This window comes from Xenopus laevis, chromosome 2S (assembly GCF_017654675.1).
Source record: "Xenopus laevis strain J_2021 chromosome 2S, Xenopus_laevis_v10.1, whole genome shotgun sequence".
Classification (NCBI taxonomy): Eukaryota; Metazoa; Chordata; class Amphibia; order Anura; family Pipidae; genus Xenopus; species Xenopus laevis.
This window is the reverse complement of record NC_054374.1, coordinates 74151713-74295891: the sequence shown is the minus strand read 5'-3', so window position 1 is coordinate 74295891 and position 144179 is coordinate 74151713. Positions and strand designations below refer to the sequence as shown.

The window sequence follows — 144179 nt, the reverse complement described above, 5'->3', positions numbered from 1 at the left end:
CAGGACAGTGTTAAGAGGAATATTGCTGGAACAATGAAGTGAATAATGTTCTGCAGTATAATAGAATTGAAAGATGATCACATTAGAATAAAACTCAGAAACACTGCAGCAGAGCTCAAACGATAAATTCCTAACCAAACAAGTTTAAATTAGTTTAAAGCAGAGTATCGCTCGGCACAGGTAACGTCACACTATGCCTTATTGTCTTTGTTGCATTTTAATACTGGCAAAGGAAGAATGCTCTCTATAATATTAAGTACCAATGCTATACAACGTTACTCAGCAGTGCAGTGGTTAGGGGTGAAATGTCTTGAGCCCATAGAATGAACATAAATTGAGTTAGAATTGGACCAGCAGCAGAAAGGGAAAGAGTGCACTCCAGTGGATCATAGTACTAACTGCACCAAGCCTATAATTTTGTGCTGATACATTTTCCTCTTAAATGAAAAATGTTTTAAAGCATTATTAAGAATTAGAGAGAAGAAATAGCATACTGAACTATGCAATGATAGTAAATATTTATGAAATTCTGATTTGGATGCAGTGGGTGAGCATTTACATATTAAAGCAGTAGGTTATATAAACAAACTAAAGGAGCTGAACTGGAAATCACTAAGGGGTCCGTTTACTAAAGTGCGTTAAAAATATTCGCACAATATATAGACAGAATTTTCGCCAAATATGTTATCGCCAGTTTACTAACCTGCGGTAAATATAAATTTGCGAATTTTTTTGCGCAAGAATAATTGTTCGCCAGTTATCGCATTTGCTGAAAATAACGCTACGTACACATTAACGCATGGTTTACTAAACAGCGAAATGTGCTAAAGACAAAATTAACGCCAGAATATTCGCAAACTTTTACCGCCACATATGAAGTGGCGTAAAAGTATTTTTTCTGCCAGAAAATTCTCAAGGGGCAGGAAATATCCCATAATAATGTTTTTTTTTACCCATCATTCTTTGCTGACAGGAGAGAGATCTGTAGCTATTGCTGACAGGATGTTTTGGCTTCTGCTTCTATCTGGTGCAACAGCAGCAGTTTCAGCTCAGAGTCGTATTATTGGCAGTGGCATCACAGTCCAAGGATTCGTCAGCCTCTACACTTTTTGGTTTCATTGGGATTGGCTACATTAAACTGTGCATTTCTATGAAGCAAAGAGATTGACTGGTATCATTTCCTATGATTCTATTGGCAGAAGAGTTTATATGATGCAGACATGTTTGATTGGTATTACTCTGGTGATGTTGTTGGATGGTATAATCATCAGTCAATAAAGTTTATAAGTTTTGAAGATGCATTTCTGGCCATAAATGTCACAGTAAAAATTGCCATAATAACCGCCATAAAACAAGACTATTTTATAGCATAAATATTCGCAAAAACGTAATTTTTCGCCAGAAAATTCGCAACTCGCTAAAATTACCGCTAACGTAAGCTGGTTCCTTAACGTAGTTACCGCAAGTGATCGCAATGACTTCTGAGCGCATCGCTGTTTAGTAAACTTAGTCGCTGCGAATATTCTGGCGTAAAAATATTCTCAGCGATAACATGCGGAAACTTAAAGTCAGATTTACCGCACTTTAGTAAACGGACCCCTAAGACTGTTCGTTGGCTTCGCAAGAGGTGGGTCTCTAAGAGGAACATCTCAATTTTCCTCCAGAACTGTGCTTTGTATAATGGAATGCCATAGCTTTCTGATGTCTCTATTAACAATATGTAAACACACTGATAGATTTGCTGCTGTAAAGTATTCCATGCATAGCACTGTTAGGTTAAGGGTTCTAAATTGTTTTCCACCAAGGCTTCCCCTATTTCAAGGGATACTGGTATGTGAAACTTTTTTTTTAATAATGAACCAGTTAATAGTGCTGCTACAGCAGACCTCTGCACTGAAATCCATATTTAGGAAAATAATGTTTTTTATATTTATGGGGCTAGACATATTGTCAGTTTCCCAGGTGCCCTTAGTCATGTGACTTATGTTCTGATATACTTCAGGCACTCTTTACTGTTGCACTGCAAGTTGGAGTGATGTCACCCCACTCCCTTTCCCCCCAACAGCCCATAACCAGAACAATGGGGAGGTAACCAGATAACAGCTCCCTGGTAGATATAAGAACAACAGTGGTAAAAATCAATGTCCCACTGCGACTCCTTCAATTACATTGAGTAAGAGAAACAATAGTCTGTCTGAAAGCACTTCCACCAGTGTTGGATCTTTCTGAAAGCACATGACCAGTCAAAATGACCTGAGATGGCTGCCTACACACCAATATTACAACAAAAATACACTTGTTGGTTCAGGAATTATGGTAGAGTGAATTATTCGCAGTATAAACAGTGTAATTTAGAAATAAAAATGACACCATAAAAATCATGACAGTATTCCTTTAACATATTCAACATGTCAGATCTACAGTGTTATGAATTTAGCATCTCTGACCAGACAAATGTTTGATCTAGAAAAGTTCCAATGCATTTTTATCAAAGCAGAACTAGTACTAGTAGAGATTTACTGGTATATAAGGGTATTTACACTTCAGTGCTGGTTAGCAGACCTGCACAAATGTCTGTTTGGGGGATTTAATACAGACGAGGGTTTATTTATAAAAACTGGGCAAATTTGAACCTGGGCACAGCAACCATTCAAATATTTTCACTGATTTCATTGCATGCTTGGAGTAGAAAGAATATGTCTTTTAAAAAATGTATAACTGCCTACAGGCAAAATAATATTAGTATATATTGTTTATTTATGAAACAGCAACATTATTAAGTGCCTGAAGACAGAGAATAGAGCAAAGATAAAGATGCCTTTTACTTTTATATACCTGGCTTTCTTTAATATACACCCACTCATATACTGTCGCTTATAGCATATAGCCTTATAGCTCTGCTTCTTCTACTTTACTTTTTCATGCTTCTATCTTTTGTTTTCTGCAGCAGCATCTAGTGGCAAGTATGAGGATCATGGAGTACATTGCTGCTTTTCCTGATTTCAAGACAGCTGCTCTATAAAGAGATTATAAAAAAATAAAACGAATGCATGGCAGAATGATCAAATAAAGAGTTTGCTGGAACTGCATTCTGTATAATCTCTGATAGAGATCCAAAGGACTGGGTAATGTAACTACAGTAACTACTGAAACATTTTAATTAATGTATTTTAGAAACGTAACTTTCAAACTACTGAAACATTTTAATTAATTTAGAAAAACATTTCAGAAAAAGTATTTTTCTTGAATCTTGAAATGAGAACCTCTGAGCAGTGGCGTAACTATAGAGAAAGCAGACCCAGCAGTTGCAGGGGGCGTGGGGGACAGGGGGGCCCAGACTGTGGGGTCTGCTTCTTCTATAGCTGACAAGAACACCCCCCTTCCCAGTGACGTAACTAGAGGGGGACGTGCCCTGGCGCGGGTTGCGCTGCCGGGCCCCCCGCCCCCCTCCGTACACCCGGAACCGCCCGGGAATCGTGCGCGTGAGCTGCCGGGGGGCTCTGAGGGGTGCGGGCCCTGGCCCAATCACACAACCTGCTCCCCCGGTAGTTACGCCACTGCTCCTTCCCCAGCAGCTTTCTTATCTGTGGTGGGGGTATAGAAGCAGCAAGTCGGCACGGATCTGTGAAGTGGGTGGGGTCAGTGGGGAGTGGGTGGAGTCAGGCAGGGAGTGGGCAGGGAGTTGATGGGGAGTGGGCGGAGGCTGGGGATCGGAGTGCGCTGGGCCCCTCTGAAGATTGTTTTGCATGGGGGGGCCCAGCACACTCTAGATATGCCACTGCCTCTGAGACATAAAATGTGAAACCTTTTATAATTTTCATTCAAATATGTTGGTGATCTATTTTCTATTTTATTCTTTCCACACAGATTACTGATTTGCGTTTATTAATTTTCCGGGGGCCTCTGGCTTAATTTGTTTCTTGAGCTATTGTTATTTATCTTCTGTCAGCAATTGCAAATTGCTTTTGGATATGCCAGTTTTGCACATCCAACTGAACTTACTTTGTTTCCACACGTACTTCATTTTAATTACATTTACGTATGTTTAATGTGACAAGAAGACATAAAACAGTCAATTGAATCATTTTTTATTTGGCTTTGTCTGCTTTTCATGTGAATAATGAGGAGTCCTGTCATAATGTCTGGCTGGCATTCTAGCTATCTTTATGGCATGATGGCAAAGCAACAAGTCTCAAATAAATAAATCCTCACCCTTGCAGGTTCAAGCACACATTATATGTCCTGTAAAGATTTTACTAAAGTCTAGATAACCAACAACCCCAAAGTTTTGAACAGAAAGTTCTATAGCAAGTATAAGGTCTGAAATGGTAGCGGGTTCTTTGAATATTCTTCCATTCATTAGTTTAGTTATATCAAAATATGTCCCATCTATTTAGTAGTATTATATGATATTTTGTATTGGATGTTTGCAATATTCTTTTACTTGACCTTGCCATGGAACAATACCTACAGTATATTTTGGATTATTTTAATTAGGTCAAAGAGGATCTTCCTCTATTGCAACCCTCCTCCCATAGGGCTTTTACACATGGGTGTTTTTTTGCGATTCAGTGTAACTAAATGGATTCGCTAATTGATTCCATTATATTCTGTCTGACTGTACTCATGAGCGTTCTGAGTTGCGTTGTATTCCATTTGTGTTTCAGTGCGCTTGTTTTGAAGCAACATGCTGCATTTTCTTGCACTTGATCCACATTCTGCTATCAATAGAATAGAGGGTTGCCTTGTATAAATATAATATATGCGTTTTTTCCGCACCTAATGCCCGCGTGTAAGAGCCCTTTTAAAGGTTTCTAGGACTAGAAAGTTACCAGGTTATACCAGGAGTAACATCTCAGGACACACTTAATTAGTTTCCCTTGAATCATTTTGTATTTATGTTTAAAAAGAGCAAAATAATTAGGCCAATTCTGCTTTTTTTATCTACTGAAGCTCTCCATTTATTCTCAGAGAAAATCCTACTGAATCCCATTCAGTTTCAGGAACTATAGCTGAATACCTGTTCATGGACCTCTGGTTGATCCCTGGTAACAGCTAAAGTAGAAGGGTTGGGTAGACTCTAAAATACATTATATTGGGAGAGAATTCCCACCACTAGTTATGGGCGAATTTGGTGCGTTTCGCCGAAAAATTCACAAAACCGCAAAAAATTCACATCTCGTTTTTGACGCCGGTGTCCATTTTTTTGACGCCGCCGAATTTTGGCTGGCTGCCAAATTCGTGCCTGGGTAATAAATTCGCCCATCACTACCCACCACATAACAAAGTGAGTGCAGGATAATATTCAGTGAAGGGCCCTGAAGGACAGACACAGTTTAACAAAGAGAGGACCAGGCAAAAGGAGAGATAGAGATAGGTTACTGAAGGGGGGCACTGACAAAATCCAGAAATGTATGTACAATGCTTAGCAGAATGGTGGGATTGGAGAGAGCATGGTGATCATCCTGAAATAACTTGCAGACTCTTTAATCCCACCACTCTGCTCAGTATTCAGTGTCAGACTGAAGACCCTTGGGCACACACCCTCCCTGCCACCAACTACCATCCTGCTGCCACTGACCATCCTGCCAATGACCCAATGCCAGAAACCCTTTCCACTGGACACTCATCTGTCATACTCCGGATGGTGGAGCCCACCAGCACCAGGGATTGCCATTTCTCCTGGTAGCTTGGTGGGTCAGTTATAAGCATTGTATACAGAGATTTGTACAGACCAGATTTGCATGTCTGGCAGGATCTGTATGGCTGGGCCATAATTAGGGGTAGGTAGGATAGGCAGTTGCCCAGGGTACAGCTGCCGGAGAGGGGATGTTGGCAGGCCTGGATTTGTGGAAAGGCCACCTAGGCCCGGGCCTAGGGTAGCAGGATTTTAGGGGGGCGGCAAGCTGCTCAACCACACCCACATTGGTTCATAAACAATCATTTTTTAAATATCCCATGCACCAATCCCCATTGCTCCGGTCCAGATTATGAAAATTTGCACGAATAAAGGGAGGGGACAGGGGCGACAAACGGCAGTGGGCCTAGTGGCGCCCACTTTGTAAATCCGGCACTGGATGTTGAAATATATGCAACAGCATTCATGCTTAAACTTTGTGTGCTAAACTGAAACAGTCACAAGGTAGCGCTGTGAATATTGTTAGTGTTTTCATGACAGTTTTGGAATACAATCTGTTTTGTAGGTAAGTAGCTGTCATTGCTGCTTCACCCCAGTATTTTTCAGCTAATCCGGAATAAATCAGCATACATCTGATCATTTCTGTTAGAGTTCTATATTTCCTTTCAGCTACCCAATTCTGTTCTGGTGTATATGGGACAGTCTGCTGATGCTATATCCCAAGTTGTTTTAACAAATTCTCTCCAGTAAATTCACTTCCATTGTCAGTGAACAGAAGTAGTTTTGTCTGAATTTGTTACATGCCTTTGGCACATAATGGAGCAATTTATCAAACACTTCTAATTAGTTTTTTTATTAGATACCGTGACCGTGTATCTTGAATAGTCATCTGTGAAAGTCACTATGTATCTTTTACCTCCTGCTGTGGGCACTCTCATAGGACCACACACATCACTGTGTATAAGGTCAACTGGTTTTGAAGCTCTGTTCTGGCTTACCTTTGGAGCAGTTGCTCTTGTGGCTTTGATACAACACTCACATCTCACAGGAGTTGGACAGGCTGATAATAAAAGATCTTGTATCAGGTTCCATCTATTCATTTCCTGTATACCATCACAATGCCTGTAATGTAGATGCCTGTGCCACATGTAAATGCAGTTTTTGGGTTCCAGTGTCCAGTCGATATAGATGCTTATCCACTCTGGCTGTAGCTAATGGCTTTTCTCCACTCTGGATAATGCACTTGTCATCTTGGAATTTTGGACCCCAACTGCCTTACAGATAAAAGTCCACCTTCTAGTTTTGGAACATACATCACATCCTTTATTGGTATAGACAATCTGTGTCCCTCAGCATTGTGACATATGAGGATTCCATGCCCTAGTCCTTCAGCAGTAGTGCTACTTCCATCTGCAAGATAAATAGTGTCTTTGTTATTTCATCAAACTCTGTAAAGAAGGTTGTCACTTGTCATGTGACTTGTTGCACCTAAATCTATATAACAGTTATGGTTTGGAGGAGTGTTTGTTACTTTAAAAGTTCTGTGCCACTGATCTCTGTCATTGTCATTTACTGTAGATCTGACTGATTGTTTAGAATTTCTTGGAAAATTTGCCCTTTGCTCTGATTTCCAAAACAGTCTTTTGTTAAGTGTCCTGGTTTCTTGCATCTGAAGCATACTGTGTTCCCTTTATTGTGTGGCTTTGTATCTGTGACCTAAACGACTGCCTCAGTATTAGTCTTTGTAGTGTCAATAGCTTGCTTCTTTCTGTGCATGTATCTATGAGCCTGGTTTTGACAAATTCTAGTGTTATTTCAGCTTTAGGCCTTGTCTCCAGGGTACTAATTAGTGCACTATGTGATTCAGGTAAACTGTACAGAGGTATGGCTGATACATGGCTGTCTTTTATATCCTCTTTGTTGTGCCACTACCTCCAACATCATATTTATATGATCCTGCTTGTCCTTTCCTGCGCCTAGTCTCATCTGGTATCGTTTCCTTAGCAGGAATAGTTTTTTATTCAGGCTGGATCTTTCATGTAGCTTTTGCAATGCATCCCGCATGCCTCTAACAATATTCTGATGTCTTATACGAATGAGCAGCTCATCTTCCACTAACAGAATTGTTGCCTGTGCCTGTCTGTTTTTCTTATCCCATTTCTGGTGATTAACATCTGGTCCATCTGTAGTTATTGCTTCCCACAAGTTATCTCTGGATATCAGCATTTCTACTTTAAACTTCCAACATAATTATTCTCATTATTCAGTTTAGTCACTGCTAGTTTCAGTTCTGAGCTGCTAGCCATGTCTGTCTCACTTCCTTGACTGTACAACACTGTGATTTCTACTTGTGATTTGTAGTTCATAGTACCTAGAAGATTCCTTGTGTCTGCATGTTAGCTGGGTTATATTGTGACTGGGCCCATAACCTGTTGGTAGACGTGGCCTTTTACTAGTGAATCACTCAGGTATAACACAGAGCACATTTAACAGCATGGAAAACCAAGAGCAATATGGTGGAAGGAAACAGAAACAATAATACAATAATACAACGGCACATACTGTATCATTGAAAATTCACACTAACAATATTCACAGCGCCATCTTGTGACTGTTTCAGTATAGCACACAAAGTTTAACCATGAATGTTGTTGTACATTTTCCCCTTAGCGAAAAAAGGCTTATTGTGTGCTATACTGAAACAGTCACAAGATGGCGCTGTGAATATTATTAATGTTACATAGTTACATAGTTAAATTGGGTTGAAAAAAGTCCATCAAGTTCAACCCCTCCAAATGAAAACCCAGCAGCCATACATACACCCCTCCCTACTCTCAGATAAATTATATTTACCCATTTCTATACTAACTATAGAGCTTAGTATCCCAATAGCCTTTGATATTATGTCTGTCCAAGAAATCATCCAAGCCATTCTTAAAGGCATTAACTGAATCAGCATCACAACATCACCCGGCAGTGCATTCCACAACCTCACTGTCCTGACTGTGAAGAACCCCCTACGTTGCTTCAAATGAAAGTTATTTTCTTCTAGTCTGAAGGGGTGGCCTCTGGTACGGTGATCCACTTTATGGGTAAAAAGGTCCCCTGTTATTTGTCTATAATGTCTTCTAATATACTTGTAAAGTGTAATCATGTTCCCTCACAACAACCCTTATCTTGACAGTCTACCCTCATAATTTAAGTCTTCCATCCCTCTAACCAATTTAGTTGCACGTCTCTGCACTCTCTCCAGCTCATTTATATCCCTCTTAAGGACTGGGGTCCAAAACTGCACTGCATACTCCAGATGAGGCCTTACCAGGGACCTATAAAGAGGCATAATTATGTTTTCATCCCTTGAGTTAATGCCCTTTTTTATGCAAGACAGAACTTTATTTGCTTTAGTAGCCACAGAATGACACTGCCCAGAATTAGACAACGTGTTATCTACAAAAACCTCTAGATCCTTCTCATTTAAGGAAATTCCTCACATACTGCCATTTAGTGTATAACTTGCATTTATTATTAGTGCATAATCTTGCAATTATCAACTTTGAACCTCATTTTCCAGTTGGCTTTACGCACATCGCAACACTTTGCCAGGCATAAATTAGCCTGGACAACGCTACTTCACGAAGATCCAAAGTTACGCACAGGGTACCGAACGCTTGCAAAGTTGCGCTAGCGAAAATACGATCAGCAGTTCGAAGTTATGCTAGCATTGGCTAATTTGCATACAGCAAGTACAATGGCTATATATGCTGCACCAAATACATTACACTACACAAGGCCAGGGAACCTTAATAAAATTATATAGAGTTGTTGTAATGCCCTACACATGAGGCCACAGTATAGTTTTTATAGTTTTTTTTCAGCCTATCACCCTGCAAAAAGGAAAAGACGCCAGTGCTTTTTGGGACTGAGAAAAAATTTCAACTTTTTTTGGACCAAGTTCTATCTACTCTATTGCACTTCGCCTGGTCTGAGGTGGCGAAGGCAAGTCTGGCAATAGAGGTAACGTTCATTAAAATCAACATCTTAGTGAATTTGCGTAGTAACGCTCTTTCGCCAGAGCAAAAATATGCCTGGTGTTAGAGTGCATAGTTGCACTAGAGTCTATATCCTTCACTAGCGTAATTACGCCAGCGCCCTTTAGAATTTTCGCCAGCATTAGTCACTTCACCCTTTAGTAAATTTGCCCCATAGTATTTTGATTTGCTATGAAGTCCAGTATCTTATCCTTTATTAACCCTTTGAAAAGCTTTCCTACCACTGACGTCAGACTAACTGGCCTATAGTTTTGAGGCTGAGAACAGGATCCCTTTTTGAATAGTGGTACCACATTAGCAATTCACCAGTCTCTCGGCACTATGCCAGACCTCAAAGAAAAGTAAAGAGATTTGCCAATCACAGAGTTAATCTCGCTAAGTACCCTGGGATGAATACCATCTGACACCGGATCTTTATTTATCTTAACATCTTTTAGTCTCTTTTGAATTTCCTCATTTGTGAACCATGCATCATAAGTAGTATTACTAGAATTGGTACTATCAATAACTGGTTTCAGAATCTGCGCTTTTATTTTGCATACCTCCCAACATTTTGGAAGTAAAAAGAGGGACAAAAAATTTTTGTTAAAGTTTGCACGTCTGAAATTTAGTGTTTTAGTTACTCCCTTATAAAGTTGCTTCTGCAACAGAATCTCAAAGGAGACCATGTTATGATGACTATTCCCTAAATGCTCACCCGCACAAATGTTAGAGATGAGTTCAGTATTGTTAGTTATGACAAGGTCCAAAAGTGAGTTATTCCTAGTAGGTTCTTGAACGAGCTGGAATAAAAAGTTGTCATTCAGCATATTTACAAACCTACTAGTTTTTTCTTTCTTAGCAACCCCATTACCCCAGTCAATGTCTGGATAATTGAAGTCACCCATAGCAACAACTTGACCCAGCTGTGAAGCTGCTTGTTATCTGCAAGAGTAGCTGGGCTTCATACTCGTCACTTATACAAGGTGGTTTATAGTAACACTAACTACCCAGAGGGATTCCACTCCCTCACCAGTGCCAGCAATGGTTATTTCTTAAGTGTATGGCTTTAATTCATGCTTTACATACAAACAAACACCTCCTTTTAATCCCTCTGTCCCTCCTAAAAAGGGTGTAACCATTTAAATTTGCTGTCCAGTCACATGTTTCATCCCACCAGGTCTCAGTAATACCAATTATATCATAATTTTTAGAGTATATGTGTTCAATGATATGTGCTGTTGTATCACTGCACTCTTCTTGACACGGGGTCTCTCCAATTTGACCTTTCACCTTGAGCTATCCCACTGAACCCCATTATTATATACCTTAATGAAACCAGGAGACAGAGGTGGGTGTAAAATGGCCACAGCATTTATTCACATTTTATCAAATAAATAGGACCTTGCCAGCATAACCTGAGGCAATATTCTAAAGCCAGAATTGAACAAACAATACTATGCTCTGCCGCCAACATGAGAAAAGTTCAGCAGCCAAATCCAAGCAGGCTGCCCCTAGCACAAGCAGTAGTAGTGTTTGTAACAATCAACCCACTGTGCAGTCACAGGAGAGAACCTTCTTTCTCCCTCTTCCAAACTTACCTGTGCAGTACTCTGGCAAGGTCCTTCCGCTGCTGTGCCAAATAAAACTTCAAATATAATATCATATGTGCACTGTTTTGATCCAGAGGAAGGCAAAAAAACCCAGCCTGAAGCCAGTGCCAATAATGCTTCATGCTTTAATTTCATTTCTTCTCACCTAAACACAGCTACATTTGATTCTGCCCATATCTAACCTAGACCAGTATAATCCGGCTGCTTGTTATTCGGATCCCTTGTCTTGTAACCCCTGCGTTTATTGCTCCAGGGCTTTCCTTTCTGCTTCCATTTCCTCCCACCATATTAATCTTGGTTTTCTGAACTATTAACTGTGCTGTGTGTTTTCCTGCGTGATCATCATAAAGACCACCTCTGCCAACAGGGGACACTAAAAAGAGGTTTAGTAAACTCAGCTCTTGCCATCTTGGGCATAAGTTGTCTGTGCATTGTTAAAGGTTCACAGCAGGTAGGTGGGAAATTTCAAAAGGACAGGGTTATGTTCCCTGATTCTAGCCTAGAACCTTCCCCTTCCTAGCTCACTCCTAACTACGATTATTCCTAACAATGACCAGTATTAGCAGTTACTGCCATCTAGTGATTTAAATGAAAAATTACACTTTAACCATAATGCGTCCAAAACATAGTTTAACCTTTTACAGAAATATGCATTCCACGTATCCATTTAACTTAATACATCCACATTTTTCAGGCGCAGATGCAGTAACTGCATTCCATTAACAATTAATTCACTTATATCCTAAGAATAGAACTGCTGTTCAAGAGTTACTCAACAGGCACACCTTAAACAAGGGGGGAATTTTTTTTAGGGGGTTATTTATCAAAATCCGAAAAGTTCTCGCTATTTTCTGAAAACTACTCAGACCAAATCATTATGGACTTTTTCCCCATATTTATCAATAGATCTTTCTGAAAATTTCTTGTGCGGGAAAAAACTCAATAAAAACAATGAAAAAGTCTGAATTTGTAGGAATTTTTCAAATTTGCCTCGGAAATTTGATTTTTTTGTATTTGACACCCGAAAATCGATAAATCTTTGGATTTTTGCACAAAACCCATCGTAGATCAGGATATCATCGGGACATCTGCCATTGACTTCTACATGAACTTGGCAGGTCTGAGTTTGAGTGCTTTTTTATTCAGACTTTTAACACCATCGGACTTTAATAAATGCCATAAAACGTTGAGTTTTTTTTCTACGATAAAAAGTCCCCTTTAAAAGTCTGACCAAAAAAAAAACGGACTTTGATAAATAACCCCCTTAAACTGTCCATTGCAGTGCTTAGACCTACAGAATCATAATAGGACTAGCTAGTGAAATACTGTACTAGCCTGTCACTTTAAATGTACTGATGGGTAAATCCAGATATTCTAAGTTTATTTTAAGTACCAGGGATGGGGGTGAATGCTAGGGATGAGCGTTTTGCCCATAGACTTCAATAGGAGAAAAAAAAAGTTGCGTGTCAAAATAAATTCGCCACACGTCAAAAAAAAATTGTCGCCCCGCGAAATTGGGGCCGGGTCACAGCCAGTATAACAAGCTATTCTGGAAGTCTTTTTAGGAGACAAAAAGTAGATGAAAGAGGAATGTATTAGGGCAAAATGTGAAGGAATGCAATAGCATGCAGTAGAAAATGTAGCAGTGGGGAAACTAGAAGTTACTTTACAGGGCTCATTTGTGAACCCCCACCAGCAGTCTCTGTGCAGGTACAACGGAGCCCTGGAGTAGGGGGTTCTAAACTTTTAAGCTGGTCTTCAGTTTTATTTTTTTTCATAGTTTTTTTTAATTACTTCCTTTCTTCTGTGGGTCACTGGCTCCAGCAGCCAAAAAATGATTGCTCAGTGAAGCTTTGATGTTATTTTTTATTGTTTTGTATTACTTATTTCCTATCCAGGTTCTCTAATTCATATTCCAGTCCCTCATTCAAACCACTGGCTGGTTGCTAGGGTAATTTGGACCCTAGCAGGTAATTTGGACCAGACTGCAGCTGAAAAGCCAAACTGGAGAGCTGCAGCATAATAATAACAACTGAAATAATTCCATGACCACAAAACATAAAAAAAAAAAATCTGATCAGTTGCAAATTGTCTCAAAATCTCACTCTCTACATAATACTAAAAGTTCATTTAAAAGTGAAAAAACCCTGTCACAGGCATTTTAAAATTCTGTGATTTTACTATTCCTTGATGCAGTGGCATAACTATAGAGCAAGCAGATTTGCTTCCTCTATAGCTGTGGAGAATCCCTCCTGGGTTGCAGTGTGTGCCAGGGGGGCGGGGAACAGGGTGCATAGACACCCCTGTAGTTATACCTCGTACTTAAATCACTGCAGTGAATACTGATCACTCAAATGTTTAAAAAACAAAAATTTATTTAAATAAAGACACACAAAAACTGCACAAAAGATTCTTTAGATTGTAAGTTCTCATGTCATATAGTGTCAGTAAGTTAATCACTTCTTTACAATACTTTATAACAAACAGGAGTTTTAATATATAATATACTTAATATATACTGTAATTGTATATGAGTATATGTGTTTTCATTTAACTGTTAACTTCTAATGCCCTCTGCTGGGCTTTTCATAAAATGTAACATAATAAACAAAATCACTCACTTACAGAATTGACACAGGACCCTGGCCTTACTACTTATGACAGGTAGTAAGGACAGGGCTCACCTGCACCTCCTAAGGCTGTGCTCTTCTGGAGTGAGCAGCTTTCCCATGTTTAACATGTTTGTTAGATGAGCTCTAAGGGGAGCTTGCATCCCGGAAACCTGAATAAAAAGATACAGGGATTTATTATGCTCTGAAGCTGCTAAAAATTTGAATCCAAAAATATTCCAGCTAAAATCTGTCAAAATCATATAGAAGCCAATGACGGGTTGGTCCCTTTAACAGTTGGAACATGTTTTAACCTTTGGGATTCTCGCTAGTTTTGGGCTGTTTGCATTGGTTTTCATTTGATAATGCGAGAAATGAAATTTTTCAGAGCGAAAATTTTTTAAAAAAGTTGCACGATTCAAATTGATGCTCGATTTTGTTGCGACTTTTTGTCGCACCAAATTTTTTCGCGATTTATTTGTAAATTAAGGGGATTGGTCGATTTTTTCTTTTTTTTTTAATAAAGTGAGAAAATGTTCAGTTTTCGTAAATAGCCTCCTAAATTTATTTATCAAAAATATAAGTTCTGAGCTAAGCACAGAGTTCACCATCTGATAAAAACACTTCTAAATATCCAAACAGGAATGAATAGAAAGTGGGCTGTTCTGTGGTGAGCTCTGATCTCACACTTTTATAAATCTGCCCCATAAGGCACTTTGCCATGATATAATTGTATACGGAGGGCATTGGGCATTGGGGGTGGTACAAAAAAAAAGTAAAAGATATTGTTTGGATCTTACATAAACAGAAACAATAAAAGAAGCAACAGTATGTGACTAACATCCTGGAAAATCTATATTTGCAAAACTATTTCCAAACCTATTGAAAACTGCTATCCAGAAAATTAATAACTTAGCTTTTTTATGTAATGAAAATGTTATATATAATTCTGGGGCATTTGAGAGTCATAGATCTTTAATGGTAAACACTGTAGTGTGTGGGGAATGGGGTTCCTGACATATTTGATTGTCCTTTAACATTTACATAAAAATGCATTTTAAATAGATTCACCTTCTCGAAACAACAATGTTGTTGTTATGTCACCTCCATTCTAAATGTATGCCTAATGCAAATATGGTACTGACACACACATATATACAGTATTTATAAATAGCGTAACATGCCACTGGCCTGCACATAGACTTTATGGGGGAATTAGCATTTGGTAGGCAGGTAGTGTAGGATTTTGAGCGTAGAGACAGGGACACTAAGGCTTTGGAATATTAACCCTCCCTGTGCTGGGTATTCCTCTGCAACCTATATCATGCAGTTTAATTGCACTCTTTTCAATGCACTTTCCTCCAAGACAGTGGTGTTTCCCAAACACCCTGTCACAATAGGTACAACTTTAATGTTACTGAAAATGAGCCATGTGAGGACAAAATAGCATTACATTTAGAATAAGCCATGTTTAGTTACTTGTACCAAACACTTGTGTATGTATTAGTGATACTACAGTTGTCTGTGGAGGTACTGAATTACACACAGACAGCACTATTGACTGTGGAGTGATTCATTGTCATTTTTCTTTCCTTCTCCCACTCTCCCTGCCTCCTTTTCTGCCACAGTAACATAAATTAGCTACAGCACATTAGCTTAGGAAACCTTCCTCAATATCTATTTCCCCTTTCTTACTTTCACCCTCTTGCTCAAATATAGTACAGTTATGAGATCTGTTATCCTGTATCCCATTATCCAGAAAGCTCATTACTATCTCCCACTGACTCCATTTAATCCAAATAATCTAAATTTGTAAAAATGATTTCCCTTTTCTCTGTAATACTAAAACAGTACCTTGTACTTGATCCAAACTAAGATATACTTTGTCCTGCTAAGATGTGCTACAGCAGAGGGGGCGTGGCTGAGCTGAGCAACATGGCGGAGTGAGCACAGAGCCAGGTGCCCAAACTATCTGTCCCCCAGCCGAGAGCAGCGAGCAGAGCGAGCAAGGCTAAAGCATGGGGAGGACGCAGAAACATAATCGCGAAGAGGCAGCAAAAGAAAAAGCTGCTGTAAAAAGCCCCGAACCACCCCAAAGAGATGTCGCGCCGATGTTCCGCAGTAAGCAGAAGGATCGTAACAGAGCGGTAAAGATGGCGCCGACACCAAGGGGGAGAGAAGGGGCCTTAGAAGCAGCGGCCCAAGAATCTGAGGATTCAGAGAGCGAGGGGGATGGCGAAACAGACGATCTGGGTGCGCAGATTGCCAAGCTGCCATCCAAGTCCGACATCAGGGAGATGTTGCGAGAAATGACCTCCTCCATCAAAGAGGATATTCTGGACATCAAAAAGGATATGGCTGCCATGATTAACCGCACGGAAGAGATGGAAAGTAAAGTAAGTGATTTACAACAAAACCAAAAATCTATTCACTTACAAATGCGACAACAAGACAGCCTTATAACAAATGTATACAGACAGATGGAGGATTTGGAAAATAGAAATAGGAGGAAAAATATTAGGGTAAGGGGGGTGCCTGAGGCTATCCAGCAGGAGGAGATAAAGACTTTTCTGCAACAAATCTTTAATAATATATTAAATAAAGAGAAGGTTGTAGAAATACAAATAGAAAGAGCACATCGTGTTCAGAAGCCAAAAATGGCCCCCCCGGACGCCCCAAGAGATATACTTTGCTGTCTGTTGAATTATGCCATAAAGGAAGAAATTCTACTAAAGGCGAAAGTGGTAGACCGTATTATATATGAAGAAAATACGATCATAATGTACCAGGACTTGTCTAAATTAACGCTCCGTAAAAGGAAAGCATTAAAGCCACTTACAGATATACTGAGAGAGAGGAAAATACTGTACAGATGGGGGTTCCCTTTTTCGCTGACAGTACATAAAGAGGGCATCATAGCAACAATACGAAGTCCTACAGACATGGAAAGCTTCCTTAAAAAACTCCATCTACCCGAAGTTGAAATAAATGATTGGCCTGTGGAAAACGTGCAAACGCCAGATTTGAAAGGGGACCAACACGAGGAATGGACAAAAGTAACAGAGACAAAGAAAAGACATTATTTAAAATAAATACGAAAAGAGAACTTTAAAAATTCTTGGAATTTGAAACTTTTGTTGGAGGTTCCATAAACAGCATAGTAAAAGGAGCTTTGGTACCTCTAAAAGAAAAATGGATTTTTGGGACTAATGTGGACTTCCTTATAAAATCATTTATAAATCCTTAGTAACCCATGGAAAACAGGCTACAGATGGGTAAAGTATATAATTTTCACAATGTATGAGAATGTAAAATACAGGATGTGGCTCACTATATGTTTATTTATATATTATATAGGTTATGGGTTTGGTAACCTAGAATAACAAAAAAAAAAAATCAGGATTAAAGGGGAAGGAAACCCACATAGTAACTTCAAAAAAAAATTGATGAATAGAGGGGAAAGACCATTGCGGCTGAAACAGATAGTGGGAGTAGTTGCTCTGGAAGACATGGGATCTATTACACGCCTATGGTTCAGGCAGCTGAATTTCCCCCAAAAAAGGGGAAAACCCGCTCAAGCCACCATTAACAACAGTCAGCCACAGGGATGGACCCTGAGGATGCTGGGGTGGCTAAAATATTGTTTTTTTTGTTTTTTGATTGTTGTTTTTTTTCTATATCCCTTTCCTAATTGGTTGTGTTTTTTTGTTTTAAACCCAATGGGCATGGTGATTTTTGATGTAAAAATATTGGGGATTTGTTCCCTTCTTTTTTCCCATCTGTCTTTACTCATATTTACAATTGTCTGCCTTCTTCTTCACCTATATAAGAATAATAAGGCAAAGTGTGTATTATATAGGTACGTTAGGATAATAATGTGGATTAGCAGAAATCATGGTAACGTTCAAGAACATGGAATGTACTGTTCTTTCATTTAATGTGAATGGGATAAATGAACCTGTAAAGAGAGCAAGGGTATTTTATGAGTGCAAGAATAATAAAGCCAAAATAATAATGCTGCAAGAAACACACTTTAGACAGAATCACTTACCGGTGTTAAACCTAAAGACATATCCACAAATGTATATGAGTAATAATCCAGAAAAGAAAGCAACTGGAGTGATGATCTTGATCCATAAAGATTTACCATTTAAATTAAAAGATTATAAAATAGATTCGGAAGGAAGGTACGTGATTGTAAGGGGGAAGCTGGCTAACCAGGTATGCGCATTGGCAAATGTATATGCCCCCAACAATAAACAGGTACCGTATTTACAACACTTTTTTCAGGTGCTAGAATCCTATAGTGAAGGATTAATCATTTTGGGGGGAGATTTTAACATCATGCTGAACCCGCTTATAGATACTTCCTCTGGCAAAACTAGCATATCTTATAAAAACCTTAAGCGAGTAAAAAAATCACTAACTGATCTTCACTTGGTGGATATATGGCGTGTATTGAACCCACAAAAAAAAGACTACTCACATTATTCAAAGCAATATAAGGTTTATTCACGAATAGATTATATAATGGTATCACAACAATGGGCACATTTATTCCAAGAAGCCGACATAGCCACATCATTAATATCAGATCATGCACCGGTAACTACGAAATATACGATACCTGGAGTAACTAAACCATAATTTAACTGGCGATTAAATGAATTTCTATTACACAACGTAGATAACAAGGATATGATACAAAAATGGATTAAACAAATTATATTAAACAATACAACACCCGAAATATCACCATCAACTTTATGGGAAACTGTAAAATGTGTCTTAAGAAGCTATTTGATAGCCCTGGGGACCAAGCTGAAAAAAAAGAGAGAAGAGGAGATTAATAATTTAGTACAAGAAATATCCCAATTAGAACAGACCCATAAAGAAACAGTAGCACAAAAGACGCTAACAGTTTTGGAAAATAAACGCATCCAACTTAAAGCCCTTTTAAATCATAAAATGAAAAGGGCATATTTAAGAACAAAACAGAACATATATGAGTTAGGGGATAAATGCAACAAATATTTTGCTAAACTATTAAAAGATACACAGTCTAATAATAATATTATAGCAATTAAAAATGCAAAGAATATCACTTACCACGATACTAAGGGGATAGCAGAATCGTTTAAAGATTATTATCAAACACTATACAGAATACAAAAGAATAATCAACCCTTAACTAATTTAGAAAGAATGGAAAAATTTATTAAAGAGGCAAAATTGAAACCACTTACAGAAGAACAGGCAATAGAGATAGAAATTCCCTTTACATATAAAGAGATTGAAGAAGGAATTGACAATTTGCCCCCGGGAAAGAGCCCAGGCCCAGACGGGTATATAGCTGGGTTTTATAAACTATTCAAAACTGATATAATACCTCTATTACAATCATATTTTAATAACATATCTGATGAGAAGGGGTTCCACGCTCAGGCCCAGGAAGCACATATTACGATCATCCCAAAACAAGATAAGGATCCTCAACTATGTTCAAGTTACAGACCCATATCCTTAATAAATAACGACATGAAAATATATGCCTATATATTAGGAAATAGATTGAAACAATACTTACCATCAATTATTCACCAGGACCAAGCAGGCTTTGTACCTAAAAAAGAAGCAAAGGATAATTTAGCAAAAACAATATCTATAATACAGTATACAAAAAAATTTAATATCCCAACTCTTTTCCTTACGACAGACGCTGAAAAAGCATTCGATAGAATATCTTGGGCATTCTTGGAGAAAACAATGATTAACCTTGGAATTGGGGAGCACATGAGACAGAGAATACTGGCCTTATACGATAGACCAACTGCTAAAATAAAAATAAATGGTACCCTCTCAGAGTCACTCCAGATATATAATGGAACAAGACAGGTATGCCCTCTATCACCTACGTTGTTTCTAATGGTGATGGAGGTATTGCTTTCACACATAAGAAACAATCAGGATATTTTGGGAGTGAATATAAAGGGTAAAGAATATAAAACTGCAGCATTTGCTGATGATTTATTGATTTATATTACGAACCCTTTAATTACCTTACCAAATTTGATAAGCTTATTGAAGCTATTTGGAGAATTTTCAAATTTTCAAATTAATTATTCTAAATCTGAGATTGTAAACATAAACGTGAAAGAGGACATCGCATTGCAGATTAAACAAAATTTTCCATTTAAGTGGTCGCTATCTACTATTAAATACTTAGGGGTAAATATATGTGGGGGCTTGGGGAAGGCCTATCAAGATAATTACACACCTATGTTAACATCCATACAAAAAACAATAGATAAATGGGGAAAAATTAAAATGTCGTGGACAGGAAGATTACAAGCTATAAAGATGGTTGTAATACCAAAAGTATTATATCTATTCCAAGTCTTACCAATAGATCTACCGCAAATATTCTTTAAAAAACTAAAATCGTTGATTACTAGGTTTATATGGAATGGGAAAAAAGCAAGAATCAGTTGTAAAATCTTAACGGACCCCAAAGAGAAGGGTGGGATGGCGGCTCCAGACCCATATCTATATTATATTGCTGTACATTTGGTTAGAATATTAAACTGGATGACGAAAAAAGGGAAAAAAGTTTGGAGTTATATTGAACAAGAATGGGGAGATTACCCAATTGAAAATGCGCTTTGGGATGATAAGTGGGGAAAGACTAAAATGATAGCACAACACCCATTTATAAATAACACCCTCAAAGTATGGCATAAGAATAAAATAGATATGCATCTGACCCGGGCTCCATATGTATTACAACCATTGATGCTAAATCCAAATTACCCCCCAAGTTTAGAAAGAGGAACATATCAAAGGTGGGAGAAATGGGAGGAAAAACCTACAAAAATTCGAGACTTGATCAGAGGAGATAAGATTATACCTCTTCTGGACAATATAACAGGGTGACTGGGGAACTGGCAGCTATGCTCTCAATCTCAGCAAGGCACCCCCGCTCCAGGTGTAGGAATTAGGTCAATTAACAAGAGAGCTGAGAGAAAGCAAACGAAGAGGCAGAACTTGCTGCTAAGTGCTCTTTATTGCACACAACATGTTTCGGGCCCAGAGCCCTTTATCAAGTGTACAAATCATTATGTGAACAAACTTTTAAGGTGTAAAACAGGAAGTGAGATCATAAAACATCGTATGTCAATCAACAGTGGTGCGGTGCTGATGTCATCTTAATTTATGTTAATAAAAATATAATAGCCTTTTTTGCATCATTATTATAGTTCAACCGTGATACAGTGCTGATGTCATCACAATATGTGCTCATAAAATCAATAAAAATGTAAAAATAGTACAAAAATAGTCCAAAGGATCTTTTGACTTCATTCCAAGGTTGCAAAATTTGCATGGGTATTGCACACAGGTTGTATATACAAAATGTTTCACTAAAGTGCTAATATGCTAATGGACACAAAAGGAACTGCCCATTTCTAGGCCTACCACTAAAGCAACATGATCACATGTCTATTTTACATAGAAGGATTGCCCAATATTCTTACCACTAGTTGTACATATAATGTAACTATCTTGGGCTCAGTAATTCTGTTATTTGCAAAGAAACAAATCAAGTATAAGTTTCAAGGGAGAATAAATTACAAATGTATCAAAGAACGTCTCGATAGGCTGTAAAAAAGTTAAAAAAGGTTATCAATCATCGTTTACACATAATAGAGATAAGGGATGCAACAGTGTAATTATAGGAAACATTTGACACTCCAGCTATCATTCATGCCTTTTGGATAGAGAGTATCCAATTTTTTAATCCAGTATGCCTCCCTCTGTGACAATTTTTTCCTCTGATTGCCTCCTCTCTGCATTGGGCTAAATACTTCAAGTATAGCCCATCTTAACTGGGACTGGTTATGGTTGGCAGTATTAAAGTGTCTAGATACTGTCGTGTCGGTGGCTGCTCCTTTTTTAAAATTCCTTATATTCCCTTTATGCTCCTTTATGCGGGTCTTAACTGCTCTTATGGTTTGACCAATGTATGCAAGCCCACAGGGACATTTTAACATATAGATCACATAGCTTGTATCACATGTAGCAAAGTGATTTAGCTTAACAGGAGTACCATTTGCTGGATGTCGCAAGGTTTCTCCTTTGATGATGGCGGAGCAGCAATTACAGTTTAAGCAGGCAAATGTTCCCACTTTAGGTTGACCCAAAAATCTCTGGGTACCCTGTATACGGGGCGGGTTAACTTCCGATGGGCACAATATATCTCGGAGACACCTTCCTTTGTTGTAGCTAAATATTGGAGGTTTTGTCAGGGAACTCCTTAGTGTTTTTTCCTGTAATACCAATGGCCAATACTTATGGATTATATGTTCTATATCTTTGCTCTTAGCACTGTATTGGCTTACAAATGGAAAGACATCCCTTCTGTCTTTAGCTTTATATGTCAGAAGTTCTTTCCTAGGTATTGTTCCTACTTCCCTGACACAGTTTTCAATATTTTTTGGTTTATAGCCTCGTTCGATAAATCTATGTTTAAGGGTATTTGCTGCAAGGGAATAGTTGGCCTCTTCAGAAGTAATCCTACGTGCCCTTATAAACTGGCCCTTAGGGATTGCTCTCATTACTTTAGGGGCATGGAAACTAGAAGCATGCAAGATATTATTTTTCTCCGTGGGTTTACGATACAGATTTGTACTAATGTTACCATCGCTTACAGTTATAGTAACATCAAGGAAGTTGATGCTCTGCCCCCCCTGCTCAGTGGTGAACTTAATAGTAGGGTGTGCCTCATTTGCTTTGTTGACCATTTCCATAAAGGCAGAATCTGGGCCTTCCCACAACATGAGGATATCATCCACAAACCTATAATATCCCAGTATGTGCTGTAAATATGGTGCTGTCAGGAATAACTGCTTTTCGATTCTGTGGACAAAAATATTGGCAAATGATGGAGCGACGGTTGCACCCATCGACGTCCCCTGCCTTTGCCAATAGAATTCCCCAGAGAATCTAAAGTAGTTCTTCTTTAAGACCACCGACAAGCAATCAATGATAAAGTACAGTAGTTGATGAGAGACATTTGTTTCTAATAATGCTTCCTCCACATATCGTATACCCTCTTCTTGCGGGATAGACGTGTAGAGGCTCTGTATGTCAATACTATACAGTTTAGCATTGGTACTTATTTTCCCAAGATCCCTTAATTTACAAAGTAAATCTGTGGTATCAGTCAAGCAGGTAGGAATATTTGCAACCAAGGGCTGTAGAAACTTATCCACAAACTTGGAGAGAGGTTCAAGTACGGAATCTATTCCAGACACTATAGGTCTGCCTGGCGGGTTCTCTAAGGACTTGTGAATCTTTGGTAGCAGATATAGCACAGGTATGCGCGGATGTTCTTTACAGAGGAAATCTTTTACATGATTTGGAATAAGACCATTATCAGCTGCTTGTGAGACCATCAATTCAACCTCAGTTAATATACGGATAGAAGATCAAGTAACATTGTTACTAAACGTAATCATGGAGAACCACAAGATACTAGATGATATACTTACCTTTTATCTTATCCAAGTAGCCAAATCATTAATCCCAAAACACTGGAAATCCGAGGAACCCCCATCATTCAATGAATGGATGAGATCAGTAGAAGAAATAAGACAGCTAGAGGAGTTAACATATATATATTACAGCAATAGTGTAACCTACTGGAAGATCTGGACCCCATGGTACAGATTTAGAGAATCACTAGACCAAAAAGGAAAAATAAGAGGGGAATAAAGTAGCAGTAAGCAAAAGAAACCTTGCAAGGAGAACAAATATTGAACAAATGTTGAAGTGGTTATGAACTGTGGGGTATATGATTAATACACCATCTTCTCAATGCCCCCTGTATTTATTTTTTGTATCCCTTTCCCCTTTATTTTGTGTAATGTCTAATTTGTTTTCTTTTGTGTGAGAAAAAAAAAAAAGAAAGAAAGAAATTTTAAAAAAGATATACTTAATCCTTATTGGAAGCAAACCCAGCCTATTTGGTTTATTTAATATTTACATAACTTTCTAGAAGACTTATGGTATGAAGATCCAATTTATGGAAAGGTCCGTTATCTGGAAAACCCCAGCATTGTGGATAAGTCCAGTGTCCCGACCTTCCTGCCCCTGCTTTTCTTTTCTCACATGTTAGCTCAATATTCTAGGGGTTACTTGACTTTGCTGTTGCTTTTGTATATTCCAAAAATATTCGTACTCTTTGATTTTCTAGTATTTGGACTTTTAATTGTTGCATTTAATTGTCACAGTTGTGTCCACTTTTTTGTCCTTGCCGTATTATGGGGAAGAACTGCATTGTTACATGCCCACGGTTTACACAGTTTCTAGCATCCAAAATGGGTTTGTTCTGACATGTAGGTAATACTTTCCCTCTGGCAGTTCAGCTAGTAGGGTGGATACAGATCATTATAGCACTGCTCTGTGTGTGATGGCCAAAGGGGTAGTTTCTGCTCTGTCAGTGGAAAGAAGAGCTTTCTGCCTTCCTGCTAATAAAGTCATAGAAAACACTTGTTCCATCTTTGGGTGACATGACTAAAAGAACTCATTATTTTATTGTTAAAACTGTAATGAAAAAACAAAACAAAAATGTGCTGTATATTATAAAGTGTTTGTTTTGTTGTATAGTAGGAAAATCGCCATAACCTGTGTCAGACTTTACACTAGTGCGGGATGAAGCATTTTATGGGCCAGTCCAAAACAATTGCATTATTATGCCTATTAATATTCTATTATTAAGATTATACTAAGCACCAGTTGCATCACAGGATACTAGTTGGATAATCTCCCATAAGACTATAACCGACAACTGGTTCTCCTTCATTGTAGTTCACAAAATATTAGTCAATCACAATCTGAAAAGCTTTTGTCAATACCATGAAGATTACACTAGTGCAGTGATCCCCAACCAGTAGCTCGTGAGCAACATGTTGCTCTCCAACCCCTTGGATGTTGCTCCCAGTGTCCTCAAAGCTGGTGCTTATTTTTGAATTCCAGGCTTGGAGGCAAGTTTTGGTTGTATAAAAACCAGCTGCACTGCCAAACAGAGCCTCAATGTAGGTTGACAAGCCACATAGGGGCTACCAAATTGCCAATTACAGCACTCATGTGGCACCCCAAGAACATTTTTCACGCTTGTGTTGCTCCCCAACTCCTTTTACTTCTGAATGTTGCTCATGGGTTCAAAAGGTTGGGGATCCCTGCACTAGTGGATGCATAATCGGCAAGAGTAATCAGTGAATTTATTATTTTTTACCTAATGCGAATGTAGATTGGAGTGATGAACTTAATGCACATTTGTCTTTTTTTCATCCAAAATTAAAAGGTTTTTTTTTAAATTTACTTTTAGAATTTATGTAGAGAGTGATATTGTGAGACGATTTGAAATAGCTTTTTATTATTTGTGTTTTTTTTAGTCATTGAATATAATTAAAATTAATATGAATTAATATTACATTGTTCATTATCGCTAAACAAAGGGTTGTGTTGACACCTGCTCTGGAGTTTTGTTAAATATTTTGTCAACCACTGTTTTCTGTCTCAACATTCACAATGCCTTTTTCAAAACAAGGAATTTCTTCTTTGCCTTTTATGTGTCTCTCATGACATTTTCACTTTTTACTCTGTTTAGATGTATCCAACTATCTGCAACTCATTTTAGAGCCCCCCACTGAGAATTAAAGAGATTCTTCTGTTGCCATGGAAACTGCAGTGGCTCTATCCCAAGCAGATATTGGAAACTGCACTTTCTAGGAATATCACAAATGTGTCTCTCAACCTTGCCTCAGCAGGGTGCTACACATTGTGCAGCTCGGTTACTTCTTACATGTGATTGTTGGAGTGTGTGTGTGTATATTTGTGCCTACGTCTGTGTATCTGTATAGTTACTCACACTAACATACAATCATAGAAACTGGAGATTAAAGAATAATCTTTCCTCCTGCTGCTGAGTGATACTGACATGCTGAAGCTTTGTAACACAGAATGCCCATCCAACCACAGACAACCATTAACCTCTGTAACCCCTGAGCAGGATTGAGAACAGTTTGGCATATTTTAAATGAAATCATTGTGGAATAGTGCCAAAAGCCGATCCTGCCATTGAGCATCTTGCGCTAACTCCTTATTATAGAACATGACATCACTGATGTATGACACGCGCGCTGACAGGACTGAAAAACCAGAATGTTTCCAAAAAGAATTAGCAGCAAGAACGTTTGCTGAATTTCAAGAGCAAAATACAGGCGGTGACTGACTTTGCAAGAACAGTTATATGAAAAGAAAGTGGTACCAGCTGAAAGGAGGGTAGGGGGCAGATTTACTAAAGGGCGAAGTGAATAACGCTGGCGCCGATTTATCAGCATTACCGCTTTCAGGCACTTCGCCGATTTACTACCGGGTGCAGGCGTAACTTCGCTAGTGAAAGAGACAGACGTTAGCGATCTATCACACTCTATCACCAGGCGAATTTTTGCTCTGGCGAATGGACGTTACTCTGCAAATTCGCTAAGATGCAGATTTTACTGAACGTTACCTCTTTCACCAGACTTGCCTTTTCCAGCTCAGACCAGGCGAAGTGCATTTGAGTGAATATATATTCCTCAATTTTCTGTTACTTACATCATATTTTTAGTGGAAAAAGTTTCTAGAGACCCAAAAAACACTGGCGTCTTTTCCTTTTTTTAGAGTGATAGCCTGCAAAAGTTGTAACATAAACTATACAGTTGATAGGGTGCGGGTTAGGGTGTGGGTCAAGTATTTCTTGACCCACACACCACTAGCCACTACTAGGGTTGCCACCCGGCCGGTATTTTACCGGCCTAGCCGGTAAAATACCAGCCAGGGCCGGGGCCGTAATTACAAATTTACCAGCAATGTAGCTGCCGGTAATTTGTAATACCTATAACAAAAGCCCTTGGCCCTCCGACAGAAACTTACCCCTCCTTCATTTTCTGCCCCTCTTGTGATGGGGCCCCGCTCCCTTTTGCGTCATGCTGCACGTGGCTTCGCCCCTTTTTACGTCACACTCCGCCCATTTACCCGTGACCCGCCCCTTTTTCATCACTGGCCGGTAATTTTTTTTAAATAGGTGGCAACCCAAGCCACTACCTTCAACCCTGCCTTACTCTACCTGTTTGAGCACTTGATAGAAACACGGAGGGTGGGACAAAGGATTGAGGAAAATGTGGCATGGATGGACATGGGTTTTCAGGTTGTTAAAGGGCCAGTTCTCTTTCAGATAAACCCTACTACAGGGTCTCCTCTCCCTATTGTTCGACCAAAGTTAGCATGAATTTCCCAAGAAAAAAATCAAGCCAAAAAGCTGGTCGGAGTAGAAATGCTCAGTATAAGCAAACTGATGATGATCAAGATATTATATATTATAGATCAGTGCATTCATATTATGTGATATATTCACGTCCATATGAATTCAATACCCCAGAAGCCCCAGTAACTCCCAATTTTCTTTTCTGCTGATTCACTGCACATTCTCTGTGCTATTTACTGAGCTTAGGGACTAACTTACAGACATACAAAACTAATTTTCTGTTTGATAATTTGCGACAACCCCTAGGCTTGGATACTCAACTGCTGCTCAATGCCCACTAAGCATGTGAGTGTCACTGATATTCCTAACAAAATACAAGATGGGAAGCTCCTGTGACAACTTGGAAGGCCTGGATTATTACTACTATATAGATGTTAAACTTTTAGTCTGGTTCAATAAGATCTGTACATAAAATATGGGGGTACATTTATCAAAGAGTGAAAAGTTAGAGATCGCTACAGTCCACAGAGTGAAATTCCGCCACTCTCCATTCATTTCTACAAGATTTTAAAAGAGTATTTATCAATGAGTGAAAGCAAAAGTTCACTTTAAAAAAAAATGCCTTTCAAAATCCCATAGAAATGAATGGAGAGAGGCGGTATTTCACTCTAGTGGACTGTGGTGATCTCTAACTTCACTTTTTGATAAATATACCCCATGACCACAACCTGGTCAGCTTTAAAATATATTTTTGAGCAGAGATAGTAATTTTATACTCTTGCTGTTGCTGTTCATCCAGAAATCAATCCTGAATTTTCATATACTGTACATTTTTTGGAAAATAAATTTCTCTCTTAAACAACGTTCATGTGTAAGTTAAATACAGTAATAAAGATAATCTGCTGGGTTTTCTTTAATCAGTCTATTGTAATAAACTTCATCTTAAATTTTTTTGTGGCTGGCCAGTTTTTTTAAATTAATTGATTACAGAGAACCCAGCAGATTATTATTATTCATAACTCGTTGATTGAAGTAATATTGGTTGCCACTGGTCCTTAGCAACACAGGGTCTTACTGTATTAGTCCTTTTGGGGATAAGTTAAATACAGCATCCACTTTCCAGAATGGTATATTTTTCAGTATCATCCACATGCCTTCTCCCTCAAGCAGGGTAAATTCAAGGTCCCCAAAACCACATAATGGTGTTTAAGAATCCAAAGGACCTTGGCCATTGCCGATTCTCTTCCTCTCTTCCCATAACATTGCAGGGTCTCTGGCAGGAAACATCAGCTTGATACTACTCACTTTTTCCCTTTTCATAAAGAGACAACCTACTGAGCCACATGATGCAAATCATTTTTATCTTTGTGCAAGCAATGTATCCTTTGCAGAATTTAAAATAATTGTGGCCAACCCCTGTGTGCTTGCGAATTAGAGAAAACAAATAATCATCAACTAAAAATTATATACGGAAAAAAAACATTTTCCTAATGGCCAATTTTTTAGGCTGACTGAAGATGGTGCATTTTTTGGTACAAATAAATTTAATTTGGAAGTAAGATTTATTGCATACACTGGCAGACCGGTTTAGCACATTCTCCCATTCATTTAAATATATAAAAATAATTTTATCTAACTGATTAAATGACCTCAGCATTTATGTGGACTAAGCCACAGTTGCAAAGTATGACCAGGTCTTCAGGCTTGGCTGGAGTTTTTGGTGGTGGGGGCTGTTTGGGCATTAAGGCCAGGACAGAGGCTCCTGAACTCTTGCACTTATACTCTTGCACTTATATGTCCCGATCACTCTTGCACTTATACATCAAGGCTTGGCTTCAACTGCCAGTACAGTAATGGTGGTTCTAGACTAGGCAAAAGGCTGTTTGCTGGCATTTTATCTTATCTGCCGCTGTATCATAGGAAAAATAATTTGCAGTTTTGCTCTAGTCCAGCAACATTAGCAACATTTTTGCTTAATAAATCTCTTTCCCAGCTAACACACATACATATGTGTATATACACTCTGTTTACAAAGCAAGTGCCTATGTGCCAGAATCTTTTACAATAAAACTGTACTCTTAGGGGCCGATTCACTAAGGGTCGAATATCGAGGGTTAATTAACCCTCGATATTCGACTAGGAATTAAAATCCTTCGACTTCGAATATCGAAGTAGAAGGATTTAGCGCAGATAGTTCAATCGAACGATCGAAGGATAATTCCTTCGATCGAACAATAAAATCCTTCGAATCGAACGATTCGAAGGATTTTAATCCAACGATCGAAGGAATATCCTTCGATCAAAAAAAGTTAGGCAAGCCTATGGGGACCTTCCCCATAGGCTAACATTGACTTCGGTAGCTTTTAGATGGCGAACTAGGGGGTCGAAGTTTTTTTTAAAGAGACAGTACTTCGACTATCGAATGGTCGAATAGTCGAATGATTTTTACTTCGAATCCTTCGTTTCGAAGTCGTAGTCGTAGTCGAAGGTCGAAGTAGCCCAAAAAAACTTCTAAATTCGAAGTTTTTTACCTTCGAATACTTCACTCGAAGTTAGTGAATCGGCCCCATAAAGTGAAAAAAAGTATTTTTCTAGTAAAGGATATGCAGAGGAGACAGGGCCGACTGGCACTCAGACGGATCCACAGGACCAGAGAAAATCGTTTATTTTTCTTTGTACAAAGTTTAAAAAATGTATATTTGCATCTCCATCCACCCTACGCGTTTTGCACCCACTCAGGGCACTTAGTCATGGGCTCCGAGAGCATGAGAGCCCATGACTAAGTGCCTTGAGTGGGTGCAAAATGCATAGGGCGGATGGAGATGCAAATATAAATTTTTTTAAACTTTGTACAAATAAAAATATTTTTTTTAACGATTTTCTCTGGTCCTGTGGATCCGTCTGAGTGCCGGTTGGAGCAGTTTCTTTGTCATATCCTTTGCCGTACCACTCCCTAAAGCTGGGGGTGTGGGGCTGGAGCACCCGGACAACATTTACTATTTGGTGAGTCATTTACAATTTATTCTGGAGCACCGTGTTTTTCCAAACCATTGCAATATTTTTCTAGTAAACCAACATTGCTTCTCAATAGATTAAAGGGGAGGCAAAATAATAACCATTGCAAAAGACAAGACTAAACATTATTTATATGGATCAAAGACTCACTAATGGGCATTTTACAAAATAACATCACATTTCACCACATAACATCACTAATAAGTCAGCAATAGAAATTGCCCCCCGCCCAGCAAATGCCCTACAGACACACATGTACTGGAATAATTCTAATCATCCTACTTCCACCTATCTGGATGCCTTTTGAATATATTTGTACAGTGGTAAAAGAGCAGCCACTCCTTACTAGATTCACATCCTTTGTTTAAAATAGCCCATAAAACAATGGATTCTTGTCAAATAATCTTCTTGGTGCATAACAGTCAGCCAGCTCTGGTCCTCTTTTCCAGGAAGAACAAAGCATAGTATGCAAAGTATGCACATTAGCTTCCATAATAGCTGCTTCAAGGGGAAGGGTACAAAAAAAGGCGTCACTCACAGTCTCTGTTCTGATTTCAAGTACTTAAAATTCTTTCGAGTTGAAGGCTGGAAGAGGAAATTGGCTCATTTCAAAAGGAAACTGTTGAATTATTATTAAAGCATAGTGATCCAAGAAAATGGTCGTCCCTTAAACTTGATTTATTGATGCAAATTGCTTCCGCTTTTTTTCCTTTGGTCAGTTCTATTTATTCCTTTCTAGTATTTTCTAGCATTGAAAGTGCAGAGTTCCATTTGTAGGTGTTTACTTGTATGTTAAAGGGCACCATACCTTAACATGATAGCAGATGAAGAAAATACGTACTCTAACATGGTATTTATAATTCTGCACAGACTATGGGCAAAATAAGGTTATTGTCTAATGCTATTCTAGTCACATTTGGCTATCACTTGTGTTATAGTGCCACCCCACACCGCTTGGATTGCTAGGACCCCCTCCCCATTGACTTCTTATAATACAGGAGGGTCCAAAATGGTATATGATTCTAATATTCCATTGGATAAATACAATCCAGTCCTGTCTTAGCATTGGATGTTACTGAAAGAATCTGTTAAACACAGCTAAAAGACCTTCTGAGACGTTTCAGTGACGCTGGGCTGGGGGCGGCGCGATCCTTCCATAGGCTGATTACGAATGAAAACAGGAATTCAGCCTATGGAAGGATCGCTCCTTCCATCTGTTAGTAGTGTCAGCGGGTTGGCAGCACACAGGTTCGCGGGGCTGGCTTTGCGGGGGGGGCTTTTCAGGGAATGATTAAGGGTAGGACTCCACGGACTAGTTCTGCGTGATCCGACGCAATGCGCAAAAACGCAGGCGTCACGTCGGATGTGACAGAAATAAGGTAAGTAATAGTATTGTCGGATGGTGTTGCAGTGTTGATCCGACGTGACACGACTGTCGGATGCAGACGCTGCACGCTGCGAAATTTAAGAAACTATTGTGTCTCCTGCGCATCTCCAGTATTTCTGAACCTATGTGGGCGTAGTTGAGTGGCATGCCGCCCCTAAAACCCTGCCACCCGGACCTTGATAGTCTCTCCAAAAATCCAGTCCCAGCCAGACACCCGCAGGTTTGCCAATGGATCGGGCGTGTTCGGGCTGACCTCAGCATTTCCTTATGCAGGTTGTTGGCAGGTTTGTTTTGAGCTCTCCCAGCTAGAGATGTCGCGAACTGTTCGCCGGCGAACTTGTTCGCGCGAACATCGGGTGTTCGCGTTCGCCGGAAGTTCGCGAACGTCGCGCGACGTTCGCCATTTTGGGTTCGCCATTGTTGGCGCTTTTTTTTGCCCTCTCACCCCAGACCAGCAGGTACATGGCAGCCAATCAGGAAGCTCTCCCCTGGACCACTCCCCTTCCCTATAAAAACCGAAGCCCTGCAGCGTTTTTTCACTCTGCCTGTGTGTGCTGAAGAGATAGTGTAGGGAGAGAGCTGCTGCCTGTTAGTGATTTCAGGGACAGTTGAAAGTTTGCTGGCTAGTAATCGTTTTGATACTGCTCTGTTATTGGAGGGACAGAAGTCTGCAGGGGTTTGAGGGACATTTAAGCTTAGGTAGCTTTGCTGGCTAGTAATCTACCTTCTACTGCAGTGCTCTGTATGTAGCTGCAGTGGGCAGCTGTCCTGCTTCTGATCTCATCTGCTGACTGCTGCAATAACAGTAGTCCTTGTAAGGACTGCTTTTATTTTTTTTTTGTTGTTTTACTACTACTACTACTACTACTACTATAAGAGCCCAGTGCTATTAGTCTAGCAGTGTTGGGGAGTGGGACTGGTGTGCTAATCTGCTGCTCCTAGTAGTTCAGCAGCACCAACTTTAATTTTTTTTTTTTAATATTCATTTTTTTTTTATTTTACTTTTTTTTATTTTACTACCGCTGTAGTAGTGTATAAGTTGACCTTTTAGGCATTATTTGCCCTGTAGGCATTATTTGCACACTGTTTTCTTCAACCCGCCATCGAGCTGTGTGACCTTGTTCACATTCTGTCTAAATATCCATAATATTACCGTCTCCAGAAAAAACACCGGAGTCACTTTTTTCAAGCAGCCATAATATATTTTACGTAATCCGTATCCACCGCTGTAGTAGTGTATACGTTGGCCTTGTAGGCATTATTTGCACACTGTTTTCTTCAACCCGCCATCGAGCTGTGTGACCTTGTTCACATTCTGTCTAAATATCCATAATATTACCGTCTCCAGAAAAAACACCGGAGTCACTTTTTTCAAGCAGCCATAATATATTTTACGTAATCCGTATCCACCGCTGTAGTAGTGTATACGTTGACCTTGTAGGCATTATTTGCACACTGTTTTCTTCAACCCGCCATCGAGCTGTGTGACCTTGTTCACATTTTGTCTAAATATTGATAATATTATCGTCTCTAGAAAAACCACTTGAGTTACTTTTTTTCAAGCAGCATTCATATATTTTACGTAATCCGTATCCACCGCTGTAGTAGTGTATACGTTGACCTTGTAGGCATTGTTTGCCCAGTTTTTTTGGCCACAGCCACTGAAGCACAGAGGCCAGAAAAAATATGCCATATAAATGCTGAAAATAGTCATTTTTTGCCATACGTTGACTCAACGTATATGGCAAAAAATGACTATTTTCAGCATTTATGTGGCATATTTTTTCTGGCAACTGTGCTTCAGTGGCTGCAACCAAAAAAACTGGGCAAACAATGTCTACAAGGTCAACGTATGGCGAAAAATTACTATTTTCAGCATTTATATGGCATATTTTTTCTGGCAACTGTGCTTCAGTGGCTGCGTCCAAAAAAACTGGGCAAACAATGTCTACAAGGTCAACGTATGGCGAAAAATGACTATTTTCAGCATTTATATGGCATATTTTTTCTGGCAACTGTGCTTCAGTGGCTGCGTCCAAAAAAACTGGGCAAACAATGCCTACAAGGTCAACGTATGGCAGTTGTTTAAAGAGAACAGTAGATTACTAGCCAGCAAAGCTACCTAAGCTAAAATGTCCCTCAAATCCCTGCAGACTTCTGTCCCTCCAATACAGAGCAGTATCAAGCAGATTACTAGCCAGCAAACTTACTATCATCTGTCCCTGAAATCACTAACAGCTCTCCCCCTACACTATCTCTTCCAAGCACACACAGGCAGATTTTTCAGATACATTTTTGCCCTTGATCCCCCTCTGGCATGCCACTGTCCAGGTCGTTGCACCCTTTAAACAACTTTAAAATCATTTTTCTGGCCAGAAATGTCTTTTCTAGATGTTAAAGTTCGCCTTCCCATTGAAGTCTATGGGGTTCGCGAACCGTTCGCGAACCGCTCGCATTTTTGCGCAAGTTCGCGAATATGTTCGCGAACTTTTTTTCCGACGTTCGCTACATCCCTACTCCCAGCCCACAACCTTACACTGCCAGCTTCCTACTTCTCGCACCTGTTTTTATTGGCACGTCCTCGCCACGTCAAGGGCTGGATTTACATAAGAGGCGCCCCTTGTCCCGCTGCGGTTCATCACCATCACCTCCCATTTCTTGCACAAATTTTCAGCATTGGGTCCGGAGTACTGGGGATTGGTGCACAAGAAATTTTTAAAACTATCTTGTCTCCTGTGCATCCTCAGTGCTTCTGAAGCAATAGTGTGGCTGGGCCGTCCCCCTAAAATTCTGCCACCATAGGCCCGGGTCTTTGTGGCCTTTCCACAAATCCGGGCCTGCACATTTTGTAATGTATCGGCATAAAACATCCTAAATATGAACACCATGGGTCTACTGAATACTTTGATGACAAATATGCATAGATTTACCAAATTATGTGGTGCACAGAAACCCCCCAAAGGAATATGGCTGCTGCAATATGAGCACCCGGTATGTGTATTATGTGCCATAAGCAGGCCTCCATTTCCTCCATTTTTTTTAGCCGATACACGCTTGGTCATATCTCTGAAGCAAATGGTGTTGCTTCCGGATTTACATGCTACTTTGTGTGACATCATTGCGCTGTGGCACAAAATTCAAAGTGGCCTTGGGTAAAAACTCACTGCCCAACGTAAGGTCTATTTTCAATAGTTCCTGGGTGCCTTTCCTAGTGTCATTGATCTGTTTTTACCCTGCCTGACCAAGTCTAGTTTGCTGCCTGTCCTGACCTTTGCCCGTGTTTTGACTATTTTCTTGAATCCTGTTTTGATACTGCAATATTGGTGCGTTTGGCCCGGCCTGTGCCCTCGACTATTCTCTTGTCTCCTGAATCTGTACTGCCTCTCCTGATTGGTATCGACCTAGCTTGTCCCTTAACCATGCTCCTTGTTCTCCGTTCTACTCACAACTTTCAGTTCCCTTGCTTGGCCAGAACTTTCTCCCTGGTCCTCTCATGTTAAGACCTGACCTCACCCGAGTAGCGGTGGACTCCTCCCGAAGCGAAGGGTGGTTGTTATAGGCGGAAGAGTGAGCTCTGACCGGGACCTTAGTCTTTTCATAACAGACACATAGATTTCCTGCTGCTGCCTTGGGGCTCCTGTGCGTTCACACCCCAGGGGCCACTCAATCCCTCAACTCTGCTTGTTGCCTAGGGGCAGGGGGAACGAGTGGGAACAGAGCAATTGGCTTGCACGACCCAGAAGTGCTGCAGATTGTAGAATATACGTTCTGTGGCACTTAGGTACTTTTATTCACAAAACGTAGATTCTACAATCTGTGACACTTAAAGGGCTAATTGGCTTATGTGACCTAACATGTATGGTTTGTTTATGTGCACTGTGAATCGTAGGATCCCAGGGGGTGGCCCTCAGTACTTAATACTAGTACTTAAAATGGCAATTTAGTATTACCCAGTGGCATTTGCTACAGAAAATGTACTTTATTATGAAAATGGTTTATTTCAGTGAAGCAGAGCTTTTTATGAGTTTTATGTAATATATTGTTATAGAGACCTACATTTTTGGGGGTATAGTTCCTTTTAGTGAAAGAAAAGAATAGATCCCTAACTTAAGGGGGGAACCTTTGCTCTTCGTGTAATCCTCCTGGCTGCAACCTTGTTTTGAAACTAAGTACATCTGCTTGTAATTCATAGCTATTGCTGAGCTGCAAGCAGGAACTGTTCATTTATTCGACTCCTACATAATTTATATACATTTCCAGATGCTTTTCTTCATGTTTTCTTAATACCCAGTGTAATCTTCATCAAGGGCATAGCTTTTTGGGCCTGGGCAAAAAATATCCCCCCCCCCCGCCTGGAACCCTGGGTCCCCTACAGCAGCGAGTTTACTTCCTTGGTAGTTACGCCACTAATTCACATTAATATAAAAGTATGAAAGACAGACAATCACAAGGAAAATATGAACTGCGAGCAGAGGCTGTAATTTCCTATTAAAGAAGCAGACTGTTGGTTATCACAGAATAAAAGATATATATATATATATATATGCCCAACCTAGGATGCACTACACACAGACGCAGGCAGATTCTGATGGCTGTATTCTCTGTTAAGAGATTGAAAACGAAGCTCCATTCACCCCTACATTAATCCATTCCTATTTATTTGGCATATGCTAGAACTGCCAGATGGCCACTCAGCTTCAGATAATACATAGAAAACATGGCTTTTGTTGGAATAGATTTTCTCATTCACTTTAATGTTCTTAATATTGGACTTCAAAAGTGAGCATTTTAGGTGGGGAAAGCACCTGTTTTACCAGGTTGTAATTTACCTTTTCAAAATATAATGCATAATGTTATATGTTTAATTACTGTACCCTACAAAATTATTGAGAAAATTATCTCTCTAGAGGTAAGCATGAAAATCCAAGTTCTATCTTTAGATTTTCCAAATGTCATGCCTTTATATACTAGAACCACTTGGGGGAGACCTACCCTGAAGAATATCATGAATTATTCAGGTAATGCTAGACAGCCAAGAAGATGCAGTAAGATTACATTGGGATCTAAATACTAAATGCTAAAACAAGGGTTATCTGGGTTTCTTTGACAATTAGAGTTAATTAAGTACATTACACATACACATAATTGTACAATACAGCAAGATTCATTTAAATTTTCTAGCACATAATTGTGGGTGAAAGAAGAGATATATGTTTTGCACCTAAAACACCTTCAGGGACAGTATCACCCACTTGCAGTGCCTGCATTCTCTAATTTTACAACAGCTAAGCACACACTTTCCCCATACGTTTTTAACAGACATATTCAATGTGTTTGTGTGTAAGTCCAAGTGATACACACTAGTATTTATAGAGCTATAAAACAAGCAATAAAGGAAGTTCGCACTTCAACATCTATGCACTTAATGTGCTTTAATCTGTAATTTTCACCAATGTTGGAACCAAAATGCTGGTATATGTAAAAAAGCACAATAAATTGAGTGCAGGACTGTCTTTGCTGCATATATGTGTTTCTATTTTACTGTGAAAGTTATTTTATGTTACATAATTAGTCTCAGAAAGAACATTTGTGAGAAGGAAGCCACGGTGACCTCTCCCCAATAAATACCCATTCGTTGTCATGCTGGTGCCTGGTGTTCATCCCTTACACTGGCATAGAAACAGCTAACCCTCATTTAGCCCTGGGGGATTTCCCCTACCCTAGTCTAGTTGCAGCTTGACTGAAGTATAATAGCTTTTTGACCTTTGGTAAGAAAGCAAGGTCAGGGTCAACTGCCCCCCCAGGGTTTATGGTGGAGAGCAGATGGCAAAGTTGGCTGGTATATTTATCATGAAGAAGAATGCACGCAGTGATGAATATAACTGGGACATATCCTAGATGACATTTTATACTTTTTGTTAGTGTGATGCACTATTCAAAAACCCTTGCACAATGCTTTACAACTGTTGTCTGAACTCACACTGCTACTTTAAAGGTGAACTATCGCGAAAATGAAAATTTAATATGAGCTTCCTCATGAGACAAAGCTGATATTCAATTTCTATTTTGCTTATAGTTCCCCTTTCAGTGTGGGGGAAAACAAGGTGGTCAAATGCAACAGAACTCTATGTATGCAAACTGAGGGACAAAATTAAATCTCCTTTAAGGGGAACTAAGGGGAAAATTTCATATAAGCTTCCTCATACTGAAGTAAGCAACTTTCTAAATATAATCAATTAAAAGTCTGTACTGTTTCTGAAATAATCAGGTTTATCTTCACTATCCCTCTCTCAGCATCTGTATCTCTTCATTCTCTCTTCATGCAGCAGTCTGGTGTCAGATGAATGATCCAATATATCTTATAGGGAGGACAACTTTTGCCTAAGAGATGTATTAGAGCTCACTTTATTAAAATCATGACATCATGTCTCTCTACATGTGGAATTTGTGCAAAAGACAGTTTATTTGTTAGATTTTGTTTGTACTGGAATCAGTTATTTGAGTGAGCTCTAATACATCTGCTAGGAAAGGAAGCCCCCCCTATAAGATATATTGGATCAGTCATCTGACACCCAACTCCTGCATGAAGACAGAATGAAGAGAAACAGATGCTGAGAGAGGATTAGTGAAGATAAACTTATTAGAATAATGCTATAAATGCTGTATTTTGTACACTAAATATAAACATGAACTTACTGCACCAGAGGCCTAATAAAACAAACGATTTATGCTTTCAAAGTTGGCCGTAGGGGGTCATCATCTTGCAACTTTGTTAAACATCTTTGCAAGACTAAGACTATGCACATGCTCAGTGAGTCTGGGCTTCTCAGTTAAGCTTAGGGATCATCATAAATGATCAAAACAGCACAAGTCAAATAATTTCTGCTATAGAAGACTATATTGCAACACTAATAAACAGAATATGCAGACTGCACTGGGTCTACCGATACAAATCTCTAAACAGTCGTCGGCTGCATTATAGGGAAACAAACAAAGCTGCTTGAGGTTAGGGATAGTACGATAAGTTTACCTGCAGAGCAGTTAGGGACCGCCTGAAGTTTTGTATCCACAGCAAGTAAAAAGAAGGGGGAATTTCACTGCATACAATCAGGTTTATTATAAAAACAGTACACATTTTTTAATTGAAGTATATTGGAGATAGATTTCTTTTTCATTAAAGAAAGTAAAAATTGATTTTATTTTTTTGCCTTTACATCTCCTTTAAGAAATTTCTTCACCACTGCAAGTAAGTGGCCGCCATGTTGGATCCACTGATGGCTGCCAAATAAGTGGTTTGTCTATGTGCGCATGGTATTCGAGTCATTGTTGATGCAAGCATAGATCATGTGATTCATGCATAATTAATAAAACTTTCAGGCTGGGAATATTAATGTGCAAGTGCAAAGTTCGCTGGATTGCTAAGGCGCATGTGCAACGTCTTGGTCTGTACTCATAGAAAAGCCCTTGCTCGAAAGCGATCTATGTATAGTACAAGTGAATGATATGATACAACCAGAGCTGCAGGGCAAAGCAAGTGCTTTAGGAAACATCAGTAAGAATATATGAATTTATTTTAAGGTGCTCAATCTGCTGGAAAAATATTGTTGTTAGGTTTTCCTTCCTCTTTAAAATTATGCACTGTTTCTGAAATAATCGAGTCCCTATTTGCTACCCCATTCTGAGCAATCTGTCTGTCTACACATGGCCTTTGTGTAAAAGTTGGTTATTTTGATTGACAGTACTAATAGATTGTCTAAGCAAAGGGAACACACACAAATGTAATTGACCTAACCATCAATCAAAATATGATGCCAACTCAGCACTGAAAAGGCAGCGTTCCTTATTTCCATGAGATGAAACAAATTTTTACAGTTTCCCTATATCTCCCCCCCCCAAGTTTCCCAAATTATCTTCCATCATCCCCACTATAGGAAATGCAATAAACCCTCAGCACAGAGCAATAATTGAATCCTTAACTGACATTATTTATCTTATTGTTTGGTCTATTTTATAAAAAGGTATCTGCACCAGTCTGTATGATTTCATAAAGAAAAAGTTAACCTTTACTTTAGGGGAGGGATGATGCATTTTTTTACTTTAACACTCTGGAGAGGCTTTTATCATAATTAGCAAGTATCATATATGATTGGAACAGAGTATCTGTGGTTCCATGTGCATCTACGAGCAGAAATAACATGGGGTATTTCCTAGAAAAAGATCTGGAAACATAATCAGTCAGAGGCTTTGTGGCTTTCCTGTTCACTCATCCTCTGGTGGTGACATTTAATTCTGATAGCAAACCCCATTAACACTGGCAGAATTGAAGACCCCTTGAGAACTGTTAATAATTAATTTCACATTGAATGCAAAATGATTTAAAGCTTCTTATTATTAGGATTACACGCTCTAATTAAACAAGACTATTACACAGTATGGCTACTAGACACACACAACTGTCTAGCACAGCAGTTACCCCAGTGAATAACTCACTTGTGGCACAGCACAGCATTATTACAAAGATAGACAGCCATCTAGAGGAGGCACAAGATTCAGTGCTCCAGATATTGCACAACTAGAAACCCTTCATCCCCTTATCCATAGATCAGCAGATAAGGAGCTACTGGGATTTGCAGTTTTGCAACATGTTACTATTGCCAAGTGCAAAAATAAAGTGCTAATCCCCATGTTTATTACCCAGAATGCAGTATTATTTCCCAGAATGACAGTGTAATTGTCTACTAAGAAGCATGTGCCACTTGCATTAGACTTTCTAATGGGGACACTGATTTATTTCTGCACTGGTAGGTGCTTGCATCAGTAGAGTGTATATAAATGTAGCAAGAAAAGCAAGCTTTGGACATTACATCTTCCCAAGGCTCATATTAATTCCAGGGCTCCCCTGTGTTATGCACTTTACACCCTATTTAGCAAAGATGATACAAGAGCATGTTGATGCCAGGTGCAAGTATAGATTGTGTATGGATACAAGTACCTCTCTAAATAGCATATAAAGGGTTGCAGATTTTGCAGTTTGCACAAAAGCTTGTGCTATACATGAGCCCTATAGACTGAATGCTGAAGGTTGTATGTCCCAGAGTAGAGAACAAACTGATCTTAACCTGAACACACTTCCAGCTATGCTTCAGTCAAGTTTACACAATGCTTTATCTGATTCTTTATTGTGATGTTAATCAGTTGGCTTCTGTTCCGTTTTAAGAGTCATAAACATCAGTGCAGATATAGAAAAGCACAGACAAGAGGTATTACGATAACAAATAACTCTAAACCCATTATTTGGTTGCCTGTTCGTAGTAGGAACCCTGTTTAGGCGGAAGAAGAAGATATGGCTGACATGTCTCACAAAGCGCAGGATCAATTATCCTTTATCTAAATGGCTCATAAATAATGAATATAGCGGTTCCTGGAGAGGCCTGTGTTTAATTTAGAAAGAACCACATAAGAATGAGAAGCTGAGGCAGAGCAAACAAAGCCAAAGACCTTTTATAATAAATTAACATATTCTAAAATGTGCGAGATTAAAAAAAAACCAGAATGTTGTGTAAAATAGCATACATAGATACAGTTCAAAATGAATGCCACAGTGAAGGATTTACGGTCAATACTCATGTATAGGATTGACTATGAAGATTTTCATTCATCCAGGTCATGGTATATCTAGTATAGGTAAATCTAAAAACAACTGGACTTGCTGAGTAATCAATGAAGACGTTTCACTACTCATCCCAGCAGCTTCTTCAGTTCAACTGTCTGGTGTGGGAAGTTCTCGGCATATAAACTCTTCCACTAATCCAATCACAATGGCACATTGTAATTCTTCAAAGAGGTGACATCTGAAGAAAATCACAGAGGTGTTGATTCTGTGTAGTTGTTGTGATAGGATTGTTAACTAGAGCCCTTCATTGTCAGCCCATGATCCAAATGGCAGCTAAGCATTTGTAAGCCAGTAACAGTTTCCTTGTCAGAAGAAATTCATAGGTGGGAACTAATACAGTAGCTATGAGGTACAATGCTGGAATCCTTGAGATGTGTATTACTACTGCAAAATCCAGGATCACGTGGATAAATATAAGTGTATCCAGACTTTCCTTATTTTACATACCGCCAAATGATTCTGGATGCCCAAGGTAGAAATTTTGGCAGATCAAGTGAATGTCTGGGTGTAGCTCAGGGTTGTGAAGCTGGATTAGGGGGTTATTTGTCACCCTACAATTTAGGGGCCTAGGCCAAACAATTGCACATAGAGGGCGACTGCCCTAGAAGAAACACTGCCGGCATCTCTGCATCAGACACACTGCTGGGTGAATTCCAGTATTTGCAAATCAGCAACATTAGCAGCTCCAATGCAGTCTTTGCCTTTGTTAGAAAACGTGCAGAAAAAAATGTAGAGAAAGAAACATCATATGGTGTAGACAAAGCAAGACACTCAGTATTAAAAAGGTTTGTTCCATTGTTCTGGTATCTCAAGGGCTCCTTTTTTTCTGTGCAGGCAGAGCTTTTACTTCAGAAAATCATTAGATATTTCCATTGCAGAGGTTTACAGTGCAATCGTTTTTCATTATAATGACAATCAATGAGGGTGATATTCTCCAAAATTAACAGCAGAGGGAGTACACTTTTTTCAAGTAAAGGATAGTAATAGGATCTATTAACTGCTGATGCGTGACTGGGCCCCCTTATAATGTCCTCAGATCTTTCCAACCTTCCTATATATGAGGTTATATTGGGATGGTTCAGGCCCTTTTTAGTTGTGGATTCAGCCTTAATTCTGCTGCAAAATAGGGGGAGCGGGAGACATGTTATTGGCATGTTGGCCAAAGCCACCAGACTTCTGAAGGAAATTGGAACATTTGCCATATCTGTAATGTACTCCTTTTGAAAATATGCAAATATTAAACACGCTGGGGCTCTTTTATAAATATTGGACCAATTTGTCCCTGGGCAGTTACCCATAGCAATCAATCAATGATTAGCTTTTTTCAGCCTGCTGCAAGTTGGACACTGAAAACAATCATCTGATTGGTTGTTATGGGTTACTCTCCAGGTGAAATGTGCCCACTGTTAAGAGCCCCTGTACAGAATAGTTTAGGAGTTAGAAATCACACATAAACATATTTAAATAGGCAGTTTGCATGTAATTAAGTGAGTTAATGTTAGGATGCTGCGTATAGGAAGACTATATGTAAAGTAATCATCTTACCTATTAATTAACTTACGGTATGCGGATGTGCCGTCTTTTATGCAGCGGAGCACAGTGCCTTTGCTGTAAGACAAATGCAAGTGAAATATAGCCGTCCTTACAACAGGGACACACAATTTCAGGCCTCGGAGGCTATAACTGGACAGGATTTATGGCATTCATTGCTTAAACACAAAGTGTCAGGGACTCAATTACATTTATTGACTTGTGCTTAGTAAGGGATATTCCTTACACCCAATGAAAGTCTTTTAAGCCTGGTAATGTTCAACCCTGCCTTGCAAGGAATTGTTTTTTGACACAAGCCTACTGAGCAGAATAAATCATGTGCAAGAGCTGTAATAAGAATATGCTATTTTTGGGGACTTAGGTCCAGTTCTTCTTTTTGATATTTGGGTGGGATGTGTTCTTACTGTCCCATGGGATACATAGACTCAAACTAATCATTGCTAGTGCATTTACAGGGGAATGTAATAAAAGTCGCAAAGAGCAAAATAATTCGCACCAATAAGACTAAAAATCCACAACTCGCAATGTAATATTGTTCCTTAAACTGTTATTGCATTGCGAATTTTAATTGCGCATTGCGAATTTTAATTGCGCATTGCAAATTTTAATTGCGCACTCATAAGAAGTGCTTCAAGGTGTCGTAATCTTTTGGAGCAAACATAACGACATTTTCAGTAAGAAGTTTTATTACATTGACTGCGCATTGGCGCAAACTATAAAATTCGCAAACGGTCGGAAGTGGTCACTAAACAGTTTCCGGGCTCGCAAAAGCTATATTAAATTCGCACAAAGCAAAATTTGTTCGCGCAAAGGCATAACTTTTCGCATTGCGAATAGTTTTTCCGTTAGCGATTTTTATTACATTCCCCCGTTAATGTCCTAAGGATGGCAGGATTCCAAGTTTTTTGTTGCCCGTGGGCTGGTTGTGTTCAATGGTAATCAAAGGAATGAGGGTGAACTGAAACACCACTCATCACCAAGGCCATATATTGATAGTAAGCACATTTTTTGTGTATTTTTTTGTCTAGAGATGCATATATTTTCTGTATTAATGAATATGAACATTAGACAGCACACCCTAAGAGCCAAAACTGAGAATCCCTTGGGGGGGGGGGTACAAGTACTTAGCTGTATGTGCAATAGGTACAGGCTACCTTGTACTTCAGTTATACTTTCATGTCAGGAACAAGATTCCTTTGTGTTGGCCACTTGAGTTAGCAAACAAAACATGAAACTAATGCATGCACCTAGTGAGAGTGCACATATTTTTAAAAACCCAAGACTTCATGCTGCCAAAGCTGCTCTGTGTCAGTATTGCAAATGTTCCACATTTAATTTAAAAAAAAAATCTTGTTTTAGTGATTTTATCTTATAAACAGAAACTAATTGTTGAAACTGAAATATAAATAATTTATTTGACCGTTATATAAACTTTTTGAGTTGTATAGGCATTCTACATTTATAGCATCTGAGCTTGTTATTATGAAATGATGTTCTGACTTTCAGCTTGAAAATGTACTTATTAAACAGAGAAAACAATTAATATTTCATGGCTGGCTTAATTTAAAAAGACGGATTTGCCTTTACAAAGTGACTTTGCAATAGTGTTGAAAGGATAGAATCTGCATATGCTGTTTACAGGTATGGAATATATTATCCGTAATTGTTCAGGACCCGCTGGCTAGAATCTAAATGGCACTGGGAACGCTTCGTTTTCTGAAGTCCCCCAAAGTTTCCTTGTGAGGCAACTTCAACGACTTCGGGAAACCAATCGCTCTGATTGCCTTCCCACCGGCGATTTATATTTTATCAAGTCTGTTTTTATTGGTTTTACAGAAATGGCACAGAACTTTATATTCAAGCATTGTCAAATAAAATCGTTACAAATTGCTTAAATTATATGCCTGCTTATACATACAAAACACTGATATACTTTTCTTAAAGGGGGTTACAGAAAGGGGTAAAGGAGTAATGTTAGCTATTCAGGTGGCGATTTCCATTCTAGCCGGCGGAAGGCAGATCAGGGAGAAAAGTCCCCCGATGAAGAGGAGATTTGTCGCTGGGTGACTAATCTCCCCGAATCTGAGTGTGTGTCTCTGCCCTTAATGAATGATATTTTTTGCGCAACTCACTGTGGGAAAATTTGAGCGACTGCAGAAATAGATGTAAATGACACTTAGAGTCCTGAGTCTAGAGCAGTGATCCCCAACCAGTAGCACGCGAGCAACATGTTGCTCTCCAACCCCTTGGATGTTGCTTTCAGGGTCCTCAAAACAGGTGCTTATTTTTGAATTCCAAGCTTGGAAGCAAATTTTAATTGAATAAAAACCAAGTATAGTGCCAAGTAGAGCCTCTTGTAGGCTGCCAGTCCACATAGGGGCTATCGAATAGCCAATCACAGCCCTTATTTTATGGACTTTTTCATGCTTGTGTTGCTTCCCAACTCTTTTTACATTAGCATGTGGCTCACAAGTAAAAAAAAGGTTGGGGACCCCTGGTCTAGTGGAACTTACATCTATTAAAAAGGCAGTGCAATAAATGATGTAAATAAGCACTAATTGGCCTGTCAATTGATATAAAGCAAATCATACATTGTTCCAGTTACACTATAGACAGTTGCTTTAATCTGACCAAAGTCTCTCACATGAGCATGGAATGTAATCTGTTAGCTACAGTATATCTTATTTATTCATAAATATTGCTCATTTTTATTAGACAATGTATAGGTGTTTATTGTGTCTCCTTATTTGACATAATGAAATAATATCAATAATTAATACCCCTTACCACTATTTGGAGTTGTTATGTTGATGCCTTTAAAGAATATTATTACTAATGCAAGCAACATGACAGCTATTTATAGAAATGCTGTTTCAGGCACATTTTGAGTTATACCACTTATGGGAATATATACCCTGCAGTATATTTTGTTGGTAGGTTGATTTGGAATAACTTATTTCACAGTTGACTTAAGTAATGATGGCGCTTTTCAATGTTTTGTCTGTGTACCATAATGTTTCCCAGCAACAGTTTCAAGCAAGAGTATCTGCACAACAGTTCACCATCTGTTGCCACATTCTTCAAAACACATCTGTATTTGAATGTTGCTTTGTGACATTCTAATGTCTTTCTCATAGATATGTAGGATAGTATGACCATGTTAAAGGTTTTTTTAATGATATATATATATACACACACACACACACACACATTTATTTATAAATGTTATTAATTTAAAGAATTCATTGTGCAGTATTTTTTTTTTAAATTGTCTAATCTGGTTAGACTTCTGTTCCCCTTCTCTTCTGTCCTTGAACAGTGGAGCATGTGTAAGATGCATGATAATCTTACCCGTTCCCCCACATCAACAGAATATGTGAAAATACTAGCACTCAACACAGTGTTCATAACAAAAGATATACTGAATAGTGATGGGCGAATCTGTGGCGTTTCGCTTCTCTGAATAATTCCCGAATTTCGAAAATGCACCGGTGTCGAAAAAAAACGGACGCTCATTAGGTTACGGGACAGGATGATTTCAGTCTAACATTTTTAACTGCAGCACGTGGCTTCATACTTTCTCTTCAGATGTGAATCATATTGCAAACTGCACCAGTAAAATGCCATACAGAACACTGATATATGGACCTGGTGAGGACTGTGCTTGGAGAAAGTCCAACACAGCTGCAGCACAAGGTGTAACAAAACAGAAGCACTCTACCCTTCCTTTTTATAAAAGCTATGACTTGGTGCTGAGCAGTTCACCCTTAGCAATGCTTCTAAGCAGGGGCTATCCTGGCCCCTCCGCCGCCTGAGGCAACTTGGTGTTGCAGCCGCCTCCCTCCACAGGGCGATCACCTTTTTGGTGGGGGGGTCCACAAGGGCGGCAGAGAGGGCCAGGACGCTAACGCAGAGAGCATAATTGCGCTCTCTGCACTTTTGCCGCCCCTAGTACCTAGTGGGGCGCTGCCACCTGAGGCAAGTTTCTCACCATGCCTCATTGGCAGAGCACCCCTGCTTCTAAGCACATGTCAATTTACACTATTGGGTCCACTTTTATCTAACTTGTTCATTAATGACTTAGGGGAGGGCATTGTAAGTAATGTATCAGTATTTGCAGATGACACAAAACTATGCAGCCCAATTAATTTTATCCAAGATGTGGCATCCTTGCAACAGGATCTTGACAAACTGGCAATCAGGGCAGATGAGATTCAATGTAAAGTCATGCACCTGGGATGTAAACATATGCAAGCCACTTATACTCTTAATGGGACTGCACTAGGCAAATTCATTATGAAAAAGGACCTTGGAGTCCTTGTAGATGATAAACTTGGCTGTAGCAAGCAATGCCAGTCAGCAGCATCAAGGGCAAATAAGGTCTTGAGCTGTATTAATAGGGGCATTGATTCACAGAGGGAGGAGGGGGTCATTCTTCCAGTTTATAGAGCACTGGTAAGGCCCCATCTAGAATATGCCGTACAGTTTGGGTCTCCAGCGCTCAAACAGGACATTATTGTATTAGAGAGGGTACAGAGAAGGGCAACTAAGCTGGTAAAAGGTTTGGAAAATATTAGCTATGAGGAAAGACTGGCCAAGTTGGGGTTGTTCATGCTGGAGAAAAGGCGTTTAAGGGGTGATATGATAACTATGTATAAATATATAAGGGGATCATATCATAATCTCTCTAATGCTTTATTAACCAGTAGGTCTTTCCAGCTGACGCGAGGTCACCCATTCCGATTAGAAGAAAGAAGGTTCTATCTAAATATTCAGAAAGGGGGTTTTTTTTTACAAAGAGAGCTGTGAAGATGTGGAATTCTTTCCCTGAATCTTTCGTACAGGCTGATACATTAGATTAAAGCTTAAAAGCTTTAAAAAGGGGTTGGATGACTTTTTAGTAAGTGAGGGAATACAGGGTCATGGAAGATAGCTCACAGTACAAGTTGATCCAGGGACTAGTCCGATTGTCATCTTGGAGTCAGGAAGGAATTTTTCCCCCTCTGAGGTAAATTGGAGAGGTTTCAAATTAGGTTTTTGCCTTCCTCTGGATCAGTGCTGTCCAACTTCTGTGGTACAGAGGGCCAAAATTTTACTGGCCTTTGTGGTGGAGGGCTGCTAATGGAAGTCAGTGTTGGCCACTCCTACTTTTACACCTACTTTTTACATAGTTACATAGTTAAAGCAGGTAGAAAAAAGACAAGTCCATCAAGTTCAACCCCTCCAAATGAAAACCCAGCATCCATACACACACCCCTCCATACTTCCACACAAATTCTACATACCCATATCCATATCTAACTATAGAATTTAGTATCACAATAGCCTTTGATATTATTATGTCTGTCCAAAAAATCATCCACATCAACAAATCGTCACAAGTGTGAACAATGCAGGGGGATCACAGGTGTGAACTATACAGGGGATTACAGTTTGAATTTGAGGTTTAAACAATGCATGGTCAGTTAATCTCTGTAGTGATACCTTTTAAAGGTTACACATGGTAAGCAGAGACAGCATGTGGGGGCCACAGAAGGGGGGGGTCGCAGGCCGCATGCGACCCGCAGGCCGCCAGTTGGACTGCCCTGCTCTGGATCAACTAGCAGTTAGGCAGGTTATATATAGACTTAAAAGGTTGAACTTGACATGTGTCTTTTTTGAACTTAACTTACTATGTTACTATAAATAAGTGTGAACTAAAATGAAACATTTTGCAGCAAAATGCGACTTTCTCTCTCCTTCCCAAGCTTTAATACACAGGTTACAGGCATAAGGTACAAGCATAGTACATTAACTTGTCTCTACTTCCTTTCTAGAAAAAAAAGACTAGGGAATTAGAGCTTTAGTGTCACAAGAAACACTGCAAGGTCAACAGGGAGGATAAAAAAAAAGATCCATTACCTATGCAATGATTTAAACCTTGCCTTTATTGTTGTGATACATGCTATGCCAGAGATAGCTGCAGTAAATCACTACTCAAGAGCCTGAGAAAGCAATTAGGAAAGAATAGTAATGTAAAAGCATTCTGTGCTACAAGATCATTAAGGCATAATAGCCCTTTTCTCCTTTTACTCCCTAAAAGCAAAAATATTATCTCTTGTGGTGGAAGCAGATAAGCTGCAAGCTCTAACACGTAGTAACCTTATTCATAAAAGTTAATTGCCAGTTTTGCTGGGAAGCCAGTATGTTCTATAAGCTGCACCAAAAGGGTAGAGCATGCTGCAGTAGAGACAAAATAACTCAAGTGCACTTGTTACAAAGATTAAAGTGGGGCCTGTTTTATATTTACAGTCCGCAACAGCATCAGCTTCCTTATGATTATCAATCTATAAGAGTTGTAGGTGTTAACAAAAGTAATGGTGCAGTAACACCCAATACTAAATCACCCACCAATATGTAAGGAATGTTCAGTTCATATTCAATGAATAGAAGAGACTATTAATAAGAAAAAATCTTAGAATCAGCAGCCCTGTGTGATACATACAGGAGATTGACATCAGCACTGGAAGGCAAATTTCCCATGCTGGTTCCTATAGAAATTGTGCTATTTCATTCTTTATAATCGCCGCATGTCTTTTCCACTAAGGGCCTAACTTAATTATATAGAATATTAATAATATGACAATTTATGTTTAAACTAACAGAATATTTATACAGAACCTACTAACTTGCTAACAGTTCGGATTTTGGGCTAGTCTAGACCAAAAGGCTTTATGTCCAGCTATAAGAATAGAGCATGTGTTACATTGGACTCTAACACACCAGGCTGGGCCTTCGCTATGCGGAAGTAGTGAAGTAAGGATGTAGTGAAACTACAACTCCCAAATGCTACCGTACTTGAAAGACAAAATAGAAGGGCGCAAGGAGGTTCTTGCAACAAAAATAGAACAGTTTATTTGTCAGAGACAAGGTTTTGTACTTACAATCCACAGGGGCCCCAGCAGATAATCACAACATGGCTACAACATGTTGCTTTAGAGACAGCGCAGTGGAACTCCCTGGAGATAGTGTAACACCTGGATAGATACACCCTCAGGATCTCAGCACCGTGACCTAGATCCTCACATGTTGGATCAGAGAACTCACTAGCCCTAATTCCCTATTAGGCTGTGTCCTTATAATACAGGCCAGTCTTGCCTGAGTGGAGAGCTACCTCCTTGCTATCCCTCCTAGTTGGAGCCAAACTGCTCATGCTACTTAACCTACCTATCCTACTCTCCTAGAGAGAGTACAATTACAGGTAGTATCATATATCTAACTGGCCTTTCATGGGTTCCCTCCCCCCCGACTTATCGCTCTACAGGTACTGCTCCCTCTAAGGCATGTGGCTTTACTGGGCCTTGTTGTACCCAGGCTCCCTGGAAACATCCAGTTGGATCAGCAACCAGAAGCAAAAGAGGAACATCCACCCCTTCTCACTCAATATACCAGTGTGACAGGAAGTGGTCACAGCACCTCTTGGCCAATAACTGGGATAAGTAAATTACAACTAGCTACATGGGCATCTCCCAGCAACTAGGGAGATCAGGAAGTGTAGGGATTTAAAACCATAGGGACATAATAAACCTATGGGTCCCTACATTTATATGAATAATTCTATTCTGTTGACCAATGTAGTCTTCTGTTATATCTTTGTATAAAATGTACTGTACATTTGTATATGTGTGCTGCAATGTGTGTGTGTGTATTCGCATATATGTTAATGTTTGTTTGTATGTGTATGCCTGTGCACATGACCGGACAACATGCATGCACAGCTAATCTTTATTTTTCCCATGGCCACCTAAGAACACACGTGCTCGTACACAACTGTAATTACAACTGTTAGTTTATAAATATGCTTCACTTTACAACTTAATAGCATGTTGTTATATTATAAACTACAATAGCTATACGCTGATAACGAATAAGGTTTATTTTCTCTCTGCTGTATCGTATGATAATTTTCCAAACCAGTTAATTAGCCCCTGGCAGGCTGACACGCCACTAATTGTATGAGCTGCTAATTAGCTTTCAGCCTCATTCCTTGGCAAGTGTTTTTTTTTTGCTTGCTGTAAGAGTACTGGAGACATAGGACATATAGCATTTGTTGCCTTAAAATGCACACAGACACCTCTCAGCTTTTTGTAATATAAACATCTCAGTCTCCGATATGGATTTTACTGTCTCCTAAGATGCACATTGGCATAGATAAATTGCTCTTATTCCTTATAGACTCCTTTCTCTTATTACACAGGCACCAGAAGACATATTACTCAACACCTGCAAATAAACCTACATAAGCAAATATACTTCTACCTTTCTCATTTTTTCATAGACATCAGTACTTCCCCATCAGTCCCCCCCCCCAAAATTAAACAAGGGTACAGATCTGAAACATTTTATAAGGTAAAAATCATATGTATAGGCTGCTGAGAGCTTGTGCAATTGTCGGTGCCACTGATACATTATATCCAAAGAATATAGAAAGTCACATTAAATAAGGGATGCAAGATATATACCGAATTTGGTTGGCGATTTGGCCAGGATTTGTCTTTTTTCAGCAGGATTTGGATTTGAATCCTTAAAATCATGTGACTTTTCATAACAGAACATGCAAAGCCTGGTTCTTGATAACCCTTCTTTTCCCTAATTTGGATATGCAAACAAAGATTTGCATTTGGTTTAAGATTTCGTTGAATCTTTCTTGAAGGATTCAGAATTTGGGTGAATACCAAATAGTAGATTTGGTGCAATTAAAAGATATTTTTATGATGATGCCTGAAATCACCACTTGCTCATTTCTGTGCTGGGTCTTTCCAAGATATCCACTTAAAGTCAATAGGAGGAGGAATGGGGCAAATTGGCTCTGGCTGAAATCTGTCAGCCTAATGTGTGCCATTAGGCTATGTGCTCACAGGCTGTTGGCTCTGGCTGTTGTCAGTCTGCATACTTTTGCAGGCTGAGACAAGCAGATCTGCTTAGTGCCCCTGCTCCATTGTTATGAATCCGATCAGCCAGTGTGTGGTCAGACGGAGCTGAAGCTGAGGTCAGTATTTGGGCTGACCTCAAACCGTGCATGACCACACACACATCGGATGCAAATCAATGGAGATGGGGCACTGAGCAGATAGCCTGCAAAAATATACATGCTGACAACAGCTGAATCCCAACAGCCTTTGTACCCATAGCCTTAGCCCTACAGGCTTTATCCATGGACTTGAATATGTGATATCCATACAGGGGTTGAGACTGTTCTATGCTGAGACTGAGCTGCTGGTAGTTTTGTTCAAATCCAAAAAATCCATAAACAAAAAAGAAATACTATTGACTGCAAAATTGAGAGTTAAATAGATAAACTGGGAAATTCATAAAAGTCAAATATAGATTTATGGCAATCGTAAAAAGTATGGAATTCCCTCTGCACCTGCACAATATAAAGGTTCTGAGTCTTAGTGCAGCTGCATGATCATTACTGGGGGTTTTCCGACAAGGCTTCCCTCAAAATGATGCATTTCTAGACATGAAGGTAATGGCTTTACAGACCACAGGGCTCAGAGATCTGCTCTGCATGGAACATCACATGAAGAATTATAATAATAGTCTGAAATGCTAATCCAGGCTTTCAAGTTGCTGCCTTCTTTAGGCCTAGAGGCGCTTACCACTCTATGTTCTGGGATTTGCTGTTTACATGAGCATGCTGATCTATGTTAAACAATTTCTGAGAATTTGGCTAACTCTAGTTAAACTGGGGCTGTTAGCATATCCAGTAGTATCAACACAGGCTGTGTTTATCTCCAAAATAACAAGGGGCAATTTTCTACAAATTATGTCAGATATTGGTAATTTGGTCCAACACATTGATGACCTATCAGGCTGAGTAGTCAGATAGTTATGCAGAGATCAAGGGTCAGATTATAAAATCACCAAATACATGTTCATTTTTTGACCTGGATTTTGGTTTTAAAGCTGGTACAAATGGTGCAAGGGCACCTAGTCTATTTGGTGTAGATGCTTACAAATAGACTCATACAGTCATACAGACTTGGTAAAAAATACATATTTGTCTGATGTAGAATATGTGTTCCAGCTTAAAAATCTTTAATAATAAGCAAACAGCCCTACTTGAGAGGAAAATGTCTGCAGCACTTTTAAGTTTAGATACAGGGGAAAGGACATTTTGCTATAGAAATCCCAAATGACCCCATTTGTTACTTAAGGTCAAAGAAACCATTGAGCATAACTAGCTGTATAATGGTGATAGGGAGTAGGGAGGGAGAGAGAGACCGATAGACAGACAGAGAGGTACATTATATGGCCATAAGTATCTAGACACCTCTCTATCTAGAATCTTGTTTCTAATTCAACAGTTTTAATATGAAGTTGGTCCTCCCTTTGATGCTTTACAGTCTTTACGCACAAGGTGAAGGCTTTCTACAATATTTTAAAACATTGCTGGTGACATTTTCTTCCATTCAGCCACAATAATATTGGGCACTGGTCACTGATGTTGGTAATCAGGAATTAATGTGATAGTAAAAATTGTATGGTATATATGGTGACAATATTGCTACTCGGGCTTTGTATTTGCTCTATATATAGTCATATTTAGCAAATTTAATATCTGTTTAACATGTGATCTAATTCATGGCATTAAGAAAGGGTTAATGTGTTTTATGGGTGGGACTAGGTGCTATTTAACTGTGGCTGTGTAGTGGGATCAGTTGTACGCTTCTGATGAAGTGGCGAGATGCCATGAAACGCGTAAAGCGGATGATCTGATGTGAACTTGACACGCTGTCATTTCTTTTAACCTGGATGATTAAAATTTGAAGATTTTAACATATCACCCCGAATGCTCCGTTTTTTGCTCTAATTCTATGGATTGATCCGGAGGGGGACGGATGCTACGTGCAGCATGGAGGTGAAAATGTGACTGAGTTGTGATCCCCGTTCCTGGCTCGTGTTGGTAATCAGACCTGTCTAGCTGTCAGTATTCCCAATCATCTCACTGGTAATATTCACTGTAATCTCTGTGCTACACACACTAATAATGCACCTCCATAAAATGTGACAGTTGGTATTATACATTCAAGCAGGTAATGTTCTCCTGGCCTCTGCCAAATCCAGACTGCCAGATGGTGATATGCCATTTAGCACTCCAGAGAATGCATTTTCTTTGCGACAGAGCCAATAGCACTGACCTTTACACTGCTCCAGCCAAATCACATAGTAATGTTGTTTGTTCACTTCTGATCACCCACAAAAAACCCACACTCTCTATGAAATGTTCTTTGCTGACATTGGTTTCTGAGACAATCTGACTTGGTACATTTCAGTTTATATTACTGTCTGGATACTTTTGGGTAAGAATGTGTCCTGATACAGTAAACTGCCTTATAGGGTAGATAAAACTGTAATAGACAAAATATAGAAACAATAAAATAGGGAAGTGGTGCATCTTAAAGGGAACTACTTGATGTGTTTTTAAACACTTCTCTAAATTTTTAAGACACAAAAAACTAATTTGAAAGAAATAAAACTGAAAATGAGATAGGAGAAGAAACTCACCCAACAAGCATTCTGTGCTATTAACTGAAGAATAAAACTTGCAAACCCCACAGAAATGCACATGAAGTTTGCATTCACTATTAAAACTAATAAGAGGCACTAAGAAAGAATCTGAACAACACAGCTGTCAGCAGCCATTAGTGATGCTGATCTACAATAAGGGACCTGGCAAGGACTGATAGCTTGCAATTATCTGAGAAACTTCTTTAGTGAGTCTTTAGTCTATAGTGAGTAATTTATCATCTAATCTTCTGTACAACTTTGAAATAAAAATAAAAGTTACCACTACTTACTTAATGTTATTTCACTATGAATAGAACATGCAGTAATTTAATAAGTTAAAAAGACACAGTATTGAATGCTGCAAGAGCGTCATTAAAAGTGCCCTGCAGCCCACCCAGTGACAACTAGATAAGCAAATAGAGGAATAGTAAGTTCACAGTCTTCATTGCTAGCCATGGTCCTGACCCTGGAGATTGGCTAGAATAAACACAGGGCTGGATTTGTCCCTAGGCCCACTGCTGTTCGTCGCCCCTGTCTCCTCCCCTTTATTCATGCAAATTTTGATCATTGGGCCTGAGCAATGGGGATATTGTATCTCCAGCGCATCCCTATTGTTTCCGAATCAATGTGGGTGTGATTGGGCAGCATGTCTCCCCCTAAAATCCTGCCGCCCTAGGTCTGATTTCCACAAATCCGGGCCTGAATAAACATCATCATCATCATTTCTTTATATAGCACCGACAAGATACGCAGTGCTTCAACCTTAGTTATAACAAACAGGGAATAAATGGAGGATAACAAACAAGGGATACGGAGTACAATAGGATTAGAGGGCCCTACAAATTAAAGTTTACAAAGTAAATGTTAGGGTACAATTGAGACATTAGGATTTTAGAAACAATTTTGTGATTTTGATACAGCAATGACTGATTAATTAAGGTACATTGAATAAGCTTCTTTAAACAGGTGGGTCTTTAAGGAGCACTTGAAAATTTGGGAAGAAGGAGAAAGTCTGACAGTTCGAGGCAAAGAGTTCCAGAGAAAAGCAGAAGCCCGAGAAAAGTCTTGTAGACGAGAATGGGCAGAAGTGATCAGAGGAGAAGAGAGGCGAAGATCAGAAGCAGAGTGAAGGTTGCGTGAAGGAGTGTATTTCGAAATCAGAGATGAAATATAGGGAGGGGCTTCATTATTAAGGGCCTTGAAAATGAGTGTTAGTAATTTGAATTTTATTCTAGAGGAAATTGGGAACCAGTGAAGGGACATGCATTTGAGAGCAGCTGATGTTGAGCGGTGAGATAGATGAATGAGTCTAGCAGCCGCATTTAGAACAAATTGGAGTTGTGAAAGGTGACTTGTTGGAATACCTGCGAGGAGTAGGTTACAGTAATCAATGCGGGAGATCATGAGAGACTCAATCAGTGTTTTAGTTGATTCTGAACTGAGATATGGTCGTATACGTGCAATGTTGCGCAGTTGAATAAGACAAGATTTTGCAAGTGTTTGAATGTGTGGTGAAAAAGACAGATGTGAGTCTAAGATAACTCCTAGGCAGCGTGCCTGTGTGGTGGAATTAAAGGTGGTGTTGTTTACAGTGAGTAGGGATGTAGCGAACCGCCGATAATGTGTTCGCGAACACCGGCAAAAAATGCGAACAGTTCGCGAACAGTTTGCGAACTTCGAACATCCGAAAATCGTTCGATTCGAACGATCGAAGCATTTTAATCGTTCGATCGAACGATTTTCGTTCGAATCGAATGATTGAAGCCATTCGATCGAATGATTTCATTCAATCCAATGGCTTCGATCGTTCGATTCGAACGAAAATCCTTCGATTTTAGCGATCGAATGGTCGAATGGTCGAACGATTTTGACGCGAACGCCTATTGGCGAACGTCGCGCGACGTTCGCGAACTTGCGGCGGACGCGAACAGCCGATGTTCGCGCGAACAAGTTCGCCGGCGAACAGTCCGCGACATCCCTAACAGTGAGTGATATCTGAGGGACAGGGGAAGATTTTGGAGGAAATATAACGAGTTCTGTTTTTGAAAGGTTCAGTTTCAGGTGTCGCTGTGACATCCAGGAGGAGACAGCAGAGAGAGACAGTCTGTAACTTGGGAAAGGACAGAATTAGAAAGATCGGGAGTAGACAAGTAGAGTTGAGTGTCATCAGCATAAAGGTGATACTGAAGTCCAAAAGACTGAATACGTTTTCCTAGCAAAGTTGTATAGAGCGAGAACAGCAGAGGGCCTAGAACAGAGCCTTGAGGAACTCTGACAGAGAGAGAGGTAATGTAGTTGAAGTAGAGTTAGAGAAGGCAACTTTAAAGGAATGATCAGAAAGATAAGATGTAAACCATGAAAGAGCAGTGTCACTAATGTCAGCTGAGTATAGAATATTTAGGAGGAGTGGGTGGTCAACTGTGTCGAAGGCTGCAGAGAGATCTAGAAGGATGAGTATGGAATAGTGAGCTTTAGACAGGAGAAGATCATTGGTTACTTTGGTGAGTGCAGTTTCAGTTGAGTGTGTTGGGTGGAAGCCAGATTGCAGGGGGTCAAGAAAGGAGTTGTCAGTGAGATGCTGGATCAGGCATTTGTAAACAAGTCTCTCTAGCAATTTGGATGCAATTGGAAGAAGGAACGGGAAAATAGTTAGTGGGAGAGCTGGGAACAAGGGAAGATTTTTTGAGGATAGGAGTGATTAATGCTTGTTTGTATAAGGATGGAAAAGTACCAGTAGAGAGTGAAAGGTTAAATAGATGGGTAAGTGCAGGAGAGAGTGTATCAGAGATTGGATAGAGGAGGCGAGAGGGTATGGGGTCAAGGGAGCAGGTTGTGGGTTTTGAGCAGGCTAGAAATTTGTTAACTTCATCCGGTGTTGCAGGGGTGATGGAGTGCAAAGTGGATGTGAGTGGACTGCAAGTTAATCTGATTGCTGTCGGGTGGTATGCTCAGCCTAATGAAATTGGTTTTTTCATTAAAGAAATGAGCAAGATCTTGTGCAGTTACATTAATGGGTGCAGGGGGCATAGGAGTGAGTTAAAGGTGGCAAACAGTCACTGCAGTTTAGAGGACAGAATGGAGATTAAAGAAGAGAAGTATTGTTCTTTAGCTAATGATAGCGCTCGATTGTAGGAGGAGAACATGAATTTGAAGTGGATGAAGTCAATGACAGCAATTAGCTGGGATTTAAAAACCGGGACTTACCTGCCAACACCCACAGCTCTGTTATGTGCTAGCTTACCTCCTAAATGGAGAAGAATATATGATATAGGGCCAAAATAATAATTGTCAAATTAGTGGTCAGTGTTGGCTCCAGCCCTAGGCACACATACTAGCACCATAACACAAGCTTGTGTCGTTTTAGATGTCCTATCATTGTGTTTGTGTATATACCAAACGTGAAAATGCACCAACCACAAAAACTAAAAATATATATAATCTAGAAGAATATTATAAGTCTAGCTCTAGTGTTGCCATCATATTAACTACACAAAATATACAAATTCAAGGGGTGGAACTACCACGGGTATGATTGCCCCTGAGCCTGCACCACCGTGGGGCCCTCTGGATACTGGCGCAAATGCACGCTGAAAACTGCATCAGGAGGTGGGTGGGAGGGTGGCTGCTCTGCCTGCACCCGGGCCCTGGCGGTGATAGTTCCGTTATTGACAAAATTGCCATTACATAACAAAATGACACTATTAGCAACTAGTCTTTGGCATTCAGTAAAATGGAACCCAAGCTGTAGTTTTTATTTAGTTTTATTCTCATGTGATAGTTCAAAGTATAAGATCTCTGGTCACTTTGCCAAGAGATATATTGAGCCAGATTAAACTCAGTAAGAAAAAACGTTTCTCAAAATTCAGTTCCAGTTTTTCGCATAGGATTCAGTAGAGTTTTCCCATGATAAACAGTGAGATACTGTAAGTTTTTCTTAATTGAATTGCATCTCAGTTTGAATCTCGACCATGACTTGTCACATAATAAACTGAATTGAATCTGGCCCATTGTGTGAAAAATAAGAGAGTGTGCATAAAACTCTTTTAACTATAAAAGGAATGTAGGTACTTTAAAAAGTAGTGCTTTGGTGTAATTTATTGAAAATGTCTACAAAAATCTTACTGGTCTCACACATCTGTTTATCTTAAGGTAAGGAACCCATTAGCAACAAGATTGACCTGAAGCCTGTTTTTGCTTGTGTGACTGCAGGACTTTGAGGACTTCTGTGCTTCTGGAAGGGACTTTTAGTACATGCCCACCCCTCATTTGAAACATGCACAGGGACTGTAGCAGATCTATAGGGAGCTCCAATAAAGAGGTCATTTTTGAAGAAAATAATCATTTTTTAGCCCAAAGTAAAACAAGCAACACAATGTACAAAATAGGGGGTGTGGAAGCACTCTAAAGGCTAAGTAATAGTATATTTAAGTATGTGAAAAAATATTACTTACAATTTGCAATTAATTAAAAATGTCAGTCTCTTAGGCTATGTCTTGCTGATCACTTCACAGTCCCTCAACTGTAGTCAAAAGAAATCCAGAACGAGTGTATATATTTACAAAGAAATATTTATAAGGAGATCAGCGCCCGTGGCAACAGAAATTAAAAACCAGCATAGCGTAATAAGTTCATTTAAAAGGGATATCACCCTGTGTTTCAAATGGCTTATTACCAAATGTGCTCCCCTTTTTTTGGGCAACTGTTAGTTAGAAAAAAACGACATAGCAGGGGTAAGTATAAGGCGTGAAAGGTGTTTTCCTATGCATCAAATTGTGTTCCAAAAGCGAAGCACCTCCACCCTCTGGGCAAATTGCCTACTTACAAACCACTCCTGTGGCGTTGTGCATGTAGTCCTACTGAACCCATGTGCTTGAGAAAGGAGTCTGAGTACTTTGGAATGTGCTGTCTGGGTCAGCAATCTGCTTTTTATACAGTCCAGTTTTGCATCGATACGAAATTCGGTTCCTTGCCATAAAAAGACTAGACTGGAGAGAGTGCCAATTCGGAGGAAGGACCTATAAGGGAATTTGTTACATGCACAACGCCACAGGAGTGGTTTAAGTAGGCAATTTGCCCAGAGGGTGGAGGTGCTTTGCTTTTGGAACACAATTTGCTGCATAGGAAAACACCTTTCACGCCTTATACCTACCCCTGATATGTCGTCTTTTTCTAACTAAGAGTTGCCCAAAAAAAGGGGAGCACATTTGGTAATAAGCCATTTGAAACACAGGGTCGATATCCCTTTTAAATGAACGTATTACGCTATGCTGGTTTTTAATTTCTGTTGCCACAGGCGCTGATCTCCCTATATATATTTCTTTGTAAATATATATACTCGTTCTATATTTAAGTATAATGGAAGTGCTAGTTTTAATACACATTCCCTAGTCCCCTTTCTCAAAAGTTTACAAAACAGGGGTTTTTAATTACAAAGTTATGATCATAAAGTTGAAAAACCACCATACCACATCAAGGTAAACCTCATATGGCGGTCCCTAACTTCTTTGCCTTTCGGCCATAGTATAAAATGTATTCCTGCATAGTAGCATTCAGTGTAATCAGTGTCTGTTGAACCTTGGTTTCAGTGTAAAGGATCTATCCTCCCCCGCCAGTATGTGGCTTTACTTAGCCTTTAGAGTGCTTCCACACCCCCTATTTTGTACATTGTATTGTTGCCGGAAGCTGTGGCTGAGCTTCATGTGGTTTTTAATAGCACCCCATACTCCCCCTTAAACTAATGGGGCCCTATATTTTTAAAAATGGGTTGAACAATTCCTCTCCCTTAAAAGCCACATACTGGCGGGGGAGGATAGATCCTTTACACTGAAATTAAGGTTCAACAGACACTGATTACACAGAATGCTACTATACAGGAAGACATTTTATACTATGGCTGAAAGGCAAAGAAGTTAGGGACCGCCATGTGGGGTTTACCTTGATGTGGTATGATGGCTTTTCAACTTTATGATCATAACTTTTTACCTAAAAACCCCTGTTTTGTAAACTTTGAGACAGGGGACTAGGGAATGTGCATTAAAACTAGCACTTCCATACTTAAATATAATATTACTTAGCCTTTAGAGTGCTTCCACACCCCCTATTTTGTAAAACAAGCATCATATGGTATTCATTATTGCCTACAATATTAGAGAGGTTTCACTTACCTTATATGCCTCCTTTAAGTTTGGTACTAGTAGCCCATAGCACCCAATCTGTTGGTAGCACTTACTGGTCATCTTAAAATAAAAATCTGATTTATTTGTCACTAGATCTAGGCCGATTTAAGTATTTTCTGTATCCGACTGGGATGCCAGGGGCTTACCAGAAAACCTTAGCCCGTGGGCCCACTTTCCAAACTTTTATTCCTTCTCTCCTCACTCAACCTCTTTATTCTCCTAGTCTTTTATATCTACTAACTATATTCTTCATTATTAAGCATTTTTTCCCATAAAGAAATAGGGAATGACCATGAAAAAGAGCAAATGTTTAGAAGCAAGAGGTCCACTGACACCTGGGCCCACCGGGAGTTTTTCTGGTATCCCTGTGGGCCAGTCTGACACTGAGTATTTTTGTTACATTATTTTTGGCCCCTTATTTAACAGTAATGTACAAAAAAATCAATAATGTTTCAGGGTCCATTTACATGCAATCCACCAATTTGTTACACTGCTTCATTGAGTTGCAAGTGCATTCTTTCCCCAGCCTGGATAATATTCTGCTATCTTATACATTAGTTCAGACACCCTGTTTGCTCTTTCCATACCTGCAAATAGACATTAGACCCGGAGGGATCAATTTGCTGTATCTTGTAAGTGATTTCAATGTCCACTCTGCTGTGTTCATAATTCATGCAGATTTTTCTCACTTTTGTAATAAACATTCAGCTAAGAATAGTGAGTGGTTATTTCAAATTCGTGTAGGATTCCCATGTCTTCATAAAGTATTTATAAATGCCACACAGATACTCTGTTAAACATCATATATTTATTGTACATATATATATATATTGTATAATTTGCCAGGAAGTAAAGTAAGACAGATTTCCATATGGAAACATAAGTACTCATTATGTATATTAATAAAGTAACAGATAATGGCATTTTCAGTGTATTTCCCAATGAAAGTAGAAATAATAATCTTCAGATATGACATGATAATTGAAATTTTTTTAAAGGAACACAATGGGGCTTATTTTATTTATAAACTTTGTACAGGGCAGAATGGTTTGCACAGTGAATATATTTGCCTGCGCATGGTTATATTTATAAAGCTGGATAAGAGCTAATTGCAAAATTTTTGTTCACACTGCGGATGCCCATAAGAGCTTTTTAAATATGGCAAAAATTGCACATTGTGAACATTTATGCGCATACTCTGTGTTTAAATTACGCCATGACTTTGGTGTTGGAGGAAATATTCGCAAAAAAAATTGCGAATTCAAGTTACTGTCAGCGATATTTTCGCACACAACAACCTCACACAATGGGTAGACTCACACAAACACAGTCTCATTTGTGAGCCATTTGCAAAAATGTATGCACAATGTGAATACACAAAAAAAAAGGAAAGACGGGCACAGCAGTGCAGTATTTTGGCGTTTAGAAAAAAGCATGGGAAATACAACCGTTTGAGAAAAATATGCACGACCTTTAAATGCGTGAACTTTATAAATGACCCCCAGTATATTTCCAAAATGTGTGCTTTTGTGTACTAAAGGGAAGGAGCTGGGGTACACTTCAAAACCATTCGGGTAATTATTCCTTTATAGAGCATTCCATTACTTTCGGTATATAGAATTCCTATTGTTCTACACGTCTCTTATACCCATCTTTATGTATTTTGCTGACCTAATCAAATTTCTAGTAACACGTTACTAATAAATTAATAAATATAACAAATCTTGGTTTGCATCCAAATCATTTTCATCCTGCACTAATGACATTTAGCCACATTTGCACATAGAAATCCCATGATTTCATCAATGTATTATTAGGGGGTTATTTACTCCGAATGCAAAAATCACAAAAAAAATTGTGATTTTTTAAATAAAATCAGACTTATAAAAAAATCTAAATTTTTTCGGAAATTATTAAACTCTGAAGATGGAAAAGTCAGAATCTGAAAATCTGGCATCTCAGACCCAAAACATCGGTATTTTTGGATGAAAAATTCGGAAAAATCTTGAAAATTGGATGAGAAATCCTAAAAAATTGTGAAAATCAGATTTTTCACGTTTTTTTCCTGCAAACAAAATTTTCGGGAAAGTGTATTAATAAATAAGCCCCAAAACCCTGTGCGGATTTGATCTGAGTTTTTTTCAGAAAAAATTTAGATAAATTCGGACTTTGATAAATAACCCCATTAAGGTGGCCATAGACAAAAAGATCCGCATGTTTGGTGACATTGCCAAACGAGCCGATTTTTCCACAATATGCCACTAACGGGCATGGCTATATCGGGGGTAATTTGAACGTTCGGCCCTATCGCTGAACGATCAGATTATGATGAGAGCTCAATGGGCTCCGGTGGGATCGGTCGGGACAAAAATCAAACTTGTCCGATCGACCAAACGACCGATCTCCGCCGGACGAAAAATATCAGGACTCTCCACACACAGTCCGAAAATCGTATAAATCCTCGATTCGTACGATACGATCTTTGCGTCTATGGCCCCCTTTAGTGTTGTAAATAGCCCGTCTGTTGTGTAAGCCTCACGTAGGAGCATCCACAGCTACAAAGGAGAAAATCTGTATGAAAGATATAAGAAGCTCTGGAACAAGGTGTCAGTACTTTTTTTATGTGTACAATACATTTTGATTATTTAATACATTTTTATTAAATGCCTTTTCATCTCTAAAATATATCTGGTCGCTTATGTCACATAAGAAATACTCTTGGAATGGATTTTTTATCTTTCTTCATTTAATGCTAGAATTGAATGATTGTATGTGTATTTTGAGACAGCCATAAACACACCTTTTTTTCTTGCAGCATCAATATTGATTTTCATTATTTTACCTCATTATCAGGGATTTGTGGGAAGACTGGTGTAACCTTTTTGCATGTAATGTACAATCTGTCCAATAGATTTACAGAATGCGCAGTGGATCACAAGAACATTTTAATGATCTTGCTCTCTGTTCTTTCACAATGTGAATTCTTTTATACTGTCTGACACCAATGATTCGTCTTCTGAATAAAACCAGAATGACCTTAGTCTTGTTTTATACATTTATTACTTATGCTGAGATGATTAGTATAAGGTATTACAGACTAAACGTCATGTCTTTCTACCCATTATTTCAAGTCTTTTAAACCCAAACTTGCAAAATGGACATATTCAGATTGTTTATAGAAAATGGCTGCTGAAGCCACAATATGGCACTCTTGATTTTGGAATCATTTCTATCTGAACCATTTTTTTTTTTACGTCACTGTTTGTGCTTTGCTGAGCAAAATATAGTCTGCTTATAAATTAAACATGGCAAAGATAAAAGTCATATAGACAGTTAATTTTATGCATAGAGAGCAACTGCTGCCTAGAGAACAACCATCAGCTAGATACAAATTCAAAACTCTTTAGATGACCGTCTCCCTTTTTCACAGTGGGAGGTCACTGCTGGAATCCTACTGCAATTTCAAAAAAGGGAAAACGATTGCCATCAATACCAGTACAGTTTACTGTAGGAAATGACATTAGCATATATGCACTGTTTTAGGTTAAAACTTATACCACGGTTTACAGTGAATACTTTAAACTTAAAGCAGTTCAGAAGTATAAAAAACATATATTCTCTTGATACAGTATTTTGCATAGGAAAATAATCTCTGATTTATGATTTGTCTATTATATAAGTTTATATAATATCCATTTTCTAATTCAAGGAGATACTCAAGGGTTTTCAATGTTTGGACGAAATGTATTTGAATTATTGTACTTCTAATTATTACAACTAGTCATTATAGCCTTTATCTGTGCAAACATAATGAGCACCTTTTGTCTATAGCTTTCCCCTTTGTTGTAGGATTGGATGTAGGATTGGATTTCATATACATTAGTTTTCCTCTTGAATGATCCATTATAAAAGCATCTCAGTATTCCAACAAGATTACCCTGTATTCCAGACTAAAATACATGCATCTCCAGTGTTTTGTGTCACACAGATTGTGTATACCAATCCACGCAATCATTGCGCTTTTTAAAACATTTGTTCATTATAATCTGATGAGGCCAGGGGGCAAATTCACTAACCTGCGGAGTTGCGCCAGCGATGGCTTCGCCTCTTCTTAACCTTAATAAATGCAAATAGAGATGTTTTATTGCCCTACACATATGCCCAGAGTTTATGTGCCATATGTTATGAAAAGTAGGGGGAAGCAGGGTACCCAAAAAAAAAATTTCGTCCTTTTGCAGCCTATCACCCATGAAAATGGAAAAGACGCCAGCGTGTTTTGGGACTTTTGAAGTCCTATCTACACTATTGCACTTCGCCAGGTCTAAGCTGGCGAAGGGAAGTCTGGCGTAAGAGGTAACATTCAGTAAAATCAACTTCTTAGTGAATTTGCGTAGTAACGATCTTTAGCCCTGGCGAAAATTCGCCTGGCTTTAGAGTGTGAAGTTAAGCTAGAGTCTATCTCCTTCGCTAGCGTATTTTTGCCGCGCCCAATAGTAAATAGGCGAAGTATCGAAGTATGGAACTTATCGAATTTTCGGCATCGTTCAACACTTTGCACCTTAGTGAATTTCCCCCTAGGGGCGTAACTACAGAGGAAGTGTGGAGGGGGGGCAGGAGGTATAGGGGTCCATAAGGCCCTAATTCATATACAATTTAAATAGATATTGGTAAAACAGGTCAACTTCTAGACATTTAGGGGGACCGAAAAACAATTTGCTGTGGATCTCAGTAATATCTAGTTACGCCATTGGATGAACTTAATTTGTTTTATGGATCTGTATGTATCTTTAAGAGAAGATCAGTGTATTCCACTGTTTCCTACAATTTAAAATTGAAGGCAAATCCTGGATTGTTTCAAAATAATCTTCAATACTACAGTGAGTACACAGTGCCTGCTACACACCCTGCGGTGCTGATTGTTCCCATGTTCAAGATTCTCCTGGAATTTAGGAATATTATTGGTATTTAAATATGCGTGATTTTAATAAGCCAATCTAAAAAGGTAACTAAAGGCCTGGAGAAATGTTTATCTTCTTGGCAATACTGCATAGAAACCTGAAATTCTTCTTTAAATAATATAAAATATACCTTCTTGATTTTTTTTATAGTGACAAAATATTTGTGGGTAGAATTTAATGCAATCAGTCACAAAATACGTGCAAACACATTTGCTGATGCTAATTATAATATATGCTAATTTTAATATAAAATGTTAATTAATAAAAATGGAAACATTTAAGTAGAGTTTTTATATGTTTTTAGAACATAAAATATTGCACATGGCTGAAAGTAGAGATGAAAAGTGAATGAATAAACTGTTAATACTGTAAGCATTCGTACGTTGGGCATTCCATTCCGTTGTTAATTTACAAAATACTTAATTTTATTTCTTCTTATTAGCCTTTATTTATATCTGCAAATGTTTAACGAAAACATTCTTAGACCGAAACCTTAAATTTGACTGGGGATTAGTTAGCAAATGAAATGAAGGCAGACGGCATTTCTGGCACTCAGTGTCAAAATGATTTGGCAACACCAAAGATTTTAACATGTTAACTTGTGCCTGAAATTGAATTGCACATTGTAAATGAGCACTATAAGTTATGTTTGAAAAGAAACTAACAATTGTAATAAACAGGGCCGGATTTCCTTTTTTGGTGCCCCTAGGCCGCCTGGGTCCTAGTGGCCATCTTTTAAAGGAGTCATCATGCATTTGGGGGTGCCAAATGTGAGGCACCCCCAAATGATTGTATTGACTTACCTGAAACCCTGGGTCGATGCTCCTATCAGCAATAAACTGCACCGGCCCGGGGTTATACCAGTGAGCACCACGGTGCGTTCCACTTTCGGCTTCTTCTTTTGTTTGTATATGTAATATATATATTAGCACTTTTTAAATAAGGGCTTTGCTCCCATAGTATTTTTAAAAAATACAACTACCCACTGCAATTCCTTTTTTGTTTACTTTTTAACATAATTTCTGTAAATTCAAATTACAGGCTGTATTTTCAGCCTTGTTTAAGGCATAAAGGTCCCTAACTTGTTTGCCTTTCTGCCATAGTATAAAAAGTCTTACTGCATAGTAGCATTCAGTGTAATCAGTGTCTGTTGAACCTTGGTTTCAGTGAAAAGGATCTATCCTCCCCCGCCAGTATGCGGCTCTCCCTTAAAAGCTATGGCCGAAAGGCAAACAATGGCCGAAAGGCAAACAAGTTAGGGACCGCCATGTGGGGTTTACCTTGACGTGGTATGGTGGCTTTTCAACTTTATGATCATAACTTTGTAACTAAAAAACCCCTGTTTTGTAAACTTACTTTTGAGACAGGGGCCCAGGGAATGTGCATTAAAACTAGCACTTCCTTTATACTTAAATATACTATTACTTAGCCTTTAGAGTGCTTCCACACCCCTATTTTTATACATTGTTTAAGGCATAGTTGTTCTCGGGCTGGCTGACTTTCTACTACCATGCTCTCCTCGACCTTCTGCTACACTGTTTACCCAAGGCTGTTTTGGCCAAATGTATTTCTTTACTCTGCTGCCCAGTTACTCTCCGTCCACATGGGGGGCCTTATTAATCAAAGTCCAAATTTATCTGAATTTCCACCCAAACTAGAATCCACGATTGGACCTTATTTATTATTGAAAAATCATAAAAACAAACATGAAAAAATTAAGTGAAAATCTGAATTGTACGTTTTTTTTCAGAGTTTTTTTCCTGAATCGCTCAATTTTTTAGGACTTTTTCTCCCATAAAGCCCAAATTTTTCAGTTTTTTTGCCCGAAAAGTCCATAATAGTCGGTTTTTTTGAGCTAATTGCAGCACAGACAACAGAAACTTCCAAATAGAATAGGGACCTCTCCCACTGACATGTATACAACTTCGGTAGGTCTGAGATACCGGATTTTCAGATTCAGACTTTTTACATCCCCGTGGTATAATTGATGTTAAATAATTTGAGGGGTTTTTTTCACTTAAAATTTGATCTTCCAAGTTTTTGGCATTTGGACTTCAATAAATAACCCCATCATGTGCTGATCAGAAATTTTACTCCTGAAATAAGTAGGACTGTGCACAGAGTCGACATATGTAAAAAAAAAACTGTTATTGTTAGGGAGACACAGGTTTATTTCCCAAGCTGGTCAAATTTTTTCCCTCCCCTTTTGTTTCTTGGGGGAACACTGTGCTACAGTATATTATGATTGTTTACCATAAACTATAAGTGAGGAGTGGCTTCTATGGCTTGTGCTCTGCTGTAGTAGGGGAATTGGACAGCCAAAATCAGTCAATAATGTTTTTCATAGGCATAGCTGCAGCAGGAACAACTAACTCTGATTTCCCATAGCTTTTATAGACACGGGCCATTAAATCATAAATATTCAGGATAGAGCAATAGTTCTCTTTTCTTATTGTATCAACAGATCATTGTATAAAGCCATATTATTTCTACTAATCGTTACACTCAGATCCCATTACAGCTCATCTCAAGAGCAATGTTAATAACAAATGACCATTAAGAAACGAATTTCAGAGAGTTTATTTTATATTAATTGTCCTTAATGGGTACAGCACAGAAATAATTATAAAATTAGGAAGATACATTACTGTAACATTGTGTAAGAATCATTGGCAAAGATACAATCGATACAGATTTATTTTTAATGTGAATCATTTTTTTTGTTTTTTTTTAATTTTTTCACATTTTGCTATAGCTTTTGGCTTTAAAGTCTGCATTATAAGATTCAGAAAAAAAACATTCAGCACAGACCTTAAGAGGCATATTTCCTGAAATTCTAAAATCCTAGTGAATTACATACATACAAAAATGCTCTATTACAGCATAACCCAATTACCCTTCCACTTCCCGACAAATTATGACATAGAACTGATGTTAGGTTTGAAATGAACCCATGTTGCAATTGTAAACAGGATCTGACAGCAAAAAATGACAGGGTTTCAAGGAATTGATACAAGCCAATCAGAACTGTTAAAGCCAGGGATGTTCCCCTGAAGGCCCATGGAAAGGATGGGTCCCTCCAAGTTATTTTTATAGTCCTCCAGCTTGCTACATAGTTTTATTTTATATATGAGCATTTATTTTATATGGCAACTAACCAGAGTTGGATAATTGGCCCACTAAATGGTCGCTCTATTGTTTCCCACCAAGTCCCATCAGCAATAAAAGTGGAAAAGAAGCAATGTTAACCTTTTATTACGGAATCTTCCTTGAATGATGAAACAGTTAAATCAGGAATTTCAAGTTCACATTTCAATGAACTTTCAAAGTACAGAGCAGGCTACAATTATCTTCATAACCATTTCTCTTCATATGCCATCAAGGTAGTGTCTAAACAGTAGTACTCACAGGGGCACATTTACTAAGGGTCGAATTGAATTTTCGAATTCAAAAACATCGAATTTCGAAGTAACTTTTGGGTACTTTGACCATCGAATAGGCCAAATTCGACTTCGATTCAAATTGAAAAAACTTTGAATATTCAACCATTCGAAAATCGAAGGACTGTCTCTTTAAAAAACGTTGAATTCAACACTTTGCCACCTTAAACCTGCCGAATTGCTATGTTAGCCTATGGGGACCTCCTAGAACCCATAGCAAACATTTGGCTACGTTTCTAGAAATCAAAGGTTTTTTTTTTGAAAATCGTTCGATCGATCAATTAAATCGTTCGAATAGTTTGATTTGAACGATTTCATTTTAATCGATAACTGCTAAATTTAATTTAAAAAAAACTTTGACTGTCAAATTTTTTCAATTCAATGGTCGAATTTCGAAGTTTTAGCACTTCGAAATTCGACCCTTAGTAAATGTGCCCCTTAAAAGTGGAACTCAAAACACATTAAAGATTAACTGATTTCGGAACTAATTGAACTTAATTCCTGAGGTTTAACCATCCTTAGGTTGTATAGATAATATTTATAGAAATGTTATTTAGTTCCATGCAGGCTGGACATGTTTATATGAAAGTCTTTTCTTCTGAGAGTCAAGGCTGGAGCTTTCATTTGCAGTTCTGAGGACTAACAGATATGTAGCATGAAAGGGACAGTATACACTGAACATGAGCTCAATGTATCTAGCTTGTGTTGAAGAGACTTTCTGCCTATTGTTTCAAGAAATATCTATGTATTTTTTATTTCTTGCACTAAATAAGAGAATGAAACCACTTTTATTTTTCAGTGTCATATTCTGCAACTGGATAAATTACCATCTTACAGATTAGCTGTCTGTATAATGAGCCACTCCTTATTATAAAGGCAACAGCTTAGACAAGAGAGCGGTTTGTTTACACAGAGCTCATTATCTCCCTTTAAGGGAATTACCCTTTTTATAAGAGTGAAAGGGGGGAGGATGGTTTCAGTGATAAAACAAAACAGTTTTTCATTAGTGCTTTATAAAATAGTAGCCAGAACACATTTTCAACATATGTCTTATTTATTGTGATCATTTTAAGCAAATGTGTACTTTGGAGTATACTGCCGCTTTTAGCTGACCAATACCACAAATTTTCAGTATTTGTATGTTGTGGCATCTCATTTCTTTGTGCTACTGATATTGGCTAGTTAGTTAATGTTGGAAGGTTCCATCTGCCTGTGCATCATTTCTGCAAGTGCATGTGTATCATCATAATCAGGAAGTGAAAAAGTGAACTCCCATTGGCCTGAAAGAACAGAACTATAGAAAGGTGGCCACAACATAAATGGCCATTTTACATTATCCTTTTGTTTGCTGACTTGATCAATCCAATACCAATTAGACAGAGCCTGGGCCCCCTTTACTATTTTCAGATCCGCAGTTACTCTTGTCTTTCGTGGTTCCGTATCAGTCAGAAGTAGTGCACAAATGAAAGCGACAACTATGACACAAGGGAAAACAGAGATCTAAGCAAAAGTAATAGGATTGGCGTGAGATCATTTAATGGGCATTTCAGCCCTTAATTTAGAAGTGTCAGCATGATTTCAAATTAAACCACTATTCCTAAATATATCTTCATCATGTCAAGCAATTCTAGGGATTTGCCCATAATTAAAACTGACAGTAAAAGGTTTTTTTTAAAATACTATTAAATTTATACATACGTGCATTTCTGAATTTCTGAGCTCTGTATTTATATTACATATCACTTTTTGGGTAAACCCCTCTGTCTATAATAGCAGCTTTAAGTGCTAAGAACCAGCCATCCAAAAACAACATGTCTGAGATTAAAAAAAATGCCATTATACATATCTTCTTTTACTCACCAATCTATGTGAGTAGAACTCTAGAGGCAAAGGAGTAAAACAGGAGTCCATATTATGGCACTACAAGTCAGGGAATCCCAGTCAACCCATGTCTCCATTTAAGGCCCCTCTTATGGTAAAAGAGGCAATATCCTATTTTCTCTTTTTCTGTATTAATCATATTTTACCTTGAGGTGTTTAAATGTTAAATAAAAAATAAAATAACCTTCCCTTTATTCTAATACGGTCCCCATACTGTTTAATTATTTTACACAAGATCCTATTTACAATTTGTGTCTGGAGCCTGTGGCCAAAAATCAATCTATAGACTTAAGTTTTTTGTTTTTTTTGTAACTCTCCAACAATTTTCTTTCATTGCCAATCTGAAATCAGTTTTTTTTCTGACATAATTATAAGAAAAAAAAGGAGACAGTTTTTAGTGCGGCTGCAGTACTTTTTCCCTTTCTCACTTGTAGCTCATGTTCCATATTTTAGTTTTCAAAGCAATACTGCATTGTTGGTATACGTGTGGTACATTTCTTGTGCTTTTGTAGGTTCCAATTCTTCTTAACATTTGTTGCAAAGCTTTAAAGAGCAGTAAAGTTGGAAGTGAGTATGACAAACTGCTCACACAGACAACCATATATTTCAAACCTGGTTGAATTGTTGAGCAAAGGGATGAAAAGATCCTCTGTCCAATCAGAATGTACTTGAAATTACTAGGAATTCTGGGGTGTCCACATTTGTCCAGAACAGCTGTTAAAAAAATGAAGCAACATCCAGAGCTATTAAGGAATCCCTGGAAAGTGTGAGGAAAAAAATTAAAATAATTACAAATAGTTCAGCCGCAGGCTCATAAACAATTAGAATTTGAGAAGGTAGGAGGCCTATTCTCAACTACTATGCGTAAAATTCCTCATGAGTTTCTGGTTTCTGGTAAGAGACATTGGCTGGTTTGGGTTCCTCCAGAGCGTAACTTCCTTCATCTTTCTTTTTCATTCGATAAATCAGCAGCATCACCAGGAAAGCAGCAAACAGAGCTCCAACGATACCCCCAACTATTACCGCTGCAAAGAGATGGACAGCCATTGTTAATTATGATGTTTGGTTTATTAGGTGTTTGTTCCAAAGTTTTGAACACTGTAAATAGGGTCATTCTAAATCTCAGAACACCAATAAAATCAATAGAAATCACAATGAAACACTTTTTTAGATCAACTAGCGTGACACCTTTATCCTCCATGTCTTCTCCCACCCCTCTCAATCCGTCTATGACAAAACACAAGCACAGTGAAATTGGGTCCTAGAAATCGTTCAAAGAGCCATTTGGACACAAAACGTAAGTGTACATTGTTGCTATTTAGAAAGGTATTTGTCCGATACCTGACCTTATGAAACTTTTGGTGAGCTCAAATGAGCCTTTTTCAGCTGCCTACCAACATGGAAACATGATTCTCCTAATTATTGACATTATTTGGCAGATTTAAGGAAATATTAATCAACAAATCCTAATGCTTTTCCACCACTTTCAATTTTTATCACATATATAACTGTTTTCTGACTGTCAAGCCAATTTTCCACTGAAAAGTACTTTAAAGAAATAACACATTCCCTCCAATATTCATTTTAAAATGAAAACTCCCTACTCAAGAAATCATCATGTTTGCTTATCTGGAATTTGTAGCAACACACCATATTGGTTTGATATTTGCTTGAGTCCTAGGACTTTTTGCAGGATTCATATACAGACAAATCAAGGCAGTAACGTAACTAGACGGGGAGGGCCCTGGAGCGGGACGTGCAGCCGGGCCCCGCCCCCCTCCGTACACACGGAAACGGCCAAAGAACTCAGTGGCGCGTGAGTTGCCGGGGGGCCCTGAGGGGGTGCGGGCCCTAGCCAAATCGCACCTCCTGCTCCCCCGGTAGTTACACCACTGAACCAAGGGATGTCTTAAAAACCTTTTGGTAGAGTATGTGTAACCATTGATGATTGTGAAAAAATAACGATTAGTGATGGAATTTTTCACAGAGTTTCGCTGCAAAAATTACGCCCAAAGGTGAAAATAATTGTCACGCATCAAAAAAATTTGACGTCCATAGACTTCAACATTTTTGGCGAATTTTCGCCGTTTTGTGAATTTTTGACAAAGCAAAACGGGTCATATTCATCCATCACTAATATCTATCTGCTATATCACAAGGAAGAATGGAATGCAAAGGAAATTGACTCTACAAGACTACTGTTAAAGGGAGTACCAGCTAGCAAAAGGAGCTGAGATTTGACAGCATTTCATAAACCACAGATTGACTATCCTTAGTATAAGCAACAAAGGGGCTTGTATAGGTGCTAAATTGCTTAATTTACTTGTATAGGTGCTAAATTGCACAAACAGTTGCCCATAGCAATTTATCAGATGTTTGCTTTTATTTTCTAATAGAATGAACCAAATAAATTGCTGACTGATTGCTACAGGCAACTGTAATTGTGCATTTAACAGTTTACCACTTATGTTATCAAAAGAGCCATAAAGACTTTGATGACTATGTACTTTTTACAGGATAATTAATAATTAGAACCAAAACTGTCTTGTGAAGTCTTATCACTACAATACAACAATACTGTAGTTACAGCTCAGTAAAAAAATTACCAAACTTTTCTGACTTAAATATTTGTTCCAGTGTTTATGTAATCTATGCAAATTGCAGGCAGGGACTTGTGCTTTATTCTGCTTTTGCAAGACAAATCCAAAAATAATGCTTTCACCATTTTTTAGTAATTTATTACACAGTTCCAGATATTATTAATTTTACTATTCCAGTTCAGTTGTTCAGTTGTACCAGATTTAGACACTTACCTATTAATACCTCTCTTCTCTCTAGAATGTTTTTCTGAGGCATCTGTGCCAAAGTGTTTCCAGAATCTATTGTGTTATCTATTAGGCCAGTGTCAGGCTTCTTCCCTCGGGCAAGATCAGGTGGCGCTGTAGTGGGAGGCAAGAGCTCATTGCCTATGTCTGGTGATGTTGGAGGCTCTGTCTGGGGTACAATATCTTCCTCTTGGACCTCAAAGTCACCACTTGGTCCACCACTGATTGGTATCTCAAAGTCACTATCACGTAAAGTAACAGCTGTCACCTCCCAACTTTCAGTCTGTGGTCAAAATAGAGGGGGACAGTTAGTTGATAAGGGTATCTCAATGTAAAGAAAAGTAAGGAAAGACAAGGTAAGAAGAATGTTTACGTAAATAATTGCTGAAGACTCTGAATTACAGTTCCATACTATATGGGTCAATGGGTCAAAAGCTAGTCTTAAATAATGATAACGGTGACCAAAATAAAAATGGAGAAACATAACAAAACCTCATTAAGCACTCAGCAAAATAATTTAGTGTGGTTGAAGGTTGAACTTGATGGACGTGAGTCTTTTTTCAACCTAACTTACTATGTTACTATAATGCTAGGGTAAAACAGGTAACTTCAGAACCTAATTCAAAATTTAAATTTAGAGCATAATGGTATTCCATAAAAGCAGGAGACTGTATGTCTGTAGAATTTTTTTTTTGTAGCAGACTGGCTTGACTTCTCACCTGTGGTTGCAGAGTGGGGGTCACTTTATCTGTGCCTTCAACCTTGATGTCCTCTTTACTTGTCAGTGATGTCCTCCTGTCCTCTGTAGGCCAGACCCTGCCACTTTCTGTGTTAAAGCCTGTCACCTCCTGTTCATCAGTAGCCTCCCATGTAAACATCTCTTTTTCTGTTGAGCTTGGTGTGGCTGTTATGTCTGTGGAAACCACCACAACAGGTTGCAACCTACGCAAATCAGTCGTCCTCACTGCTTCAGTGGTGGTAGCTTCTGTAGTTGCTGCCTGTTTAGATGGAATTGTGGGTGTGGGGACAACTGGCAAAGAAGGTGTATCTGGAGCTTCAGGAGGAACCAATGGATTGTGCCGGTGTACTACAGAGGCCTGGGTTGTTGGAGGGACCCAGGTGCTTTGTATTGGAGGAAGAAAATGGTCAGTGGGAGCAGGTTTTAATGCTGTTACTGTTGGAGGAGGAATGGGTGTCTTTGTTGTGAATCTTAAACCCAAATCCAATCCAGATTCCAGCTCAAAATCTGTGGGTAGAATAAATGCTGAACTCAGAAATTGAATTGAATCAGTGGCCCTGGTTTTTATACCCAAGGAGAATTATCTAGAATTCCATCTTAATTGTGCCCTTTACAAGCTGCAGCACAATTCAATTCACACTGCTAGACACCAGTTATGTTAAAACAAAGGCACAAATGATTTTCTTTTGCAATTTGACACTGTGTCAATTAAAGGAAAACTATAACCCCCCCTGAACAATGTTGGTCTCTATAAAAATATATTGCATTAAACAGCTCATATGTAAAACACTGCTTCATGTAAATAAACCATTTTCATAATAAAATAATTTTTAGTAGTATGTGCCATTGGGTTGGATTGCCTCCTTGGATTGTACGATTCATGGTGCACACATACAAACCAAACAAACCATACATGTTAGGTCACATGAGCCAATTAATGGACAAAGTTCTGTCTCTTGCTCCTACACTTCTTCCTGTTACAGTAAGAGTTGTAGTATTTCTGGTCAGGTGATCTCTGAGGCAGCCCTCCGGGCCTTTTATCAAGCCTCGGCCCGAAACGTTGCCATTTTTGTGAATGTTTACTTATTTTGATATAAACTATCTGTTGCTTAAAGGACCAGTAACATCAAAAATATTTTTTTTTTTTATTTATTGCGCTCCTCTTCAGAAAGCGGTCGGGCGATCCATCGCGCGGCGCTCGATTTCTCCACCCTGCCTTTCTTATAGGAGATAGCCAGAGAGGAGAAATCGAGCGCTGCACAATGGATCGTCACTGTTTCGCCTTTTCTGAAGAGGAGCGCAAGCAGAGTTTCGGTAAGTTATTTCTTAATAAAGATTTTGTGATTTGAAAGTTTCATTTGTCTTCCTGGTTTTTTTTTTTTTGAACGTATTGTAACGAATTTTTTTAAAAAAAAGTTACATTTGTATTGAATGTACTGATGCTAGGCACATCATTTTATGCAGATTGTTTCGGAAATCACAAATCTGGACTCATTTTTGTACCTGCTAAAAGTAAAGTGTATTTTGTGCCTAAAAGCATTGTGTAATGTTTCATGAAGGAAACAAGTCATTTTTTTCGTATGCATAGGAAGTGTAATAAAGTAGTTAACAATCAATGCAATGCAAGTGACCACAACTCTTGAGTAGGGATGTAGCGAACTGTTCGCCGGCGAACTAGTTCGCGCGAACTTCGACTGTTCGCGTCCGCCGCAAGTTCGCGAACGTTGCGCGACGTTCGCCAATAGGCGTTCGCGTCAAAATCGTTCAAGACCATTCGATCGCTAAAATCGAACGATTGTCGTTCGAATCGAACGATCGAAGCCATTGGATTGAATGAAATCATTCGATCGAATGGCTTCGATCGTTCGATTCGAACGAAAATCGTTCGATCAAACGATTAAAATCCTTCGATCGTTCGAATCGAACGATTTTCGGATGTTCGAAGTTCGCGAACTGTTCGCGAACTGTTCGCATTTTTTGCCGGTGTTCGCGAACGGCGTTCGCGAACACATACTCGGCAGTTCGCTACATCCCTACTCTTGAGAGATTGCTCTTCACTGACATCCAGGTCTAGAATTCCTCAGCCCCCAACCATATAAATCCTACCTGCTGAATGGCTGTTACATATTATTAGATCTGGAGAAATTCTCTCGGCTGTGTTGCAATTACTGTGCATCTTCAGAATGAATTTAGATATGAGCAGAGAAAATTAGGAAATGTGTGCCCTTAATATTTTGGGGCAGATTTATCAAAGTGTGAGATTAGAGCTCAACCCAATAAAACTCACCCACTTTATATTCATTCTTATGGGATTTTTAAAAGTGTATTTATGAATGGGTGAAAGTTAGAGTTTACCATTTCATAAATATACTTCTAAAAATCTCATAGGAAGTAACAGTAAGTGGATGAACTTTTTTGTGCTGAGCTATTGCCTCACACTTGCCCTTTTGTATATCCTTAATACTTACTGCCTGATCCTGAGCCAGAGTACACATCATCCATGTCTTCATCTTCCAAAAAGTCATCATCCCCGGAGCTTTCCAGATCAACCGGTCGCTCATCTTCAAACTCATGTCTCCACCTTTCAGCCTATGGAGAAACCAAGGAAGAAGTCATTTTAAGGATTTCCAAGACAATTCATCCTATATACATAAGGCTTTCCATTGCAGATATATGAATATAAAGCAACAGGTCTCTTTTGGGGGCTAAATCTTCCTAAATATTCATTCATTTACACCTATGCCTCATTTAAAAAAAAGTTGAAAAGAGGTATCCATGTACCAGTGCAGCCTCCCAGGTACAGGAGTAAAAATGCATCGAGCTGTAAGTCCATCATGATCTTAAACCACTGAGCTTCCATATATATCAAAGTCGAAGGAAATCGAATATCGAAGGTATAGGATTTAGCGCAAATAGTTCGATCGAATGATTAAATCGTTCGAATCGTTCGATTCGAACGATTTTAATCCATCAATCGAACGATTTTTCTTCTACCAAAAAATTGTTAGAAAGCCTATGGGGGCCTTCCCCATAGGCTAACATTGCACCTCGGTAGGTTTTAGGTGGCGAAGTAGGGGGTTGAAGTTTTTTTTTAAGAGACAGTACTTTGACTATCGAATGGACGAATATTCGAATGATTTTTAGTTCCAATGGTTCGATTTGAAGTCATAGTCGAAGGTCGAAGTAGCCAATTCGATGGTCAAAGTAGCCAAAAAAACATTCGAAATTCAACGTTTTTTTTATTCTATTCCTTCACTTGAGCAAAGTAAATGTGCCCCATAGTGATAGGCTGGCAATACTTGTATAAAAGAGACGACACCTAGATATAAGATATAGAAGGATGGCTAAAATACACAAGTACCACTTGTCAAACTTGTACCAAATATGAATTTCCATGTCAGCCAGGTTACCAATACACCTCATGCATTGCATTAGTCTTTGCCCAAGTTTTCATTTTTGTCAACGAAATAAACGAATACAAAAAAAAAAAGTACTAATTTTAAAAGGCTACATGTGCGCATATGATCATGCAGTTTGGTTGGAATACCATAAATTAATTGAACTCAGAGATTTGCTTGAACCTTCTGTAGCAGTTATAAGAATATACACACACACTCTAGAATAATGGAACATTTGATTAATTTGGGTCAGACAGGTTTATTGATCATGAGTAGGGATGTAGCGAACGTCGGAAAAAAAGTTCGCGAACATATTCGCGAACTTGCGCAAAAATGCGAGCGGTTCGCGAACGGTTCGCGAACCCCATAGACTTCAATGGGAAGGCGAACTTTAACATCTAGAAAAGACATTTCTGGCCAGAAAAATGATTTTAAAGTTGTTTAAAGGGTGCAACGACCTGGACAGTGGCATGCCAGAGGGGGATCAAGGGCAAAAATGTATCTGAAAAATCTGCCTGTGTGTGCTTGGAAGAGATAGTGTAGGGGGAGAGCTGTTAGTGATTTCAGGGACAGATGATAGTAAGCTTGCTGGCTAGTAATCTGCTTGATACTGCTCTGTATTGGAGGGACAGAAGTCTGCAGGGATTTGAGGGACATTTTAGCTTAGGTAGCTTTGCTGGCTAGTAATCTACTGTTCTCTTTAAACAACTGCCATACGTTGACCTTGTAGGCATTGTTTGCCCAGTTTTTTTGGACGCAGCCACTGAAGCACAGTTGCCAGAAAAAATATGCCATATAAATGCTGAAAATAGTAATTTTTCGCCATACGTTGACCTTGTAGACATTGTTTGCCCAGTTTTTTTGGACGCAGCCACTGAAGCACAGTTGCCAGAAAAATTATGCCATATAAATGCTGAAAATATAAATTTTTTTGGTTGCAGCCACTGAAGCACAGAGGCCAGAAAAATTATGCCATATAAATGCAGAAAATATGCATTTTTTTGGTCGCAGCCACTGAAGCACAGTTGCCAGAAAAATTATGCCATATAAATGCTGAAAATATAAATTTTTTTGGTTGCAGCCACTGAAGCACAGAGGCCAGAAAAATTATGCCATATAAATGCAGAAAATATGCATTTTTTTGGTCGCAGCCACTGAAGCACAGTTGCCAGAAAAAATATGCCATATAAATGCTGAAAATAGTCATTTTTTGCCATATACGTTGAGTCAACGTATGGCAAAAAATTACTATTTTCAGCATTTATATGGCATATTTTTTCTGGCCTCTGTGCTTCAGTGGCTGCGGCCAAAAAAACTGGGCAAACAATGCCTACAAGGTCAACGTCGTTGACCTTGTAGGCATTGTTTGCCCAGTTTTTTGGCCGCAGCCACTGAAGCACAGAGGCCAGAAAAAATATGCCATATAAATGCTGAAAATAGTAATTTTTTTGGTCGCAGCCACTGAAGCACAGTTGCCAGAAAAATTATGCCATATAAATGCTGAAAATATAAATTTTTTTGGTTGCAGCCACTGAAGCACAGAGGCCAGAAAAATTATGCCATATAAATGCTGAAAATATAAATTTTTTTGGTTGCAGCCACTGAAGCACAGAGGCCAGAAAAATTATGCCATATAAATGCAGAAAATATGCATTTTTTTGGTCGCAGCCACTGAAGCACAGTTGCCAGAAAAATTATGCCATATAAATGCAGAAAATATGCATTTTTTTGGACGCAGCCACTGAAGCACAGTTGCCAGAAAAAATATGCCATATAAATGCTGAAAATAGTCATTTTTTGCCATACGTTGACCTTGTAGACATTGTTTGCCCAGTTTTTTTGGTTGCAGCCACTGAAGCACAGAGGCCAGAAAAAATTAAACCAGTAGGGTTTGCACCCTAGTTTGTAACGGTGGCGGAGGGAGGAGGAGGACGCTAAAGGACAGCTGTGTGTGGAGTCATGAGGCTTGAAGAGAAGGACAGCTGCATAGAAGTCAGAACAAGTCTTCCGGCGTGCAGTAACCCTCCGAGATCCACCCCTCATTCATTTTAATAAAGGTCAGGTAATCGACACTTTTGTGACCTAGGCGAGTTCTCTTCTCAGTTACAATCCCTCCTGCTGCACTGAAGGTCCTTTCTGAGAGCACACTTGAGGCTGGGCAAGACAAGAGGTTCATGGCAAATTGTGACAGCTCTGGCCACAGATCAAGCCTGCGCACCCAGTAGTCCAGGGGTTCATCGCTCCTCAGAGTGTCGATATCTGCAGTTAATGCCAGGTAGTCCGCTACCTGCCGGTCGAGGCGTTCTTTGAGGGTGGATCCAGAAGGGTTGTGGCGCTGCCTTGGACAGAAAAACATTTGCATGTCTGACGTTACAGACTGGCCAAAGGGCTTTGTCCTTGCAGGTGTGCTCGTGGCAGGATTACTGGCACCTCTGCCCCTGGAATGTTGATGAGTTCCTGAAGTGACATCACCCTTAAAAGCATTGTACAACATGTTTTGCAGGCTGGTTTGTAAATGCCGCATCTTTTCGGACTTGTGGTATGTTGGTAACATTTCTGACACTTTATGCTTGTACCGAGGGTCTAGTAGCGTTGCGACCCAGTACAGGTCCTTCTCCTTAAGCCTCTTGATACGGGGGTCCTTCAACAGGCATGACAGCATGAAAGACCCCATTCTCACAAGGTTGGATGCAGAGCTATCCATCTCCGCTTCCTCATTATCAAGGACTGCATCATCCACGGTCTCCTCCCCCCAGCCACGTACAAGACCAGGGGTCCCCAAAAGGTCACCACTAGCCCCTGGGAAGCCTGCTCCTGTTGGTCCTCCTCCTCCTCCTCCACAAAGCCACCTTCCTCCTCTGACTCCACTTCTGGCACCTCTCCCTGCGTTGCAGCAGGTGCCTGGGTTCGTTCTGGTGATTCCGACCAGAAATCGTGCGCTTCCAGCTCCTCGTCACGCTGGTCTACAGCCTCATCTGTCACTCGTCGCACGGCACGCTCCAGGAAGAAAGCGAAGGGTATTAGGTCGCTGATGGTGCCTTCGGTGCGACTGACCATATTTGTCACCTCTTCAAAAGGTCGCATGAGCCTGCAGGCATCGCGCATAAGCACCCAGTAACGGGGGAAAAAAATCCCCAGCTGTGCAGATCCAGTCCTACCACCCAGTTCAAAAGGTACTCGTTGACGGCCCTTTGTTGTTGCAGCAGACGTTCCAACATAAGGAGCGTTGAATTCCAGCGAGTCTGGCTGTCAGAAATCAAACGCCTGACTGGCATGTTGTAGCGCTGCTGAATGTCAGCAAGGCGTGCCATGGCTGTGTAGGAACGTCTGAAATGGGCCGACACCTTTCTGGACTGGGTGAGAACGTCCTGGAATCCTGGGTACTTGGAGACAAAACGTTGGACTATTAAATTTAACACATGTGCCATGCAGGGCACATGTGTTAAATTGCCTAGTCTCAACGCTGCCAACAGATTGCTTCCATTGTCACACACCACTTTTCCGATCTGCAGTTGGTGTGGGGTCAGCCACCGATCGGCCTGTGACTGCAGAGATGACAGGAGTACAGATCCGGTATGGTTTTTGCTTTCCAGGCACGTCATCCCCAAGACAGCGTGACAACGGCGTACCTGGCACGTCGAATAGCCTAGGGGGAGCTGGGGGTGCACAGGTGTGGAGGAGGAGAAGGAGGACCCAGCAGCAGAGTAAGAAGAAGAAGAAGACGAGGTAGAGAGCGATGGAGGAGTAGAGGTGGTGGCAGAACCGCGTGCAATCCGTGGCGGTGACACCAACTCCACTGTTGTTGTTGAGCTACCCATTCCCTGCTTCCCAGCCATTACCAAGTTCACCCAGTGGGCAGTGTAGGTGACATACCTGCCCTGACCATGCTTGGAGGACCATGCGTCAGTAGTCATATGGACCTTTGGCCCAACACTAAGTGACAGAGATGCGGTAACTTGGCTCTGCACATGTTGGTACAGGTGTGGTATTCCCTTTTTAGAAAAAAAATTGCGGCTGGGTACCTTCCACTGCGGTGTCCCAATTGCTACAAATTTGCGGAAGGCCTCAGAGTCCACCAGCTGGTATGGTAAAAGCTGGCGGGCTAAGAGTGCAGACAAGCCAGCTGTCAGACGCCGGGCAAGGGGGTGACAGTCAGACATTGGCTTCTTACGCTCAAACATGGCCTTCACAGAAACTTGGCTGGTGGCAGATGACTGGGAATGGGAACAGGTGGTCAAGGTGGAAGGCGGAGTGGAGGGTGGTTCAGACGGGTCAAGGAGAGCAGAGGTAGAGCAGTAAGATGCTGGACCAGAAGGAGTGTGGCTTTTAGTTTGCCTGTTGCCTTTGAGGTGTTGCTCCCAAAGTGCTTTGTGCTTGCCGCTCATGTGCCTTCGCATAGAAGTTGTACCTATGTGGCTGTTGGGCTTACCAAGGCTCAGTTTCTGACTGCACTCATTGCAAATTACAATGCTTTTGTCAGAGGCACACACATTAAAAAAATCCCACACTGCTGACTTTTTGGAAGTGTGCGATCTGGCGGTAACAGTAGAAGTTGGCGGAGTTGGCGGTATTGGCGGCAATGGCGGGTGCGTTGGCCGGCTGAACACAGGTGCCGATACATGTTGTTGCCCTGCTGATCCCTGCGGGCTGTCCTCCCTGCTTCTTCTAAGTCTTATTCTCCTACTGCCTCTCTGACTCTCCGTCTCTCCATCTGAACTACCCTCCTCTTGCTCTCTTCTACTAGGCACCCACAAAACATCAATCTCCTCATCATCATTCTCCTCAGATGCATCAATTTCTTCTGACACATCACAGAAGGAAGCAGCAGCGGGGACCTCCTCCTCATCACTCATTATGTCCATCTCTATCGTGTTCTCTGCCAGAATTAAATCTGGTGTAAGGTCCTCATCTCCTTCATCTTCTTCTGGCAATAATGGTTGCGCATTACTCAGTTCAAGAAACTCATTGGAAAATAACTCCTCTGACCCCAGTGAAGAAGGGGCACCGGTGGTGGAGGAAGTGTTACGTGGGGTGGCCATAGCAGTGGAGGATGAGGAGGATGTTGTGGTAAAGTTAGAAACGGTAGAGGATGGGGTGTGCTGTGTAAGCCAGTCAACTACCTCTTCAGCATTTTGGGAGTTCAGGGTCATTGGCTTTTTAAAACTGGGAAATTTGCTAGGGCCACAGGATTGCATAGCAGCACGGCCCCTAGCACGGCCTCTGCGTGGCGGCCTGCCTTTGCCTGGCATTATTTTTAAAAAAACAACAACAACAACAAAAACTCAGTTGGTTTTTCTGGAAACGATAATACACACAGCTAGATGGCGGGTTGAAGAAAACACTGTGCAAATAATGCCTACAAAGTCAACGTATACACTACTACAGCGGTGGATACGGATTACGTAAAATATATGAATGCTGCTTGAAAAAAAGTAACTCAAGTGGTTTTTCTAGAGACGATAATATTATCAATATTTAGACAAAATGTGAACAAGGTCACACAGCTCGATGGCGGGTTGAAGAAAACAGTGTGCAAATAATGCCTACAAGGTCAACGTATACACTACTACAGCGGTGGATACGGATTACGTAAAATATATGAATGCTGCTTGAAAAAAAGTAACTCAAGTGGTTTTTCTAGAGACGATAATATTATCAATATTTAGACAAAATGTGAACAAGCTCACACAGCTCGATGGCGGGTTGAAGAAAACAGTGTGCAAATAATGCCTACAAGGTCAACGTATACACTACTACAGCGGTGGATACGGATTACGTAAAATATATGAATGCTGCTTGAAAAAAAGTAACTCAAGTGGTTTTTCTAGAGACGATAATATTATCAATATTTAGACAAAATGTGAACAAGCTCACACAGCTCGATGGCGGGTTGAAGAAAACACTGTGCAAATAATGCCTACAAGGTCAACGTATACACTACTACAGCGGTGGATACGGATTACGTAAAATATATGAATGCTGCTTGAAAAAAAGTAACTCAAGTGGTTTTTCTAGAGACGATAATATTATCAATATTTAGACAAAATGTGAACAAGCTCACACAGCTCGATGGCGGGTTGAAGAAAACAGTGTGCAAATAATGCCTACAAGGTCAACGTATACACTACTACAGCGGTGGATACGGATTACGTAAAATATATGAATGCTGCTTGAAAAAAAGTAACTCAAGTGGTTTTTCTAGAGACGATAATATTATCAATATTTAGACAAAATGTGAACAAGCTCACACAGCTCGATGGCGGGTTGAAGAAAACAGTGTGCAAATAATGCCTACAAGGTCAACGTATACACTACTACAGCGGTGGATACGGATTACGTAAAATATATGAATGCTGCTTGAAAAAAAGTAACTCAAGTGGTTTTTCTAGAGACGATAATATTATCAATATTTAGACAAAATGTGAACAAGCTCACACAGCTCGATGGCGGGTTGAAGAAAACACTGTGCAAATAATGCCTACAAGGTCAACGTATACACTACTACAGCGGTGGATACGGATTACGTAAAATATATGAATGCTGCTTGAAAAAAAGTAACTCAAGTGGTTTTTCTAGAGACGATAATATTATCAATATTTAGACAAAATGTGAACAAGCTCACACAGCTCGATGGCGGGTTGAAGAAAACAGTGTGCAAATAATGCCTACAAGGTCAACGTATACACTACTACAGCGGTGGATACGGATTACGTAAAATATATGAATGCTGCTTGAAAAAAAGTAACTCAAGTGGTTTTTCTAGAGACGATAATATTATCAATATTTAGACAAAATGTGAACAAGCTCACACAGCTCGATGGCGGGTTGAAGAAAACAGTGTGCAAATAATGCCTACAAGGTCAACGTATACACTACTACAGCGGTGGATACGGATTACGTAAAATATATGAATGCTGCTTGAAAAAAAGTAACTCAAGTGGTTTTTCTGGAGACGGTAATATTATGGATATTTAGACAGAATGGGAACAAGGTCACACAGCTCGATGGCGGGTTGAAGAAAACAGTGTGCAAATAATGCCTACAAGGCCAACGTATACACTACTACAGCGGTGGATACGGATTACGTAAAATATATGAATGCTGCTTGAAAAAAGTGACTCCGGTGTTTTTTCTGGAGACGGTAATATTATGGATATTTAGACAGAATGGGAACAAGGTCACACAGCTCGATGGCGGGTTGAAGAAAACAGTGTGCAAATAATGCCTACAAGGCCAACGTATACACTACTACAGCGGTGGATACGGATTACGTAAAATATATGAATGCTGCTTGAAAAAAGTGACTCCGGTGTTTTTTCTGGAGACGGTAATATTATGGATATTTAGACAGAATGGGAACAAGGTCACACAGCTCGATGGCGGGTTGAAGAAAACAGTGTGCAAATAATGCCTACAAGGCCAACGTATACACTACTACAGCGGTGGATACGGATTACGTAAAATATATTATGGCTGCTTGAAAAAAGTGACTCCGGTGTTTTTTCTGGAGACGGTAATATTATGGATATTTAGACAGAATGGGAACAAGGTCACACAGCTCGATGGCGGGTTGAAGAAAACAGTGTGCAAATAATGCCTACAAGGCCAACGTATACACTACTACAGCGGTGGATACGGATTACGTAAAATATATGAATGCTGCTTGAAAAAAGTGACTCCGGTGTTTTTTCTGGAGACGGTAATATTATGGATATTTAGACAGAATGGGAACAAGGTCACACAGCTCGATGGCGGGTTGAAGAAAACAGTGTGCAAATAATGCCTACAAGGCCAACGTATACACTACTACAGCGGTGGATACGGATTACGTAAAATATATGAATGCTGCTTGAAAAAAGTGACTCCGGTGTTTTTTCTGGAGACGGTAATATTATGGATATTTAGACAGAATGGGAACAAGGTCACACAGCTCGATGGCGGGTTGAAGAAAACAGTGTGCAAATAATGCCTACAGGGCAAATAATGCCTAAAAGGTCAACTTATACACTACTACAGCGGTAGTAAAATAAAAAAAAGTAAAATAAAAAAAAAATGAATATTAAAAAAAAAAAATTAAAGTTGGTGCTGCTGAACTACTAGGAGCAGCAGATTAGCACACCAGTCCCACTCCCCAACACTGCTAGACTAATAGCACTGGGCTCTTATAGTAGTAGTAGTAGTAGTAGTAGTAAAACAACAAAAAATAAATAAAAGCAGTCCTTACAAGGACTACTGTTATTGCAGCAGTCAGCAGATGAGATCAGAAGCAGGACAGCTGCCCACTGCAGCTACATACAGAGCACTGCAGTAGAAGGTAGATTACTAGCCAGCAAAGCTACCTAAGCTTAAATGTCCCTCAAACCCCTGCAGACTTCTGTCCCTCCAATAACAGAGCAGTATCAAAACGATTACTAGCCAGCAAACTTTCAACTGTCCCTGAAATCACTAACAGGCAGCAGCTCTCTCCCTACACTATCTCTTCAGCACACACAGGCAGAGTGAAAAAACGCTGCAGGGCTTCGGTTTTTATAGGGAAGGGGAGTGGTCCAGGGGAGAGCTTCCTGATTGGCTGCCATGTACCTGCTGGTCTGGGGTGAGAGGGCAAAAAAAAGCGCCAACAATGGCGAACCCAAAATGGCGAACGTCGCGCGACGTTCGCGAACTTCCGGCGAGCGCGAACACCCGATGTTCGCGCGAACAAGTTCGCCGGCGAACAGTTCGCGACATCTCTAGTCATGAGGCTCTGTGAGATGTCCCAAAGCTCCTCTAATGAATTCCAGGCCCTTTTGTCCATTCACACAGAAAAAAAGAACCCATCTTTTCCGTTTGCCAACTGAAAACAGATGACAGTAAGAAACCCAGGCACATAATTAATACATCCAAATACTAATTCTTTTGAATTTGGGTGCATTGCACCCTTACACCCTTAAAGAGATACTGACATCAGAAAATAACCTTTTTTATTATCTATCATAACATTGTCTTTGAATGCTATTTATATTTTTGCCATAAAAGTATTTGCCTGATGCTTTTACATTACCTTTCTTACTACCCTGTTCCTCTATGAGGGGGCTGCCATATTTGTGCAGCAGGAGTCCGTTAGCATTAGAAACTCTAACTGACAGGTCAAGAAGGGACAGTCAGGTTGGTCAGGTTTAGGAACTTCAAGTAACAATTACTTACAAAAGCAGAATTATCAGTGAAAAACCATCAACATGACCTATAGGTAACTTTTAGTTAATATTTTGAAAATAACATTTTTAGTGTCAGTATCACTTTAATCCACTAGGGATTTTAAAAACCAAGTCCCATGCTCATTCAATGGGGTAAACTTCAGTAGGTGCTATATTATTATTACCTTAAATAAGCAAATAGGCCAACAACTAATTATATTATTAAATAGGACATTATCGGAAATAGCAGTACAAGTATGGGATCCGTTAACCGGAAACCCATTATCCAGAAAGTTCCGAATTACAGAAAGGCTGTCATAGACTCCATTTATCCAAATACTCCTCATTTTCTAAAATGATTTCCTTTTTCTCTGTAACAATAACATAGTAGATTGTACTTGATACAAACTAAGATATAACTAATCCTTATTGGAAGCAGAACCAGCCTATTGGGTTTATTTAATGTTTAGATGATTTTGTAGTAGACTTAAATTATGAAGATCCAAATTATAGAAAGATCCATTATCTGGAAAACCCCAGGTCCCGAGCATTCTGGATAACAGGTCCCATACCTGTTCAGTATTTATATGCTTTCTGTATAACAGGTTTACGGTTAATAGAACATAGCATTAATTATACAGGATGGAAAGCATCACACATTTTAGGGAATAAAATATACAAAATAATCAGAGCTATAATTAAAAGGTTCAATATTATCTAAACACACAATAAAGTCTTAGTTTAATGTAGAGGTTAAGACACACTGAAGTGGGCAGTGCATTGGAGGCTACATACAAAGGCTTGCATTTATCACCATCACTGTCTTATGTGTGTGCTGTTAACCATGGGATGACCATGACTACATAGCCAAGGGGTATACTGGAAAAAGGAGAAAAAAATGTCTTACTAACGTGTCTGGACTGACTGAGCGATGCCCTTTTCTGATTCCTCTGCCTGAAGGAATATGTGCATTCTGCTGTGTACTGCCATTTAACAATAACAATAATGCTGATTGTTGCAGTTCATTTTCAGCTGGTGTCAAGTTGTATGCCTATCCTATAGTACTTTGCATTTCCTCCTGGTAGATACTTATACTGCACTATAATTCCGCAGGTCCCTCCATCTGAAGAGAAAGGGTTTGCACAGCAACCTTTCATATGGCACACTTTACAATACATGCAACGCATAAAATCACCATTATTTGGTGTTCTCTTCTCTGCACAGACATGGTAACAAGCAGCTCCTAAATTAATAGCACAGCTGTAGTTCTGCATTAGAAGTATATTCAATAGCAACACATTAGCAATTGAAAAGAAGAGAACATATGTTTGATTTGCTGCTGCGGGTAAAAAGACTGGTTAAAATTTGTACACTGTATTAGTAGATATGAGCCACCATTAGCCTTGCAGAGCTCGGGGAGACAAGGGTTTACAGGGACTACAGCAACGAGGAGAAAGAGGAGAGACTCTGAGATTGATTTCGATTCGAAAGATTTAATTTTTCCTATGATCGTTCGAACGAATGAATAGCGGTAAATCCTTCGACTTCGATATTAGAAGGATTTTACTTCGATGGTCGAATATCGAGGGTTAATTAACCCTCGATATTCGACCATAAGTAAATGTGCCCCGAGGAGTTGCTTAGCAGGGGAACACTAGATAAAAGGATCTGGCAGAAATAATGTTCCGTGGATTAATGCACCACTCTCAGATTGTACCTCTGGGCAAGTCATATAGCACAATGTTTTGCTGGAGAGGAGCAGGGCCGGAGTAGGTCCTCGGTTGCGCAAGAGTGCGCTTTTGGTTGTGTACGCACATACGCATTTGCGCACGCACAGGGGGCGGGTGCAATGTTGCACCCGGGTTGCCTGGGGCCAGAGTTGCCAGGTTGGCAGTTTTCCAGCCAAATTGGGCTACTAATTTAAAGCCCAGGCCGGTTTCAAGAGTACACACTAGCCAAGGTTCGGGTTTGGCCTACTTTTTGGGTCTTTGGCTGGTTTGTACTTTGGAAACCAGCCAAAGTTTTTTCTTACCATAATGTGCCAAGCCTGCGTCTCCCAATACATGTTGGGCAATATAGTTTTTTTTTAATAATTTGCCAACTGCCAAGTTTAATGTAAGACTGCAATACCCAGCACGCAATGGGACTGACTTCTGTTGAAGTCGGAAGTTACTCTGTACCCCAGTCTCCCGTTCAATTCTTGCGTTATCCGGTGACTTTCCTCAATTTCAGACAATTTTGGGGCAAAAATCTGCTGGCCACCAAAATGTCTAGTGGTTGTCCTGTTTCACCAATATTTATTGAAATTGTATATGAATTAGGGCCTTATGGGGCCCTATACCTCCCGGGCCCCCTCTGTAGTTAAGCCCCTGGTGACGGGTGAATCTGTCCCATTTTGCTTCATTTAAAAATTTGCAAAACAGTGAAAACTTGAAAAAGGTGTATTTTCACAAAAATTCATTTATTTTTTCAGACTTTTTTTCGCTGCACATATTGTGCTGTTTTTGGGCTACTTTTGAAGTGCCTCTTGGCTCGTTTTGGGCTGGTTTTGTAGCTGACTTTGGTTGGTTTGAAAAATTAGACTTGGCAACCCTGCCTGGGGCACTGGAGATGAGTCTAGGTACTGGCACCTACACCCAGTGCTCTGCAGAAGATATTATCGGAGTTGTCAATGCTCGGCAAATTACTTTTAATACTGATAGTCTAGAGGGGTCATGCAACCTGCTGTGGCTGCAGAATAAAAAGCTGAAACCAGGGACACTGTCTGGAAGGCATGGGGGAAGGGGATATTTGTTTATTTATAGATGCATACCAAATAAGTGACGTGCACACTGTGTATACATGTGTATATATACATTAAAGACTATTAGAACAGGTGTCCTATTTTATTGTTTCAGAAATACAGAGATGTAAATTTATTAAATTGGGTATAAATATTAAATTAATTAGGTTTTGTCAGCATAGCTCATGCTATGGTCATGTTAGGGGATCCTATCCTCTTTGAAGTTCCTTCCCCGACATTCACACTCTGCCTCTCAGGAGCCATCTTTATATCTAAATCACTAGTTGAGCATCTTTCTGTAGGCCAGGGTCCCTAGAGCTGTTGGCATGGTGACAGTAACCATGACAACCACCTCCCATATCCTAAGTGTGGAAAGGGCCGAGGCAAAGGAACGGATTAACCGTTTGTCCACCTCTACACCTGTCCATCTATGATATTTAGGATACACAGTAATAAAATAATAGCTTGAAAAGTAGAATTGGATTGTAGGGAGGAAGATAACATAATATTTTTTTAGCTGTTAAAAAAATGCTCAGGGCTGTTCCACCTGTTAATACACTGTATATGATATTTGTATATTAAAATGGGAGACAGACAGAGCCTGATACAATTAGATGTATGCTAGGATTGCTAATTGCAAGGCATTTTATTGTCCCAGTGGGGTACCACATACAGCAACAAAACCTGGGTAGTAAACTTTTTTTTTTTTTTTAGATTTGCAATTGCACCTATGTGAGCATATATATATATATATCTATATATATATATATATATATATATATATCTATATATATATATATATATATATATATATATATATATATATATATATCTATCTATATATATATATATATATATATATATATATATATATATATATATATAATGGCTCAAAAGAAGCTAGCACACACAGGACTTATGGAGAAAAAAAGTTTTTTACTTTAACAGAAAAAAGCTAACGTTTCGGCTAGGTCCCTAGCCTTTCTCAAAGTGTACGCTACTGCGCGCTGCAAATACTTGAGAAAGGGAAGGGATGTTTCCCGAAACGTTGCGTGAGTCCATTATTGATAGACCTCAAACAGATAGGTGATACTTCATGTTGCAAATGACGCTAAACTTTGTTTCATTTTAAACAAGCTAATAAATGCTATGTTTTAACTACGTTGTGCGATCTGGTTGGATATATATATATATATATATTACATGCACACAAACAAACAAAAAAAGAAAATGTTAATTACCCAGGTTTTACTGTTGTATATGGGTGCACTTGTTAGACTACTATACACACGAATATGTGTGCTTCTCTACCAGCTGAATAACAGAGCAGAGAATTTGTCCTATGTGCCAAGAACCTAAATGGCATGGTCCCAAAATGCACACTTTGCATATATACAGAGTATACCTATTTGTTGCAGAAACTTATGTTTATATTTTTGTGAAATGAACCCTTAAAATTCATACTCCAAATATATATATATATTATCTTTGCTGGAACTACAGTACAGTGCCTCTAACTCATAACTTACCAACAAGAAACCTTGCCATCAAAAGTAGATATTATTTTAGGTGATACTGTATAGCTTCTTCTAGTTTAATATTTGCTACAGTTAGGAAAAAGACATAGGGGCAAATTCACTAAAGGACAAATTTTTGCCAGCGAATGCTTTGCCACACTCCATGCCACTTTGCCAGGCGCCCATTCATTACCAGTATGCTAATCCATTTAAATTCGTAAAGTTGCGTCTCAGCAGATGAACGCTGGCGTTCCATTTAGATGGAATAATAACTCAATCCAAAATCACTTGCAACCCCTGTTATGAATAAATAGGCCTGTGTGTATGCCCTAGTCTTCAATCAGAAGATTTACTGTTGGTGCAGGGTCCTAATTTTGGAAGGAATTGTGGTACAGACCTAATATTAAGTTAACATCTATTAATTGTGGAATATGTAACCATTTCCCCTGATTATTATATATGCTGTATTCTGTTTATAAGGGGCTGATGAGTATTGGTGTTGTAAGCTACTGCTGTAGGTGATGACTGATCAGTCATGCACATCATTTAAGCTAATGGTACATTACTATCTCTTTAATAATAGATAGATATAACAACTGGCTATTTTAGAACTGATAATACTATACAACTCAACACAAACTCTAATAATGTCTAAACCCAACTACACAAAGAATCATGTACTAATGCCATTTTTCCTCTATATGAATCAAATTCTGTATCAATGCAAAGCTCATTCTCTGCATGTACAGAATACATCAACTATCACAGGACAACACAAAAGCTCAATTGATGTCAGATCTATTACAGGGAGCAATGTATACAAATCTGACATGAATGTCTGCATAAATACCACTGTCTTTCTATGTAAGAGCCTACAACAATACTCACACAACATCCCCTATGAATTTATTGTTTGCTTTGTTAAAATCCACCCACAGAATGCAGCATCTCCCTTATTACAGCTAGTCAGTAAGAGCTAGGATAGTGTTTAACAAGTGAAATGAATTTAATGTGTGGTTTCCTAACAAGATAATTAAGTCTGGAGAATAGACTTCTACCCACTGTCTTTTATGCAAAAGAGAATGCTTTTTAACAGATGTTACAGTTTGCTTTTAAGTATCTATTTTAATCAATTGCCTTTTTCTCACTAACATGCTTTAGAAAGACTACTATAGTTTATACAAACAGACTGCTCTGTAGCCATGGGGGCTGCCATTTAAGCTGAAAAAGGAGAAAAAACACAGGTTTCTTAGCAGATAACATATAAGCTCTGTAATAGAATACAATGGTATTCTACAGAGTGCATCTGTTATCTGATATATAACCTGAGCCTTGAATGGCTGCCCCCATGGCTACAAAGCAGCTTGTTTATATAAACTATAGTAGTGTTTCTAAAGTAAATGAATGAAATTAAGGAGAATGAAAGCTACTAAGGCAGTTTATTGCCAATAGATTAGCCACAACAGTGCAAGCTATTTTTACACTATATTTATTCTGTAGAATGTTTTACCATGCCTGTGTAAACAGCTCTAGAAGCTCTCTCTAGGATGGCAGCTGCCATATAAGTGTGGTGTGACATCACTTCCTGCCTGAGCCTCTCCCTGCTCACTCATTGTTCTGGGCTCAGATTACAGCAGGGAGGGGAGGAGGGAGGGGGAAAGAGGAGCAAACCGAGCATGCTCAAGCCCTAGCCCTGGAGGTTTAAGCTGAAAGAAGGAAGTCTGATACAGAAGCCCATGTGTACACAATAGAAGGAAAGAAATGCTGTGTTTCTTTTGACAGAGGACTCAAAGAAGCATTACTTTGAGGGTTTACTAGTGCATTTATCTAGACCTTTTTGATTAAGCTTACTCAGTTTTAACCTTTTCTTCTCCTTTAAAACACTATAATTCCTGTGTTACTGTTCCTTTAATAATATTTAAGTATTCCTTGTGAAATAGCACACTTCCAGCTCTGTGTCTCCCATGGCAGAACATTATGTTTCCGCCTCTCCACGAACAGGATGGTTTGTGTACATCACGTCTTATGGTGTTTGTAGTGCCAGAAGACAAGCACGCTACCCTTTCTCACATGCAACATGGATCAGTCCTGCAGCAATAAAGCTGGTCATGACACATCTCTGTGACTCTGCAACCTGCTACCCAGGCATGTTAGTGTTAGCAATCTGACAGCAGTGCCTTAGGACATAAATATTGGTCTAAGGCCATTCATCCTTTGGAGTGTGTTGACAGAAGGAAACTATTGATTTAAATGTGGGATAAATCACACTAATAACAGATAATAACACAAAGGAGGACGTGACTGGCTGTATACACATCAATTAATTAAATGCATAAAAACACATTTTAGCATCTATCCAAATTCAGTGTTAACCACACCTTTCCCTTTATGTCAACTAGTACATCTTTTGTTTGCATTTAAAAGACCAAAATAAAACCTTTTGGATTTACAGACCCAGAGTACAATGGGCACAGTGTTGGTTTATTTTTATTAGGGGAACACAAGCCCATCAAGTGTCTATACAGTGACACCTCATCCACTGAATTCAAATTTCCCCTCATTTCACATCATTTTTTGTGATCCAACCTATATATTATGCTTTATACATTTCCCTGATTTTATATTTTGTCTAAAGAGAAGCAACTCAGACTTTATGTGCTAGGCAGGAATAAATATACAATGAATAGCACAAGGCATCAACAGTTCTATATTCTAACCTTATCTATAAATGTTGGCAAAATTTGATGGGCAGTTTGGTGTGCATTTGTTGGTTAAATACACTTGATTTCTCAAGAGTGTGAGGGGGAACTGAAAACCCCCCTGTATAGAAATGCGAGTACTACATCCAAGGTCTGATGTGGTCCTTGCATTAATGGAATTTTTTTTACAAATGAATATGATTGTCGCATAAAACAGATGTTTTATGCAATTAGAATGAAGATAGAAAACATCTTACTGGCTAGTCTTAGTTACAGGATGAGGTAGAGTTTACTCATGATGCTAAAACTCTTAAATTCTTCACATTCAGTATGAGTCAAGTATTTGTCATTTCCATTAAATAAAAGGAAAATCTCCATCTATAAACGCAACAGTTGCTCTTGCACGGAGGTCTGGAATTTAACTACATATTTTAGTCCTAACGTTCCTGTTACCGCCCACAACCAAAATAATTATAAAAAAGTTTATAATCAAAGGAGCAATCAGCTAATTGCAATCAAAAGGAGCACAATATACTGATTGCATACATAGTAATACCCTACAGCTTTTATTTATAAACAACAATTATCTTGGCATTCGCCATGTTACTAAATATTTCTAGTTTTGCTTTTGGAAACACAAAGAGACAGATATATGTTCTAATCTAAGAATCCATGGCCTTTGACAGTGCTGTTACTTGTCATAAACTGACTTAGGGATGATGCAAAGTTTATCAGTTTTTGTTTTCTCTTTAAATTGCAATGTAGTGACTAAGCCACAACCTTTCTTTTTAAAGGGGGTAATGTCAATAATGGCACAACGACATACAATATTTATCAATATTCTTATAACACTGAATATGTATATTTAAATATATATTAATATACAAACATATTTCATTTAATATATTAAGTTACATTATAGATGCCCTGGGAAATATGGGGTAGTAATCCAGACAATTACAATGATTGCCTATGTTTAAACTCAAACAAAGACACACAAGCCCACTTGTGTTCTTAGTTTTCCAAATACAATAAAATAAGCAATTGACTGTATGGTTTGGGAACAGTCATAGAATAATTATAGAAGGGTTTCTTAATGCCTCTCTCTCAGAGGACCCAAATTCAGTCTGGTAGTTTGCTTTGTGACCCATAACTAGGGTTGCCACTAGTGATCTGCAGGCTGGCCCGATACTCGTGGGTGGGTCAGGTTCAGGCTGACCTTGCACCCCCATTTGCGGGTGGCACTGACCTTGCACTGCCGGCTTCTGACTTTAAGTTTTATAGCTGCGACCCTGCTGGCCCCCCCCCTTTTTGACATCATCGGCGGGGTCTATAAAGAGAACCTGGAAGTAAGGCTCGGTTGGAAGGAGGGTGGGTTCGGGTTTTACCCGACCCACACATCACTAGTTGCCACTTTTTCTGGCGCCGGAAAACGAGCAGGGGGGAAGTGCGGATGATGCCAGAGACAGGGCCGGTGAAGTTGGGGGCGGTACATCGGGGGCAGTGACATAGTGATCAATGATATGCTAATTGCCATGTCATTATTTTCAATTTCCTGTCCAGATTTCCTAATTTGAAAATCTGGACAGGGAGGTTTCACCCGGCCATACCTTCCAAATACTGGGATGTCTGGGTGAAATCCGGACAGGTGGCAACCCTACCGAAAACACTGGTTTAGAATTAATGATGCACCTTATTTTATTTACAATTGGATATTGTTGCACAACATCTCCCTTTATTAAGGAAGCCATGGCTGTGACATTTGTATTATATATTGTCAGTATTTTGTGCATCAATCCCTATGCTCAGTAAGTGACAGCAGCACAGAGCATGTGCAGTGAATCAGCAGAAAAAAAGATAGGGAGCTACTGGGGCATATTTGGAGACACAGATCTTCCCTGCTACAGGGCCGTGGTTGCCTTGGGCTGGTACAGAAGCCCAAAAAAATTCTGATTTCTAAAAAAAAATCACAAATATTTTATGATTTTTCCATTCAGAGTTTAGTAAATAACCCCCAAAGTGTATGGAATGGATTAGTGAAACAGACCATGATATCACAATGCCCGTGGTTGTTTTCCATGGATTTAACTATGATGTCATAATGCCCTTGGCTGGTTTCCATGGATACAAAATAGGTTTAATTGAAGCACCTGTTGCGTAACAGTTTCTCCTGGCATTCTTTGGAGAAGGATTGCAGGAGAAACTCCTATTCTTTTTCAAGGAAATATAAAGGTAAGTGGGGATTCCATGTAAAGGTGAGGGTGGGGACAGATTAGTAAACATGGTTAGTCGTTTCCAGTTGTCTCTTGGACTACTCCTATCTTAAGGCCTTAGAACATTTGATGAATTTAAGAGATAAAGTGCATGTGGTTTAATACATTATGGGGGTTATTTATCAAATATCCGAATTTATAATATTTATAATATTTTCTGCTACAATCGCCGATCAAATCCGCTCAGTTTTTATTACATTTTCCTGAAGATGTGCTTTTCAGGAAAAATCAGATTTTCAAGTTTTTTCGGCTTTTTCTTTTGATTTTCACGATCTTTTCAACCGAAAACTCTGATTTTTGCCTGAAACCTAGCGCACAGCACATCAAAAAATCACTGGGACTTCTCCTATTAACTTATATGCAACCCTGACAGGTCTAATATGCCAGATTTTCTGATTCTGACTTTTCCATAAATTCCAAAAAATTTGTGATTTTTTAAAAGTCTGATTTTATAAAAAAAAAAATCTAATTTTTCTATTGATTATTCCATTCTGAGTTTAGTAAATAACCCCCTAAGTGTATGGGATGGATGAGTGAAACAGACCAAGATTTAAGAATGCTGTATACCAGCAATACTCAATACCTGACTGGACTAGTGTATCTATGCATAACTATTGCTGTTGATATTGTTACAATATGATGTTACAATGCCCTTGGTTGGTTTCCATGGATTTAGCTATGATGTCACAATGCCCTTGGTTGGTTTCCGTGGATTTAGCTATGATGTCACATTGCCCTTGTTTGGTTTCCATGGTTTTAACTATGATGTCATAATGCCCTTGGCTGGTTTCCATGGATACAAAATAGGTTTAATTGAAGCACCTGTTACGTAACAGTTTCTCCTGGCATTCTTTGGAGAAGGATTGCAGGAGAAACTACTATTCTTTTTCAAGGAAATACAAAGGTATGTTGGGATTCCATGTAAAGGTGAGGGTGGGGACCGATTAGTAAACATGGTTAGGGGTTTCCAGTTGTTTCTTGGACTACTCCTATCTTAAGGCCTTAGAACATTTGATGAATTTAAGAGACTAAGCACATGTGGCTTTATAAATTTAGTGTATGCGTTGGATAAATGAAACAGACCAAGATTTAAGAATGCTGTATATTAGTAATACTCAATATCAGACTGGATAAGTGTGTCTATGCATAAATATTGCTGTTGATCTTGTTTTATTTATTTTTTTACAGAACTACATCATGACTAATTCAAACAATGAATCAAATTTTACTACTAACAACATTAATTTGAACTGGGATTGGCAGCAGAATATTGGAGCTGGTTTAAAAAACCTGGCTAACACCTGTTATATGAATTCAGCGTTACAGTGTTTAACGTATACTGCGCCACTTAGTAATTATCTTGTAAAGAGAGAGCACCATACAGCATGTAAGTATGGAATCATTTATACTTGTGCATTTTCTCACTGTCAGTCAGCAATAGTTAAAACTTTACTGCCCAGATGCATGTCTTATGTTAATTAATGAGCCCCATAGGAATAATAATAGTGTATTATTATAGGAATTATAATAGTGTAATAGCTAATAATAGTGTATATGTTATAGGAATCATATGTGCATAGCAGCAGCCACTAAATCAGTGCTTATAGGAAGCACACCCAAGCAGGACATAATATTTACTCTTTTTCTTTTAGGTACCCGTAAGAAATTTTGCTTGACGTGCCTTATGAAAAAACACGTATCTCTGGCACTCAACACAAATGAAGTTGTTGCCCCAAAATCTTTCGTTTCTAATCTAAAAAGTGAGTAGATTTCCTTGTCTTAATCATAATTACTGTACCTCAAAACAAAGAAAATACTGTTGCAAGTGTTGATTTATAAATAGTGCAAAGCTATTTCATTTTATTGTGATTAAAATAATATAATGAAATGGAAACCAAGAGTTGATTGGTTGATGAGGGTTACTGGACTCACTAGGTTATTTGCCCTTATTTTTAGAGATTGTGAGCCACTTCACTAAGGGTACTCAAGAGGACGCCCACGAATTTCTCCAATATGTACTGGAGGGGATACAAAACTCATGCAGGTAAGAACAACTTACTAAAAAATCTGCTTTGTTAAAGGAAATCTTGAGCCATCTACCAGTTTTTATAAATTGAACGATACTTATTGATTTATTTTCCTTTTAACTTCAGCTCATCCAGAGAGTCCAATAACATTGTCCATCAGGTCTTTGGTGGATGTCTACGTTCTAGTGGTATGTATACAGCATTTCTGCATATCTATTCGGCTTTTTTAATGGTGACCATTTGGTTACTGTTTTGCAACTCTTGATAAATGGTGGAAGGAGAATTGAAGTGATTAATTTCAGTCTGTGTTCTATTACAGTTAAATGTCTGAGGTGCAATGCTGTTTCTGACACATATGAACAGTGCATGTGCATTCAGCTGGAGATTAAGGTAAGGCAATTGTATAAAACAGATCCGTTTCCTATCTATTAATGCAAGCTTCAGCAAGTTATTAAAATGGTCCTTTGTTTTTTCTACTTTAGAAAGCCAAGAGTATTAATCAGGCCCTGGAACAGTTTATAGATCCTGAAGTTCTAGGAGGAAAAAATTGCTACAAATGCAGCAGGTAAGATTTAACAGAAACCTTTATATTTCTGGCTACAGTTTGATTTTCTTTTTTCAATGCTAGCAAAATCTATGTAAGCCCAATATTTAGTCCTGCTATTAGGCCCCGGTTCATATACAGTAGACAGTATGATTTAAAATTGTCAGTTATTAATCCAGAATTTCAAATGAGGAGACTGATGATTAAATTACGGGCATTTTGTTACATGTAGCATGTGTACATTTTGTGAATGCATACAAAATTGTTATTAACCACCATAAAATTAATTGTTTGTGGTTTCCTTTTATAGCTGCAATACAATGACAACTGCTGTTAAAGGATACTCCATTCATCAGACACCTAATGTGCTAACCTTGTCCCTTCAGAGATTTGATAATTTGAGCATGACCAAGATTCGTAGGGTAAGTACTGGGTCTGGGTACACTCTAATCATATCGGTTATTGTGCTATGGAATTTGTCACACTAGGACAAAAACAGTCATTCTGAAGTGATTCCATAAATGTAATGTATTATAGAGGATTTTTGTAAAGTGTATGTCAGTGGCAAACAGATCCTAAACTTAACATGCAAATATACATCTTTTATGGGAGCAATCGTTTACTTGTATAAATATATAATTTTAAATAACGGTAATTTAAATACATATCTAAGCGTTAAGTCTTTGTGGTTTTAACATGTCTCTGTATTCTTTAAAATTATGCAGAAAATACAGTATCCTGAGTTTATAAATATCCGGCCTTACACCTCAAGTTCTGATGGAAAGCCAGTTACTTATTCACTCTATGCAGTGCTTGTCCATGCCGGGACATCGTGTAACAGCGGACATTATTACTGCTTTGTTAAGGTAAGAGTCCAGATGCTTTATATCAGAGAAATATAAAACCGGACTTTTATATGTAAGATCTTATGATTTTTTCTTACCTCCTTTCAGGCTCCCAATAGGAAGTGGTTTAAAATGAATGACGAGTCTGTGAATGAAGTAAATATGAAGACAGTGCTGAATCAGCAGGCCTACTTACTTTTCTACATCAGGTATGATATGCCTTTATTTTCTAGGTTGTCTCTGAGTCGAAAGCTTTACAGGCATCTCAACATTTGCAGTTTTGTTCCCTAGTATTGAATTCCACTTACAACTGTCATAACAAATAAAATAAAAGTGCACTATACAGCAAACACTGTATAAATTTTAATTTCAAAATCAAACTGCGATACATACAGTAAATGCTGTTTTTTGTGTCTGGTCCTTAGAGTGAAAGTTGTGGCTTTACCCTACGGGGTATAAATATTTTTTCCTTGTTTCATATTTAGAACTGAGAATCCGAAAGAATCCAAAAAAATCATCAACCCCCATCCATCTACTAGGACCAAGAGGCCAAGAAGTGAGACTTTGTCACCAGTCCAGCCTCCATGCAAAGTAAGAAATGCTATTTATATTTTTGCCTCATTGAGGAAGCCTAATGTCTGTATTCTAGTCAGTGTTAATTGATGACCTTCCTTAAGAAATGGCAGTTTGCAGTTGCACTGATGCAGAAACCAAAAATACATATAATTATCTGTCTGAATGTATCAAAATGAAATTAGGCATAGTTGTTGCATAGGCCTGGAGCATATATGATTTGTTTTTTTTAATGTTATCTCTATACCTAACCCTATTTTTATGGCATAAAAGGCTTGACAAGGCTTTTCAGGGAATTAAAGATTGAGGAGTGATTGGATATAAGTGGGTGTTTGCTAGGGTTGATAGTAAATACAGCGTAAAGGCTACTAACACTTTCTTTTTTGTAAAAACCAAAAGAAACAGAAGAAATCAAACAGAAATAAAGCAGTCAGCTCAGTTTCGAATACCACCAAAAAGAGTTTAAAACGACCATTGCCTAATACCACAGAGGCTGATACAGAGTGTGTGAATGATAGAGCAAGGAAAAGGCGAAAAAGAAACAAAAGCATCAGTACAGAAAGACCACAAGACTCATCTATGAATCTGCGTTCTACCTGCTTTGGCGCATGTATGATCATCGCAGAGCACCAACAGAAAAGATAGTGTAGAAAAGCAAACTAGGAAGCATAGGAAGTGGTCACGTAAAAAATCAAAAGGTTGAGATAGTTCAGAGACAACAACTGAGTAATTTTGGGGAGCAATATTTGGACTGCTGCTGCCATGGGTGACAGCAATCTCAGTATTGCCTCTGTTTAACATGTTCTTGAAACAAAACATTGAAAATAAATTATTTTAATAAATAGTGCATGTTGTTTGTATTATTTCAGGGGAATGTAATAAAAGTCGCAAAGAGCAAAACAATTCGCACCAATAACACTAAAAATCCACATCTCGCAATGTAATATTGTTCCTTAAACTGTTATTGCATTGCGAATTTTAATTGCGCATTGCGAATTTTAATTGCGCACTCATAAGAAGTGCTTGAAGGTGTCATAATCTTTTGGAGCAAACATAACGACTTTTTCAGTAAGAAGTTTTATTACATTGACTGCGCATTGGCGCAAACTATAAAATTCGCAAACGGTCTTTCACTGTCGGAAGTGGTCGCTAAACAGTTTCCGGGCTCGCAAAAGCTATATTAAATTCGCACAAAGCTAAATTTGTTCGCGCAAAGGCCTAACTTTTCGCATTGTGAATAGTTTTTCCGTTAGTGATTTTTATTACATTCCCCCGTTTGTTTTTTATATTACATGAGATCAAAACACTGCATTCTGCCGTTCTCATTATATTTGTGTATTCATTTAATTTTATTTTATCTATTTGATCACTTCTCTTAAAGAGGAAGAGTTTGTAAAGGTAAAGCGTACCTAAATTATTAAGAAAGCTCAGATTTTAAAGAATGATATAAACTGTGTTATAATTATTCTTTTTTTTAATAATACTGGGTTGTGTTTTTTTCTTTTCTCCCGGGTTATCCCTTCGGCATGCAAGAGGGATAATACTACACCAACTATTATTGGTGATAAAACTTTATATATATACTTATATAAAAACTATATTGGGCTGCCACAAAATTCCATAAAACATACCTCCCAACATTTTGGAAAGAAAAAGAGGGACAAAAAAATTTGGTGCACGTAGCGTGTCAAATTTTTTTACCACAACCATTTTTGTGGCCACACCCCCCCCCTAATTATCATGTTCATTTTACAAAATTGGCAGGTTATGAAAGTTTGAACATATTTCTGTGGGGTTTTTTTATCAATTATTACATTTTTGCTAATTAAGGTGAATTCCCCTTTAAGCTGTAAATCTAACTTTTCCCAAGGGACCTCCTCACCTAAATCTCAAAATTGTATCTTTTTTGCACCTGGTGGCTGTTCTGGGGTCTCTGCCAAAAGCCAATTAAGTTAGAAATGTTGTTTCTTTTTCTGGCTGTTCAGTACAGAGAAAGTCGGGACTTTCCAGTACAAATGCGGGACTACGGGTTGAGCTGTCAAAAGCGGGACTGTCCCAATGAAAACGTGACAGTAGGAAGGTACACATAAAGTATCTTTCCAAAGAGCCTGAAAACACTCCACGGGTTATGGGCTGAACAGGGATTGATATATAATTCAGTTCAGGATTCGGATGAATAGTGCATTCAGTGCATCCCTACATTTATCTCTCACAAACAGAAATAAATATAGTATGGCATCCACTATGCATAGATATACCAAAGTATGTGGCATGGAGGGACCCTAAAATACAAATAGCGCATATGAATTTTCCCGGGTACCAATTCAACTTCTGCATACAAAGCCCCCTGCCTGCATATTATGTGTCCTAAGACATGTGTCCTACAAAATTAGAAAATGCAGAAACATAAAAACAAGTTTAGGTCTATGTTTGTGCATGCACGTGTGTACACTTTTAAAAGTTGTGTGACTGTGGATGTGTGTACAAAATAAAAAAGCTAACAAAAATAAAAAGATGTAAAATTTGCGTTGTGTGTGCGTGAGGAAGTGTGGTGTAGAACAGCAAGCATGCAATATGTCTGCTGTCGTTCTGGTGTTGATCCTAAAACAATCGCGTCACAGGGATGATATGACCCTTGCCTCCTTTCGGAGGGGGTTGTAACAAAAGGCCACAAAAGTAGTCGGTGTTGATAGAATCACTGTTTGGCAGAAAAACATGGCAGCTACTTGTTTAGCAGAAAGAGACTTTTCCTGCCAGGACGTAAGAGCTACATGCTTCACAGGCTAAGGTTTAAAGGTGCATTGTATGCCATAAACCTTATTCTTACTGAAATGCCTTTCTAAAATTTTCAGGATGAAGCATAGCAGATAGATAGTACATATCCATACTTTATATATATATATATATATATATATATATATATATATATATATATATATATATATATATATATATATATATATATATATATATATATATAATACACAAAAGCCATGAATATCTTGTAAATTATATCCTTATAAACGGTGAGTAGTGATGTCATCAGTTATAAACGGTGAGTAGTGATGTAATTTCTGTTATATGACTAACTTAAATGTGTGTATTATAATAAATAAAGTACCCCCAGTTGTAAAATATGAGGATATTAGAAGTTACCTCGGAGTTCCATGACCTGTATAAAAACACTCGGCCTTCGGCCTCGTGTTTTTATATGGTCATGAAACTCCTCGGTAACTTAAAATATCCTTATATTTTACAAAAGGGGGTACTTTATTCACTATATATATATATATATATATATATATATATATATATATATATATATATATTAGAAATAGGCTTTCTAGACATTTCATTTATTGAAGCAAAAACACTCTCTTAGGTAGGTGGAGCAGGTTTTGGTTAGTATTTTGAAATTTTGCCAGAAGATGAGTCCCCAAACTAGTACTGTTTTTTGTTTTGTTTTTTAACTAAAGGAATATGAATGGTAGAATTTGGCATCTTTAAGGTCTGAATAAAGATATGGAACACAGGTGACCTCCTTATACTGTATCATGTCTTCTTTAGGTAATAAACCCTCTAGCCATAAGGTGATGTCTGTGTTCATGATTGCAAACGCTGTTTATTTTCCCTTTAAATGTCTTATTAAATGAATCCAACACAAACTCTGCAAATCTCTCATCAAATATCATCCAGTTTAATTCACTTTTGAAGCTCCATACACCTTGAAACTCTTGCATACAATTGGATTTCCTCTATGTATTTCTGCATTGTCATATCAACATTGTATTGATTATGGATTTAGAAAGAACAAAGAAGATTGTTAAACTACATTAAAAACCTTGTCAATGCATACGTTATCCAGATATATGTTGGATTAAAGACATAATGTAAGCAGGACACACATTCATTTGTAATTGATCAGTAGCAAGCAGTAGCTCTTCATTGCATGAAACAGGAATTGCCATGGGGAATGCAGGTAACAAATAGCCCCATGTGCCATTACCATAATGAAATTGCATAGTTCACTCAGGTCTAGTAACCCACTGCAACCAATCAGTTATTTATTTTTAAACAATTGACCATCAAATGCTACTGCTGATCGGTTACTAGACCTTTAGTAAAATGCACCTTAACGTGTACTACCCTATAAGAGTATAATAGGGTTATGTAATAAAAGGTGCAATGTTTGATACAGGTCTAAACCAATCTGCAGGTAATATTTACTGGTCCTCTGTTTAAAAGAAAACAACTTATTGGTTACTGCACCTGGGCAAACACTATTCCTTTTATTACATGAGGGTAAGTGTTCTATTTATTAGTCCCAGTCAACTTGGCTATATTGGCTTAAGTCTACAGCTGAGCAGCATCTACAGTGCGGGTCTCCAACCTTTATTACCCGTGAGCAACATTCAAATGTAAGAGTTTGGGAGAAACGCAACCATAAAAAATGTTCCTGGCTGGAGAAAAATAAGTGCTGTGATTGGCCATTTGTTAACCCTTATGAGGACTGTTAGCCTACAAGGCTGTTTCGCAGTGCCTGATTTTTGTGCAAAAACATACCTTCAAGCCAGGAACTCAAAAAAAAAAAAAATGCTTTGCGTTTGAGGCCAATGGGAGCAACATCCAAGAGATTGGTGGGCAACATGTTGCTCACAAGCCACTAGTTGGGGACCACTGATCTAGACAATGTGTTCTCAAAATACATATTTTTTAATCAGCAAAATAGGTAATTTGAAATTATTTACCTAACTGTCCACCACTGTAAAATTCTAGCCACAAGCAATGAGATAAACAAATTAAAGTGGTTGTTCATCTTTGCGTTAACTTTTAGTATTATGTAGAGAGTGATATTCTGAGACAATTTGCATATTGTTTCCATTGTTTATTATTTGTGTTTTTTGAGTTATTTACCTTTTTATTCAGTAGCTCTCCAGTTTGCAGTTTCAGCAATCTGGCTGCTAGGGTCCAAATCACCTTAGCAACCATGCATTGATTTGAATTAGAGACTTGAATATTGATAGGATAGACAGACAAGTAATAAAAATCAGCAATAACAATAAATTTGTAGCCTTACAGAGCATTAGTTTTTTTTGATGGAGTCAGTGAGCCCCATTTGAAAACTGGAAAGGGTCAGAAGACAAAGGCAAATAATTCAAAACCAAGTTTGCTAAAAAAAAAAAAAAAAAAAAAAAAAAAAGGTTTAACATCACTAGAACATCACTAGAACCGTTCAGGTAAGCTTTTGAAGAGCTGCTATTCACAATTATTTAAAAAAAATGATGACTGGTACTGTTATTTTCAGAATTCAGATCTAACCTTGTAACACAAGGGATGAGTGAAAATGAAAGGTATAGTTTTTGTTCACACTTGCAATTTGTTGACCTTGCTGACCATTACTCTCTACAATTAGGATACCAAAGGAATGGCTGATTCATTTAAATGCAGGCTACTAATTATGCTTACAGGAGAAGAAAAGGTTAAAACAAAGTAAGCTTTATCAGAAAGGTCTATATAAATACACCAGTAAACCTTCAACGTAATGCTGCAGAATGCTGCACGTTTATTTCCTTCTATTGTGTACACATGGGCTTCTGTATCAGACTACCTTCTTTCAGCTTAATCCTCCAGGGCACAGGCTTGAACATGCTCAGTTTGCTCCTCTCCCCTCCCTGCTGTAATCTGAGCTCAAAACTATGAACCAGCAGGAAGAGATGCAGGCCGGAAGTGATGTCACAGCAAGCTAATATGGCAGCTGCTATCCTTAACACACAGAGAGAGTTTCTAGAGCTGTTTACTCAGGTATGGTAAAGCATTATACAGAATAAATATAACATTCTAGCTTGCACTATTGTGGTTAATCTATTGGCAATAAACTGCCTCTGTAGCTTTCCTTCTCCTTTAATAATCTCCCATTTGTTCAACAGAAGGAAGCTGAAGGACGTGAAGTATTTTCTTTCTGGCAGTTAAAAGAACACCATGGACTATCCAGTGTTTTACTACCTCTGCAGGGTGTAAGAGAGACAAAAAAGGAAACTGAAGTCATACTTCGTATTAAAAGCAGAAGGTCAGTAAATTAGAGGTTAAATTGTTTGGCTTTTTTCCCTAATTCTGTCTTCGTAGAAATATAAAACACTTGTGAATTAACCACAAGGACAAGGGCTGATTTTGAGAAAAGCCACGACACAGCAAGGAGTCAGGAAATGGCACAGCGGGGAGGTCAAGAGGGGCCGATGACACATTAGAGCAGAGATGTGATAAACAGAAATCACTTTGACTCACAACACCTTTACTAATAGAGTCTGTATCATTTTGCTTCCCACTATGACTACAATGGTAACCGTGTTCTAAGCATAAGGTCGATGGTTTTCAGGAAACTATAGCAGTAATCTGTATTTCTCTACTTTTACCCATGTTTGCAACAGTTCTAAAAAACAAAATGTGTTAGAAAGACAGGACATCAGCACTCTATTTGACTCATGGAGGAAGAGAGGACACAGTTAAGCTTTGTAATCTCAAGTGACTGTCACTCTTTGGAACAATGACTGGAGACAAAGGGTCTGTTGAATCTACTTGTTTGAAGATGGCAGAAAAAATGAGGGGGTGAAAAGGCATGGGAAACTGGGCACTTTCATTGTATCTTACTGGAGGGCGATACTGAAGCTGTGCAAAAAGCTCATTAAATCCAGAAAATCTAAACGATAAGTTGAGCACGTCAAAGAAGTGCTTTGAACTAATGATCATAACAGACTCGGTGTTGGGAAAGGACCTTCACCGTGCTGATAATACCATACATGCTTGCAGTTATGATTGAAATTAGAAGTGCATGCCAACCTCCTCCAGGAAATTTGTACTCTTGTATTTGAGCATCAACCAGTGAAAAGTCTAAAGCAATAAACTTGCTGAGCGAATCTTGAAAATGTTTCACTGCTCGTCCAAGGGGTTTCTTTGGTGGAATGGTAAAAAAGGCTCCAATAAGTCGTGAAACCTATTAAGCAAATCCAGTAATTTTAGTCTTATCACTTCTAGACACTGTGTATCATGACCTGGAAGAATGAATAATTTTACATACTCTGAAATCAGTGTCACAATTTGACACAGAGCAGCTCCTAGTTCCAAGTTATCCCTACATCAGACGGCATGCCTGGAAGCATTTTGGGCTTATTTAAGCCTCCACCAAACCAGAAGGAGAACTTTGCAATCATCTGCAACAAAGTTGGCCAAGAGATAAGAGTCTTAGTCCACAGTCACCTATAGTTCCAGACAATACTTGAGCCCTGCACTAGCAAATGGTGTATGCTGGGTTCTCAAGGTACCAAAAAAGGTTTTCCTTTTATATCATGTTCAAGCATTCCTATAAGAACAATTAGTAGCTTATGGCGTCAGAGGCAGTTTTTGTTTTTTTACTTTATTTCTGTATGTGAAATCCTTTGAAACATAATTTAATTGCACTTTAGAGCATTTTAGCAAATACTAGAAGAACCCATATATATATATATGCCATATTTCTATGTTATGGCTAGTGTTGTTTATTGCTGACGATCATCTTGGTCAAGGACTATATTTATTTAGTTTATTTTGCTATTCTTGGGGAGGGTACACCTAATGAAAGGGTCAGGAAGTCCAAAACATTGTGTATAAATTGTATCTAATAAACCATTATAATGATGATTAAAAATATGTGTAATTATTTTGGTTCCTGGTTATATTAGGTTGCAGAGAATAAGACCACTGATCCAGCTCATCTCCACCAGTGATCCTTGCATTCCAAGTAGTTTGGCCTTTTAAAGATTCTTAGCTAATCAAAGTGCTACAATATCAACACCTTATTCAGACATACATTGGATGGAATGTGCACTACTAAGGCAGCTGATCCCTTTTGCTAGCAATTAGCATCAATCATCACAGGGTCACTGGGGTCATTAATATAAGAGTAGCTCTAAAACAGGTGCAAATTATGGCATTTAACAGATTGTATCTGGCCAGGCTAAAAGTAGCAGAGAGAGAGGATTTAGTTATGTTGAAAAGGGTAAGGGATTGTGGCATAAGTGTCACACAATGATTAAGACTACAAGCAAGTCCGCAAAACATTTTTACTTTAGGCAAGGCAAATTACACCCCTTAGTACTCATCGTGCAGGATAAAAAATCCTGTGTGAGGTGCAAACTGAAGGTTTCGGGGGACAGGCTAGCCCTGTCCTTGCTTCCTTCCTTGCAATAAGTTGCAAGTTAGATTTCTGTCTCATATGAATCACATTTCTGTCTCATATGAATATAGTGCTATGAAACAATGCTGTATTCATCATGGCAGGTTTCTATGCTCTTAAACAGAACACAAAGACCTGTGAAACATGCACACTGACTTTCATTTAGTAAATGAGCCTTATTATCTTAGTGTGTGGGTTCAACCTCACTATGTGATGAAATAAATCTAATTGTTCACATAGCCCACTATTAAATTCTAACCTTTATGCAACAATTCTTTTTGGTGTGAAGTGTTCCATGTGCAGCATTAGCCACAGTCATAAAATAAGTAACTAATACTGGCGTCACTGACAATACCCAGCTGCACTAAGCAAAAACAGTTTTTTAGCATCTGTCCAAAATCTATTGGTGTTACAGCCGGTAATATGAGACAGCAAAGACTTATTGATATCTCCTTACACCACCACATAAGTTGGACTTGGTGTTTAAAACCTACTAGTGTATGACTTGACTTTAATTGTTAATTTAAAGGACCAGTCAAAAAGTGGTTGAAAGAATTTATTGGTTAATCAAGCACCTAAAAATAAACTATTTATTGGCAACAAATGACCTAATATGTTTGAGAAAGGTTTCATTCTACAGACCTGTGGGAAGCCTTAAAGAGCATTTCGCTTCGATGTTTTATATACAGACTATAGCTCATACAGACAACAGACCCGTAGATCCAAGTCACACTCTAAATAGCACAGGGACCTATTTTTGGGTTCCAACCCAGAGATTAAGTGTCCCTGCCCTACATTATTAGAGATTAGAATCTTTATTATAATGGCTATAGAAGATGAACAATGATGAACCGTCATTTTAGTCAAAGTTCACTGTGACACACTAGAATCAAAATGAAAGTAAAATCTAAAAAAATAAATGATTATTGAGAGTGATCTTAAGTGTAAATCATGTAATTTCGAAGTGACACTCAAGTTCTAGATTATCCAAACCGCGCTGAATGGCTGAACGGTCAGATGGCTCATACATAGCTGCCAACATCTGGAAATAATTCCAGGACACTATGCTGCTATGCCAGTGTATCACAAACAAGTTGCTCCAAAATGGCACCTAGTGTGTCTTCTCTACCATCCATGTCTGACAAAATGAGAAAAATATGATTGTTTTGAGTGTCAGCTGTCATACTTCAGAAAGAACCAGGGATCTTCTCCAGAGACACAAAGAAAAAAAGATGATGGCATGGGCCTATTAGCTTGCTTCAAAACTTCTAACTATAGAGACAACAGCATATACCATGGACATTAAAAAATAGCAATTAATTCTACCTGTTCTTGTCTGTAAAGACTGACAAGCAGATGCTTTTAAACAGCAGTTGTTGCCTGTTCCTCTGCATACACACAGGGATGAATAAAACCAAATAACAAATACTGTGCTATTCTCTGGAACACATTAAACGTTTATGTATGTTGCAGATAAAAGCAATGTACTTTGCAGTCAGTTCTTTTTTTGTTTACTATTTATAAGTAGAGGATAATCAATTTCCCTTAACCAATAAAGTATAAAGTTCTGTGAACAGAGCAATACTTCTCTGTATATCTATATACTGTGTATAAAGTAGGAGCTGCCATGCATCAGGAGGAAGCACAGGAATTCTCGCAACAGTACTGCTGTCTATGGATCACTATGAATCACTGGATTTACCGTTACCAAGGAAAAATCTAAACAGAAGTTTCTACTCAAATGTAAAAAATGCAAATGTGTGGAGAATGTTCTCTGCCCACACTTCTAGTGCCTTCATATTTTACAGCCTGTTTGAATGAAAATAGGCAGAAGATAAACCTGACAAACAAATATTTACTAAAGTAAATAACATGAAAATGACTGATACATAGGGTAATACTTTTCCAGTCAACGGTAATTTGTAAGATAGCGGAATAAAACAGGTTGTAAATAAAATAAGATTCAAGAGGACTCAATAAATAAGACTCAACAAGAACATTATTCATGGACAATATGCTAGTAAAGCTATTACGCTACATATTTCCCATTGTGACACCCATGCTGGCTCCATTTATCTGTAGTACCATATCATCGCTAACATACTATTTAATATTTCCGATTCAACAGTATGAGTCAGATGTATCAAATTTCGAAGTTATGTGAATTTTTTTTAAGTTTAATAAATGCAAATGTACTCACTCGAATGGGAGGTTATTTATAAAAAATATTTGAACGCCTAATATTCGATCGTATAGGAATGACACGGAAATTCTAATCAAATTTGAATCAGGTTTTCCTCCAAAAAAAACCTTGAATGTCAGGAAGGCTATTAACATCTTCAAATGGTTCAACGGATCTCTGCCATTGACTTCTACATGAACTCGGCAGATTTTTAGGCAGCAAATAGTCGAATTAGAACTGTTTCTAGGGTCCAGATGTAATACAAATTCGAATTCAAGTTGTTGGTTTTAAATTCGAATTGAGTTTTGACCAAAAATATTTTTCGAAAATTGAAAACCGAATTTACCATTCGAACCTTAGTAAATTTGCCACTAAGTGTTACAAAATCTCACACATTAACTAGCCTATTATATGTACAAGTAAGACTGAACAGGACAAGCACATTGCTTATGAAATATGTGTTTTGTACCTTGGCTACACTGTGTGTATGTGTCTGGGTAATGTAACCAGAGGGGATTTTATAGCCAAGATATATTATACAAGTATATACTCTTCAAAAAGAGATTATCTGTCTGAACTCACAGATAAACAATTGTATATAAAACAAGAATGACAGATGGCAGTGGGGGCTGCAGGAAAAGCAGAATAAAAATAAATGAGAGATCCAAAGAACTAAGGGGGGCAGGGAAAGTGAGAGTTTGCTGAAAAGAAAGCCCAAAATAGATGATATATACAGTGTATATATATATATATATATATATATATATATATATATATATATATATATATGCAACAAATACGGAGAGAAATTTTGGCAGGAAAAAATGTAAACACATGCTGAAATTAGAAAAATGTAAAGCATAAAAATGATTGACTTGTGAAGCCAAAGTTCCCACTGCCCTGCAAATCCACCTCACCACCCTCCACTCTCCATTCAAAGGCCAAAATGACTTCCAGATGGAAGTCCAGCTCTGAAACTAGAGAGGGGAGTTGCAGGCTCCCTAAGCCACACACAGACTGGTGCTAAAGCAGAGCAGGACTCACACTAGCAAACTGTGCAAGCACTGCAGGAGGTAGGGGAGAGAAGGGGGGGATACGGGAAAACAGAGGAAGTATATTGGTTAAAAGGATAAATCGGTCGTAGCAGTGGTAATTAGAAGAAAAGGGAGGGTGATAGAGTTTGCTGAGAAAAATAGAAATAGAAAAGAAATAGAACAAGATAAAAGGCAAGAAACTAACATGATACACGTTCAAAGAAGATGATGAATAGGGAAATAGTTGAGGCCCAGCCAATAGACCCAATGTGAAGTTCCCCTATTTATAATATTGTATAACATTTAGCTCTACAGTATGCACAGTCATTTCTTATAGCCTTTGGCTAGTAATGGATGCTGGGAGCTGTAGTCAACATAGCCAGAGGCTATGTTCCAGCTCTGATGCAAATATTATTACAGGTTAAGTTGTTGTAGTGTGTTAGCCAGTCACAGGACAAAGAAATAACAAAAAATGTGGTATAAAGGTGATACCTTTATTTGCTAACTAAGATAAACAATAAATATGTAACAGTTATACTACTTTTTTGTTAGTGTTTTGCCATATAAATGTTACCGATACCATCTCATCTTTTTCTATTCACACTATCCCACTACTGCTGTCCCTTTTTAAAAACAACAAGTCTGTGGGGCACTGCTGTTCCACAAGGTTCTATAAAGTATGGGCCCTAGGATGGCTGCCCCTGTTTGTAACCCCCTAAAGACAAGAATGAGATACACCAATTAAGGCAAATGGACTTTAAAACAGAGAGTGGTTCGGGGGGGAGGAAAAGTGACTTTAAAATCACAAGAGCTGTAACAGGAAAGCAAATGAGTTAATGTGAACAAAAGGTATTTTGCCATAACATTTTATAGGACATAAAAGAACAAATTATGCATGAAATTATTTTCAGGGGTTACAAAAACTGTCCTACACTAAATGCCTCAGCAGTGACTAGCAGGCTGGACAACTCAATCAGAATACCTGCGACCGACTGAGAAGGATGTGTTGCCTGTGCTTTCTTATTATGCAGCAATGCATTTCTTAGGCCATATACCCATGCATTTCTTAGGCCATATACCCATGCATTTCTTAGGCCATATATCCATGCATTTCTTCGGCCATATACCCATACATTTCTTAGGCCATATACCCTAGTATTTCTTAGGCCATATATCCATGCATTTCTTAGGCCATATACCCATGCTTTTCATAGGCCATATACCCATGCATTTCTTAGGCCATATACCCATGCATTTCTTAGGCCATATATAAATGCATTTCTTAGCCCATATACCCATGCATTTCTTAGGCCATATACCCATGCATTTCTTAGGCCATATATCCATGCATTTCTTAGGCCATATACCCATGCATTTCTTAGGCCATATACCCATGCATTTCTTAGGCCATATATCCATGCATTTCTTAGGCCATATACCCATGCATTTTTTGGCTTTATACCCACAAAGAAATGCTGAACCAGTGGTTACCACATTAAACATCCCATGAATGGTTCAATACGACAGCAACAGATTTGCCATTTGTCCTGCATCTGCAATGTGGCCAAACTTCCTTGACATTACTTAGACAGACACTGGACTTTATGATCCTGATGAGGTGGTTGCATAAACAAACTGACTTTGAGCCATAATGACATAACAGATAATTTTGTTGCCCATGCTTAATTTTAACCAGTGCCAATGCCGAATTAGAAAATATAGTTTTCACGATGCCTTCACTTAGATGTACATATATGGTTGAACGCATTGCTATTCCTGGTACTTTTCTCCCATCTTTCTTTTTTCTTATCCCCTTATTCCTTTTCTTTACTTTCTTTTCCCCCTATCTCCCTTTTTAATTGACGATACAGTCACTTTAGCTCTTTCATGATAATAGTTTGTGTGTAAACTACATTTTTTGATCTGCTGTGTCGATACTTTCCTTGCCGTTACTTAAGCCGATGTCTTTTTGTTGCACTACGTTCTGCAGTCTATACTGTATTGAAGAAAATCAATAAAAATTTCAAATTTAAAAAAAAAAAAAAAAAAGAAAATATAGTTTTTGGTCCGTTCCAAAGCCCCAAACATAAGGTGCAGCATTTCTAGGCAACAATTTGTTGTTGGGCTTTAGTTCTCCTTTAAACCACTTCCTTGTAGGAATAATAATTGTTATTTTTTTTATACTTGCACTGGTGAATACTGTATGCTGCATACTAGTCACTGATATCTAAAAATAAACAAATCACCAATTCCAATCCAGAGCTGAACAGACTAAATATAGATACATACTATGAGACAGAAAGTAGGAATCTGCTGGCCCACCTTGTTAGTCCACTTTTAATTCTTCTGTCTTATGTCATATTCAGAATGACCCCCCTATACCATTCTTTCGTGTTAGCTATTACAGGCATCCACCACCTGTTCAGTGGTACCATATTACCCACAGTTCAGTTCAATGATTAACACTGTCAAATTTTTATTTTTAATCTTATTTTGTTTGAAGGTTTCTGCTCTCTCTTCTTTCTCTCACAATTTTACACATGTAGGGGCAGGTTTATTAAGATTTGAATGGTAAATTCAAATATTCAAATTTTTTTTTTTTTTGGTCTAAATTCTAAACAAATTCTAATTTTAAACCACTTACATCTCGACCCTGGAAACATTTCTAATTTGAATATTCGCCACCTAAAACCTGCTGAGTTATTGTAGAAGTCAATGTCAGAGGTCAGTTGAACCATTTGAAGATGTTAATTGCCTTCCTGACATTTGAGGTTTTTTTCGGAGGAAAACTTGATTCAAATTTTATTAGAATTTTCGTGTTGTTCCTATTTGATCGAATATTAAATGTTCGAGTGTTATCATACATAACCTCCCATTCGAGCTGTGAGTACATTTGAATTTATTAGAGTTAAAAATCACATAACTTGGAAAATTCAAAATATGCCCCTAAGACATTTCAGTCATTCCACTAAAGAATTTTTAGTAATTATTTTTGTGTTGGAAGGAGTTTTCACAAACTTAACACAATATTCTAAATGGAGACTTAAATGGATATCGACATGTCATTTGTAACGTGACAATAGCAGCCCTATCAAATGTCACACATTTACTATGATAATCACACTAATAAACCCAAGAATGTCAGGCTGAGCTGACATGACTCTAATCGTAATGTCCTCAATACTCCAGTGGACTAAGCCTTCCACTATCTCAGTTGGCTGGATCCAGTTCATTCCTACAATTTGGCAAAATGACAGCCTGTCTGCTAGGCCATTTTATGTATTTTCTTTTAGACAATGATTCAATTCAATGCGAGATATGGCTTAACCACAATATGGTAAGCAATGTTTCTCACGAAAAGAGGGATGCAGATTTAAATAGACTTTATTCATATTGGTATTTGCTGTGAATGTCAGCTTTGACGTCACTTGAACAGCAAATTTGAAGTACTGTACTCAACAGAGACAGAAAGCACAACAGTTACTGACATATTGGTGGATAAAAATGTTCATATGCCATATTCTGGTGAATTAACTGAAACATTGATTAAAGCAAATATCTAAATATCAAATGTTAATATTACAAGAGTGGTATAGAAAGTGTTATATCCAGCCACTGTACAGTTTTGTTCCAACATCCTTAACAGAATAAATATCTGAATTAAAAAATAAAATAGAAGGGTAATTTAGTCAAGATGTTTGTTAACAGTCTCTTGAGATCTACTGATCACCAACTAAAGGTCTACTGGTAGATCTCGATCTAACTTTTGGACACCCCTGGTATAAAGCAATAGCTCCTCATCTTCTAGCAGCTCCTCTGAAAATCCACACTTTTCCCCAGGTTTATCTCATAAACAATCACAATAACATTAAACATTCTAAATATATGTTGGGCTATCTGGTATCCTAACCTGGAACCAACTCAAACAGAAGTTCTCTATGGAAGATTCAGAACTTTTTCAGTATCACCAAATATCAACAACAAAACATCAGATACATTGATCGGCATGTTTCTTTTTGGAAACCATATTGGTTTTATATCCTTACTCTAGACGAGGAATGGTCTCTAAGCTATATCAGATTTTGATGGAATCACACCTACTTACTACATTATCGGATATTAAGACCTGTTTGAGAGATCTGGGTCATTCATTGGGGGTTGCAGGTTAGGCAGCTGATCTGGGACTCAGTGGCACATGCATTGGCAAATATTAATTTTATTTATAAAATAAGGTACGCATTTGGCGGTACATGCTTCCTGCCTGATCAGTCCACTGTGCTTGTTGAGAGTCCAACATATACAGGGACCTGTTATCCAGAATGCTCCAGATAAGGGATCTTAATTTGGATCTCCATACCTTAAGTCTACTAAAACATCAATTAAACATTAAATAAACCCAATAGGATTGTTTTGCATCCAACAAGGACTAATTATATCTTAGTTGGGAAGCAGTACAAGGTAATGTTTCATTAGTACAAGAAAAAAGGTAATAATTTTTTAAAATCCGAATCCATTATTTGATTATAATGGAGTCTATGGGAGATGGCCTTTTCGTATTTTGGAGATTTCTGAATAATGGGTTTCCAGATAACGGAACCTATACCTGTATAGTGTTACTACCCTAGAGTTGAGAGCCTGTGCCCTACTGTTAGTTCGCTTGCTACATAAGAGAATATCATATTGACCTCATTACCCATAATGCTGCTACAGTAGGTTCTTACATTATTTGCTTAGCAGTTTTCAGATTCCTTTGGTATGCCAGGAACCTGATGGTGTAACTTAGAGGTGTCAGAATCACTTTAACAACTTGGCAGCTTAGTACACTATTACATTATTTTAGTTTTAACACTATAAAGTGCAGTGAAGCATCACCCTTTAGCAAGACTCTACTGCCTATATGTAAGTATAGATCATGTCATACAATAGACACTTAGATGCTTTGATCCATGAGAAACTGTTACTGACCCCCAAATAGCTCTTATTGAAATTAACTATCTTTTAAATGTGATGTAAACTCCAAAACATTTTGCCAAACAAAAGAAATTGTAATTCTAAGCAACTTTCTAATATACATTAAAGGGTTTGTTCGCCTTTAAGTTAACATTTAGTATGATGTAGAGAGTGATATTCTAAACAATTTGCAATTGGCTTAAATTTTCAATGATTTGTGTTATTTAGCTTTTTATTCAGCAGCTCTAGGGTTGCCACCTGTTTGCTGCCTGCGCGGTTTTCCAAATTAGGAAAACCGGGCAGGACTCCCTATGATTGATACGGTGATTAGACAATTGCTGATCGCCATGTCATAGCCATGCCCTGGCATCACTGCCCACCCCCTCAATGTCACAGCCCCACCCCCTCTGCATCACGGTCACATCTCCTGCCCAGCCTCCACCGGGCTAAAATTTAGCAACCGGAAGCAGCTCTCTAGTTTGCAGTTTTAGCAATCAGGTTGCTAGGGTCCAAATAACCTGTGCAACCATGCATTGTTTTTAATAAGTGATTGGAATATGAACAGTGGCGTAACTAGTTGTTACTGGGCCCCATAACAAATTCAATTTAGGGCCCCAAAATATTTATAAGTTGGCCTATTTTACCAAGATATATTAAAATTGCTAATTAATTAGGGTCTCACTGGGCCCCCTACACTCCTGGGCCCCCCTGCAACCGCAGGGTCTGCTTCATCTATAGTTACGCCCCTGAATATGAATAAGAGAAAGCCTAAGTAGAAAATAAAACTAGCAACAATAACATTGTAACATTAGCAAAACAGTTGAAAGCTGGAAAGTGGTACGCTAAAAGGGTAAATAATTAAAAAACTATAAAAAACGAATAATGAAGGCCAGTTGAAAAGTTGCTTAGAATTAGCTATTCTATAACATGCTAGAAGTTAAGGTGAACCACCCCTTTAATTACAAGTTTCTGTGGGTTTAGTTAAGTTAATATTACTGGTATTGAAAGCAGTATGTCTCAATTCTTCAATTCTCTGTCCTGGTGGTTCTGGTTTAGTTGAAAACACATATAAACACTACTTTCTGTTGCAATTAAAACTGGAAAAAAAATACAAATAATTCTAAAACTTGTTAACTTGTAATGAATGTTTATTGGAGAGTTGTGTAGAATGACATTTTCTTTAATTGGGCAAATTTATATTTTTGGATTGACATCACCTTTAACCCACACCATATCTAGTCAGTCCAGGACAGTGCACTTTCTGAATTCCTTTACTGTGAGGTACAGTATCAAATGTCCACAACTGAGTTATTTGATATCCACTGGAGCTCCCTACAAAGACGACCAGGGTGGTAGATGCGCCTTAACCGAAAATGTTGCTTGTCAGGACATTTTTCATAAGATATTTCATGATGTTTTCACAGCTAATTAAAAATAGAGCTCATCCATACTTTGCTTTAAGGAAAACTATACCCCCAAACAATGTATGTATATTGCATAAAAAAGCTCATATGTAAAACCCTGCTTCATGTAAATAAATCATTTCCAGTATAATATAATTATTTAGTTGCATGTGCTGGTGGGTAATCTTATTTTAAAAAATAAGGGCTGTCCCCTGGGATCCTATGATTCAATGCACACACAAACAAACCATACATGTTAGGTCATATTAGAAAATTAATGGACAAAATTCTGTCTTTTGCTTCCGCACTTCTTCTAGTTACAGTTAGAGCTGCAGAATTTCTGGTCAGATGATCTCCGAGGCAGCACAGGTAATATCACAAAATGGGGTTGAAGGGAAAAGATGTAAAAGGGCAATATTTACATAAATAGATATTCCTGTTTGGTAAGATTCTTTAATATGCTACTTAATGTGATGCTTGTATGTTAATTTTGGGGGTATGGTTTTCCTTTAAATATCATATCAACTGTAATGCATTACTGATTGCTTAAATATTTGCAGTACCATTCCGTAACACTCCTTTCTACAATAGTGCAGCTCCAGCAGCTATAATAATGAATTAAAACAGGTTATAAATTAAGCAGGTTACTTAAGATGTTGTCACTCTTGTGTCATTTGAATAGGATGCAGGATATATTTTCATCCTCTTCTCTTTAGCTATAAGCAAATGCTATTTATTTTCTTATGTTGAAATTAATTAATATATGCCAATTATCTTTTCGAAGAGAAAATTAATGATCCAGGCAAACACCCACGATATTGTCCTATTCAATTTACTTACAGTATTCTTTTTTTTATGTTACCTTAATTACAGAGGTGAAATTGAGCAATTTGGAGCTCTGTATAACATAGAATGCCAAAGAAAATGGGCAAGGACATGTCCTTAAAATCATTCCAGAGACTTGGCCCCAAAAGACTGACAGCGTATCACAACGCTTATGTCTCTTTCTAGTTATTCTTGCTGCTGCTCTCTGGTGTGATTTGCAGCCCCTTGCCTGTATTGTTCCCCCCTGGTCCTTCTGCAATAATTTTATATTACTTTGTAGCTTGATGTGTCTTGTTTTGAATCTCTCCTATTCACCAATTTGTCTGCGCTACTAAGAATGCAGGATTTTGCTGACAGGGTCATGATCTACATATTCATGTGCTGCTTATAAGCAGCTTGCCTTGATCGATCCTTACACAATATCATTTGCATTTCAGCCAATGTTCAGCCAAATGCACATGATACTGTGTAAGAATCCCCTAAGTCATAGCTCCTCCCTGTCCCATTTTTAGATGAGCTCAACCTGCAGTCCCTCATTTGTACTGGAAAGTCCAGTTTTTCTCTGCACTGAACAGCCAGAAAAAGAAACAATATTTCTAACTTAATTGGCTTTTGGCACTTGGAAACTTTTGTAACGATTTCAAGATAAGAAAATAAGTAATTGTAACAATATTAGATAACAGGTCCCCTTGGGAAAAGTTAGACTCGCAGCTTAAAGGGCAATTCACCTTCATTAGCAAAACTGTAATAACTGAAAAAAATCACAGAAGTATTTTCAAACTTTCATAACCTGCCAAATTTTGTAAAATTCACATGGTTATTAGGGGGTGTGGCCACAAAAATGGGTGTGTTTGAAATTAGCCACACTACGTGCACCAGCGCCAACTTTTTTGTCCCTATTTTGTTTCTAAAATGTTGGGAGGTATGCCCTAAGGTAGGCATCTTTTAAGTAGTAAGAAGAATATATGTATCTGCTCCTGTCAGTAAATTCACAATAGCAAGAGAGCTGCAGAGAAGAGTAGGTGAGGGAGAGATCAAATGGAGCTCTATAAAAGGAACAGAGCAGGCTGGAATTTGAACATTTTAAATGTAAACCAGGGAGGTAAAAATTCCAGCAAGATGTTATACCACATATGAGAAAAGTATGTGTACTGGACTGCAGCAGTGCTTTCTCATTATGTCATGATAAGAATACCAAAGCGTCAGTTATTATACCCTGAGCCTCTGGCATACTGGAGTACAAAAGCACAGCTAGACAGAAAAGTATTGGAAAGGTGCACTGAAAATTATTAAAACAGTATCAACTATAATAATTTTCATGGGCACAGAATAGGGGGCATTTAAAGGAGAAGGACAGGCTAAAACTAAGTAAGCTTTATAAGAAAGGTCTATTTAAATAGACCAGTAAACCCTCAAAGTAATGCTGCTCTGAGTCCTCTGTCAAAAGTTTTTTTTTACATCTATTGTGTACACAGGGGCTTCTGTATCAGACTTCCTGTCTTCAGCTTAAACCTCCAGGGATGGCCTTGAGCATGCTCAGTTAGGTCCTCTCTCCCTCCCTCCTCCCTGCTGTAATCTGAGCCCAGAGCTATGAGTGAGCAGTGAGAGACTCAGGCAGGAAGTGATGTCCCACCAAGCTAATATGACAGCTGCTATCCTAAACAAACTGAGAGCTTCTAGAGCTGGTTGCTCAGGTATTGTAAAGCATTCAACAGAATAAATATAGCATTCTAGCTTGCACTAATGTGGCAAACCTATTGACAATCAACTGCCTCAGCAGCTTTCCTTCTCCTTTAAAAACAAGTAATTTATGAACTCTACAATAGATGCAAAGGAGAGCGCATATTGACACTCTTTATTAAGGGTCTCACGTTTAAACACATTCCTGCACCTAGAGAGAAGCTGGCGAATCCTGAAGTGACCACAATGTATTTTATATCTACAGCATTCTATGTCCCCTTGAATTATGATAGAATATTTTGCCCTCTAAAATTTGTGTCCCACACACTAGTCAGAGAGATGTTAAAATTAACTTCTAGTACTGTGTAGATGTTAGTTTGCCTTAGTTTTTTTACGTTTTCTGGCTAATATTTACATGTCCTGTCATGTTTCGGCTTTGATTGGACAAATGCTATCTGGTGACTAGGACTTCATTATTCAATGATAAAAGATCAGCTCTACAGGGGCTGAAATAAAGATACAGCATGTAAAATAAAAAACTAAAACCTCTCAGTCAATTTGTTTTTAATTACCAGGGCAGTGATCCCTGATAACCAGAGAAAAGTTAGAGTTGCAGGCTGGAAAAAGACAGAATAGAAAATCTACTACCATAAGCCCCTTATAAAATAAACAATGAAGATCAGTTGAAAATTGTATTATAACAGGTACATCTATATATATATATTGACATACATATATATTAGTAGTTAATATGAAGGTGAACATTCCCTTTAATTACTGCTCCAGGGTACCTTCAGAATAATTACATACTGTAATTCCCTATTGGGAATACTCTACATAATTCCCAGATTTTCTGTGCCTACTCTCCATTGTGTTATACTACATTACAACCTGCTTATCCACAGGTGTATAAATAGCAACTAGAGACAGAAAAGCACACATAGGAGCTCTAGGGAATGGAATGGAGTGTATGTCTTGGTCTGCAATAACCTGCAATAACCGTGTACATTTCCAGTTACTCAATACATCTGCCTGTTCTTACTATAGGGTAAATGCAGAAATGCTCCAGTGTGCTTACTTTGAATCATGGAGAAACACTGCAATTTTTATCAAGCATTTTAACTGCTACATGGAGAAGCAATAATAAATAAAGCTAATGTACCCAATAAAAGCACAGAAGTTCTTAAAAAGCTCTTAAAAATAATTCAAATGAACTGACAGTTCCTATATTGACAGTACTTCTCCTTTCTTGCCAAAATGGGGGTAGCATCACACAGCAAAAAAATGGGCAGACACAAACAAAATGTAATAGTGAAACTTGTAGTATACTCTGCTTTTCCTAGTGATCCTTGGGTGGATAGGCTCATATCCAGGAACTTCCTTCTGTTGAGCATTGTGCCACTAACGTGCTGTTTATTACAAAAAGATATGACTTCTCTTTTCAGAGCGTGGGACTATTACTACTACTTCCCATTATTGGGACTACTATAGGTAAGGCTACATGGGCAATAATGTTTTTTTTACATTATTCTTCATTTATAACTTGGCAACACAGTACAGAGCTGTTTCACATTCACATCATATTCCCTACCCAGTGAAGCTTACAATTAAGTTCTTTCTCCTGCACACACAAACACACTTTAGTCAATTTTTGGGGTGCTAGAGGACATGGAGGAACCCCAATTAGATGCAGGAAAACACAGGGACTCCAGCACAACCTATGCTAACCATTGTGCCACCAAGCAGGAGTTGGATGAAATTTAGGATTGCCACCTGTCCGGATTTCACCCAGACATCCTGGTTTTTTGAAGGGCTGCCCGGGTGAAAAGTTCATGTCCGGATTTCCAAATCAGGAAATCCGGACAGGACATTGAAGTGAATGACTGATCGCCATGTCATCAGTCCCGCACCTAATGTCACCCGTCCCGTCTCCCCACATCACCCTCCCCCCGACATCACTGGCCCACACCCCCTAAGTCACTGGCTGCCCCCATTTTCGCAAATAAAAATAAAGTGGCAACCCTAATGAACTGTATATATGGCTCTCAGTACGCATAATGTTTATGAGCACAGAAAGAGTTTCTTTAAAGAAGAACTAAACCCTAAAAATGCATGTGGCCATATTTTATATACTTAACTTACTGCACCCGCCTAAAGTTTCAGCTTCTCAATAGCAGCAATGATCCAGGAGTTTAAACTTGTCACAGGGGGCCACCATCTTGAAAAGTGTCTACGACACTCACATGCTCAGTCGGCAACTGTTGAGAAGTTAAGCTTAGGGGTTGTCGCAAATCATTAAGCAGAAAATGAGGTTGGCCTGTAATATAAGAAGATGCTTATAAACTGTAGTAAAAGGAGGCTGAGATATCAACTTTATCAGCTTTAACCATGCTTTAACCATGCTGACCACACCCTGTGACTCCCTAATCACAAACCACTGAATTCTGATCACACCCCTTGCTCATCTCCATTGGGCATATGAATCAAATGGGGACAGCTGACAGGTCAAAAATGGCATCAATCCCACTACCTCTAACGAATCCTCATTTTTAAACAATTTATAGTGACAAGGATAGTTTTGTGCCCTATAATTATTGAGAAATATATACAGATATAAAGTCCAGCAGGGTCATTCTAGGTGAGCTGAATCTAAAAGGAAACAAGAAAAATACTGTACACCAGTACATGTCCCACATGGTCCAGGAATGTGAATAACAAATTCCATTGCACGCACTACATGTGGGGCTTATATAATAATACAGTATTAATTGGATAAACGCTGTGACTGAGTACAATAGTCTTTTTCCCTCACACACAGCAGGCTCCAACTGTCTGCAGAGAAAACGACAGGCTATCCCTGTCACTCACTCTCACATTTACTCAGATCTGAATCCTCCCTCTGAAATGTAAATCCTCTAAATCTCCTTACACTGCATCTCTTACACCAGTCTCTACATAAGGATACAGCTGGTCGAGGGAGGGACAGCCATGACACAAACACAGCAGCGTGATTCCTAAACGGCACAAGCCAGACCCACTTCCTTATAGTATACAGTATATATTTTCATATAGGTGAGATTTGGGGTGAACAAGTATTTGCTGCCTAAGAATTCTTGCAGCTATGGCTGAACTACTAGCCAGGCTGAGGGCCTTGAGCAAAACTGCTGCTAGCTTTAACTAGAGCAGTTACAAGAATGAAAGTATGTTTTTAAATGGTTGCAAAGCCTTGCCTATTAAATGTTAAGATACTACTACATAAACCTGCCATGCTAGACACACATATTATTTTTGGTCATTTGGGTCTGTTTTAATTTTGGCACTGTTCTAATCCTTGACTGCCTTCAAAGTGGTTCCTGGGTGACAAGTCTCACCTTCCCCTGAAGTTGCACAGATGTATTTTCGTATACATGAGGCAGGCCCAGTCACCAGGGTGCAGTATCCTTAATGCAGGTATGGGATCCATTATCCGGAAACCCATTATCCAGCAGGATCTAAATTATGGAAAGGCTGTCTCCCATAGATTCGATTTTAATCAAATAATTGAAATTTTTAAAAATGATGTCCTTTTTAAAACAGTACCTTGTACTTGATCCAAATAATTAATCCTCACTGGAAGCAGAACCAGCCTATTGGGTTTATTAATGTTTACATGATTTTGTCATTGACTTAAAGTATAAAGAGCCAAATCACAGAAAGATCCTGTTCGCTGATTTTGCCCCAACTTCCCCAGAGTCATAGTCCCTGGTAGTCATGTGAATTGCCTATTAAAATCAGTCACTTGGCAAAACTATATATCTGGATGCAAATGTATCCATTTACACATAAGAATTTGGGGGGGGTTTAATAAATGGTCTTCATTTTGCTGCCTGTCTAGTAACCTTTAACAACCATTTATTGGTCAACTGTATAAAAATAATAAAAAAAACTGTATAATCCAGTACCCTATATCTCATGTAGTTTATAGAAAGTACCACACAGTCAATGTATGTGCAGAGATAATTTGCCTTAATTATGAAACATGTTAATAAATGCAGAGCAAAGAACAACACAACATTTTACAACAACTGAAAGAGAGTGAAAGTGATACCTAAAAAAAACTTAATACCCCATTGCAGTTAGAGAGACTCATGTTTAGATAATAGCTGACAGCATCACATATAGAACAGAAGGATTATGCTTTATAAATAGTGGGATATGTGTGTTCCTTCTGGAAACGCTCATCATAGTTCTCTGGCGCCAAGTTCTTCATTTTTATCTGTTTGTGGTGCTGTGGGCTCCTGCGGAATTCCTTAGTACAAGCTTCCTTCCATGCATTACCATATTTATCAATCCAACACTTCAGGCATTGGCCTTAAACTACATACTATTCTGCTGATGTAACACACTTTTGACCATATCTTACTTCAGAAGACAAAAAAAAATGATGAAGAAAAGTTTCCACTGAGTTGATTTGGTTTGGTACTGAGATATATCTACCCAATAGAGAGCCCTGAATACCACATTAATTGCACTCATGAATTTGTGGGTTTTTTTCCAAGCACATATGGGTATCCAGGAGCTCAATTACTAAGGCAATGTGCAAAAACAGCATGTTGTTTACCTGTGAGGAGTTTTCTCGCGAGGCAAATTTGGATTATTTGACAAACCAAAGTAGTGTTTGCTTTCAGACCAGTGATTTATCTTATTGCTAGTAAGAATGCATTTGAGATCAGTTGCCCATGGTAGAGCAGATTTATCTCCAATGGGCCATCAGCTTTAAAAATAGGGTCATGAGGTCCCATTCTAAACAGTATGGTGACCCATTTGTGAGTCCCAGTCCATAGGTTAATAATCCCTATTCTAAAAACTGGTGTTAACTCCAAGATCCATTGCTTCTGTGTACCTTGTACTCTGCACCTTGTACTTTATTCAGCAAAGCAGAAGAAACTGCATTTTGGTGCAAGCTGTAAGTACAGAGGATTATGTACTGACACACATATATTTGTAAATAGCTTTCCGGTGGGGAAAATTTTGTGCTGCACCTTGTGTAATTTAATGAGCCCCACTGACAGAAAGAAATAGTAAAGAACACCTAAAGGTGCCTAAATAACAGCACATGTCTGTTACACGGGATCAGCTTCACAGTTGGGGCTGGCACTCTATATAATCTATAATAATAAAGCACAAATGATCCTTCTGAAGCTACATCAGAAGTTATATCCAAGGCTGCATTCAGCAATGTTAGCCAATCCTCTTTGCTACTAACTTATCATGCACCTAACCTGCAAAGAAGAGTAAAGTAGAATGTGGGTGTTGGAATGCTGACATATTAAAGATTCTGACTGGTTCTGACTTTTGCAACAATGCAGCAGAAACTGGTTTGCCTCCAGCTCTGTTAATCAGCTGACTTCTGCTACATTGTTTCAAGAGTCAGAGCTAGGAGTGCAAAAAAAACCCATAAAAAGATAGACTGCTTTCATTATTCAAAAACAGTTTTAGGACGAGGGTCCCCTCATTATCCTCTGATTATCACAGTAAAACACACCTTTAAGAAATTATCAATAAAAAAAAAAATCAGACCTTCAGTTCTTGCTCAGAATATCAGGCTAATATTAAAACCTTAATTAAGATGAGGAGGATGGTCATTATTCACAAAGCACATGTCGAAAGAACAAAAAAATGCTGCCATTTTATCCCATGGGTGGAGAAATATGGTCATTTGATTTTAAAATAAAAAGTACCAACATTGGTACACAAACAAAACATGGAGGGGATAATAAGGTGCTAACAATAAACCTCACCCCCAGGAGCTATGCATGCCATGTAAAGAACAATTATTTGTGCCTGCTGAGGGGTGAGGGCATAAAAACAGCCCATTGGCATCCACGTGTACTCTCCTTACTTGTGCATTAACGTAGTGCAGGTAGGTGCACCAGCAAACACACGGTGCCTTTGAAATCCTATATATAACACATGGTCAAGGCAGGTGTTCAGTTAAAGTGATACTGACACTAAAAAAATACTTTTTAAAATATGAAAGTATATTAAAAGTTACCTATAGGTCATGTTTTTTGCTAGAAGGGTTTGTTTTTGTAATTAACTGTTAGTAGAAGTTCCTAAACCTGACTGTTTTGCCAACATGACTGTCCCATCTCAGCCTGTCAGTTTCTAATATTCATGGACTCCTGCTGCACAAATATGGCAGCCCCCTCATACAGGAACATGGGGCATCAGACAGGCAATGTAAAAGCACTGTGCAAATACTTTATGGCAAATAAGTAGCTTTCAAAGGCAATATTATGATAGATGTAAAAAAAGAGTTTAATTTCCGGTGTCAGTAACTCTTTAAGGGCTCACTTGTATTACTGAGCACTATTCTTGGTGCTGGTATGTGACACAAATTGCTGCTTCCACTTTGCTAGGGGTAGGTACTAAGTATAGTATTTGCACACAGCTCTTTGTAAATGAGCCCTGCAAATGACTTTTTTTACTTGCATGTTTATTATTATAAGCACTACAGTGTGCATGGCACTGTTGATTTTTACAATACCATAGTAGTTCAGGTATGGGATCCATTATCCAGAAAACTGTTATGCAGAAAGTTCAGAATTACAGAAAGGCCTTCTCCCATGACTCCATTTTAGACAACTAATACAACATTTTAAAAATGATTTCCCTTTTCTCTGTAATATTAAAACAGTACCTTGTCCTTGATCCAAACTAAGATATAATAAATTCTTACTGGAAGCAAAACCAGCCTATTGGGTTTATTTAATGTTTACAAAATTTTCTAGTAGACTTAAGGTATGGAGATCTAAATTACTGAAAGATCCATTATTCGGAAAACCCCAGGTCCATAGCATTCCGGATAACAGGTCCAATACCTGTGCAAACAAGAGGAACGCTGCACTGGTAAAAATAAAAGTACAGGTATAGGATCTACTATTCAGAAACCCGTAATCCAGAACTCCATTTTAAAAGTGATTTCCTTTTTTCCTGTACAAATGATACAGTACCTTGTAGTTGATTCAAATTAAGCTGCAAGAATCCTATTGGGTTTATTAAATGTTTAAATTATTTTTAGCAGACTTAAGGCATAGAGAGCCAAATTATACAAATACCCCCCTATCCAGAATACCGCAGGTCCCCAAGCATTCCATATAATTAGTGATGGGTAAATTTATTTGGCAGGCATGGATTTGCGGCGAATTTCCGCTTTTTGCCACCCTCGAAAAACGTTGCAAGTGTTTTGCTAGCTAAAAAATTTGCTTGTGTAAAAATTTACTGTAATTCATTTGGACAAAAACGTTGCAAGTATAAAAATTGTCTTCAATGCGTTTCGCAAATTTTTCGCCATTTTGCTACTTTTTTCAGAGTGTCATGAATTTTTCAGCAAAGCGAAACGGGACAGATTCGCCCGTCACTACATATAAAAGATCCTACAGCTTTGAATGCAACAACGATTAAGAACAGGAGTGAGAAGTACCAAAAAAGGTATGAATGATAAATCTAGACAAGAGATCTTCCGCATTTATATGGCAAACCAGTTTGTTACAAGCATGACTCAAGTAATTTAATATTGTGCAATTATATGATATTGTCATTCATTTTAGTCAATTCCATTGTGGTACTTGTGAGCCAATCCAGCAGTTGATTATAAGCAGTACTTTGATATCGGCCATGTGCTATTTTCTTATCTGACAAAATATGAACAGGATACTGCTATCGCTTCTGTTACCATAAACAATGCTGTTATGTCTATAGCTATACATTACATGCAATACTGGTGCAGCTTCTATCACTACATACAATTTTGGTATGACAATAGCCATGCATACAATTATATGCATACATTTGTCATCATTCAATATGTAAAAATGCAATATATCTGCTGTTATTGCATACAGTGCTGGTATAGTTGTTGTTAGTATATAGAATGGTAGTATAATTGCTATAGCTACATGCAGTTCTGGTACAGGTGCTGCCAGTATATAAAATGGTAGTATAACTGCTGTAACTACATACAATGCTGGTATAGTTGCTGTCAGTATATGGAATGGTGGTATAACTGCTGCGACTACATTGAATTCTGGGATACAGTAGCTGCTGTCAGCCCATACAATGGTGGAATCGCTTCTGTCAATATATAGAATTCTACTGCTAAAGCTGCTGTCAAAAAGCCTCAGAAACCAGATCCGAGACATCAGGAAGAATTCCATGCCTTCACCCTTTTTAAAATTCCCAAATAGAGCTATTGCTGGGAGTGATGTCATGCAAACAACACTTTGGTATGAGATAAGAGTTAAAAGTGACATCTATGACATCATTATTTTATGATTTAATTTTAAAGGCTTATCAGAGTGGAGATGCAATCATGTAAATCATGCTATGCCTTTAACATACATGTATGCAAATGTTCCAGGATACATATTATGATACAGAGCATTTTATGATGTGACAAGGTAAAGAGCAAGCCATGAGCACATTTCACTAAACGAGCATCCCAGCCTATACAGACCCTCTATACATTCCCCCCTCCCGTTTGGGAAGAACAATGAGAGCAAAGAATAAAATAGTGACAATAAAACCAGAGCAATGGCACATAGATAGTATGTAGCGATGCACCCCGTGCCCTTGGCATTCGATTCGGGCCCCTCCCAGTAGTGCAGTGGTTAATGGGGACTTGGGGAGGGTGGGAGTGTGGATATTACTGGTAAATGGGGATTTGGAGGTTCTCACTCACCAGAGCAGATTGTGTGATGATGAAGAGCAGCCCAGCCCCGTGTATAATCCCAAAGGCCAACTGCATCCTCCCTTTGGCTTCCGATGTCCCTAGCAGCAATCCTGTTGTGTGTCCCTCCTTTCTGCTTCTCTTCACCCCAAATCCTTCTTATTCCTCCATAGGGGCAGGCAGCCTTCGTTATGGCAAATCCTTTCTCTCCCTATCACCCCCTCCCACCTTCCCTCCTCTCTATCCCTCCTCTCTCTTCTCCCACCCCTTGCCAAGTAATCTCTCCTCAGTCACCCTGTACCACGCTCTCCCTCCCTCAGCTCCCTCAGCTCTCAGACTAACCCTCAGCCTCCTTCCTTCACAAACTGCAGCCTTACTCCCGTGCCTCTTCTGCTGATTTCTCTGCACCTCTCCTCCTTCTAGCGTTTCTCCTCTTCTCTCATTTTACACTCTTTAGTCTCCCTTTTCTCCCCCTCTGCAGGAAATGCCTGCCCTCCCTCTTTCTCTAGCAATCAATGGGAAGAAGGGAGGGGGGCTGCATTAGCGTGTTTAACACTGGCTCCATCTTGTGGAAATGTTCTGGTAGTGCAATACTGCCTACCGACCCCATTATTCATCATGATACAATACCTGTCCAATACGGGTTGACCTCGTCTTCTGGCTAAAAAGGGACTTTATCGCTCCGGGTAACCAGGATAATGAGCTAGTTCATGTTCAATGGGCCATGAGAACTGAGCATAATAGTACGCTTTTGAGTATGTATATAGTTTCTGCATAAACAGATATTTCAGTCAATACATTTTAAAAAAAGATTTGCCTTCGCAGTTATATGACAAGGAAAAGTCAAATATAACAAGAGACTGTTAGAAAGGCAAATTTAAAGCCATGCAGTTACACTGACATATGTAGTTCTCCTTTCTCAAAGTTACCACATCTACCCCCCAACCCTGGGCCTTTGAAATGCACAGTACACCCTGCGTCCTATTCACTTTTATTTCAGTAATGATGCAAGGGTCACAGGGTTGGTCAGTGTGTTATTGGTGACCAGTGGCGTAACTAGTTGTTACTGGGCCCAATAGCAAATTCAATTTAGGGCCCCAAAATATTTATAAGTTGGCCTATTTTACCAAGATATATTAAAATTGCAAACTAATTAGGGTCTCACTGGGCACCCTACACTCCTGGGCCCCCCTGCAACCGCAGGGTCTGCTTCCTCTATAGTTACGCCCCTGTTGGTGACGCACATGTACACATGAAGTTTTAATCAAGCAAATATGCAGGAAAATGCTTTTTATTCCTTTACCTTTCTTTTAAAACCAATGATCTCTCTAATTTCTTCTAGGCCATGTGAGGGGTTGGAGCAAGCTTTTTATAAAATGTGTGCACAGAGTCATGACTAGTTAAGTGTGTATGCACTACTTTCTAAGTTCTACGCAATTCGTTGTGTGTATTGGTGTGCATGACTGAACATTCTTGATGAAACACTGCTTTGACCTGATGGTATGAGAGCTTTGAAAGTCTTGTATAACAGAGAGAGAATACCCTTGATTGTTATACTTCTAATTTATCCTATAGGCAATAGCTGAGGTCTGATTAGAAAAATCAGTATAATCATGTATGTTAATTCAAAGAGAAAGAAAAAAAGCACCCCGCTATTACCTTATGAATAATTACGCGCAAGGTTACTGCAATATCAGTTCAAACCCTACCAGGATATGGGAATCCTAATCTTGTAGTTGTGCAACAACACCACCCTACCCACCTTAAAGAATGGGCAATCAGGATATTGTTTGCCCCGTAGGGACAAGTTAAAGTGCTAAGTGCAATAATTTAAATATATAATTGTAGGTCAATTATTACCTTAATTCATTATAAATATCTAAATAAATGAATAAAGTGCCTAGTGAAATTTAATTAATTGACAAGTTAATTAAAGTGCAGTGCTAACACAGGATTATTTATGTGGAGTTCCCCAATTGATGCATTGAATTGATCAGTAACGTTAAAAACCTAAAAATGTATATCCAGGATAAAAAACTTCCCAATCCACTCAGTTCATGAAGATAGTAGGAAAGTGAAAAACAAGAGGGTGGAGATGTCCCAAAAACTACTACCTAATTCTTTCTATCCCTAGGACACCACAAAGTTGTAGAAGGCAGGGAGACCGGGACTGTGGCCTTGATTTTTAAACTTTGCCCTCAGCTATTAACTAAACCTCAAAAAGCCACAAATCGTCAGTCCCCTTGGAGTTCCAGTACAGGAATGCAATAGAAAGTAGAAGTAGTTGAAAAGAGGGATTGGTTAAAATACCTGCCACCCCACTTGACAAGTTCCCAAGTAATTATTTAAAAAACAGCTTTTAAGCTAAACAATAAAATCAAAAGATTGTGCAGAGCTTCACCAAGGCGTTTCACTAGTTTTAGCTTTATCAAGGCAAGTGGCCTTGTATATAAATAATGAATTGGGGCAAACAATATCCTGATTGCCCATTCTTTAAGGTGGGTAGGGTGGTGCTGTTACAAGATTAGGATTCCCATATCCTGGTAGGGTTTGAATTGATATTGCATTAACCTTGCGCCTAATTATTCATAAGGTAATAGCGGGGTGCTTTTTTCTTTCTCTTTGAATTAACAGCTTTGAAAGTCTGACCACTGTCACCATTTTCTATAATTTCACTGTATAGGAAAAAATGCACATCCCCTATTTTGGTATATTCTCCCAACCCAAGTTGTATAATACATTGCTGTACATCTAGGTCCCTTGCAGTGATACACACATAAACAAACACACACACACATCCGTTTGGCCAGTGGAAGCAATTGAGGGTGAGATGGAACTCCTGAACCTTGGGGAAGGCTGCCCATTTAGGAAATCAGTAGAAGAAACCCCCAACTGAAGGTCAATTAAAATACAAGGGAATGCATAGCTTTTGTCTAGGAAATTAACAGAACTATCACTGAGGACAATCACATTTTAGATATTTGCAGTCTTACAATTGTTTTGCATATGGATTTTGGCTAGTTTAGTTATCATGGTCTACAAGGTAGTGACAGGGAAAAATAACATCCATCAAATGGGAAATGGGAAACAAAACCATGGGAAATTACATTTAATTTCATAACTGATAACTTAATAGATACTATATGACTCAAACTTTTTTCTGCTTTTCTTTGTTTTTTTTAAATATAGCAATTCTGAACCTTTCCAGTTTCAACTCCTGGTATTTGTGGCTTACATTTCCTATATCTAGATTTGAGAGTTCTCCTTCTCTTCCAGTAAAATCTGAATATGTTTACCATGGCATGCAAATTGCTGTAAAGCAGGGATGCCCAACCTTTTGAACCTGTGAGCAACATTCAGAAGTAAAAGGAGTTGGGGAGCAACACTAGCATGAAAAATGTTCTAGGGGTGCCACATGAGTGCTGTAATTGGCCATTTGGTAGCCCCTATTTGGATTGTCAACCTACATTGAGACTCTGTTTGGCAGTACACCTGGTTTTTATACAACCAAAACTTGCCTCCAATCCAGGAATTCAAGAATAAGCACCTGCTTTGAGGTCACTGGGAGCAACATCCAAGGGGTTGGAGAGCAACATGTTGCTCACGAGCTACTGGTTGGGGATCACTGCTGTAAAGAATTGAATAAACCTCACATATTGTAACTGTAAATGAATCACTGCTCTACAGTTTTCAAGGTATCATTGGTAACCGATTAAAAACATGTGATTAAAAACATATTGACATAAGTACTATTACAGGACTGTTTTAATCTGTCAGGTTTTTAAAATCTGAAAAGAATATTTAAAGAAAGTATATTTGTTCATATAGCAGCAATTCTGCAAGTGGTACAGAGCAGCCTGTCAGAACCCTTTCTTGTGATTCCAGACTCAGTAATGCAGAACCAGTCTCCCTACATTAGAAAGTCTTATACTGTAACAATACTTTGACTTAAAGACAGTTAGGTACTGCAGATACAACTGTATTGTACTAAGGCGCTACGTTTGGCATTGCTACCTAGAGGAATTTAGGGTTTTGTCCTGAAAGCAGAAATTTTGGTGGTCTCCCCGTGAGACTTTAAATACCTGTCTGAAATTTGTTTATCAAGTGTGTTCATTCACTAAGGCCTCAAGCAGAGGTTTTCGTATTATTTAGTTTGAAGCTGTCTTTGCCTATATCAGTCATTGGACTATATTTCCAAAAAACAAAGAGCAAAAATTAAGTGTTCAACCCAGATTTCACCCTAATTGGCCTGCAGTTTGAGCAACCAGAAATAGCAAGCTGTTCTCTTTCTGCTAACTAGGCATTCACAATCCACCTTACATGCTACAAACTGTGCTTTCCTTCTATAGTCACCTTTAATATGAATGAATTGAATTCTAAATTCAAATCTTATGAAAAGGCCTCCACTGTTCTTCTTCTCCAAACGACTCATCTTGTTGGGCAAAATATTTTTAACTATGGGTTGTGTAGTCTTACCACTAAGCATCCTCTAACTACTCCAGAGGAGTCTCTGTACTTATTGTTCTGTAAGATATCCATGTTAGCAAACCTATAGCTATTATAATGTTTATATCCCTCTATCCCTTTTTATGTTAGTCCTGGCATGATGCACAAAAGACAAAAAAAAAATTGCAAGCACTAACTTAAACCCACTATCTGGAGATCACCAGCTGCTATAAATGATAAAAAGTCAATAAATGTACACAGAAAATTAGAAGAAAGATTGCCAGTGCATGGTTTGCCTTTACAAAAAATTAGGTGTTAGTACCATTCTTTGGCCAACATATGTAAGGTCACGTGCCAGGTCAAGGCTCCTCATTGCACATGAGTCCTACACTATCTGTGAGTAGGGATGTAGCGAACGTCGGAAAAAAAGTTCGCGAACATATTCGCGAACTTGCGTCAAAAATGCGAACGGTTCGCGAACGTCGCGAACCCCATAGACTTCAATGGGAAGGCGAATTTTAAAAGCTAGAAAAGACATTTCTGGCCAGAAAAATGATTTTAAAGTTGTTTAAAGGGTGCAACGACCTGGACAGTGGCATGCCAGAGGGGGATCAAGGGCAAAAATGTATCTGAAAAATCCATTGTTGACACAGCGCTGCGTTTTGTGCTGTAAAGGGCAGAAATCACACTACATTTCTAAACCTGTGTAATAAAATGCTTTAAAACGTCCGGCGTCTACATGCCAATCAAGTCGTGTAAAAGTTACAGCCTGTTCACACGCAAAGACGAAACGCGGTGCTTACTGCAACGCTAAAAGACGCAAAGAGCTTTAATGAATGATACCGTCAAGTGAGCAAATAATAGTTTTTAATTACTAGTTGCTTGTCACCTCCAGGATGTTCGTCCTGTTGGTGGCAATATTTCTGTAGTGGTGTGTTTAGCAGTCACCGTGCTTGTGCGCACGTGCACGGTCAGGCAGAGGTAATTCAATGTACAGTGAAGTGAACCAAAAAACACTGATTCTGCAGTGTGGGCCCAGTTTTGGTCTACTTTATTGATCACCTGCGGTGACCATAAAAGATGCGATTTTGCCACTGTTGCAGAACCCTGAAAAATTAGGCATGTGTACTTTCCTGAAAAATTATGTTTTTTTTGTCGCAGCCACTGAACCAGAAGTCCAGAAACAATATGCCATATAAATGCTGAAAATATTAATTTTTTTTTGTGGCAGCCACTGCAGCACAGAGGCCAGAAAAAATATGCCATATAAATGCAAACAATATTAATTTTTTTTTGTCGCAGCCACTGCAGCACAGAGGCCAGAAAAAATATGCCATATAAATGCAAACAATATAAATTTTTTTTTGTCGCAGCCACTGCAGCACAGAGGCCAGGAAAAATATGCCATATCAATGCTAACAATATAAATTTTTTTTGTCGCAGACACTGAAGCACAGAGGCCAGAAAAAATATGCCATATAAATGCTGAAAATATTCAATTTTTTTGGTCGCAGCCACTGAAGCACAGAGGCCGAAACAATATGCCATATAAATGCTGAAAATATTCATTTTTTTTGTCACAGCCACTGAAGCACAGAGGCCAGAAAAAATATGCCATATAAATGCTGAAAATATTCTGTTTTTTTTGGTCGCAGCCACTGAAGCACAGAGGCCAGAAAAACTCAGGATTTACCTGGATTCAAATTAAACCAGTAGGGTTTGCACCCTAGTTTGTAACGGTGGTGGAGGGAGGAGGACGCTAAAGGACAGCTGTATGTGGAGTCATGAGGCGTGCAGAGAAGGACAGCTGCATGGGGAGTCAGAATCAGAAACTCAGAACAAGTCTTCCGGCGTGCAGTAACCCTCCGAGATCCACCCCTCATTCATTTTAATAAAGGTCAGGTAATCCACACTTTTGTGACCTAGGCGAGTTCTCTTCTCAGTTACAATCCCTCCTGCTGCACTGAAGGTCCTTTCTGAGAGGACACTTGAGGCGGGGCAAGACAAGAGGTTCATGGCAAATTGTGACAGCTCTGGCCACAGATCAAGCCTGCGCACCCAGTAGTCCAGGGGTTCATCGCTCCTCAGAGTATCGATATCTGCAGTTAATGCCAGGTAGTCCGCTACCTGCCGGTCGAGGCGTTCTTTGCTTCCATTGTCACACACCATTTTCCATAAAATAAAAAAAAAATTATATGTATATTAAAAAAAAAAAATATTCTCGGGTTGGTGCTGCTGAACTACTAGGAGCAGCACAGTAGCACACCAGTCCCACTCCCCAACACAGCTAGACTAATAGCACTTGGCTGTTAAAGTAGCAAAGTAAAACAACAAAAAAGAAAATAAAAGCAGTCCTTACAAGGACTATTGGGTTATTACAGCAGTCAGCAGATGAGATCAGAAGAGATCAGTGCCCACAGCAGGCAGCTACATACAGAGCACTGCAGTAGAAGGTAGATTACTAGCCAGCAAAGCTACCCTAAAATGTCCCTCAAATCCCTGCAGACTTCTGTCCCTCCAATACAGAGCAGTATCAAGTAGATTACTAGCCAGCAAACTTACTATCAACTGTCCCTCAAATCAGTGAAATCACTAGCAGCTCTCTCCCTACACTAGCTCTTGCAAGCACACACAGGCAGAATGAAAAAACGCTGCAGGGCTTCAGTTTATATATGGAAGGGGAGTGGTCCAGGGGGTGTGGGGGTGGTCCAGGAGGGAGAGCTTCCTGATTGGCTGCCATGTATCTGCTGGTCTGGGGTGAGAGGTCAAAAAAAATGGACGTCCAAAATGGACGTTCGCGAACATTCGGCGAGCGCGAACAGCCGATGTTCGCGCGAACAAGTTCGCCGGCGAACAGTCCGCGACATCCCTATCTGTGAGCACATTATAGTGCATTTAAAGTCCCCCAGCAACCAATGTGGCTGAGTAATAAGACCTTACCCTTCACTCAGGAGCTCTAATGAGAAAGCAGGGAGCCTTTAAGCCCCAGCCAACTAACATACACTTGTGAATAATTCCCTTTCTCCGCTATCTATAAGCATTCTAAATTTGTAGTGCATTTAAAATTAAGTCCCCCAGCAGACAATGTGACTGATTAAGAAGACCATGGTGCACTTCCCCTTAACACAGGAGTTATAATGAAAAAGCAAGGAGCTTTTTAGCCCCAGCCAGTTAACATACATCTATAAGTAATTCCCTTTTTTTAAAAGCTGAGTGGCAGCTATGGTCAATATTTGGCTACAATTTGTACACGCAGAAAAAAAATCACCAACTCTCAGTCTAACCCACACTGTGGAGTTTACAGCTTTATGAAGATGTTAACACAAAAAGTAACAGATATGACCCATGTGCCCCCCCCCCTCAAGTCTCCGATTGGTTACTGCCTGGTAACCAGGGTAACCAGTCAGTGTAAACCAAGAGAGCTGAAAAGCAGGAAGTAGTGTTCTAGCTATTATCTTAGACATTCACTCACTCCAGTCTTTATACATTACATTTTTGTCTAACTAACTATATTAGAAACATTTTTTATTTTGCACAGCCTATGTATTTACCCAGTTTTTATTTTTACACTGAACAATTCCTTTAATATTATTCTGTAGTAAAAAAAAACAAAAAAAGACTCAAGCTCAAGCTCACAGCTGTTTCCCCTGGCCAGGTGCTCAGTCTTGAGTGTCCCCACTGTTCCCAAACGACAGAATTCAGTAAACAGACGGCACTTCTGGACAGTATTTATTTTGGCAGAACTGCTGAAAAGGGCCTAGCGCATTTAGGCTCAAGATAGCGGCTGAAGTCAACTGAGGATTGCCTAAATAGGAGATAATTGGAGAGGATAGAGATATACCTTTATGTCCTTCATTTGATTTTTATTGTATGTTCTGTGGCTTTCTGCGTGTGACAGGAATTATAAATTGACTATATCTAATTAGAATATGTTATATGGTGATCCCAAACTAAAAGGGATTTTGTGAATCCATACAATTATATATAATATGTTTCTTGAAAGGCACCCACTTTGGCCAACAAATTGCTCCAAATATGGTCAATTTTTTTGTCTACACGTTGGCTTCGAAATGTTGTATCCAATGTGGAGCAAGGACCTGTACAAACAAGTATTAACAGGTGCAAATTTCAAGTCAAAATGTCACACAAAAGACTTATAAGTCAAGACAATATGATAATTGCAATAGGTGGCAATAGAACATATATATGCTATAGAGAAGGAAACTTCCAATTCTCCCATTGGCACAAAAGTTGTACTATGAGAGGCTCAAAAGACTTAAAAGTCCAAATAATTGGGGGTTCGTTACGTATTCTGAACTTATAAGAAGCCTTTTGTATCTTCTAATTGAATACATGTTCCCCCCAGGGTTTAATTTCTAGAGGGATATTTCACATTTCACCTAGGTAGGTTCAAGAAATTCATATCAACATATAAGCTTCTCTGTGGGTTTAGATTTATACAAGGGAAGATATTGTAGCATATGTTAGCTGCAATTTTGAATATAATACACATTTTGGTGCATAATATTCCCCGTTGTCACTAATTTTGAGTTTGTCTTCCATTTCAAAATGTATTGCTTTTACTATGACACTGTTTCAATATGCTTCAATATGTATTGTTTTTTGACCTGTAGATGGCACTGTTTGAAAATGTATAAATTGAATTGATTGATATCATCCAATTAAGCCCATGATTAAGGGGTGTTCCCAAAATGCATTGGGCTGTATTCCACAGCAGTAGTATTTTCACAGTAGGTGAGCTGTGACTGGGGATCTGCTATACTGTAACCTTTTAGTGGGTTGGAAGTAATTGGTGGGTTAGATGTGTTGTGACTGGGGAGCTCCAATGCTTTAAACGACTGGTAGATTGGGAGTAATTGGTGGGTTAAGTGTGCTGTGATTGTGGGGGAGGGGGGGACTACTGTGCTGTAACATTTTAGTGGGTTAAAAGCATTGGGAGGGTTAGGTGTGCTGTGATTGGAAGGTACTGCTGTAGCTTACAGCACTTAAAGGGGACCTGTTACCCAAAAAAAATATTCAAAATCCTATTTTATCACATTAGTCAAGCATAATGAACTTTAATTACACTATATAAATTATTTGAATCTTGTTTCCTTCAGTCTGAGAATTCATAATTATAGCAGGCAGGAGCCATTTTGTGGACACTGTTATTAAGGCAAGCCTTGCATTATCTCCGAATCTTGTTTGTGCACCAGAATGGGGGACCCGATGTTCATTCTCATGCCCTGGCTACACAATTAAACGGTGAAGAGAACGGGGGACTGTGTGGAGAGCAGCGACATCTAGGAAGTGCTGAATGGAAAGTGAAAGCGATTTCTGCCCCGCCTCTATGCCTAGTTAGACAATATTTGATTGACAGCTGAGATTTTTAAATGAGCTTACAACCGCTATGAATGCTTTAATAAAAAATAGAAATTGGATTTCATGTTTAATTTGAAAAGGACATTTATTATATAGATTTTTGTGTCTGGGTGACAGGCTGTAAATTACCCTCCCATTTTGGACCTCCATCCTCTTTTCTCCTTAACATTAAGATCTTAATTATAACTGTACTTTGTATTTATTTGTATTGTATTTTGTACTTATTTGTACTTATTATTGTACTGACCCCTTGCATGTTCTAATAACTTATTGTTCTACTGTACAGTGCTTCGCTCTCAAGTAGCCCTACATATACATCCATACATAGTTGGACTGTGACTGGGGGACTCCAATGCTGTATTTGGGGAGCTGATGTGCTTTAACTGGTGGGTTAGATGGATTTGTGGATTAGGTGTGTTTGTTGGGTTAGGTTCTGACATGGGGAGCTTTATAAAAACAAAAGTTTTTTTATAGCAACATGTGGCAACAGGTACAGAAGATTACCTCCCACCTCGAGCAAAGTGACTAGGGTTGCCACCTGTCCACTTTTGACCAGGACAGCCCGGTATTTTGAGGGGCTGCCCGGGTCTATACTTTGTGCCCGGTTTTCCTTATTTGACATGGCGATCGGGGCAATCGCTGATCGCTGCGTCATAGCCCCGCCCACTGACGTCATAGCCCCGCCCACTGATGTCACTGACCCCCCACACACCCTGTCTCAGCCAGACATAAAGGTGGCAACCCTAAAAGTGATTTAAATTAAATCTGTGGCAAGAGGGCAGAAAATTAACCCCCAAAGGTAAGTAACTTTAAATGAAACCAGCGTCAAGAGGACAGAAGATTAACCCAACCTGAGGTAAGTGAATTTAAATAAAACCTGCGGCAAGAGGATAGAATATTAACCCCACCACATAGGTGACTTTAAATGAAATCAGTGACAAGAGGACAGAAGATTACCCCCAAGATAAGTAACTTTTAAATAAAACCTTAGGCAAGAGGACCTAAGATTATCTGACTAAAGTAAGTTACTTAAAGTAAAACTTGCATCAAGAGGACAGATGATTGCCCCCCCCCCCGAGGTAGGTGACATTAAATTAACATTGTGACAAGAATACAGTAAAGCAATCCACCTTAATGTGACTTTAAATGAAACCTGCAGCAAAAGGACAGAAGATTACCCCCTCCCCTTAGATGAATTAAGTGAATTTAAATGAAACCTGTGGCAATTGGACAGTAGATAAACCCACTGAAGTACATTTTTATAAAAGTGCAGCTGTGCAACAGGAATTATATCACTAAGCACCTATTATAACTGATGACATCAATAAACTGTTTATATAGTGAATAAAGTAAAATATAAGGATATTATAAGTAACCGAGGAGTTGCATGACCATATAAAAACACGAGGCCAAAGGCCGAGTGTTTTTATACAGGTCATGCAACTCCGAGGTAACTTAAAATGTCCGCATATTTTAAAACTGGGGGTACTTTATTTATTATAATACACAAATTTCAGTGAGTCATGTGACAGAAATTACATCAAAACTCACCGTTTATAATTGATGACATCAGAACTCACCGTTTATAAGGATATCATTTACAAGTTATTCATGGCTTTTGTGTATTATATGGATATAATTTACAGGATAATCATGACTTTTGTCTATTATAAATTTACGAAAGGAGAAGTACACCGGGCCCCTCTGCAAAAAAATCTTCAGTGGGGCCCGGCGCTCTCTGATCCCCATCCTCCCGCCCTAGGGTTGCCACCTTTTCTGCCAGTGGAGACTGGGCAGGGGGCAGTGCCGTGATTCGGAGGGGACAGGCCATGCCATCAGAGGGTGTGGCTATGACAGCGTCAATCATGGGGAATCCTTCCGAGTTTTCCTAATTTGGAACACCGGGAAGGAAGTTTTGACCCGGGCAGTCCTTCAAATTACCAGGCTGTCCAGGTCAAACACGAACAGGTGGCAACCCTATCCCGCCCACTTCCCATTCCGCCCAACTTGTGTACCCCTTCCTGGGGGGCTGGGGAAGGAAGGTTTTTTTTTAATTAGCTATAGAGGAAGCAGACCCCACCGTCTGGGCCAACTGTTCTCTGGGCCCCCCATGCGACTGCAGGGTCTGCTTCCTCTATAGTTACACCACTGGAAAGTAGCTATGTTATCATGTCATCAGCATAGTGGCAGGTAAAAATTATGCTTGATGCCAATATCATAACTCACAACTGTCCCTTTTTCGGAGGGACAGTCCCTCTTTTGACAGCTCAACCTGCAGTCCCTCATTTGTACTGGAAAGTCCCTATTTTCTCTACACTGAACAGCCAGAAAAAGACACAACGTTTCTAACTTAATTGGCTTTTAGCAGAGAGCACAGAACAGCTAACAGGTGCAAATAAGATACTTTGTAATCATTTTGAGACACAAAAAAACAGTTTAGATAAGGAGAAATATTTCCAAACTTTCATAACCTGCCAAATTTTGTAAAATAAACATGGTAATTAGGGGATGTGGCCACAGAAAGGGGCGTGTCCAATACATTTCACTGTTCTACGTGCAAAATGTTGGGAGGTATGCAATATTATTAATAAAAACGGCAAGAGTATAGGAAGGCTGGTATTTTTTTCTAGAAAAGCTGGCAACCCTACATCAGCATGAGGTTGTGATGCAGTCATGGAACTCTTCATTGAGTTCTAATATCCTTGTAAGGTGGAATAGAGTGTTACATTACTGCTTATAGCACAATGTTCTATATAAAAAGAGCCTGTAATTATAAAGATCGCATTATTTTAGTCCTTGGTTTGGAGAGAATGCATCATACATAAGGTTTTAAGGTTTCTCGTTTAGATTTGCCAGAAATTTAGTAACAAGATAAAAGGAGGATACAGACAGGGCAGAAGCGCAACCCACACGATACTGGCGTGACAAAACTGCACAGCATTTGAATGCTTTACGTCGCAATTAAAGTAAGTTCAATATGTCGTCAAAAGATGCACACTAATATTATTTTAGAATTTCAAGCATTTGTACAGAGAAAAAAAAAGTGGGTAGAGTGCTGAGCTGAATACGAGGGCTGACACGCATTAACGCCAATCCAGAGCGGGCGCATGCGTGAGTTTCATCCCGTTGATTGGCTCTAAGAAAGGAACCTTGACCGTGACTCAGCTGTCTGTTTCCCACAATCCTTAGCGATACTGGCAAGGTCAGGTGTGACAGAAACATGGCTGGGTCTTCTTCCCTTCTTCGCGTAGGAATTAGGAACGTTTTGCTTATGCAGATGCGTCGCTCATCGGACCAGGTATATATAACGACCGATCTATGTATATTTTCATAATGGAGCGGATCCCTGGCGAGCCTTGTTTACGAAGTACTTGGGGATTCTGATTAAATGGTAACTTTAGTGTAACGTGTGAGTCATGGAGCTGGTTTATCGCCAATTACTGGATGCCCTTAGGAAGCGCTTTTATCCTAAAAAAAAAAGAGCAATGGCTGCACCCTGGCAATTTGAAAACCCTTGTATGGTGTCTCTCTCTTCTGCCGATTGGCTGCTTCACAGGTGACAGATTACATATTCTTCCCCCACCCCCCAAAAAATAAGTTTCCCTTCTTGTATTTAAAAGGACAAGCGAAGTGTAGAGTTGTCATTTTGTGTCTTGCCTTATGTGTTCCCCTGTTGCTCAGGGTTCTTTGAGAAACCTTATGGTCTGCAGTGTTCTTGTCCCTGACCATGAGGCCATGACAGCAGATGCTACAGGGAATTTCAGTTCATGACATTGCATATGTTCTAGGGTGAATACATAAACACCTTAATGGCAAGTCCTTGCAGCCCCTAATCTAGTGTTAGTGCCACAGTTGGTAAGAAACAAGACTGTAGGACTGGTTCGTTTTCAAAAAGGGAACATGGTCTATGACAGGAGTGCCCATACTAATGTGAGGTCTACTTTTAGTGATGTTGTCCCGTTATAATCTACCTCCATAAAATCATTGTTAGCATTCTGTTCCATGGAAAATATTACTTAAATATTGATTCATGAGAAAATGTATATTGCTATATTAAACAACAATTTCTTATGTAACCTTAACATAATAAATATCTGAATGAAAAGCATGAAACGGGAGGGTGATTCAGACAAATCACCCTCCCGTTTCATGTTGACAGTGTCTTGAGATCTACTGATCCGCAGCTAAAGGTCTACTGGTAAATCCCGATCTACCTTTTGGGCACCCCTGGTCTTTAAGGAGCCACTGAGATTTTTATGCTTTTGTGTCCTTTAAAAAAGGCAAACTGGTTATTTTTGGGAATATTGGCCTCTTAGTGTGCATTACAAGGTAATAAAACTGTCTTTGACCTTCAATCAGACAGGTCAGTGGAGCACTGTATTTTATAGACGTTTTACACTTCTTTTCAAAGTATTGAGGGGCACTCACTGCTCTATATTGGACAGGGCTCTATTGGTATTAAGGAGAACCCTTGTGCTACCCACACAATGTCATGTGGCTTCATTGGTCTATAGTGCAGGCCTCATGCATCAGACACCCAAGTGTTTGAGCATGAGGTTGAACAAGGGAAATTAACTTTGGTGGTTATGGTCTGTGTTTTGTGTGTGCGCTTTTGTTATAACACTTAAAATATCTATTCAACAATTCCTGGAGATTCCATCATCAGGCTGTGCTAGTGCTCTATAAACATTGGTTTGTTTTCAACATAGGTAGCATTATAATGATCTCCGTTTGTGATTTGTCTGCTTAGGAAAGTCCCCAAAAAAGCTACACTTAATATTTATTTGTTTTGTTATTGTGAAGCATTGTCTTTTTCCTGTGCCTTTCCCTAGCACCCACCATGGCAAGGGAAGACCTAAATGGCAGTCAGACTGTGTAAACACAAGCAATGGAGACAGTTGAGATATTTTTTGAGTGCCCCAAAAGGTTGTAGCCATTTCTAGAAAATGAGTTGAATGTATTTGACAATACCTGGAAGGGCAGGATGATCTATTGTCTATGGCTCCAGTGAAAATAGTGACAACAGATGGCTTAACCTATTGTTTTAGGCAATACAAAGCATTGACAATAAGTTATCTGTGCAATATTGCAGCCACATAACCTTTGTATCTGTATATGTATTTGATACATATGAGTAG

General features: G+C 38.8%; 2 protein-coding genes across 2 annotated transcripts in view; one reads left to right on the top strand and one right to left on the bottom strand.

The window, feature by feature from the left end:
• Window positions 1–70966: 70966 nt before the first annotated feature.
• On the bottom strand, window positions 70967–129461 carry sdc3.S (syndecan 3 S homeolog). The gene is made up of 5 exons (XM_018249517.2): window positions 129226–129461; window positions 76861–76981; window positions 74373–74899; window positions 73642–73936; window positions 70967–71853 (listed from the first exon to the last, which is right to left on the bottom strand). The coding sequence occupies exons 1-5, from the start codon at window positions 129289–129291 to the stop codon at window positions 71687–71689; spliced, it is 1176 nt and encodes a 391-aa protein (XP_018105006.1). The 5' UTR covers window positions 129292–129461; the 3' UTR covers window positions 70967–71686.
• A 12723-nt stretch (window positions 129462–142184) lies between these two features.
• The window catches only part of atp5if1.S (ATP synthase inhibitory factor subunit 1 S homeolog), a 4335-nt gene continuing 2340 nt past the window's right edge, over window positions 142185–144179 (top strand). Inside the window, exon 1 of the mRNA XM_018249516.2 lies at window positions 142185–142339. Coding sequence (XP_018105005.1) covers window positions 142262–142339 — 78 coding nt within the window. The 5' untranslated portion in view covers window positions 142185–142261. The remainder of the gene's footprint in view (window positions 142340–144179) is intronic.

Coding starts and splice junctions, on each gene's coding strand:
- sdc3.S (XM_018249517.2), bottom strand. CDS start 129,291: ATGCAGTTGGCCTTTGGGATTATACACGGGGCTGGGCTGCTCTTCATC. Junction 76,982..129,225: donor TCATCACACAATCTGCTCTG/GTGAGTGAGAAC, acceptor GTTTCTCCATAG/GCTGAAAGGTGGAGACATGA. Junction 71,854..73,641: donor GAGAAGAGAGGTATTAATAG/GTAAGTGTCTAA, acceptor ATCTCTTTGCAG/CGGTAATAGTTGGGGGTATC.